The sequence below is a fragment of the Salvelinus namaycush genome, chromosome 1, assembly GCF_016432855.1.
Source record: "Salvelinus namaycush isolate Seneca chromosome 1, SaNama_1.0, whole genome shotgun sequence".
NCBI lineage: Eukaryota > Metazoa > Chordata > Actinopteri > Salmoniformes > Salmonidae > Salvelinus > Salvelinus namaycush.
The window spans coordinates 57,144,313-57,288,491 of NC_052307.1; the positions used below are offsets into that span (position 1 = coordinate 57,144,313).

Genomic DNA, 144,179 nt, shown 5'->3' on the forward strand with positions numbered 1-144,179 from the left:
TAGTGTGTCTATTCCCCCAATTTGAAGGTGTCATAATTATTGGGACAAATTCACTTATAGTGTATTAAAGTAGTCAAAAGTTAAGTATATGGTCCCATATTCCTAGCACGCAAGTGAAAAAGTTACAGATGCACAAAGATCATACCCCCAAAACATGCTAACCTCTCACTATTACCAATAACGGGGGAGGTTAGCATTCCGGGGGGGGGGGGGGGTGCCTCTAACTTCCTCACTCATCATTATTCACGATTCATTCAGGATTATCCGTAATCATGATAGCATCCATATTAATGTGGAAGTGTTCAGAAACATATTATATTCTTATTTACAATAAAAGGGACTCCAAAATGACACAATACATTATTTACCATTTATTTATATTGGGCACAACATAATCTGAAGCACAACCCACAAAAACTGCAAATGCTTCCAACAAGTTTGTAGAGTCACAAGCTTGACGTAATCATTGCGTGCTTGTAATATAGGGACCAAATTCTAACCTTTTGACTACTTTAAAACGCTATAAGTGAATATGTCCAAATGGGGGGACTAGATACATAAAGTGCTTTCATTTCTAAACGGTAAAACAGATTTATATGAAAATACCCTAAAATAAAAGGTGACATTCTGTACTGTCGCCTCATATAAAACATTTGATCTCAAATCCAAAATGCTGGACTATAGAGAGACATTTTAGTTTTAGCTAACTGTCCAAATAAATATGGAGAGGAGCGTATGTGCCATAACTACAGCCAATGCCTGTTGCTTTTTCCTCACAGGAACCCAGCAAGCATGAGGAGACGTACTGCACAGTCACTCTAGCGAATAATGCAATCGTAAATTAGTGAACATGAAAATATGTGAAAATTAATAGGCTGAGTCGGGAAACAACGTCAGGAGCCAGAGCTGAATTCACGCAGTGGAATCTTCATTTGGAACCACTGCCTGTTCTGCTAGGCTAGATGTCTTAGAGGGAAGCACCCACCATGCTAATAGATTTCCATTCTATGGGGATGGCATCTTGTGTTTTGGATCAGTTTGCCATTTAGTTATTTATACAAAAGTCCTTCTGTTGCAGGAAAGGAAGTTTGTAGAGTTGTGGTTTTACATGCAGAATCACAATGATGATAATTTATTTGACAATCTGGAGATGAAATCCAGAGTCGATTTAGATTTGTTTTTCATTTGCTTAGCAAAAACATTAATCATTGACGTGTAAAACAGTAGCACAACAAGGCTCTTTGTACTGTATAGACACACCGGTGGACATGAGTGGGACGTGCCACACACATGACTTTGCAACTTTGTTTTCGAACTTCATTACATGAATCGTACCTTCAGTATTGTGCCTCAAATCACGTTACAGCACATCAGCCTTAATGTCATGGTTATACTGTATGTATGCTTCTTATGATAGAGAACACAGCTGACTACATTGTTATTGCACTGTCATTATGAACTGTTCCTACTGTAGTTGTATTGACACATATAGCATTGACCCTATTAAGGATCTCCTTGTGTTTTTGTTTACCAGGGGGGTTGTACGAATCGCAGCCAGTGTGATAACTAAGCTAGTGGACAGCATTGCCCCAAGTATTACTAGTGTTTTAGTGCATGGCAAGCAGGTAAGTGGACATTTGAAAATGGGGGCAAATTTTACATTTGAATCATGTATGTATTTATTTTTTTCACGTCAGATGCCTATTTCGAAACACAATCTTAATGTTCACTGATTATCAATGAATTGGATGAAATGATGTCCATTTTGAAAGTATTAGGAACGTTCCAGTTGACAGTGAGCTCCTCATGCTTTTGTCCTATAGGAAATGCTTAGTGTTATTGCAGTTGCACGCTTCATATTTCCCAGCTAACACTGTGCTTTAGCCCTGTAGGAAGGCTGTTAATATGTTTCATATAGTAATTTGCTAAAAGTGTATTCCTGGGTTTAACAGGCTCTGTGTGCTGTGACCTGACCTATAACCTATGACCTAATACAACCCTTTCCCTTGGATTTATATGAAGTGATCTGCCTAAAAGTATAATGTTTTATCATTATACATTTTTTTCTCAAATATTAGTTGCTTCTTAGCAGTCCCCATTTCTGGCCTCATTTTCCCACCCAAGAGTTTTGGGCGGTTCATTACTATGAAGTACCTCTGTAGAGGTACTTACTATGAATCTGTATGTAGATTGCATCGTAGAGGAAAAACTATTCTGGACTTGATGAGAAAGACGGTTTTGAGCAAGAGTTGTCTGCACCTGTCACCTGTCTGCTTACATGATCTATGTAAAATCTTCCTTGATTTTGTATATGAGGAGTCTAGAGTTTAGAGAATATTTATTGTTGTTTGAATGTGTTAAGTAAGGTAGGACATGTTTAGATTACACTTAGTAATATTAGAAGCGAGGTACAGATTAAAAGCTGTTATTTACCATCTAACTGGAGAGCATTAGTCTGCAACCATACGTTTTGAGGGGCTATTTTTCAAAGGGATATTAAAGCATATCTTGTTGTTTGGGAAGAATAATGATTACCCAGGTGTAATTTTCTTCTGGCCTTTATGCTTTGAAAATAAGAAATATCACAAGATAATCTTGGTCATTATCTTTTGTCCCATGTTCTATGGGCAGTTTTACAGTTTTGAGATGGAGAGATAGTTTAAGCGAAGGGGATACGGAAACATCAGCATTTCTACATAGTATTGCACTCTATCTGGTCAGTCAAAAAGTGTATAGGTAGAGTGATGTCACCCATAAAATAAAATATAAAGTTTTTATTTCAATCTTTTGACTATTTGCTCCTTGTTATCCATGTAAACACATCTACCTTTCTGGTTCATCACTCTGTCCTCTTAGTACAAGAATCCCCACAAAACAATAACAGAACAGCAGACATTTTTCTGATGCTGGCTGGGCTGTGCTCTGTTGCCAGGTAACACTGGGACTGTTTGGGCATGAGGAGGAGGTGATCTCCAACCCCCTCTCACCTGGGGTCATCAAGGGCATCCTCTACAGCAAGTGCTACGGGGAGAGGGAGGCCGTGCTGCAGCAGGAGCTGGTCATCCACATCGGCTGGATCATCTCCAACACCCCCGAGCTGTTCAGCGGCATGCTCAAGATCCGCGTCGGGTACGAATAGAACCCGGGAGGAATAGAGCTAGGCAGGCTGTAGCCGTGGCCATTCTGATCCTACAGCTGGGTGGTTGTTATTCTGTTTGTCTCTCAAGTTGTCTGTTTGAGGATAGCCATCTGTGGTTATGAGATGCATTGTTTTTGCTTAGTATTCTGCTGGTATTGGTGTAGGTGGATCATCCAGGCCATGAAGCATGAGTTGGAGATCAGAGCAGGTGACATGTCACCCCAGGATATTTACCAGATGTCCCCCAGCGATGTTAAACAGCTGTTGCTGGATGTCCTTCAGCCACAACAGCACGGCAGGTAAACACACGCACGCACACAAACACACACACACGCGCCTCCACACACACATTTTTTATTCTATTTGATTAATTTCCCTATTCGTTACCCATCCCAGGTCCTGGATCAACATGCGTCAAATCGATGGTTCCCTCAACAGGACTCCCCATGGTTTCTATGACCGAGTGTGGCAGATTTTGGAGAGAACTTGTAACGGCATCGTAGTGGCAGGGATCCATCTCCCACAGGTAGTGTTGGTTATTGCAACAGTGACATTATAATCCTTTATTTACATCCTCAAACTCCACATTTAATCACATCTCTGAAGGACCACACTATAGGCCCCCTTTGACAGAAGTGAAATGCCCAAAAAGACTGCATATTTGAAGTAAATTAGGCTGCTTGGCCCAACAGTTGATTCAAAATTATGGTTTGAATGCAAGAGATCCTCAATGCATCGCATATACCCACTATTAAATAAATGTCTGTTTATTTGAGTATGTGAGTTAGTCTTTTTGGTAATAATTGGTCATCGGGGTGTTCTTGCCTAAAGCATTACTGTTAAAATCTCCACATTCCTTCCATTGCAGCAACCTACACTATCTGACATGACCATGTATGAGATGAACTTTTCTTTGCTGGTGGAAGACACACTGAAGGACATTGTGCTGCCTGAGTACAGGCAGATAGTAGTAGAGGTAAGGGAAAATCAGATTTCACTGTAATTTACAGCTGCATGTTATCCGTACACTACTATTGGTCAAACAGGACCCTCCTTTGACTATCTTACCCACGCATTTCACCTAGCAACATTTCCACCACATTGGGTTTACAATACAAAAATTCTAATTGTACACACATATTCTCATGGCTCTATTTTCTTACCTGTCCTAATCTCGATGGTTGCAGCTGCTGATGGTGGTGTCCATAGTGTTGGAGAGAAACCCGGAGCTGGAGTTTTCGGAGAAGGTTGACCTGGACATTCTGGTGAAGGAGGCCTTCCATGACTTCCAGAAGGACAGGAGTCGGGAGGGGATGAAAAAACCGGTGGGTGCCTGCCCTACACTCTCCACTAGGCTCACAGAATCTAAGGTTGGGTCAGACCACTGTCACGCAAGCTCCTTGGAGTTCATGTAGCATGCAAGCTTAGCTGTTGTACGCCCACGATGATGTACAGTACAAGTTATCTCAGCTAAGTAGAAGCAGACCGCATATTCGAGGGGAGGGTACCTTGGGTGCTTTGGCAATCATTTTTCTGGTCAGTCTCGACTAAATTCATTAACGGTGAATGGTAAGGATGGGAATAATTGTGTGACTTGTTATTCATATCAGATTATTTCCAATCTGAATAGTTGTTCATTCTGCATTTCGTTGCTGAAAAGCAGTGCTTTGTTATAGAGCTTTCGACAGTTTGCACTGTATATAACAGTACTGCTAGTTTACAATGAAAAAACATTGTTGTCCGCAGGATGACATGGAGGAGTTCTATAAGACACCTCCGATGGGCAGGAGAGGCACCTCCAGTTACCTTACCAAGGCTGTGATGATTCAGCTGCTTCAGGGAGACGTGAAGCCCTCCAAGGATGACCCCTGCTCGGTCAGCTAAACTAAACCCGTTCAGCGGAGTAGAGGAATCCACCTCTACTGTACTTTGTCGAACTACTAACAACATGCTAAATTAGTCAGCAGCACTGACTGTTGTTCCACCAGCAATAAACTTGTTCTGTTAGCTTCAAGCTATTAGGACAGAATGTATCAGATCTTATCAACACCGTTACTACTGTTAACAACATTGAACTCTTACCCCCTGAAATCCTTGCATGTAGACTTGTTTGTATAGCATTAGCGTTGTGGGGCAGCCCACAAAACTAGAGTTGAATCCCAGTGCACACTTTTTTGGTCTTAAGTCTTCGGAAGTCCAGCTCTTTTTGAAAGCCTGATCGCTGTATTTTTCTGAACGTGGTTAATACACAGTCATTTGAGTTCCTTCACTCTTAATAAAATGATATATTCATTAAGTTATTTATGTCGATGTGTTTACACGTGGTTTGAGTGTGCCTATCCAGTTTAGTGAATCTGAATTGAACTTTTTCAATGTGTGTGATGTTTGCCATTGTGTTCCGTCACTCTGTCAAGGGGATTTTGGAAGCTCAACACTAGTTTCAAAAAATAAACTTGTGGAACCTGTGACATCCTGTTGATTTATTTGCTTAGGTTCATCATGTTTGAATTTCGTGGAGCATTACCCCTGCTATATAATATTTGCCTTGTATCATTGAAGATAAGCTAAATATGTAAAAGGCTTTATAATCACAACATGGTGTAACATGTTTATTTTTATTACGCCTGCAGTTGCAACAGAAATGTCATGATTATTCAAGCGTGTCTAGTTGTTCCTGGGGGTACGTGTATTGTATTGAATCCCACCACTAGTAACTCCCACTCATGTCAGCTTAGCTGCAGTCATACCAATCTCACTGCTGGAGCTGGAAAATCACATAATTTGACATACAAAGGAGGGTTAGACACTGAGAAAAGCAGAGGAATTATTTCTGCGTAGGACTCGATACATTATTTACTTCAGAATCTGTTCTAAAGCTGCTCCAACACTTGGACAGGAGAATGGGATTGATAGATCGAGAAAAGCTTAAAAGGTCATGGTTGTAGGGAAGGTTGTTTCAGTGTTGAGTGTTCTGAACTAAGGAAGTTCATAAATATGGGTGATATTCAAACCATGCGAAGTATGCTCATCATACATACTGTACATGTATGCTTTAGTTATTATTAGTTAGAGCAGAGTACATAGTCTGCAATCTAGATCAGGCCGGTGTATGAAATGACAGTGACATTTGTGGAGAGCAATTTATTAATATGATACACTGTTATTTATTGTACACCTCTGTCTGATGCTTCATTAATTGAAGAAAGCATTTCATAGGAAAAGCAAATATGCTGGTTGTATATGTTACACTAACTTGATACTTTGACCGGACTCATCAATTCACTGTTCAATTAAAATCTGCAGAGCAGAACAATCTTTCATATTTACCGAGTAAGGCTGCATCCCCTCCTCATCCCTGTAAAAGGTGTAATGTTTTCTCTTAAAGAACTCCCATAAAAGTTAACTGTGCATTAAAGTCAGAGTATGTCTTTTGCTGGCAGCCGTAAAAGCATTTATTTGCCAATCTGTCTCAAGCGTTTGGGCCTGACAGTCAGAGCTTTTTTCCTGCTCCTACACCAACACACTGTACCATGAAGGGCATCAAAGACTGCGCCACTTGAAGAGGTCTAAGCCAATGTTTCACTTTTTTCGCAACATTATTATAGTCACTCTATGGTCTTAGGAACCAAAGGGCTGAATAAATAATGAAAGTTAATGTAAAGTGTGTGAAAATATATTATACCTCCTACAGTTTTTCTTTGTTTCATGTTAGATGATAGTGGCTGTAAGTAGGTGAGATCCTTTTTCACAAAGTATGTTTCTATATCACGTTATTCTGTCTTTCTCACTGACTGTCATGTTGCAGATACTGACAACAGGCATGTTTTTTTCACACCTACTCTATCGCCCACTTCCTGCAAAGTGAGTTGGTAATTTCGCTTTCAATTTTGCATTTACTATTTCAATAGAATCCATGCATTGCATTGATGCTTTTAAGCACTGACCAAGTTTGCATGGTCTGAAAGGAGACATTGAAGATGGTTTCAAGCTGCTTTGTGATCATTTTACAGAGATTCCATTCTGTTTCTGCTTTCACCAACATTGTTGGTCTTTGGTCAATCATGAAGCCATTTAAAAAAAAAAAACGTTATCACAATATGGGTCACCTCTGCTTCAAAGCCATAGTGACCCCCTCCCTTTGATTTACATGCACACCTCAAATAGAAAAAAAATATATATATATTCACAAGAAAAAGCATAAATGATTGACTGAAATATTACACAGAGGTCTGAATAGCAGTGTCTGCTCTCTCCCGCTTCTCTGGACTTCTCTGCCAAATTCTCTGAAAGGCGAACGCGTACAGAAAGGGGTCCACACAACTGTTAACAAAGGCAAGGCACTTAACAAAGTCCCGTGTCAACTCCCTAAAGGTCTTTAGTTTAGCAGATGTAACAGGGTGTGAATACTTCAGTAAGATAGCTGAGATGTCCACAATGTTAACAACATGACCAGGAACCCAGAGAATGATGGCCACAGTCACTCCAGTGACCAATCTGGTCATCCTTTGGGTCCTTTGGGTGCTGAAGAGGGCTGTCTGGTTCACTCGCTTGTGAAGGAAGAAATAAAAGGTGACCAGAATGGAACCCAGAACAAAACCCACCAATGTCTCAAAAAAAAGAATAGCCACTCTTTCCCAGTCCGATTCAGTCTTTGACATCGTAGACCAGAACCTGTAACCACTATATTCCTTGTCGCAACAGCAGGCCCGGTTAGGATTCATGCAAGTCCCCATAGTGCAAGTAGCAATACCTTCTCACCTCTCCTTCCCAGCCTGGCCCACTGATGGGGTTAGAGAACCGACACGTAGCGCTGCACACTCATCCTAGTCACAGTTATGATATTGATATATAGGCTGCAATAGACCATGAAGGAGAAGAACTTGCAGAGCCCACGGCCAAGATTCCAACCACACAGGAGGGAATAGATCCGCACAGGGACGGAGGCCAGACACAGGACGTCAGAACAAGCCAGATTCAGCATCAGTTTCAGGGTGACATGATCTATTTTTACCTGGCGCAGAATGACCACCACGACAGCGATATTTGCAGGGAGGCCCACTAGGCAGCACAGTCCCATCAGTGTACTGGATACAACGTTGCCAGGATTCCTTGAGGTGATGTTGGAGATGGAGATGTTGAGCTGATCCATGGTCATGACTTGAGAGAGATTGGTGTGATGATCAGAGTGATGTGAAGTCAGGAAGCTCACTGTTCTTCGCGCTTGCCCTGTGCATTGTCTATTTTTAACCACATACTGCGCCTTCATAAAGTATTCATAACCTTTGACTTATTCCACATTTTGATGTGTTACAACCTGAATTCAAAATCTCAAAATCTCACCCACCTACACACAATACCCCATAATGACAATGTAAAAACATGTTTTTAGACATTTTTGAAAATACTATACTCCACACTGTAGTATCCCTTGATTGATTGGTGGATTTTATTTGACCATTTAAAAATACAATACAACCATACCATTTTGTAGCTCTAGTCTCTACTTTTATATAATGTAAAAAACACAATTTTGAATTTTGCTACATAAGACCAAATGCAGGTAGTGAGTCACAAATGTGGATACAATGCATTTAGAAATGTGTTGAGAATAACACAATAACAAATTTTATTTATTTATTTATTTCCATTAAGGTCCTAGTTAAAACATGTTAAACTTTTACAGCTAACCCACATGAACATCTATTATAGTATACTATAGTCTAAATACTGTAATATTACTATATTTATATACTATAGTATTCACTGTAGTGCTTTTGCTGACTTTACTTCAGTATTTACTGTAATGTTTTTGCGGACATTACTAGTATACTATAGTATTCACTATAGTGTTTTAGCGGACTTTACTGTAGTGTTTTTTGTGGACATGACTGTAGTATAATATAGTATTCACTATAGTGTTTTTTGAAGACATGACTGTAGGTTAACACTTCATTTGGATAGTCCATCTGTAGATGCTCTAGACCCCTCAAACTCAACTCGGAACATCGAAGCCAGTTCCACTGCATTTTCTTTATTGTTCCGCTCTAATCAGGGACTGTGAATACTACAGTATACTACAGTCATGTCTGAAAAATCACTACAGTAAATACTACAGTCATGTCTGCAAAAACACTACAGTGAATACTATAGTAAATACTGTACATACAGTGGCAAGAAAAAGTGTGTGAACCCTTTGAAATTACCTGGATTTCTGCATAAATTGGTCATAAAATTTGATATGATCTTCATCTAAGTCACAACGATAGACAAGCACAGTCTGCTTAAACTAATAACACACAAACAATTATACGTTTTCATGTCTTTATTGAACACGCCGTGTAAACATTCACAGTGCAGGGTGGGAAAAGTATGTGAACCCTTGGATTTAATAACTGGTTGACCCTCCTTTGGCAGCAATAACCTCAACCAAACATTTTTGTAGTTGCGGATCAGACATGCACAACGGTCAAGAGGAATTTCGGACCATTCCTCTTTACAATACTGTTTCAGTTCAGCAATATTCTTGGGATGTCTGGTGTGAATCGCTCTCTTGAGGTCATGCCACAGAATCTCAATCGGGTTGAGGCCAGGACTGGGCCACTCTGTTGTTGATTTACTTCTGTGTTTTTAGGTCGTTGTCCTGTTGCATCATCCAACTTCTGTTGCGCTTCAATTGGCGGACAGAGCCTTACATTCTCCTGCAAAATATCTTGATAAACTTGGGAGTTAATTTTTCCGTCGATGATAGCAAGCTGTCAAGGCCCTGAGGCAGCACTGCAGCCCCAAACCATGATGCTCACTCCCCCATACTTTACAGTTGGTGATGGAACATCCAGGTGCTCTTTTGCGAACTTCAGACGTGCAGCAATGTTTTTTTTTGGACAGCAGTGGCTTCTTCTGTGGTTTCCTCCCATGAACACCATTCTTGTTTTGTGTTTTACGTATCGTACACTCGTGAACAGAGATGTTAGCATGTTCCAGAGATTTCTATAAGTCTTTAGCTGACACTCTAGGATTCTTCTTAACCTCATTGAGCATTCTGCGCTGTGCTCTTGCAGTCGTCTTTGCAGGATGGCCACTCCTAGGGAGAGTAGCACAGTGCTGAACTTTCTCCATTGATAGACAATTTGTCTTACCGCGGACTGATGATCATCAAGGCTTTTAGCGATACTTTCCAGCTTTATGCAAGTCAATAATTCTTAAACTTATGGTCTTATGAGATCACTTTTGTTTGAGGCATGGTTCACATCAGGCAATGCTTCTTGTGAATAGCAAACTCAAATTTTGTGAGTGTTTTTAGGGCAGGGCAGCTCTAACCAACATCTCCAATCTCATCTCATTGATTGGACTCCAGGTTAGCTGACTCCTGACTCCAATTAGCTTTTGGAGAAGTCATTAACCTAGGGGTTCACATACTTTTTACAACCTACACTGTGAATGTTTAAATTATGTATTCAATATAGACAAGAAAAATACAATAATCTGTGCCTGTCAGCAGCAGGTTCGGCAGCAGCTAGAAGGCCGGCAACACCGAACACCTGAGCTGAACAGGAGGGGGAGCCAAAGCGAAGGCTGTTGTGACAGTACCACCAGTACCATCGGCCTGCGCCTTCTGCTGGAGGACGACACGCTGGAGACGGGTGTGCGCTGTGTTCCATACCTCCTTGGCACGCCGAAACCAATCGTCCACCGCAAGAGCCTCAATCTGACTCCGGTGCCAGGGTGCCAGGGCCGGCAGATAGCCTGGAACACACTGAAAGGGTGTGAGGTTAGTGGAGGAGTGACAGAGGGAGTTTATGCGTATTCTGCCCAAGGCAGAAACACAGCCTACTCCCCCGGCCGGCCCTGACAGTAACTACAAAGGTACCTACCCAGTTCCCGATTTACCCTTTCCACCTGCCCATTTGATTGGGGATGGTACCCGGAGGTGAGGCTGACCGTGACCCCCAGTCGTTCCATGAAGGCCTTCCAGACACGGGAGGTGAACTGAGGACCACGGTCAGACACGATGTCCTCTGGGATCCCGTAGTCCCGGAAGATGTGAGAGAAGAGAGCTTCTGCAGTCTGCATGGCCGTAGGAAGACCAGGCAGAAGAATCAAACGACAGGCTTTGGAAAACCGGTCCACAATGACCAGGATTGTTGTGTGCCCCTCCGAGGGGGGCAGGTCTGTGACAAAGTCCAAGGAGAGATGGGACCAGGGTCATTGTGGAACCGGCAGCAGGTGGAGTTTGCTCTGTGCGCAGGTGGAGCAGGAAGAGACGTAAACCCGGACGTCCTGGTTCAAGGTGGACCACCAGTACTTGACGGAGAGACAGTCAATAGTACGGGCTATACCCGGGTGCCCCAACACAGGTGCTGTGTGTGCCCAGGCGAGGAGACAGTCCCGCACATCAGAGGGCACGTAGGTATGCCGCCCGGGACAGTGGGCAGGTGAGGGCTCCTGTTGCAGGACTCGACGGATGTCCTCGTCCACATTCCACACAACAGGAGCCTCAATGCGGACAGGGGAATAATGGGTGTCACTTTCTCCCTCCAATCCTCTGTGTCATGCACCTGGGACAACGCATTGGCCTTGACGTTCTCAGATCCCGGCCGGTAGGAGAGGGTAAAGTCAAACCTGGAAAAGAATAGGGCCCACCTGGCCTGACGCTGGTTCAGCCTCTTGGTTCAGCCTCTCGAATATTCTCTAGGTTCCGGTGGTCTGTCCAAGCAAGGAATGGGTGTTGAGAACCCTCCAGCCAGTGGTGCCATGTTTTCAACGCCTTCTTGACGACCAGAAACTCACGATCCCCCACGTCGTAATTTCACTCCGCGGGAGACTGCTTCTGTGAGTAGAAGGCACATGGATGGAGTTTAGGTGGCGATCCAGTGCGTTGGGAGAGAACAGCCCCTACTCCCACCTTCGAGGCGTCCACCTACAAGATGAAGGGCAGAGATGGGTCAGGATGAACCAGAACAGGTGCGTTCATAAAACGTTCCTTGAGTGCACAGAAGGCTGAATTTAACAGTTGCCTTATTCAGTGTCCGGTAATCGATATAGGGGCGGAGACCTCCGTCCTTCTTCTTCACGAAAAAGAAGCTGGAGGAGGCCGGAGAGGTGGACGGACGGAGGAATCCTTGGGCCAGCGCCTCCTGGACGTAGACCTCCATGGCTTTGGTCTCTGCATGCGAGAGAGGGTAGATATGCCCCCGTGGGAGGGTATAACCAGGCAGTAGATCGATAGTGCAGTCCCATGGGCAATGAGGGGGCAGGCACGTGGCACGAGTCTTCGAAAAAGCCACCTGTAGGTCCCGGTATTCCTCCGGGATAGGGACGTGGGTAGCCTGGTCCGGACTTTCCATGGAGGTGGCACAGATAGACACAGAGAGACACCTCCCCTGATACTCCTGCGACCAAACCAACAACCTCCTCTCTGTCCATGATATCCTGGGGTTATGAAACTGTAACCAGGGGAAACCTAAAACTACGGGGTGTGCAGTAGAGTCTAAGATGAGGCAAGTGATGCGTTCATGATGGTGAGCAACTGTGAGGGAAATGGGAATTGGCACACCAGTCCTGTTCCTAGGGGACGGTTGTCTAGGGCATGGACTGGGATAGGGGGTTGTTAAGGGACTAGAGGAATGCCTAATGATAAATTGCCCGGAGAGGGCCTCCCGTGTGGCGCAGTGGTCTAAGGCACTGCATTGCAGTGCAAGCTGTGCCACTAGAGATTCTGGGTTTGAGTCCAGGCTCTGTCCCAGCTGGCTGCAACCGGGAGACCCATGGGGCGGCGCACAATTGGCTTAGAGTCATCCGGGTTAGGGGAGGATTTGGCTGGCAGGGATGTCCCTGTTCCATCGTGCACTAGAGACTCCCGAGTCCGTACGGGAGTTACAGCGATGAGACAAGACTGTAACTACCAATTGGACACCACGAAATTGGGGAGAAAAAGGGGTAAAACATTTCTAGTAACTTATTCATCGCTCCTTTTGCCTCGTCCCACTGAACCGTACAGCTTTTTCAATTCAATTCCATCAATCCACAGGGTCTTAAAAACAGTTATAACAGTCCGTTTCTTAATAGGTGCGTGATTATCAATAACTGGAAGAAACAATTGAATAAATGCATCAAGTGCAGCGTCTGCACGGTCCTCACTACACACATCAGACCAACATTTTTTGGGGGGGCAGCCTAGCGTGGGATAACACGTTTAAATGTCTTAATCACATCGGCCACAGAGAAGGAGAGCTCACAGTTCTTGATAATGGGCTACGCGTCGGTGGCGCGTAGCCCATTACAGGCAAAGAAGGTGTTTAGTTTGTCTGGAAGCAAGACGTCGGTGTCCGTGACGTGGCTGGTTTTCCTTTTGTAGTCCGTGATTGTCTGTAGACCCTGCCACATACGTCTTGTGTCTGAGCCGTTGAATTGCAACTCCACTTTGTCTCTGTACTGACATTTCGCTTGTTTGATTGCCTCGTGGAGAGAATAGCTACACTGTTTGTATTCGGCCATATACCCAGTCACCTTTCCATGGTTAAATGCAGTGGTTCATGCTTTCAGTTTTGTGCAAATGCCGCCATCTATCCACAGTTTCTGGTTAGGTTTCTTTTTTCCCCCCACATTATCAAGCAATGCACACATATTATCCAGATAATTAATGTTAGTACTTGGTGGACAATAGCAGAACCCCAAAAGAAGAGGCTTTTGTGAATAAGTGAAGGAGAAAACCTTTTGAAGCTCACTATGGTCTTTTTCTCCTGCCCTATTCCCATAGTCATTTCCTGGACTTGGATAACCATGTTGTGGATATTGAGTCTTCACAACCCTTTGCTACCACCTGGTGGACATCCCCTTGTATAGACATGCATAAGCAGAAATACCTATATCAGTCCACCAGGGGGCAGCAGAATTCACTAATAATAATGACTAATCTTGGTAAAGAGTTTGTTGTCCTAAAATGACGAATTACTGTCTCCTGGATGTCAAAATTCTCAATTAAATCTAAGAACAATGAGCAAAAACAAGTTCTGTATCAGTTTCACAATCAAACCTCCCATTGTTAAGACAGCATCTTATATATTACATGTTTTCTTCTCTGCACAAAAAAGGAGGGGGGAAAGAATGACAGACTGTAAACTGTTAAGATAAACAAATTTACTGTTTTTGCGCACTAGCCAGACAGAGTTAGCTTTTCCACCAGATAATCTTGCTAGGAACAATACAAGGTGACAATGTGAGGGAGCTGGCAGCAGCCACTGCTTGGCTTGGCCTGAGAGAGCAAGCCCAGAGCTGCTGAGCTGGGGAGAAAGGGAATTCTGGGTGATGTATTGTTGTGCAGACAGATGACCTGTGGATATGGGACTACACAACTCTCTCTCTCTCACTCACTCCTTGAATCTAAGTATTCACATGGCAGTGTAATCAGCCTTTTCCCTGGAATAGACGGAACATGATATGTCAACATAGAGAAAGCATGCAAAGTTAGAAAAAAATACACTGCTATTATATCTGATACATAAGGTGTCTGATGTTCTCTCCTAGACTGCCAGAGCTAGTTCCCTTAAAAACAACTCAAGCTTTCCAGTTTGTTTCAATTTTTTTCTAATGAGAAAAACAAAACATCACGACCTTATCCATAATGTTCATGAAGCATGTTTGTTTGACTTATTTCTCGCTCAAAACAACCAGATCAAAAAGTTTAAAACTGGATAAATGAGACTCATGCCTCTGCTGCAAACGACTGGTTGTCAAGTAGAGGTCATATTGTATCTTGCATTTCTTTACAAGCTGAATATGGTGTTTGGCCTTATCATACTCCTTATCATACATACTTATCATTCTCCCATATACAACATCTGTGCAGAACAGTGCTGTGGCTTGTAGTAAAACACATTGATCTTTCTCTTTATCTAAGATTGATGATAGCCATGAAATCACTGCAAATACTATGGTACTGCTCCACTGAGATTACAGTTCATGTTGTTAGTAACAACATTTTGCATCCCGGGGCTGTTCTGAGAAGAGACTATCTTTTCATTACATCTGTGCAGTGTGTCAGTGCAGAAAGAATGAATTAGGAAGACCCGTGACATGGAATAGGTCCTACAGGCACCCCATCCCTCATGTGCTGGCAGCAGAATAAGGAGAGTGACATGATGACATACACCCATCAGCACATGCCTCATGTCAGAGATCTATCTCCTGCCTAACACAGAGAACTTTAGAGATAAACCAGAATGGATGATCTGAGAGCATTGTTGATGCCTGGAAACATGTGTTACAGAATCATACAAAGCATCTGCAGAACAGGAGGCTGCTGGGGGGGAGGATGGCTCATAATAATGTCTGGAATGGAGTGAATGGAATGGTATGAAACACGTGGCAACCGTGTGCTTGATGTGTTTGATAGCAATCCATTGATTCCATTCCAGCCTTTACTGTGAGCCTGTCTTCCCCAGTTAAGGTTCCATTGGCCACCTGTGATCTGCAGTATATGCAACCTTTTTTCAGTAGTCTCACTTTCAGCATATATTGAGTGCTTAAATGCAAATAAGGATAATTCATATGTTTAAAAGATAAAAGCATCCAAATCCTACAAACCATATTGTTTCAGCATTTAGTTGTCACGCTGCTGGGGCAAAGCTGCTGCAGAAAATACAAAATCAAGAGAGCAAATTATAAACATATTTATCTAACACACCCACCCTTAAGGAAAACACGCAGGAAATAGGATAAAATGCAAATTTCCATCAATTAGCAGTGGTTGATTTTTAAGTGCAGTATTGTGCTTGGCACTCCTTGCCATGTCTCGGCTGGCAGAGCCTGTGTGTGTTGTGGCAACATAGGGGAAGAAATAGCATGGTTGCTATTTGTGTGTATAGTTTTGATTTTCATAACCATGAGCTAAAACCAAAGGGGAGAATGTGTATCTGCAGTGGCAGCCTGTGCAAGTCACAACTCCGCTAAAGGCTGGTGGATGCCAAGGCATGGCATAGGTCACGCTCTCTGTATCACACGCTCACTCATCACTTAGTCCTAATGTTCAGTTCACCCTCAACACTTTCCTCTTGACGTTGCTCTTTCCTCTTGAAAAACAACAATGCACAATGTGTGACTGATTCATCCCCAAAGTATGATTTGTCTTCTTTTTTTTAATGACGCTTCAAACATTGACTATATTGGCTGCTGTTGTATAACGTTCAGGATGAACTTAAAATTATGGATAGTTCGAGTCTCAATAGTACTATACTGTGCTTAGTTGACTACTGTTGTAGGATATACACATACTGCAATATGCCACTTATATTGCCATCATGTACAGTACCAGTCAAAAGTTTGGACACACCTACTCATTCCAGGGTTTGTCTTTATTTTTACTATTTTCTACATTGTAGAATAATAGTGAAGACATCAGATCTATGAAAAAACACATATGGAATCATGTAGTAACCAAAAAGGGTTAAACAAATCAAAATATATTTTTGATTATTCAAAGTATCCACTCTTTGCCTTAATGACAGCTTTGCACACTCTTGGCATTCTCTCAACCAGTTTCATGAGGTAGTCATCTGGAATGCATTTCAATTAACAGGTGTGCCTTGTTAAAAGTTAAGTTGTGGAATTTCTTCCCTTCTTAATGTGTTTGAGCCAATCAGTTGTGTTGTAACAAGGTAGGGTTGGTATACAGAAGATAGCCCTATTTGGTAAAAGACCAAGTCCATATTATGGCAAGAACAGCTCAAATAAGCAAAGAGAAACGACAGTCTGTCATTAAGTCAGACATGAAGGTCAGTCAATCATCAACTTTGAAGAATCTCAAATATAAAATATGAACTGTTTTGTTTAACACTTTTTGGGTTACTACATGATTCCATATGTGGTATTTCACAGTGTTGACGTCTTCACTATTATTTTACAATGTAGAAAATAGTCAAATAAAGAAAAACCCTTGAATGAGTAGGTGTGTCCAAACTTTTGACTGGTACTGTATATGTACTTTTTGTTTTGATGACCCTATGACCCAATAAAAGAGAAGATAGTATTCTCTCCAACAGATGGAGCTTTCAAAATGTTAAGCATATTCCTCCATTTCCACCTCTGCATAAATCATCAGCACTGCTGGCAAATGTTGCGTTGTTCTATCTCCTGTTTCATCTCAGAACAAACAAGAGCCTCTCTAGAGCCTTCAGCCAGGGGAGCACTGACACTCATATTAGAGAAGGAAAGGCTGTTTAATTTGTCTCGTGTCCAGCTCTGATACGGTGTGTCTGATACGGTGACTATTCCCCAATCTATTCATTCCGATGTGCATATTGATGTGGGTTTTATCTCCCTGTGATTTGTTGGCTGAGGACGGCAGGATGCCCTGCGATATCCTCTGTAGTCCCACTGCGGGATGATGTCATCGCCCTACGGATGGTTCCAGGGATAAAGGAGTGTGGACAGGCTTTGGGTTTGGGAGTCGATTTGCCATGGGAAGCCGTTCACAAGCGCATTATACCCCCATTATACTGCTAATGTTACGCAGTGCTGCCTCTTGCGCTCATTTCCCTCAGATACTCTGCTGGTGCTGGTATGTTCATGCCTGTGGCTCCAACATTAAGCAATGCTAACCACAGGCTGAGCAGGCATACACAAGAGACTACAAAGGGCTTTGAGTTTCAGGGTTTGAGATAGTGTTCACTTTACTCTTAGACAATCAGCAAACAAATACAAGAGAATAAAGCTTTTGGAAGCGATAAATCATCAGGAAGAGACAATAAAATATTTATATTTGCAGATGCATCAACAACAGTTAATGGCCCCATGGAATGGAAAGGGGAAACAAATCATTTCCAGTTCCAATGTCTTAAAACTATCTCTGCTAGAATCTACGCTCAATAGGAAATAAAATATTCAGATTATTTATTGTAATATATTCCTGGAGATTCTGAGGAAGAAGTACCCTGGAATATCAGCATCTGACTAAATGAGTTTAGAGGAACAAGGTCATTGAGTGTGAAATCATTCTGCTGTTGCACTATGGGTGCCGTAATTGGTGGAGTTACAGATGAAAGTCAGTGTCTTTTTGAAGTTTGTTGATTGAGTTTATTATATATATTATATTTGCCAGCAGCATACCACCCTTGTATCCCAAGCTAAGCAGGGTAGGTCCTGGTCTGTCCCTGGATGGGAGACCAGATGCTGCTGGAAGTTGTGTTAGAGGGTCAGTAAGAAGCACTCTTTAACTCTGGTCTTAAAAAGACATCCCAATGCCCCAGGGCAGTGATTGCCCTGTGTAGGGTGCCGTCTTTCAGATGGCACGTTAAAAGGGTGTCCTGACTCTCTGTGGTCATTAAAAACCCCATAGCACTTATCATAAGAGTAGGGGTGTTAACCCCGGTGTCTGGCTAAATTCCCAATCATCCCCAGCTTCCAATTGGCTCATTCATCCCCCCTCCTCTCCTCTGTAACTATTCCCCAGGTTGTTGCCGTAAATGATAATGTGTTGTCAGTCAACTTACACAGTAAAATAAGGTTTAAATAAATATTTAAAATACCCACAGGCTCACCAATAAATTATGTAATTCGATACACCTTGTTGCATGATAATTTTGTTTGTATACATGATCTCTCTCAATTACTGATTAGAACTTCAAGCATATTGGAGGAAACTGGCACAGGATTATAAAATGAAAATTTCTGTTGGGTAAATAGCTAGCACCTTATGTAAATAAACTGAGCATTGAGTTAACTTGCTCAAACATGATGACCCCGATGCTCTGCTGACAGCTTTGATGTAAACACATTTCAGAGGAGTTCTTTAACCCTTCCTCACTGCAAAGATATTTCATTGTGACTGCAGGTCCTCTATTGCCTCTTTGAATTAGGATTACACTGATCCAAGCCTGAAAGGAAACTAGGAGCTAGTGGCAATAGCAGGAGCAGTGGGACTGGGGAGCAGAGTCAGTGTGAGAAAGGAGAGTGTGTGAGATTAACGAGTGGGTTAACAGATACTTTCATTCTCATTCCCCAGGCCAGGATGCTAGGGTTAGGTGCAAATAAACATGAACATCATGCATCCTGAAGGTTTCCACCACCTTTTTTGGACCTGTCCTAAATAGTACTACCTTTCTAAGGTAACATAATCCTTTACTTGTCTAAAAAGGGCCCTTGAGGTGGAAAATGTCAGTAATGTTTTCTGCACATGTGCAGACTGAGGTAGAGGAGGAGGATGTAGGTATTCGTCCCCAGCATCCTGTGGTGTTTGGAGCTGGAAAGCTGCGGGAGCTCACGGAAGAGTCCCAGCCCTGACTTGTCAGAGAGAACCCCCCTTTCACAGCAGGGATGGAATGGGAAAATGGAGAGACAGGGGCAAACTCAGGCCAGACAGAACACTGGAGAAGAACCCTGGTCCCCTCCTTTCAGGGTGAGAGGAAGGGGAGGGAACGTGATACGCGGAGGATCGATTTTATGGAATGTTGTAAGCCTACTGTTGTACTTTTAAATACAGTATTTTATTCATTTATTTTATTTAACCTTTATTTAACTAGGCAAGTCAGTTAAGAACACATTTTTTTTTTTACAATGACGGCCTACAACAACCAAACCCTCCCCTAACCCGGACGACGCTGGGCCAATTATGCGTCGCCCAACACTAGGTTACCATGACAAAACCAAAGCAGCTGGCCAGACCATTTCTCCAATCCACACCTTGCCTGAAGGTGTAGTACTGCTGCTCCCCTCTCCACAAAACAAACTTTCACCTTTGCCAGTGACAAGGCTACCTCGGTCAGGTGCTGACATGCCCAGTAGCTCTGAGACTCTTAGCTCCTGTCTTAGCTTGGAGTATAGAGCAATAATGCACCGTATGTGCCCCTGTTCACCATTTCGGCCAGATTGCATTCGGTTCATCATTTGAACATTGGAATTCAGTAACTCATGAGAGATATAGAAAGATAAAGATTGAAACTGTGACAGGGATCACGACAGAGAGAACAGAGAGAGAGGGAGTAAGAGAAAATAAAAGGGGGGTATCAGCTGACACAAAATATGGGTTAGGCGCCAGCGTGACCTTCTCGTGCTGCAGATGTTATGCTCTTGGAATTCAGTAACTCATGAGAGATATAGAAAGATAAAGATTGAAACTGTGACAGGGATCACGACAGAGAGAACAGAGAGAGAGGGAGTAAGAGAAAATAAAAGGGGGGTATCAGCTGACACAAAATATGGGTTAGGCGCCAGCGTGACCTTCTCGTGCTGCAGATGTTATGCTCTTTGAAGCACATTCTTACCATCCAAGGGGGAGTCGACCAGTCTATAACACAGACGGGCTCTCCCTGTAGTGGGCTAAGTCATTTATAGTGTAAGGTGTACAGGAGGGTCAGGCAGGGCAGAGTAGAGGGGGATCCCCTATCAGAACTAGCCTGGGTCTGCCCAGAACTTTATTCTGAGAAAGAATAGACTGCAGTCCCACTGAACACCAGTGATATGGATACAGTCATTAAGAAAGAATGAAGAATAGCCCCTGGTTGTTCATATCTAAAACCTTTAGGGGGTTGCTGCTCTGCTATATGGCATGCTAGCATGAGGAAGCAGCCAAGCTGACTGTGAACTCACTGCTCTACATTGAGATTAACACCAAATGCTTTATGCGCTGCAGCTCCTCCGGTAAATTGAACATGGCTGCTTTGAATGAACTGAGTATTGTGAGACATTTGCAATGAGCGTTTCACAATCCATCCTACAGTACTACTGACTGCCACAAGATGGAGATGGTCAGCATTGATTCAAGAGAGCTATCTGAAAGAAATAGCAGCATAGTCCCAAACAGGTTCAGGAATATGGTGCCTCACCTTTTTAATCTGAGTTAGTGTATGCATTAGTTTATATGACAATAACTTACCATAAACTTACAATTGTAATTATTGTAAGGACAATAATAATAGTAAATCACAGGAGAGTAGTCACATTTATTGTGTTTTAAATGATTTTACCCATGATATTTCATGTTCAAAAACCACACCTTACACATCAGCACAGAGAAGCAATATCAAGGAGCCCCTGCATCCAAGACAAATCTGTTGACCAGACTATGGTATGTATCATAACCGTGTTTAGACAGATACACATGGATTGTGATGTACATATCATATAGCATTTCCCATTTCCTTTTCCTGGTCAGTGCAGCTCAACAGCTGATCTGTCTACCACTCTACCAAACCACCATGTTTGTGTGTCCCATTGGTCTGTCTGTCCATCCATATATGTCATTTCTGGAAAGAGTAAAAGCTTGGTCTGAAACCCTAGCCTCTATGCTGTTATCCCCTTCATGAGTATCACCTTCCATGCGGTCTGTAAAGATAACGGCTAAAATAAATTTGGGCGGGGGTGAGGAAGAGAAAAAAAGACACATATGTTATATGAATACCTACTGCACAGTCGTACGTTCGTGGTCCCAATGTATGAGGAGCTAGAGAATGTAGGTCTCTAGCATCCCTCTCTCAACTGTGACAGCCTCTCCATGAATGCTGTCTGACCAAACAGGTATGTGTGGCACGGACAAGGTCATATCCTCAGACGCATAATCTCCAGGAGGAAGAACCAATCCCCAAATCTGTCCATGTTTCATTTGCTCAGAGAACAGCCGGAGGCTTAGAGGATCACTCCTTTTTAATACGTCTTTAGATACTGAGGCACCTCTTGATTTAATCTTTCTTTTTTTTTCTTCCAGAAAAGCCAAATCCCTCTCTGTTGTCGTTCCACACACGTGTGTGTGTGTGTGTGTGTGTGTGTGTGTGTGTGTGTGTGTGTGTGTGTGTGTGTGTGTGTGTGTGTGTGTGTGTGTGTGTGTGTGTGTGTGTGTGTGTGTAGGGTTGTCTATAAGATACCTGTATATTTCATTGGGGAAAGGCTGCTGATTGGCAGCACTGTGGTTGAGAATTATGGGTAATGATTTTGTGTGAATCATTTAAATGTTTGCTGAAGGTTGTCTAACATTTACCATTTCAGATAATCCTGTTCACTTCCCACATCTGTCTACATGGGTTTGTATACACTGAATGTAAAAAACATTAGGAACATCTTCCTAATATTGAGTTGCACACCCTCCCTCCCCACTTTTGCCCTCAGAACAGCCTCAATTGGTCGTCCTTTGGGTGGGGGACCATTCTCGATACATACAGGAAACTGTTGAGCGGGAAAAACCCAACAGCGTTGCAATTCTTAACACACTCAAACCATGGCACCTACTACCATACCCTGTTCAAAGGCATTTCAATCTTTTGTCTTGCCCATTCACCCTTTGAATAGCACAAATACACAATCCAATTGAACCTGTTTCCGCCCATTCATCTACACTGATTCAATAACGGATCATAGCTTTCACCTAGATTCACCTGGTCAGTCTATGTCATGGAAAGAGCAGGTGTTCCTAATGTTTTGTAAACTCAGTTTATATCTGTATGGGTCAGATCTGGGTTCAAATAAATGTGTTGAGTATTTGTATTTGAAATACTTATTTTCTGTGACCAAATCAACTACTTTTATTTTGTTGTATTTTTTTCCAAACACATTGTAATATCAATGAGAACGAACATACCCAAATTTTAATGCATGGAGTATTTAAATATTTTTATTTAAAATACAATCGTTTGTGTATTTCAGTATTTTCAAATACACACCAATACTTTCCAAGTGTATTTCCAATTACATTCCACTATTAAACTACGTGTATCTTCAAAGAAAATATATCAAAATAATGACTTTGAAATATCTTGAAATGAAAATAATTGAAATACCCTAAATAGTATTTGAACCCAGGTCTGGTATGGGTATACTATACCATGATGCTGGATATACAGTACTATACACTCTCAGAAAAAAAGGTATGGTTAGGATACAGTATTGCTCCCTCGGGTACAAAAATATCAAAACACACAATGTACAGCATCTTCAAATATGACTTTAGATGGTACTGTTCAAATCAAAATCAAATCAAATGTTATTTGTCACATGCATGTGTTTAGCAGATGTTATTGCGAAATGCTTGTGTTTCTAGCTCCAACAGTGCAGTAATATCTGACAAGTAATATCGAACAATTTCACAACAATGCACACAATACACACAAATCTAAAGTAAAGGAATGGAATTAAGAATATATACATATTTGGATGAGCAATGTCAGAGCGGCATAAACTAAGATACAGTAGAATAGGATAGAACACAGTATATACATATGAGATGAGTAATGCAAAATATGTAAACATTATTCATGTTCTATTATTTATTACCCCCCTTTTCTCCCCAATTTCATGGTATCCAATTGCTGGTAGTTACTGTCTTGTCTCATCGCTACAACTCCCACACGGACTCGGGAGAGGCGAAGGTCGAGAGCCATGCGTCCTCCAAAACACAACCCAGCCAAGCCGCACTGCTTCTTAACACAGCACGCATCCAACCCGGAAGCCAGCCGCACCAATGTGTCAGAGGAAACACCGTACACCTAGCGACCTGGTCAGCGTGCACTGCACCCAGCCCGCCACAGGAGTCACTAGTGCACGAGGAGACAAGGATATCCCTGCCGGCCAAACCCTCCCTAACCCAGACGACGCTAGGCCAATTGTGCACCGCCCCACGGGCCTCCCGGTCACAGCCAGCTGCAACAGAGCCTGGGCTCAAACCCAGCGTCTCTGGTGGCACAGCTAGCACTGTGATGCAGTGCCTTAGACCACTGCGCCACCCGTGAGGCCCAGTGTTCTATTATTAAAGTTGTCTGTGACTGAACTGGTCGGTACCTTTTAAGGTACATGTGTGGAATATCTAGTATAATAGTAAATTTTTGGACTCAATATTTTGAAAATAAAGGTTCAATCGTTGGAGGCATAGCTTAATGAAGGCGTGTCTTTCAGTTAGTTATTTTTTTCATGAGGGCATTCACTAGTTATCACAGCCACAAAGTCAGAATTATGGCTAACCCGGCTTATTTCTACAATTTCTCTTCCTAAAATCGGATTTTAAACCTAACCCTAACTTTAACAACACTGCTAACCTTATGCCTAACCCTAACCTTAAATTAAGACCAAAAAGCATTTTGGTTTTCATAAATTTTTACGATATAACCAATTTTGACTTTGTGGCTGTGGTAACTAATGACAAACATCCATGAGTGCAAGTGTTGTACCAGTTTAAGCGGTCTATGGTTATGTTAATTAAAGTTTGAAGTTGTGAAGTCTTTTTAAAGGCTTACATACTGTAAGAGCATGTGACAATAAAGAGCTGTAATTTAAATTGGAACCACCTTAACACTACACTGAGTGACCTTGTCAAGGCGAACAGACCTCTTAGTGTAATGGTTAAGGTGTTGGCTTGACAGTTGCTTGTCCCAGGTTCAAGTCCTCATTGGGGCCAGTCCCTTGAACTTGCAACATTGGTGTCAAAAGTGGAATAGCGGTGAAGTGTGTACACGTGAGGGACTTGGTATAGAGAAGAGATACATATTTGCCACTTAAAAGGAACAAATGGCTTTGTCAATGTGGTGGTACCCTAAAAAGGCAAATCTGTACATTTAGTCTCTTTTAAGATACGCACTGCAAGTGTACAATTATGTACCTCTAACTAATGGTACAATGGATGTACCTTACATGGTACCACAACAGCGACAAGCGTTTGTACCCCTTTAAGTACAATTCGGTACCATTTTTCTGAGAGTGTATTAGATGTGAGTGACCCAGGTATTTGACCACCATCTCATGTATACATGATCTCTCTCAAATACTGATTAGAACTCCAAGCATATTAGAGAAAAATGGCACAGGATTATAAAATGAGTCAGGATTTGAGCGTCTAACATGATACTTAAATTACTCCTAAAACCCCTCAGTTATTTCTGTAGGGTAAATACCTGGTCTATACAGTTTATACAGCAAATGGACTGAGCATTCAGTAGACTTGCTGAAACATGACCTTGATGCTTTGCAGCCGGCTTTGATGTTAACATACATATTTCAGGGAAGTTCTTGTTACCCTTCCTCACTGTGAAGTGAGTATACAGCAGTATATTACTGTCGGTAGTGCTAATAGTATACAATACTAATAATATACAGTAGTGTGTGAGTGATCCAGGTATTTGGCTACTATCTTATTTATGCATTATCTCTTTCAAACATAGATTAAAACTTTAAGCATAGCAGTATTGCTGTCCTGCTGAAAATGCCTCTGCAACCCAGTCTACTTGGATTGAAAGATTTTCTGATGTTGGCTGAAAGTGGATAATGTGATCTAATTCAGTAAGCTATTATCGTGTATAGTCTGGTAATACATCAAAAGCGCATTCTTACATTTGTTACGAGACAGTAATTTACTGCAGTGCGACAACAGCGTACAGTAGCATTGATTTGGACTCACCACCATTAGAGGCATTCATTCATTCTGTGTGTGGGTGAGTATAAACATAGACCACGTATTCCAAACCAAAGTATTAAAGATGTTTGATCTCAGTAAATGTGGCTATTTCTTAACATGAGTGCAATGCCATATAACTCCGGTGACATATTCAGGACAAATAGAGCAAAAAAAGAAAATCAAAGATCCTGTGTCCTTAGTGTCATTGTACCTGTATGACATCATCGCATCTGCTTACCTTCGTGTGTACCTATCCCATTGTTAGTCAAACATTATGATGATGGCCCTGTTTGTGTTTATGGTGTTTTGGCTCTAAATAGAATAATGTACCCGAACTTTAACCCAGAGAGAAGACTTCACTCACAAAGTTGAAATCCTGCCAAACATAGGAAGTCTTGGATGGGGATTGTGAGATTTTCCGGAACAGGGTTTATACAAAACACTATAGAACTTTAGAGAGGGTACAGAAGACATGTGAGGAGATTTCTCTTATCAAAGGGAATCTGACAGGCATAGAAATTCACAGACGTAATGGATGGTTTCTGGAGTTCAAGTTTCTCATTCATGAGGATGCATACTGTGAGTGGGGGTATGTTTGATGTTTGTGCAGGGGTGGAAGGGAAGGTGTGTTGAGCCTAAGGAACTGAACAGCCATTTGCTCGGCACTTTTGGACGGATGTGTATTGTGCTTCAAGGCCATGCACACTTTAGAAAAGCTCTACCGTGCATCAAACAAACTGTATTGCGCAGTAAAAAATTACTTAGTTGGTAACCGAGGGGCAATGCTAAGCAAAGCTGTGAAAAGGTAGTACTGTATTTCGGCTGGTGGTTCAGTCAGGGCATAGGTGTGCATTTTCTCACCATTATTGGTTTGATCTAAGCTTCAATGTAATGTTGACCTAACAATTTGGTTGGTTTTACAGAAAATACCAATAAGATCACGATTGAGTCTAATGTGAGTCATAGAGGTAGTTTTGGCAATGGGTTGAGAGGTAAGAGGGTAGTTGTCATAAGTGGTGTAAAAAGTACTCAATTGTCATACTTGAGTAAAAGTAAAGATACCTTAACAGAAAATGACTCAAGTAAAGGTGAAAGTTACCCAGTAAAATACTACTTGAGTAAAAGTCTAAAAGTATCTGGTTTTAAATGTATTAAAGTACAGTGGTAGAAAAAGTACTAAATTGTCATACTTGAGTAAAAGTACAAAGTAAAAGTAAATGCTATACATCAAATTCCTTATATTAAGCAAACCAGAAGGCACTATTTTCGTATTTTTTTAAATTACGGACAGAAAGGGGCACACTCCAAAATTCAGACATAATTCACAAACACAGTAGTTGTGTTTCGTGAGTCCGCCAGATCAGAGGCAGTAGGGATGACAAGGCTTTATATTGATAGGTGCCATAATTCTGTCCTGCTTGAGTATTCTAAATGTAATGAGTACTTTTGTGTGTCAGGGAAAATGTAAGGAGTAAAAAGTATTTTTTTTTCTTTAGGAATGTAGTGGAGTAAAAGTAAAAGTTGTCAAACATATAAATAGTAAAGTAAAGTACAGTACATACCCCCAAGAACTACTTAAGAGGTACTTAAAAGTATTTTTACTTAAGTACTTTACACCACGGGTTGTCATATGGTCAAAACAAAAGTGGAAAAATATTCTACAATTAAAGTAGAGTGGCCACCTTCAATTTTAAATTTTTATGCAAAGTAATTAACCATTTCATGCATTAATGCCATGATTCTCAAATAGACCGACAAATATTTTTTGGTTTTTAAATCAGTAATTATATTCTAGAATTTCAATTGAAAAACACAATTTCCTGTTGAGTAAGATTCACATTAATTGTGTACTGTGATGTTACCTGCCTCATGCTTAACAATATTTGTATATTTTGTTCAAGGCAAAAATGTATTGCTGTCAAATTTTACAGTTGAAATGTAATTTCTGACCACTTTAAAAATGCAATGAATTATACTTCTGAGCAAACATTCTGTAGGTGGCAGTAAATTGTCATCCAGGCTTTACACCTGTTCAAACAATACACTCTAGTTTGCAGTATGCACCCTTTCAGTTTGTTTGCCAACTTATAGATGTAGTAGAAGAAAATTGACTACTTGACTACTACTAAAATGGAGATGGCCTCAATGGCGCTGCCCATGTGGTCACAGACACTATAATGGGACTTATATAAAGATGATACCTAAATCATTCTCTACGTTTACCACATACGACTGGGAAATATCCATTTGAACGGCCCTTCAACTGATAATTACTAGTGGGAAACTCATCTATTATATTCTGTGTCAATCATAAACAAAAAGTACAGCTATCAGACTTGTAAACAAATTATAGTATTCAAAAACCATATTAATAGACAGCTTTTTTTACATCATGTTTTGTAGTTGCATTTTACTGCTGGAAATGCTGTTATCAAGGTAATTTCCTTAGTAGGTAACGTCAGAGGTCACCATGTGGGAGAAGTTTCCAACTAGTAAATACTAGTTGGAGGGCCGTTTAAATAAAAATGTTCCACTCTTATGTCGTAAACATAGAGTATGATAGAGACATCATCTATATACATGTCCAATTATGGTATCTGTGAGAGCACAGGCAGCGCCCTTGAGGTAATCTCAATTTTGAAGTAGTCCATTTTCTTCTTCTACTACTGCATTGAGTTAGCAAACAAACTGAAAGGGTGCATACTGCCATCTAGAGTGTGTTCTTTGAACAGGTATAAAGCCAAGGTTGGCGATTTACTGCCTCCTACAGTTATGGAATGTTTGACCACGATTATAATTAATTGTCTGATCCCTCCTGATGACCCGGATGGAATAATGTGATCCTTCCTTCACCCATAGGAAGGCCCACCAAGTTGACTACTTTCAAATGGTGGAAGCCCTCAATGGCAATGACCATGCCAATACAGGTTTTAGCCGTCTAGGGTCCTCTATCTAACTCTATGGTGGTAAATTCACACTTTGCAAATTACTACATTTGGTTAAAAATTGTAATAAAACAAATAATACACTGAATGCATTTACTCATGCCTTTAGTAATATGTCACAATTATAACCAATTTAAATTAAGTTATATTTGTGTGTGCCATTATGGACAAGAAAAGGGTGTCACATGCTGCTGATGTTAGTGTCGGTGGAGCTTCCCCTTACAGGACTCCCAGAGATCCCAGAGATCCTTCACTCCACCTCCATCTAGTCTCAGATCCATGTCCTATGGGGCCAGTCCCTCTGGGCTCTTCTTCATCCCATGTAAATCAGCTTTACCGCTCAGGCTCCCCTGCCCGCAGTGTGCCAAACCCACATAGATCTAAACACCTGCTAAAACATCAGTCTTCCCCCTACATTTCAAAGAATTACTGCACACACACATTTCACCTGCACATTTTGTGTTCCATATTTCATTGTAGGATACAGTAGTTTTTGTTGTAATAAATGTGTATGACTGTATTTTCTAACCAAATGGCCCTTCATGCGTAAAATGTTTGCTCAGCCAAGACAAAGACATTGTGAAGACTCTTGGAAATGTGATTTCATGCAGTGTAGCTCGTGTGGCTTATGGTGTCCCCACCAGCTGAGACAGGCCATTCAAAGCTGTGTATAGAAGCCCATTACAGAGTTTCTTCATTTCCTTCTCTGTTGGTAACATCCCATTATGTATCTCATTTACTTTGGAATTGAGAACATGTGAACTACCTCAGGTAAACTGGGATCTCCCATGGACTGTGGCTGATGGGATTGAAGACACAAGCTCCAACTGCAGTTTGGATAGTTACAAGTGCTTTTTTAATTTATACTCCTAAAAGTATGTACAGGGAATTCCTTGTAATTTTATTTATATTTTTATAAGGAGTAATTTCATTACTTAGCTGTCAATATTCAAAAAGCTCTCTATTGACATATTACATTAATATCATTACATTGGCGTACTGTACAAATCCCTCAAAGCATAACCCCATTGCTTCATGTCTGACAGAATTCCTAGATATTACAAACACAACTTAATGCGTGTCCTGAGCATGTAAATAATTACCATGAGTGAAATGATGTCACGTCTACAATTTGGTGTGCATAATATGAATTGTCTCCAGAGAGAGGGGAGTGCTCAGTTCAGCTGACACATCCAAACAGAGCAGCTACTCATTCTCACCAAACAGGGCGGAAAATCGGAGACAAGAGCCTTTCCCTGGACTTCCAGTGCTCGACCAGTGCGACACTGACAATGGCAAAATGCCTCCTCTCTGTCTTGGAAGTCTTTCAAAGTGCCCTCACAGATCAGCAAAACAATCCCTATTGTAACACATCATTGGGATACAAATGTCATTTCTTTGACATGTGTAATTACTCATGCTAGAGGGAGGGCGTGATGAGGTAATTACCATTTTTTTATCGTGCCGACATGTAGGTCCTCAGGCAGGCCGGGGACAGTACTCCTAATGAAGAGAGTTCTGTGGGTTCACCACCCCCAGCAGCCCTCAGCCCCACAGGCTCAGAGTAGAGTAGGCAACTGAAACAGGGAAAGCGAGAGAGAGAGGGAATAGAGTGTGTGTGTGTGTGTGTGTGTGTGTGTGTGTGTGTGTGTGTGCGTGTGCGTGTGCGTGTGCGCGTGCGTGCGTGCGTGCGTGCGTGCGTCCGTGCGTGCGTGCGTGCGTGCGTGCGTGCGTGCGTGCGTGCGTGCGTGCGTGCGTGCGTGTGTGTGTGTGTAGAGAGAGAGACAGACAGACAGACAGGCACAGACAGAGGAGCAATGTGAGGGAATGAGTGTACGTATTACACTGTCTCTTCAAGTCCGTCTTAATAAGACAGAAAGGCTTTTCCTAGAATATAACGTTCCTGACGGTTCACCATTTATCATGTTGTGACTCAGGGCGGATAATGTATTAATGTTTATAGCATTTTGCATGGATTTGTCACATTAGTGATTTTGAGACTACAAATGTCAGAATAATTAGTTTTTCTTAACCAGTTTTTCAATAATGGATAATAACATAATATCAGAAACCAGTATTGTGTTTACTGACTGAGGTTAAATCTATTTTCTATAGGATTTGTGGAACTAAATTTGACAGAGAAAATGTTCTGCTGGGTCAGCATTTAATGGACCAGTTGTGTTGTGTTCATACAGTATATTCATTTGATTCATTACACCAACACATGAAAAACACAAGTTGTTGTTTTCTTTGGTTGTGAATTGGCTGCTGTACATTTCAATGAAACAAGGGCTTGGCACTCTAATATCAGGGTCAAATGTCTTTGGCACGTAGAAACTAATGAAAATGTCTTCCCAAAACACATAAATCCAATACTTTTCAACTGTTTTCTCCAAAAATAATTTAGAGCGCGCCTTCCAGAAAATGAATTCTTGATTAGTACTAATGTGGTTTTGTTCAACGACGTTACTGAGGTGGAGATTGAATTACTGCAGTTGAATGTCAACATAACGAGATAGACGACTCAGACTTTATGATGCTTTTGGTCATGCAGTGGTCCTGTTTTAACAGAGGACAAATTGTCTACGGAATTTAATTGATGACTCGTCTATTTACTTAAATATGGTTTTGCTGCTATTTTAGCCTAGAGTAATCTGATTTATATGTGAAAATGTCTGTGGAGAAATGAGACGTGACTTGGTTCGACTTTTGAGGGGAGACATTTTTTCGCTTTCTTTGTATAAATGGACAGCATACTCAGATGTTTGAGAAACCCATAACATTACTAATGAAGGTGGTATCAGTCTTGAAAATATGGTTTCACCTGGTTATTGATAACCTCTTTCTACTAGGCCAGATCACTACCCTCTGTAATAGTGCAATAGTATGAATGATACATTGTATGATACCGGTAAGTTTTATAACAAGTAAAATACACCATCCCTCTGGCACACAACTTAAACAAACTCTCTAATGAATGACACAAATAATTATACAACACAGGAGAAAGCCAAAGATATCTCAATGGGTATCTCTTTCAACTTCGATCTGTTTGACTCATTATCCCTTCAACCCTGAAGGAATCACACCCAAAAGACGTTAAGGGTGCAGAATAAACACAGCCATTGTGTATAAAGTATTATGAGTGTGAGTGTGCACGTGCGCATGCATGTGGGTGTATTAGGTGGCAGAGAAGGGTAGATGCAGTCAGAGGTGTCATTATTGGCCCATGTGACCTAAGTGTCAGCAGTACTCGTATGGCATTGGCTTTACAAGACAGGTGAATGTGTCCCACTGTTGCAGGCCCTGAAAAAGCCTTTAGGAAGTCTGTAGCATGGATGACATGCACAAGGCTTTCCTTTTCACTAACACAGTTTAACTTAACAAGCTCACTGCCCTGAAATGCCTTGATTATACTCAGTATTTGTTACTTCTGGAATTATCAGTGCATCAAACCCCCTGCAATTACAGCTAATCCACCTATTCATTCTGTAATTAAAGGATAACTACAAAATAGATGACTAAATCAGACCTATACTTTGGAAATTGAGTTTCTGCTCTTCTTTCTAGGAACAATACGGACAATAGCATGTTACCACTGATATAGTATTTTATCTAACGAGCAGTACAGACCTGCTTCTGGGTTTTCCAGTAAAGAACATAGAATGCATCTACAGTATGTATTGCTCTAAGGGGGACATCATGCAGTCTTCTGGCATGCTCTTGGGGGTGGTAAACGAAGAGCCGCTGTTTCCAATCAGAAATAAATGACTTTTTATTGTTTAGAAAGTCCCAGTGCATGTGTGCAGGTGCCCAGTCTGGGTTGTTATATTATGAAACTGGATCTCAGCAGAAGGCCGGACCTAAACCCCGCCAGGCCCTAACCAATCAACACACAGCGCAGCACTCTGCCTCCTGCGGGCTTTGGGGTCAAAGCACTTCATTCTGCAAACCTGTTGAACTTGGAAGGGATTCCTAGTCATTCCACAGTGGAATGAGCTGGCCGGCATGCGGACAGAACCCGTCTTATTTTCACAAACCTACATTTCAAGCTCAGAGACGGGAGTTACAAATCCACTTGAATTCAATAATACACATTTTTTATAATTATTTTTATTTGACAAAGTATGAAGACACTATTACTAGATAAGGGGACATAATATTACTCTCGGCTCATGTAAAACCTGTAATTGTGAGTTAAATAATTTTGCATTTAAATAAACTGCCTCCTTCCAAGGTCATAAGTTCAAACGTGCATCAAAAAGCACTAGGTGGAATGGCTCCAGTTGAGCTTTGTCATTTAACTCAGCTATCTCACCTCCCGTCTAAACTCTCACCCTACAAGGGAGGTAGACTTTCACCTTCCTTGCACTAGCTCTTTCAGGGCATCCAAATACACGTATAATTGCCCCCGAGTGCTGATAAGATTTGAAATGCATTCATGATCATACTCTGAAGGACTGCATGTTGCTGTAATATCCTGTCTCCATTGTATAGATTGAGTGTGTGACAGGGCATTGTGTCACTCCTCAGGTCACTTCATCAATGAGCCCCTGCTCCTTCTTTTCTTGTCTTCAGGATAGTCACTGTGCTTCTTTTAAAGGGATACTGCAAGATTCTGGCAATTAAGTCTACGTTAGCATACCTGTAGAGTTGGCTCACAAAACGACCTCTAACTTCCTTCATACTGCACGCAGAGACATAAGATGGTTCATCTGACTCTGGGTAAGTAGAATAAAGGTTTAATACGGCATGAAAGTGACACGTTGTTTTCCAGGGAGTAGTCTTGTAGCTCTGGAACGTTTGTAGGCTTTTTGAATGGTATTCAACGGACAAAAACATGGTCTTCAGCTCAAAAACTTCATTAAAGGCATCTGGCAGAAGTAAATTAATCCACAAACGCAAATATATTTGTATAATTATCTTAAATGAATGCATTTTCATGAATTTGATGATCGTCAAGCCCATTCAAAAGATTAGGGGACAGGACCCGGAAGTATGACATAGTACGACGTCACTTCCACATCGTATTGCCAGAATCTCCCAGTATCCCTTTGAACAAATGTTTGATGCAGGGACATACACACAGGGCCCTGGACATAAGCGACATAGGTGGTCATCTAGGGCCCCCGGCCCCTGACCCCTCCATTAACCTGTTGAGGGTTATAATAGTAGAATACACACATTTGGCTGTGCAGTTTTGCTCTGACAGTCACTCAACTAGCCTATGTCAGCTAAAAAATATTAAAGTGGTAAATTAGTCAACCCAGCTATTGAATTACAGACCAGGCACATGCCCAGGCATTCATACCTCCAGTGGGCCCCCATTGATTTTGTTAGTCACTCTCACTGAGATATATTAACATGGCATAAGTCATGGCAAAGTTTGTAGAATTTCAGCAAATTTGCTTTAAAACTGCATATTTTCTCCCCAAAAGGCTGGGGCCGGCCCTACACACACACACACACACACACACACACACACACACACACACACACACACACACACACACACACACACACACACACACACACACACACACACACACACACACACACACACACACACACTTATCTTAGTACGATCCAAAATGAGAAAAGCAAGAAAATCAACAATACAATAATCCAGTGTGGTGCCCTCTTTGAGATGGGGTCAGGAGCTTGTCTCCCTCCATTGTATGGCCCTGGAGCCCAAAGACAAGGTCGGCTTTCCAGGCACTGACCCCAGACAATAGGCCCAGGAGTGGCGAGTGCTGACAAACAGCATGAGGGCCCCCAAGTTTATATTGGTGATCAAGGGAAGCGAGGGAAGAGAGGGAGGGGGCAGGAATGGAGATGAGGTCAATGAACTTCACACCTCATAGCTGGACTTTGATACTGACCATCAAAAGCTCTTCAGAAGCCACTGGAAAATGTAATTGCCTGCCCATGTCCTCATGTACCCTCTCCCTTCAGTAAAGTTGTCAGAATGTCTTGACTTAAATCTGCTATCTTATAATACACTATATGTTTCAATGTTATGTCTTCAGCAAGACGCAATTTCACATAGAAGATGACATCCCTGTTCCCAAATATCACTTGTGTTTTCAACCCCCTTCTATTTTGTGGTGCGTTTTACAAACAAGCAATACATATTTATAAATACATCAAAAGCAACCATTATACCCTCAGTCAGGGAAAGCCACAAATTGGGAATTAACGTCTCCAAAATCAGGGATGAGATGACCTCTTGGAAAGACAGGCTAAAAATACAACATGCCAACATGTCTTCCACTTTGCTGCCTGCTTGCTCTGGAAGGTTGTGTTTTTCCTCTCGTGATTTATTTTTACAGAAGATGTTTACCCAGGAACTTTGAGTGAGCTGTAATTTGGGCCGTCCAGAGTGGCTTTGGGGAGAGAGAGGAGGCTGTGGCCTCTGACCGCTAGGCTCCTGCTGTCCTGCTGATAGCATGTGCTGTGCAGTGGGTGCCTCAGTGTCCAGGACTCCATCTCCAGAAGGTCCTGAGCTCAGTCACATCCCCCGGGCCCTGGGCACTGCCCTAGGCAGCAAGTGTTGTGGGCTGGGCCTGTGGGCCCAGCAGGCCATGCCATGTGGCACAGATGGCTCCCTCATGGGTGAGAGCTGCATGTTGGCACGTCGTTGCGGAGCATGGCCTAGTCTGGATCTCACAGCCCTCATTATTCAATTTGCTCTGAAGTGACTCACTCAGGGAAACTTCCTCTAACCCTTCTCTCTCTCTCGCTCGCTCTCTGTCCCTTCTCTCTCTCTGTCCCTTCTCTCGCTCTGTCCCTTGTCTGTCTGTTTATCTGTCTGTCTGTTTCTCTTTCTCTTTCTCTCTCTCTCTCTCTATCTCTCTCTCTCTCTCTCTCTCTCTGTCCCCTCTCTCTTTCTCACTCTCTCGCTTTCTCTCTCTCTCTCTGTCTCTCACTCTGTCCCTTCTCTCTCTCTATGTCCCTTCTTTCTCTCTCTCTGTCTCTGTCTCTCTCTCGCTATGTGTGTGTGTGTGTGTGCGTGCAAGTGTGTGTTTTGAGTTATTTATGTTTTTGTCTCTCCAGATTTTCTTCAAGGTTAAAACATGATCATGATCCAGACATGCATTAACCAACACTAATGTTCCATTTGGGTAAAAGATACACTTGAACAATCTGGGAATGACATCACCATTAATGCAACTTCCATTTAATTTGATCTAAGTACCACATGTTTAAACTGTCAATTAGACTGGGATGAATGTAGTGTAAGCTGATGGTGGTCAAAAGTTTACTGATGCACTGACAAGGTTTCCCAGCATGCACTGCTTGATACCTGTTGTCTGTCTACTTTGGATAAATATTTCATCTGCTAGCATAGTTCGGAAGGATTAATAAATGTTGCCTTAATGTGCTCGATCCTTCTGCTAGATGTAACTGCAAATGTACAGCAACATACAGTATTAATGTGAAGTTGTATAATATATTATTATTTCTGTTAGACTATTCTGAAACCAGCCAAAACGTGCCTGAATATCTCGAAGTACAGAATCCTGTTTCAAAAAGTTCTAACAGAGTGGAGGCTCCTCAGAGGAGGAAGGGGAGGACTATCCTCCTCAGTGATATTTTTTTTTTAATGTAAAACATTTCAAAAGTTATCCTTTTTAGATAAAACTATACAAAATATTCACGTCGTCATATAATTTATTAAAACACACTGTCTTGCAATGAAGGTCTACAGTGCCTCAACAGCACTCTGTAGGGTAGCACCAGTGTGTAGCTGGAGGACAGCTAGCTTCCGTTCCTCCTCTGGGTACATTGACTTACATAGACTTACACAGTAATTATGACAACTTCCGGAGGACATCCTCCAATCTGTCAGAGCTCTTGCAGCAGGAACTGACATGTTGTCCACCCAGTCAAAGGATCAGAGAATGAATCTAGTACTGAAAACATAAGCTACAGCTAGCTAGCACTGCAGTGCATAAAATGTGGTGAGTAGTTGACTCAAAGAGAGAGAAAGACAATAGTTGAACAGTTTTGAACAAATTCAGAAGCAAGAGAGAGATTTCATTATTTATTTTTCAGTTTCGGTTTCACTTACTTAGCTAGCAAATGCAGCTAGCTAGTTTAGCCTACTCAAACACCCTGCTCAAACAGAGGGTTGCTATGTTAGCTAGCTGGCTATGACTATCCAACACAACACTGGAACTCTTCCAAGTCAAGGCTTTTGGTTTTACTAATTTATTGCCACCGGGGCCCGCCGGTGTAACTGCTAAACTGCTAACTGACACTGTAAAGTTACTGCATGATTGAAGCGGGTTTACTAATGAGTTAGTTATGTTAGATATGTTGACTATGAAGTTACTTTAGCTAATATGGTGACAACGATGTAGGCTGTGTGTAGCAGTTATGATATGGTTTGGCTTGGAAAGATTTTTTCGCCTGGTCACATACAGCTGATGTGTTGTGCATTGAAGTCCACAAACGAAGGGATAAGGTGAGAGGAGGAGAGCGCATACAGTAGATGCAAGAAGGTATACAACGTGGCTGCTATGAATGTGAACTGTGTTTATGTGTGACAAGGGGTGTATACATTCCGCCAATTCTGTTGAAAAACGTTTCTTAAACGGAAGCAAATGGAACGAAACGGGGATAAACATACCTGAATTTGTCCAATAGAAACTCTCGTTTGCAACTGTTGGACTAATGATTACACCCTAGATCAGCAAGATGCAGGCAAGAGTGTGCAAGGCGGTATTGAATGTGTCGCTGTCTTTCCATGTGTCACTGTCTGTCACTCAACATTTTCTCTCGACCTGTGTGCACTTACTGTGTGTTGTATTCTTTCATTTATAGGCTAGGTTGTAGCAACCTCATTATGGGTATAGGGAAAATTCAAGTATCATGTAGTAGCCTATCAATGTTAAATTGACCTGGGTGAATGGAATATGAATGACCGTCATCCAAAATGCTGTAATAGAAATAAGACTATGCTCATGAAAAAAAATTGTCCTCCCTCATCTTAAACGGCATTGACCGCCGCTGAGTTTTAAATAATGCATGGGGAAGATAAACTCTATTCATGCTCTTCAGTATTCATCACATGAGATTAAAAACTATCATGCAATTCATATTTTATCCTGATATAGATGAATGATGGCAGCGTTATGCTCCACAGGGAGTGAAGAGGAGGAGAGCTTGAGTAAATACACATTTTCTTTGTTGCAGCCTTTTTGAAGATCTGAGTCTCATTTGCACAAATGAGTGACAGCTGGTCCCCAAAACAATGCTTCTCTTATCCTCCTACAATCCATAAATCCAAACTAATTTAGGTAATCCCTGACAAATATTCTCTTTGGATCTGATAATATTCATCAAACCTTCCCTGCTGATTTCCCACGCCCATGTGGCTTTATGTGCAACGGTACATACAACATAGAGAGACAGACACAAAGGTATTTAGAAAGTGAAGTATTTTTTTATTGTGCCTGTCATAATACTGGCTAATATATCTGTGACTAGCTCCGACTCAGAGATAGACGTTAAGACTTTCACAGGACAGGTCAAAAAGCCTTCCGCTTTGTGTGGATTACTGCACTGTAATGTTTTATGATCTGGATTTCCACAGCGTCCACTTAGGTTGATGGTCTCAGAAGGGGCTGTAAAATGTAGTGACCTAGTGCAGGGAGGAGCAGCATTATTCTCAGTAAAACACTGATATACTCTTGGGCATACGTCTCAAACGGCTGGCTAGATGGGTTGAGAGGAGAGGAGTATACGCCGATCATCTGCCATGCCCTCCTCCCCTTCACCCCCAAACCAACGTCTCCATTTACATGCCACAAAAGTCTCGCCACACTCATTTTCTTCATAGATAGAGTTTAAAAAAATAACACAACAGAACAAAGTAAACCAATTTAGATGGCTAAAGCATAATTGATGGTATTACAAATATAGCAGTGGATTGTGATCTGGCACTCAAGGGTGCTTGCGTGCAGTCCTGTTGACAGTGAGGGATAGGAAGCTCTCCCTTTGCTTTTCTTCATCATTCGAACATGCAATCTCTTCCCATCTCTGAGTCCATCTATGGAGTCCAAGGACCATACATCTGGTGTGATGCAACAATGCATTATAAGTAAATTCCCGCTAAAGCTGTACTCTTGTAGGATAAATTATCAGCCAGTTGTTTTTTCATGCATTTGAACAGAACATGATTGTTTTAACTGAGAACCATTTAGAGGTTTGAGTTTTAAAATGAACAGCAAGGACTAAATTAGGTAAATCTTCTAATGTCTGGAGAACAAGGAGCCGTGCAGTGACAGGTTGAGTTATGCTCGGAGAGAGCTACTTATGCCAAATGCTTCTGTTGTGTAATTGAGGAAACTACCTAACTCGTTAAAAGGGCAGATCAAAGCAAACACTTTTCTTTAAAGTATAAGGTTTACTAAAGACAGTAAGAATGGAATAATGCTGACCATGACTTTTTGTTTTTCCAGACCTTAGCATCCTTCATCCTCATGCCCTGCTGCCTCCATGTCTTTGTCTCATCTAACCTATTAAGCTAGTATCTCAGGCCGCCAGGGTGCCATGTGACAGCAACAAACACACTCTGTCATTCTGCTGTGCCCCCGGGCACCCAATGAGGTAATGCTTCTCCATTCACAAATAAAAAAAGGTGCTCAACAAAAAAACTGGGTCATAAACTTCAATTGTGGGATGGGTAATTGGAGCTGCGCGCATAACCATGTGCCTGCCAACTTCCTTTTCAAGAAAAACTCTTATTGAATGGCTAACTGTAGTTAACACTGGTGGCCCTGGTAATGACAGTGGCTGGCTTAATGTCTTCTCCTATCTGTTGCGACCTCAACGGAACGAGTCCTCTCATGTTTTCACATTGCATTGCACATGAATGAAAGTTAAACATTTATTCATGGACTATGGTGTGTTTATTTAAGGGGTTCTTATACAGGTCACTCTACAACAGTAGTGGTACTGTAAGATCTTCATCACATTGTTCAGTCATTATTGTTCGTGTGTGGGTTGATGTCATTATCAAACCCTATTCATACAGGTTGCTCTAATGGTGGAGACTAAGGTGTCCCTTCAAGACTGCTCTTGTCATCTCACCTCACCACGCTCTCCTCTGTATTCCTTCCACTGCTATAGCCTTTAGCTCAGGAACCAAATATAGACGCAATCTCCTCACCCGTGCCCATTCTCTGTCAAGACAGTGTGATAGAGAGAGCACAGTGCAACAGCCAACTCATTTCCACTCAGACATTGAAATGATTTCCTCCTGCAAAATAGTGGCTTATTCAGATTTGGTCTGAATAGGCCACACAATCTGAGGGCCAACTAGAGCTGATATGAGTGACATTTTCCGACCTTCTCACCTGGAAGAAGAAAGCCATATTGTCTGGATAGTGGATAGTGCTCACACTGAGCTATGAGGTAAGGATTCTGTCTCTCTTGAAGAAAGAGGAGTGTAAATTAAGCAGAGTTCTTCCAAGCATCTTTCAGTGTGTGTGTGTGTGTGTGTGTGTGTGTGTGTGTGTGTGTGTGTGTGTGTGTGTGTGTGTGTGTGTGTGTGTGTGTGTGTGTGTGTGTGTGCCTGTGTGTGTGTGTGTGTGTTAGTTAAAGGCCAGAGGAAAGGGAACAGAGAGGCAGGGGTGTATTCAGAGCAGTGAAAGGCCCACCAGCAGGAGATCACAGTGGGCAACCTTACGGCCCGCTGGGACTCAGACCCGGGCCTGTCAATAGGGTGCTCAGCCTCATGACAATCCTCTCTCAGGCTGGCTCCTCATTCAGCTAAACCTCATTCAAACCGACACAGCCAACACTCTTCATTTTCCCCTCTACCCTTTCTCTCTCTCCTCCATTCTTCTGATGCATCTCTTTGTCCACTTGAATCCTTAATGGTGAAACTGCCATGTCCGTTTGCGATATTACAACAACAAAGAAGTTACTGCAAACAACCAACACTGTTTTTTTCCCCTCTGACATCATTGCACGAGTGATGGAACAGTAGAATATGCGCTGACATTTTTTAAAACCGGGTTCCGCAGCGCTCTCTGACGCTCCTCACATCCGCTTTGTCAACAAAACAAAAACAATAACAGCCGTGGGGCAGACAGTGGCATTGTTTCCCCCTACTGTGAATTCCATCTTTAAACGTTCTCACCCTTGTTTCCGTGTGTCTCTTTTGCCATTCAACATGATTATACTAATCGAGTTGTGCACCTACTGGCTTACCCAAAGATAATTAAGGTCATTTTGTCGTAGAGAAGCAAAAAGAGAGAATGTTTCTCACACAAGAAAACTGGTACGCACATTTAATCTGCCCACATTTTCACCATTGCAATGTGTGAGGTGTTAGGCACATTGATACATACAGTGCCTTCTGAAAGTATTCAGACCCCTTCACTTTTTCCAAATGTTGTTACGTTACATCCTTATTCTAAAATGGATACAATTTTTTTTTTTAACTCAGCAATCTACACACAATTTCCCATAATGAGAAAGCGAAAACAGGTGGAGTTTTGGGAGTGGCTTTGGGACAAGTCTCTGAATATCCTTGAGTGGCCCAGCCAGAGCCCGGACTTGAACTCGAAAATAGCTGTGCAGCACCACTCCCCATCCATCCTGACAGAGCTTGAGAGGATCTGCAGAGAAGAATGTGAGAAACTCCCCAAATTCAGGTGTGCCAAGCATGTAGCGTCATACCCAAGAAGACTCAAGGCTGTAATTGCTGCCAATGGTGCTTCAACAGAATACTGAGTAAAGGGCCTGAATAATTATGTAATGTGATTTTTATTTTTATTTTAATAAATTAGCAAACATTTCTAAAACCCTGTTTTTGCTTTGTCATTATGGGGTATTGTGTGTAGATTGATGATGGAAAAAAACAATTGAATCAATTTTAGAATAAGGCTGTAACCTAACAAAATGAAGAAAAAGTCAAGGGGTCTGAATACTTTCTGAAGGTTATGTCCATATGACGGGTTTAAAGTTAGAAAATCCTTGCAAGGTTAAACATTTATGTCTCATTTTAAAATATGTCTGCCATTGCCATTTTGGTAGCTCATCCCCTTAAGAGGGCATGCAAACACCTTTTTGGAAATATACACCACCGTTCAAAAGTTTGGGGTCACTTAGAAATGTCCTTGTTCTTGAAAGAAAATGTTTTTTTTTGTCCATTAAAATAACATCAAATTGATCAGAAATACAGTGTAGACATTGTTAATGTTGTAAATGCCTATTGTAACTGGAAACGTCCGATTTTTTAAATGGAATATTACATACGCATACAGAGGCCCATTATCAACAACCATCACTCCTGTGTTCCAATGGCACGTTGTGTTAGCTAATCCAAGTAAGGCTAATTGATCATTCGAAAACCCTTTTGCAATTATGTTCGCACAGCTGAAAACTGTTGTCCTGATTAAAGAAGCAATAAATCTGGCCTTCTTAAGACTAGTTGAGTATCTGGTGCATCAGCATTTGTGGGTTCGATTACAGGCTTAAAATGGCCAGAAACAAATAACTTTCTTCTGAAACTTGTCAGTCTATTCTTGTTCTGAGAAATGAAGGCTATTCCATGCAAGAAATTGCCAAGAAACTGAAGATCTCGTACAACGCTGTGTACTACTCCCTTCACAGAACAGCGCAAACTGGCTCTAACCAGAATAGAAAGAGGAGTGGGAGGCCCCGGTGCACAACTGAGCAAGAGGACAAGTACATTAGAGTGTCTAGATTGAGAAACAGACACTTCACAAGTCCTCAACTGGCAGCTCCATTAAATAGTACCCGCAAAACACCAGTCTCAACGTCAACAGTGAAGAGGCAACTCCGGGATGCTGGCCTTCTACGCAGAGTTCCTCTGTCCAGTGTCTTAATCTTTTCTTTTTATTGGCCAGTCTGAGATATGGCTTTTTCTTTGCAACTCTGCCTAGAAGGCCGGGTACTATTTAAAGGAGATACTTGAACTCTATGAAGCATTTATTTGGGCTGTAATCTGATCTGCAGTTAACTCTAATGAACTTTTCCTCTGCAGCAGAGGTAACTCTGGGTCTTCCTTTCCTGTGGCGGTCCTCATGAGAGCCAGTTTCATCATAGCGCTTGATGGTTTTTGCGACTGCACTTGAAGAAACATTCCAAGCTCTTTACATTTCCCGGATTGACTGACCATGTCTGAAGCAATGATGGACCGTTGTTTCTCTTTGCTTATTTGAGCTGTTCTTGCCAAAATAATGACTTGGTCTTTTACCAAATAGGGCCATCGTCTGTATACCACCCCTACCGTGTCACAACACAACTGATTGGCTCAAACGCATTACGCATTATGAAGGTAAGAAATTCCACAAATTAACTTTGAACAAGGCACAGCTGTTAATTGAAATGCTTTCCAGGTGACTACCTCATGAAGCTTGTTGAGAGAATGCCAAGAGTGTGCAAATCTGTCATCAAGGCAAAGGGTGGCTACTTTGAAGAGTCTCAAATATAACATTTTTGGTTACTACATGATTCCATATGTGTTATTTCATAGTTGTGATGTCTTTGCTATTAGTCTAACATGTAGAAAATAGTTCAAACAAAGAAAAATCCTGAAACGAGTAGGTGTGTCCAAACTTTTGACTGGTACTGTATATGAACTTTACTGTGGGACTATAATATAATATAAATACAATGAATTGTTTTTGATTGAAATGTAATTTGTTACAATATATTAATCTTGCTAATGCCTGCATGCATGTTTGTGTCCTGCGTCTTCATATTGATTGGCCTATTTTGTTTTGGTTGCTCTCATATTGACAAAGTATTTCTTTGAACTTTACACTTGGGTAACTTGGTGATCCAAGCTCATTGTTATTAAAGCATCCCTTGTTTATGCTTCAATAAACTTCCTGAGCTAAGTCTGATGCGCTAAGTGTGTGTGTGTACGTGTGAGTGTGCTTTCCTGCGCACTTGTGTGTGTGTGTGTGGCATTTGAATGAAGGGGGATCTCAGCTGAACTGGGCTCAAGGGTATTGGAAGTAGTATTATGTTTCAGAGCCATGCAAATGCCACCTTGGTCTGTATATTCTGAATGTGACAGGATTAGCAATAAGACTCATGACGTGCCTCCCATGCGGGATGCCTTGTTCGCCTCTATCTGAATGTCTGTTAAGATGGGGAATCAACTGAGGACATCTATCCCCAAACCACCCCACCCTATCCTATGATTTCACTGAGACGTGAAAAGAGAAAATACACGGAACTTCTAACGCACCTCGTTCCATTTTACAAGGTATGAAAAGTGGACTATTTTAGGAGTAACCTAAAACAGTTAGATTTACACAGCCTTTGACAAATCGAAATTACATTTAAAGATGTTAACCATTCCTCGCAATGCATAAAACAGAATTCCTACGTACCACAGTGCCATCGGCAGGATTGCTTGTCATATAAATTACATTTATAGATAGACATTATTTCGCAATCTCCTCTTAATAAAACAAGACAAATAATCCTATGAATTCTTAGGGACTGATGTTGGAGAAGTGGCGGCGCCATAAACGAAAGGCCTTGTTCAAACTCATCGTGCCATTCCAGTCACACACACTTAAACATGCATTACCAGTTTTTAGCCAAACTGGCTTCCATAGGTTCTATAATGTATCTCTCACCAGTCACTGAAGTGGTTAATTCAGTCTTTTAGAATCCGACCTCAAATCCACAAAACACAGCCTTTCAAAGGCCAAAACCTATACTTTATCTTCATTTTTAGAAAAAATAAACACCCACATTGGCTGCAATTTGTCACTCTAGACTCTGGAAAGATGGAACCCAAATCCCATTCCCGAAAGCACATGGTGAAAAAAAACGAAGTCCTCAAAGCTCAGTATAGGATTGTGGCCCTATTCAGAAAGCTCATTTGTCAGAAATAGAGCATCACAAACTCCAGGGAAGATTGTGAGAGGAGAGGTCTCTCTCTGTTGTCAATGTTGTTATTGATTAGACTATTTAACTGTCACCTCACTATCTTTCAATGAGGAAAAGATCCAGGTTGTAAAATAACACGGTTTCACAGTAACGTCGATATATCTGCATGGGTGGAGCCTGGATCGAAAAGGTCAGGCTGATTAGATTGAGTAATGTTTTCAGGATAAGACAGGACACTTCTGCAGGCAGCCCTGCCAGTTGGTCATTCGGTGGTGCAGTGGGTGGGAAGTGAGCCATACAAACAGTCAAATTCAGGGCACGACTCCACCACCAGACCGTGGCTAAGGGGAATTAAACGATGTATTAACATTTTGCGCAGTCATGTTTCTGTCCACCACAGCAATTGGAAAAATGTTAAGCTGAGCTATGAGGACTTTAAGCCATAGTCCAGTGAGAGGGAGAGTGGTCAGTTCTCTTACAGTGTACGGAGAGATTCATTCTTCCAACAGATATTGGGAGTCTGTAGAAGACCCACACTGGCTTCACTTGTACTTTAATTGACATGTATTCTTCATCAACATATTTTACTACACCCCCCAAAAAAAGAATAACAGTATAGATACAGTAAAGATATCCTCAACACTCCTAAATCAGATCCCCTCCCCCCCTCTCTCCCCCAGCTTGTGATCAAAGATGGCCTTATCCATCCAGAGGGGAATAGATTACAGATCTTAAAGGTTTATAGGTACCTAGAAGGTCAACTGTACAGCTGGACATAAATCCAGAGGAAGACCAGTCGATACATACACTGAAGTGGGACAATGTTGGGTCAATCAGACTCCATCATATGCTGTGATATGATCTACTGTACAGCTTTACTCTTATGCAGTAGCCTGTAATCAGAGAGGGACAGTTCAATGATCTCTATGCTTGACTGTAGTGAGTAATTGAAGAATATGGCATGACTTTTGCTTTATTACAGTCAGTGGCGGTTCTAGCTTGTATGGCTCCCTGGGCGAACCCCTCCTTCAGCCACCTCAACCAGTGCCTCTCTCACGGCTGCTACCTGATACCTCAGTGGCTCGACACTCTTAACTTTACTCTCCCACCTTGTCTCAGTCCACATCATCAAAGGGATGTCCACATGTTTTTTCAGGATGGCCCATTGCTGTGTGGAGGCTGAGAACAAGGTGTACAGTTTGTGTAAGATGCCAAAGTAACCTGTGGCATCGACAGAACATTTAGCAGACATTTAACATTTGTGGCATCAGCCACAACCAGGTTCAATGTTTGAGCCCCACATGGCACAAATAGAGCTCTTGGATTCATTTCCAGGAGTCTGGCTTGGACACCTTTGTTTTTGCCTCTCATGTTCCAAGATGGCGTAGCAGTCGATGTCTGTTTTGTTTGTCTTGTCCCGTCCCGTGTATATATCGTTTTTTTCTTCGTATATATTTTGTATATATTTTTTATCTCAATTTCCATCTACGGACTGAACATACTCTCCTGCAACCCGCCTCACCCAATGTGGTATGGATCTGCTATTTTTTATACTTTAGAACCGGAACGCCCTTCAGAAGCTAGCCAGCTAACTAGCTACTAGCTAGTAATCAGTTAGCCACTGCTAGCGGTCATGACCGTTAACTCTGACATCTGCCAGCCTCAGCCTGGTCAATTCCTGCCAGTCTGCACAGCGCAATATCAACCCAGAGCATATCGGACTGCATACCGGATTCCAACCGCAAGCTCTGAACCTTTACTCCGGATCATCGCAGCTAGCTAGCTGCTATCTGAGTGGCTACTCCTGGCTAACGTCTCTGTCCCGAAGCAAGCACCAGTTAGCCTGGAGCTAGGCCCATCTCCCGGCTTGCCGAAGAGATCCATCAGACGATTCCTGGGCTCAATTACCTCTTTTGCTAATTGGCCTGGACACTTTGCTGCCGACACGGATCCATCACGACTGGTCTGCCGACATAACCGTCCGAGGGGGTTTCTGTCCCAAAGCAAGCACCAGTTAGCCTGGAGCTAGCCTGGAGCTAAGCCCATCTCCCAGTTAGCCGAAGAGATCCATCAGACAATTCCTGGGCTCAATTACCTCTTTTGCCAATTGGCCTGAACACTTTGCTGCCGACACGGAGCCCCGCCGATTCATCACGACTGGTCTACCGACGTAACCGTCCGAGGGGGTTTCTGTCCCGAAGCAAGCACCAGTTAGCCTGGAGCTAGCCTGGAGCTAGGCCCATCTCCCGGCTAGCCGAAGAGATCCATCAGACAATTCCTGGGCTTCAATACCTCTTTTGCCAATTGGCTTGGACCCTTTGCTGCTGACACGGAGCCCCACCGATCCATCACAACTGGTCTGCCGACGTAACTGTCCGAGGGGGTTTCAACGGGCTCTCTCATTGCGACATCCTCCTGAGGCCCATCAGCTAGCCTGCTCTCCCCAGCCTGCTAGCTGTCTGAATCGCCGTGCCTCCAGCTCGCCTAGCTACTCACTGGACCCTATGATCACTCGGCTATACATGCCTCTCCCTAATGTCTATGCCTTGTCTATTGCTGTTTTGGTGAGTGATTTTTGTCTTATTTCACTGTAGGGCCTCCAGCCCTGCTCAATATGCCTTAGCTAGCCCTTTTGTTCCACCCCCCACACATGCGGTGACCTCACCTGGCTTAAATGGTGCCTATAGAGACAAAACCTCTCTCACCTTGTCTGTTAATTATGCCTTGAATCTATTCTTTCGCGCCCAGAAATCTGCTCCTTCTACTAGACGACCAGTTCTTTTAGCTTTTAGCCGTACTCTTATCCTACTCCTCCTTTGTTCCTCTGGTGATGTAGAGGTTAACCCAGGCCCTGCAGCCCCCAGCATTACTCCCATTCCCCAGGCGCTCTCATTTGTTGACATCTGTAACCGTAAAAGCACTGGTTTCATGCATGTTCCCTAGGTGACCTAAACTGGGACATGCTTAACACCCTGGCCATCCTACAATCTAAGCTTGATGCCCTCAATCTCACACAAATTATCAAGGAACCTACCAACCCTAAATCCATAACCATGGGCACCCTCATAGATAATATCCTGATCAACTTGCCCTCTAAATACACCTCTGCTGTCTTCAACCAGGATCTCAGTGATCACTGCCTCATTTCCTGCGTGCGTAATGGGTCCGCGGTCAAACGACCACCCCTCATCACTGTCAAACGCTCCGTAAAACATTTCAGCGAGCATGCCTTTCTAATCGACCTGGCCCGGGTATCCTGGAAGGATATTGACTCGTCCTGTCAGTAGAGGATGCCTGGTTACTCTTTAAAAGTGCTCTCCTCTCCATCCTAAATAAGCATGCCCCATTCAAAAAATGTAGAACTAAGAACAGATATAACCAACACAAAAACATCCTGTGGCGTTCTGCATTAGCATCGAATAGCCCCCGCGATATGCAACTTTTCAGGGAAGTCAGGAACCAATATATTCAGTCAGTTAGGAAAGCTAAGGCTAGCTTTTTCAAACAGAAATTAGCTTCCTGTATGGAGCACTAATTCCAAAAAGTTTTGGGACACTGTAACGTCCATGAAGCATAAGAGCACCTCCTCCGAGCTGCCCACGGCACTGAGGATAGGAAACACTGTCACCACCGATAAATCAACGATAATCAATAATTTCAATACGAATTTTTCCACGGCTGGCCATGCTTTCCACCTGGCTACCCCTACCCCGGCCAATATCTTAGCACCACCTGCCCAATACCCCCCCCCCCCCCCCCCCCGCTTCTCCTTCACCCAAATCCAGAATGCTGATGTCCTGAAAGAGCTGTAAAATCTGGATCCCCTACAAATCAGCTAGGCTAGACAATCTGGACCCTCTCTTTCTAAAACGATCCGCTGAAATTGTTGCAACCCCTATTACTAGCCTATTCAACCTCTCTTTCGTATTGTCTGAGATCCCCAAAGATTGGAAAGCTGCCGCGGTCATCCCCCTCTTCAAAGGGGGAGACACTCTAGACCCAAACTGTAACAGACCTGTATCCATCCTGCCCTGCCTTTCTAAAATCTTCGAAATCCACTGACCATTTTGAATCCCACCGTACCTTCTCCACTATGCAATCTGGTTTCTGAGCTGGTCATGGGTGCACCTCAGCCACGCTCAAGGTCCTAAATTATATCATAACCGCCATCGATAAAAGACAGTACTGTGCAACCGTATTCATCGACCAGTCCAAGGCTTTCGACTCTGTCAATCACCGCATTCTTATCGGCAGACTCAAAAGCCTTGGTTTCTCAAATGATTGCCTCGGCTGGTTCACCAACTACTTCTCAGATAGAGTTCAGTGTGTCAAATCGGAAGGCCTGTTGTCCGGACCTCTGGCAGTCTCTATGGGGGTGCCACAGGGTTCAATTCTCGGGACGACTCTTTTGTCTGTATATATCAATGATGTTGCTCTTGCTGCTGGTGATTCTCTGATCCACCCCTACGCAGACGACACAATTCTGTATACATCTGGCCCTTCTTTGGACACTGTGTTAACAAACCTCCAAACGAGTTTCAATGCCATACAACACTCTTTCCGTGGCCTCCAACTGCTTTTAAATGCTAGTAAAACTAAATGCATGCTCTTCAACCGATTGCTGCCCGCACACTCCCGCCCGACTAGCATCACTACTCTGGACGGTTCTGACCTAGAATATGTGGACAACTACAAATACCTAGGTGTCTGGTTAGACTGTAAACTCTCCTTCCAGACTCACATTAAGCATCTCCAATCCAAAATTACATCTAGAATCGGCGTCCTATTTCGCAACAAAGCCTCCTTCATTCATGCTGCCAAACATACCCTCGTAAAACTGACTATCTTACCGATCCTTGACTTCGGCTATGTCATTTACAAAATAGCCCCAACACTCTACTCAGCAAACTGGATGCAGTATATCACAGTGCCATCTGTTTTGTCACCAAAGCCCCATATACTACCCACCACATGCTCTCGTTGGCTGGCCCTCACTACATATCCGTTGCCAAACCCACTGGCTCCAGGCCATCTATAAGTCTTTGCTAGGTAAAGCCCCACCTTATCTCAGCTCACTGGTCACCATAGCAACACCCACCCATAGCATGCGCTCCAGCAGGTATATTTTACTGATCATCCCCAAAGCCAACTTACTTTGGCCGCCTTTCCTTCCAGTTCTCTGCTGCCAATGACTGGAACTAATTACAAAAATTACTGAAGCTGGAGTCTTATATCTCCCTCTCTAACTTTAGCATCAGCTGTCAGAGCAGCTTACCGATCACTGTACCTGTACACAGCCAATCTGTAAATAGCACACCCAACTACCTCATCCTCAAATTATTACTTACCCTCTTGCTCTTTTGCACCCCAGTATCTCTACTTGCACATCATCATCTGCACGTCTATCACTCCAGTGTTAATGCTAAAATGTCATTATTTCACCTCTATGGCCTATTTATTGCCTACCTCCCTACTCTTCTACATTTGCACACACTGTACATAGATTTTTCTATTTTTCTTTTCTATTGTGTTATTGACTGTACGTTTGTTTATGTGTAACTCTGTGTTGTTGTATTTGTCGCACGTTTGTGTAACAGTTTAACTTTAGTCTGTCCCCTCGACCCTGTTACATTTGCTTCATCTTGGCCAGATCGCAGTTGTAAATGAGAACTTGTTCTCAACTGGCCTACCTGGTTAAATAATGGTGAAATAAATAAATAAAATAAAAATGTTGGCCCCGTTATCATAAGACTGTCCTCTGCAGTTCTCAAAAGGAATTTTTAGCTCCTATAATCTTTTGAGAATCAGGGATGCCAAATATTGGCCCGTGGACTCCTCTGCCTCCAAAACCCCCATAAAATGTTCATTATGTGGGGCTCCTCATTCAGTGACACAATTCTAATCACAACTGACAACTGTTCAGTGTGGCTGACATCTGAGGTGCAATCTAGAATGATAGAGAATATTTTTGCTAGCTTGATGTCACTCACCACTATTGAAATGACCTTGATGCTCAACAAATCAATGTTAATTCTGTATTTGGTGGCCAAGGTAGCTGGTGGTGTGACTCGAGGTCCCTTTTTAGACACGGTTAAGGTGCTCTTTCATGTCCGGATTGTGCCTTCAGTTCAACCTCTTTGAGGAAATGTCCATTTGATGGAGAGTACAGTGTTTCTGTGTGTCCCATTAGTGCCAGATTTCTAACTGCCAGAGACTGCACAATAGCAGTCAGACGTGTCAACACCTCTCTCCATCTTATCCTCTCAGCCTCCATAAGTGCCATTTCATGTTTATCAATTGTTTCCATTTTTTTTTATCCTTATTGCCTGTTCTTTCCTTGATTTCATGCAGTTTTGGTGTTCTAGACTGCTCTCGTGTGAAGTCAGAAAATAACTTGCATGTTTCCAGTCTCAGTCGTGAGTTTGCAGCAAAAGCAGAAGAGGCTGTTGTTTCTTTCAGAATACACCAACCAACTTCTAGGGATTTTTTCACCACTCACCAAGGTTTTCCTGAAATACTGGTGGGGGCAAGTTCTTCCATCACTCTCATTCCTTGGGAAAACAAAGTTAGGAGGTACCTCACTTGGTCCTCTGCAAACTAGTTGTGTCCGAATTCTGTCAGTCAGAACTGAAGGCCAGTCAGCAGGGTCTGTAGACAATGGTTCATCCTCAGCAGCAGGATATGGTGGGGATGCTGCTACAGGCATTTCTAATGGAGAGCACATGGGCATAAGTTGACACAAGTTATTCACAGCATTTATAGTGGTGGAACATCCCACATACAAACCCAGTAATAATACAATCATCATTGTTACCTACAATATGGAAACCTAAAACTTTGCAAAAGGGAAACTATTTATTCTGTTTATGTTGTGCAGGGATGCACACATAAACACAAGTGCGTGTACCCACAAACACACACAATTCCCCTTACTGAGCTCAGGACCTAGTCAATACAATCACAGAAAACCTTTATGATGTCACCTCAATGAAAGTTAACCAAATCAATAATGTGCTAGTTACAGTAGGTTGTAATCGTTTTGCTACAGGCTATACACATTATCATGATGAAACTGTGTGAAATTATATCCAATGTTATGAAAGCTAGTTGGACAGAAAACTGAATATTGTCGCCCTATGTGTAATAGCATAGCAAGCAACATAGCAACATAGGCTAACAAACATAAGTGTTATACTAGCCTATTTCATTACATGCATAATTAATTCAGCAAAAAAATAAAGGTCCTCTCACTGTCAACTGCGTTTATTTTCAGCAAACTTAACATGTATAAATATTTGTATGAACATAACAAAATTCAAACACTGAGACATAAACTGAACAAGTTCCACAGACATGTGACTAACAGAAATGGAAAAATGTGTCCCTGAACAAGGGCGGGGGGTCAAAATCAAAAGTAACAGTCAGTATATGGTGTGGCCACCAGCTGCATTAAGTACTGCAGTGCATCTCCTCCTCATGGACTGCACAAGATGTGCCAGTTCTTGCTGTGAGATGTTACCCCACTCTTCCACCAAGGCACCTGCAAGTTCCCAGACATTTCTGGGTGGAATGGCCCTAGCCCTCACCCTCCGATCAAACAGGTCCCAAACGTGCTCAATGGGATTGAGATCCGGGCTCTTCGTTGGCCATGGCAGAACACTGACATTCCTGTCTTGCAGGAAATCACGCACAGAACAACCAGTATGGCTGGTGGCATTGTCATGCTGGAAGGTCATGTTAGGGTGAGCCTGTAGGAAGGGTACCACATGAGGGAGGAGGATGTCTTCCCTGTAACGCACAGCGTTGAGTTTGCCTGCAATGACAACAAGCTCAGTCAGATGATGCTGTGACACACCATGGCGGACCCTCCACCTCCAAATCGATCCCGCTCCAGAGTACAGGCCTTGGTGTAAAGCTCATTTCTTCAACGATATACTTGAATCCGACCATCACCCCTGGTGAGACAAAACCGTGACTCATCAGTGAAGAGCCCTTTTTGCCAGTCTTGTCTGGTCCAGCGACGGTGGGTTTGTGCCCATAGGCAACATTGTTGCCGGCGATGTCTGGTGAGGACCTGCCTTACAACAGGCCTACAAGCCCTCAGTCCAGCCTCTCTCAGCCTATTGTGGACAGTCTGAGCACTGATGGAGGGATTGTGCTTTCCTGGTGTAACTCGGGCAGTTGTTGTTGCCATCCTGTACCTGTCCTGCAGGTGTGATGTTCGAATGTACCGATCCTGTGCAGGTGTTGTTACATGTGGTCAGTCACTGCAAGGACGATCAGCTGTCCGTCCTTTCTCTGTACGCTGTCTTAGGCGTCTCACAGTACGGAATTGCAATTTATTGCCCTGGCCACATCTGCAGTCCTCATGCCTCCTTGCAGCATGCCTAAGGCACATTCACGCAGATGATCAGGGACCCTGGGCAACTTTCTTTTGGTGTTTTTCAGAGTCAGTAGAAAGGCCTCTTTAGTGTCCTAAGTTTTCATAACTGTGACCTTAACTGCCTACCGTTTGTAAGCTGTTAGTGTCTTAACGACCGTTCCACAGGTGTATGTTCATTAATTGTTTATGGTTCATTGAACAAGCATGGAAACAGGGTTTAAACCATTTACCATGAAGATCTGTGAAGTTATTTGGATTTTTATGAATTATCTTTGAAAGACAAGGTTCTGAAAAGGGGACGTTTCTTTTTTTGCTGAGTTTTTTATACTCATAAAGAGATGACATAGCTGCATACCTTTATCTTTTGCGCGTTTCTCCTCTTCTTCTTCCCTCTTTTTCCTAAACTGGGCACCTGATGTCTTAGACCTTTTCTTATCCATTTGTGTTGATTTGGCACTAATACATTACCCATCCCCCAACACTGTCAACCAAGAGTCAAGACTAAACCAATTCACCTTGGTGGTGTGCAGACTAATTTATATTATTCTTAACAATTTTGCACAAACCAGAAAAAAATTCAACAAAATGTCTGTGAAGCTATATATTCACAGTATTATGAATGAATTGTGGTTTATTCCGTAGCATTTTGTAGTGTGACTTATTTACTAATTGCATTAGTAACGTACAAAGTTAGAGGTGCGCTATTTGATAGATTCCCCCGCTCCCCCTACCTCGGGCTTCCAGTCGGGGTCCTGAGGTCAACCTACCCCCGCCCCCCTCTCCATCTCGTACTTCTGAGTGGGAGACCTTCCCAGGCAGTAGCCTGCCTAGCTCACAAACTAGAATCAGGGCGCCCACTCCGACAAGGTTAATTGACCCACAGTCCCACACGGTGACATGACATCATTGACGTGACGTGCAAATGAGCGATAGAAAACCGATCGCGCAAATGTCACCATACATTTTTTTGGGGTGCAGGCGCCCCGTGATGCCGCCCTGGTCGGCTGCCCATGTCACCCATCGCTAAATCCGCTGCTGATTACGGTCATTACTCATTCTAAGCTTTTTAGTCGGTTGTTTAGTAATATGGGTTATTTGAGTGTCATGCATCATTATGGTTCCTATAAAGTTTCTCTATAAATGCATGCACAGGCATTTAGAAAAACACAGGGACTTGTCCTTCAGCAACTGTTGTGATTCATGTTGGATCAATAAAGCTGGAGACAGTACATGACTCACTCATAATAAAAATCTTGAACAATTCTTAAGTCATACTGGTGCATTTTACATTGAGATGGATAAACAAGAACACATGAAAGTCCATTTCTCATTCCTTTGATCATTGGTTTCTATGTGTGCTTGCTGTGTAGTGTATGTTTCTATATGTGTTTCCTATGACAACGTGAAACATTTGTGAATCAGTATGGGTGTGTGTGTGTGTGTGTGTGTGTGTGTGTGTGTGTGTGTGTGTGTGTGTGTGTGTTTGTGAATCTGTTTGCATCAAAGTGTGAGATGAGCGGCAGTTCACTTGAGAGGGGTCTGTCTTTGAGCCAGGTAGAGGCCAGGTGGCTTGGCTGGTGTAGCCCTCCCCTCTAGGCCTTGGGCCCACCTACAGCGCCAGGTACAGTCTGGGGCCTGATAAGGCTCTACTCTCTCTCTCTCTGGGTTCTACTTCTAGTGCCTCTTACCAAAGAGTCCCAGATGGTTTGGACCAGGGCCAAATGGTACGCTTTCTGATCACATCATGTAAAGTATGTTTAAAGGCCCTGGGGCCCAAATGTATGGGGGAAAAAGGGGTTGGCACTCTTCTCACTAAATCATTCAACTGAATATTATTTGTGACAGTAACTTGTTTTATTGTTTTCATTTGGGAAGAGTGTAGAAGTCTGTTGCTGTTAAACATTCTGATTTGTTTCGTCCTTCCAACTAAAAGTCCCAATACGACATATTATTTTACATTTATATTTTATCCGAATTTGACTGGTCATGTCGGAAAAACATTTGTAAAAGTGACGTAAAGAGAAACACTACACAAGCAGGCGTTAAAAAATATTTGCCCCCTTTTATGATTTTCTCTACTTTTGCATATTTTTGATACTGAATGTTATCAGATCTTCAATCAAACCAAATATTAGATAAAGGAACCTGAATTTACAAATAACAAAAAATATATATACTTATTTAATTGATTTAATTAACAAAGTTATGCATCACTTAATTCCCCTGTGTGAAAAAGTAATTTCCCCCTTACACTCAATAACTGGTTGTGCCACCTTTAGCTGCAATGACTGCAACCGAACACTTTGTGTAGTTGTTGATCAGTCCCTGACGTTGCTATGGATGAATTCTGGCCCACTCGTCGATGCAGAACTGCTTTAACTCAGCGACATTTGTGGTTTTCAAGCATGAACTGCTCATTTCAAGTCCTGCCACAACATCTGAATTGGGATTAGGTCTTGACTTTGACTAGGCCATTCCAAAACTTCAAATTTGTTTCTTTTTAGCCATTTTCATGTAGACTTCATTGTGTTCTGGATCATTGTCTTGCTGCATGACCAAGCTCTGCTTTAGCATCAGCTCACAGATGGATGGCCTGACATTCTCCTGTAGAATTCTCTGACACAGAGCAGGATCCTGAGGCGGCAAAGCATCCCCAAACCATCACACTATCATCACCATGCTTGACCGTTGGTATGAGGTTCTTACTGTGGAATGCAGTGTTTGGTTTTCACCAGACATAATGGGACATAATGGGTTCCCATGACCCAGTCTACCCGAAGTGGTACGACTTTCTTCCCATCTTGACCAAACATGTATTCCAGTAAACACCGCCACCACCAGGCCGTTCCTCCTGATGTCAAAAATAGAAGTGTATAATGAATTATTTTTGTATGAACTTTTGCCGTTTAGATGGAATTTCATCAATCTACGTTGTTAGATTTGTGGAAATATATCATGCAATCTGTCCTTTAACCCTCTTTCAGTAAGTAGCCCTATCAGACACACACAAATCAGTTAGCACGTCGATTTGTTTGAGGGCATAAAGAGATGGAGAGAAAAAAATACAAGCGCTGATTCAAAGGAAATGGGCAATGTCTTTCTCCTGACATCTGGCTTAAAAGTGATGAAATATTTTAAAACCTGTAATCGCCTCAAGATCAAAGTAAAACGGGGGAAATCCCACCACACACTCTGTATGTAAAAATGTTCTCTCTACTGCTTCGCAAAACTCCTTTAATTTGCTTTGCAGTAATAAACCCTTGGAAATGTTACTAGGTGTAACACTGCTGCTTGTTTGGTTGTGATTTTTGACACAATTTCTTGGGACAATAGTTTAGGTCAAATAGTTTATACAGGAAACAACATCTGCCATGTATCACCTTAAAACTAAACATCATCCTAGCTACACTCAGCTCTCCAGATAATCACATTGATCAGTGGTCTATGAGAATCTGTGCTAATGTTAAGCATAACATTGACCATTTTACATCAAAGGTGAGTCATGTCTCCCCTGAAACATATGATCTTGAGTTTTGGATGAGATAACAGTCAGACTGTGGTCTTCAGCAGCGATTAGGACTGGGATAACTGGGATGGAAGGATAACTGGGATAAAGGGTTAAGCTTGGAGTTCAGTATTGAAAGGCAATTACCCAGTCCTGTAGACTGTTTGGGCTCTCAATGACAGAGAAAAATAAACAGTGTGAGAGACCCCCCACTGTACCCCTCCACCCAATGTGTGTGTAACCGATGTGAAATGGCTAACTAGTTAGCGGTGGTGCGCGCTAATAGCGTTTCAATCGGTGACGTCACTCGCTCTGAGACCTTGAAGTAGTTGTTCCCCTTGCGCTGCAAGGGCCGTGGCTTTTGTGGAGCGATGGGTAATGATGCTTCGTGGGAGGCAGTTGTTGATGTGTGCAGGGGTCCCTGGTTCAAGCCCAGGTAGGGGCGAGGAGAGGGACGGAAGCTATACTGTTACATTGATGCTGTAGATCCGGATCACTGGTTGCTGCGGAAAAGGAGGAGGTCAAAAGGGGGGTGAGTGTAACCGATGTGAAATGGCTAGCTAGTTAGAGGTGGTGCGCGCTAATAGCGTTTCAATCGGTGACGTCACTCGCTCTGAGACCTTGAAGTAGTTGTTCCCCCTGCAAGGGCCGTGGCTTTTGTGGAGTGATGGGTAACGATGCTTCGTGGGTGTCAGTTGTTGATGTGTGCAGAGGGTCCCTGATTCGAGCCCAGGTAGGGGCGAGGAGAGGGACGGAAGCTATACTGTTACATGTGTTCATGTTACATCTTCTGATTGATGACCCCATAACCCAAGTGTGGATGCTGGAAGTGTTAAGTACAGAGGATCCAATTATGATATATGCTGAGGTTAGCCAATACAGTATATCATTTGATTTTGCCTAATGTGTCGTCTTCAGTGAATCTCCCAAAAATGATGACCATGACTAAATCCTGACAAAAAATGACATAGGAACAGTGATTAATCTAAGTCAAATATCACTCCTCAAAACAACATAAAAAGTCATCTGAAGTATTCCATGCATGCTCAATGGCAAAAAGCATATGGCATCGGTGGTATGTCGTGCAGACAAAACAGGGTTATTTCTGCTCAGTTACGGAAAATCACATGGGCAAAGGACGAGCACTGACTGAGTGACAGGCAAACATATGGCTGCCACAGTGGCAACCACTAAAAGCACCAAAAATAAAATCTAGGAGAAATATACAGAAATCCTCCCCCTAAAATGCTTGCAGATATGACCAGCAATGAAATTACAAGGAAATGAGGACCGTAAATGAGGAGCAGATACAGGGAGCAGTATACGGATGCCGGCAAAATAATCTGCCAACTCAAGCCACGGCTGGAAAAGGGACTGCCACACAATAAGCAAACAAACAAATTAAAAACAAACAAAACTAATGGAAGAAAAGAGAATGGGAAAAACCTCTAAAAAGTCTCTAAGGTTACCCTTTGGTTATGACCTCATTGAGTGTTTGTGTTATTGGGTAAATAATTTGATTCAAAACAGAATTCACTAATTCTCTTTGCCAGTTCCCAGTGCAAACGCTGAGGAAACTGCTGTGGCTTGCTTATGATAGCATAAGTGTTGCATATTGAAATGACAGCAAGTGAGAGTTCTCGGTTCACAATATGCACATTTGTTAATCATGTCTTTTGTTATCAGATGTCCTGCTGCGGTTTCTGGGATTTTATATCCGTCCCCACGAGAACCGCACTGGTTACATGTATTCGTAATGTGATATCTTGTATTGCTCGCCTGAAACAAACAACTTAGCTGTCTGACAGGCTCAAATGAACAGAGAGGCTTGGGTGAACTTCTTGACTTTTGGGGCATTTTGGACAGTTGGTTAAGCGTACCGTATATAAACTCATCTGTGAACACAGTGGTGTGGTGTGGCCTTTTTCAGTTTGGGGCCATCTGTGGCCACTCTACCCTGCATTGTCAGGACTGAAAAGAGAGAAGAGAAACATCAGAAAACAAGAACCATCTGGTAAACAACCACATTGTAGTCAAAGCAAAATGTGCTTTCCTGCCCTCTGTCCTACTTGCAATTTAACAGTTCCATAGGTTGAGCACATTAGGAGGGCTGTGGGTGACTGGCCTGACACCGTCGATGGCAACCGCAGTATCTCGGAAAGATAATAAATATTAACTGCACAGACAACCACACTCATAGAAAAATGTGTTCATGCAGAACCCTTTACACAAAGGGTTCTACATGGAACCGAAAAGAGTTCTACCTGGAACCAAAAAAGGGTTTTCCTATGGGGACAGCCAAATAACCCTTTTGGAACCCTTTTTTCTAAAATGATGTCATAAACTGGCATATTTTGTTTTGGCTAAGTGTACAGTTTTGTTAAAAAAATTATTTAACCTTTATTTAACTGGGCAAGTCAGTTAAGAACAAATTCTTATTTTCAATGACGGCCTAGGAACAGTGGGTTAACTGCCTTGCTCAGGGGCAGAACGACCTATTTTTACTTTGTCAGCTCGGGGATTCCATCTTGCAACCTTTCAGTTACAAGTCCAACGCTCTAACCACTAGGCTACATGCCGCCCCAATAAGAATAAGAATCATAAGAATCATAAAATATAATAACTCCAATCATAGGTACACAACCGTATGGTAAATACTGTCTATAATACCAAATAACAGGCAGGGAGCTTATGGCACTGAAAAGCTATAGACAGAGAACTGCAGAAGTAGACTATACCTTGGCCCAGTCGCAGCTGTCCTCTGTCAGCTCCCAGACATGGCAGGAGCTCAGGGGGCTTGCTGTGACACAGGTCACAGATGTGAAAGTGTGAGAAGTTGGTGGAGTGAGAGGTAATGGGTAGCTCCAGCTGAGGTGTCAGTGTGCTACAGGTTGCCTAGACTGCGTCATGTCATGAGTGCAAAACATCCTACCCATACAGCCCACAGATACATAAATATTAGAACACATGAATAGGCAAATACTCTGATTCTGAATAATTTCACATGGTCTAGTCAGTGAAGCTGGTTGGCCGAGGCTAGTGGCAAGGCCCCCAACCTTTTTAGATACCCCTACCCGAGGTATAACAAAACACAACCATGTTATTCCATATATCCCATATTTGAAATGGATGGATGTGTAACAATATTTTACTGCAAAAGTGGTTAAATTGATAGATTGTGACCCACCCCTTAACTCAGTACAGAATGATTTTGGGCTCCCGAGTGGCGCAGTGGTCTAAGGCACTGCAGCTCAGTGCTAGAGGCGTCACTACAGACCCTGGTTCGATTCAAGGCTGTATCACAACCGCTCGTAATTGGGAATCCCATAGGGCGGCGCACAATTCATCCGGGTTAGGGTGTAGCCTGGGGTAGGTCGTCATTGTAAATAAGAATTTGTTCTTAACTGACTTGCCTAGTTAAATGTTTTTAAATTAAAATAATGCCTGGTTAGAGGGGTTTGGCCACATAAGCTCATGTAACTCAATATTGCTCAAATTTGGAATACAAGTAGTCAATTGTATGCCTTGCATACAGAAACAAACAACATTAGGATTTCTGAAATAATTGTGGAAATATAGACCTGTAAACACACAGATGCAATAGGTGGAAATACAAACTATGAATATTTATTTACGAATGTAAATTCGATTTTTCGGTAGCTGTTCAATAGACAACTTTCCAAGTCAAATGTCCTCCCATTCAGTGATGTATGGTCCTGCCTGACAAAAATACATACAGTTACACTTTTGTTGATGTTGTGGCTATTGTAATTGGCTCTAAGGAAAACAAGTGGGCTCAGACATTGAAATTACATTTTTTTCCTTAAAGGATTTGGTATCTTTAGCCCCTAATCTTGCAATTAGGTCAGGGGGCCATCAAAGATTATCTTTATATTTTGCCTAAAATCCAATATGGCGTCCAAAATCCAATATGGCTGCCATAATAACATTTGATGGAGGTAAAATCACATGTAAATATAAAATGTGTAAATGAGAGGCATTTTTCAGAAATGTGTGCATTTTATTCTGAATCCAATATTCCCAATATGATTACACTCAAACACCTTCGCCTGCATGTAAGTAGCCCTTGTTCATTTTGTATTGTGTTATTCTGTCTTTAATTTTTTTTCATAAGGTTCTTGGTATATCTAGGACTATGAGTGGCACTGCCATGCCTCTGTTGTGTTTGAATAGCCGAAGCCAACTCGTTTTTCAATGTGTGTTCATGCTTAATCTCAGCATATCAACAATGGGCAATTCCACACAATATAACAACCAAGTTACAGAAAATAAACCATTATACAATAGTAGTGTATATGTACAGCCCTATTTTCCCCATTAAAGCTAAGTGTGCAAGGTTGATTCAAAGTCTTTGAGGTGACCAGGACTTGAGTGTGTCCTCAAAGGGTGTGGAGACAAAGTAGCCAGTGGTGGTTGTAGTTCTGGGGTCTGACCAGTGGCCAGTGGTGGTTGTAGTTCTGGGGTCTGACCAGTAGCCAGTGGTGGTTGTAGTTCTGGGGTCTGACCAGCTTGCACAGCTAACTGGTCATTCTGGGCAAGATGCAGCGACAAGGGTAATATCCATGTATGACTGGCAGGGTATTGGGGCTGTGGGGTGATCCGTTTCCATTTCTACAGTTAGCTAAATGCATTCAGGAGATGCAGCTTGCATACCAAAGAGACCCATTGACTAACTGGAATGTTACCCTAGCCAGAATGATGCTGGGAATATTCCAGTAGTGGAATGGTTGGTTGTCTGGTTGTGAAGGAAAGTCTGTGAAAGGGCTGTCACAAACAGACTTGCCTTTAGATCTTTCCAACGCCTAATTGGCCTGTGGGTGGAGTTTTGTATGTTGAATGTGGCAAAAAAAATAGCACAGCTCCACACACATATACATTTGAAGATGATCCCTGAGCTTTGATGGAAAAGTAAAAAGGTTGCAGAGGATCAAGCATGGTACACAGAGGCCACTATCTCACAGTCAATCCCCAGCCACCATAAATAATCACATAGAGCAAGTTTTACCTCTTGTTTGCCATGGCATATGTTATTGGGTTGTTGGAATTACTACACAGAACACCATATTGGATTTGGAATCAAACCTGGGGGGGGGGGGGGGGGGGTTTGGCTAACCAATGTTCCCTCAAATTTCTTTGGGCACTGAGAAGATTTCAGGTCTGCTGAGCGCAAACTTTAACGTTGTTAAAATTCTGTGCAACTTCCAGCACGCATATTGGCTCCCGAGTGGCGCAGTAGTCTAAGGTGCTTGAGGTGTCACTACAGACACCCTGGTTTGATTCCAGGCTGTATCACAACCAGCTGTGATTGGGAGTTCCAAAGGGTGGTGCACAATTGGCCCAGCTTCGTCCGGGTTTGGCCGGTGTATGCCATCATTGAAAATAAGAATTTGTTCTTAACTGACTTGCCTAGTTAAATAAAGATTTAATTAAAAAATCTAATATATATATACTGTGAACACCGAGGCTGTACCTGCTTTAAGTTACAGTTATGGCTATTTGATCATTATGTAAGCCTACCAGAGTGGCCTACCATCAAAAACAATGGAGGAAATGCATCCCTTAACATGGAAATAGCTGTTCTATCATTCAGCCTACAGTAGCAGACAATGTGTGGTGTTCAATGTAGGCCTACATTCCATGAGACTTTTGAAAAAAACATGCAGGGCTTGACATTAACCTGTTATCAACTTGTCCTTCAGACAAGGATGTGACTGAAAATATTGTTGTGTTGTTTGATGCAAGAAACCACTTTACAAAATAAAACACATTATTATTCCCATAGCATTATTACAGAGAATCAGACAAATTATGCTACCCTCTGCCTATTGGCTACTTACCGTAGTTTATTGAAGCCGGTCTCCAAATACACCACTGCCCCATTAACACAAAAACATGCTCTTTACCTGACTTAATGTACACGTTTTGTGCTCTTGTAGGAAGCAATCACTCCCCTATCGCTGACTTCAAATTATCTATAACTGGGTCAATAACTCACTAATTAGCAAACAAAACGTGCAAGTGGCTACATGCAGCTCTTGCTTTGATCTCAAAACAAGCGCATTTACTCATGACCGCTCATTCCGTAAACAGTCCAGTTCAAAGTTATCTTCACAGATAAAAAAAAAGTCAACTTCACAGATCCATATATGGCAATAGGCTATTTGCATATAGGCCTACTGCAGCTCTAAACCTCACTTGTCTGTGTAGATTACGGGCTGTGTCGTGCGTGTCAGATGCGTTCTGCCTTCAACAAAATCTCCTGCAGTTAGTTTTGCATACTAAGTCTTGCATAGTTCGTTTTTGTTTCGGTATGTTGCATTGAAAGTGGCTAATATTGCGTTGATTCGATCACAAGTTCTACAGTAAAGGGAACGTTGATAGTGATAGCTAACAGGGGAAACTCTAGAAAATTGAATGAAGTTCCATCTCGTGCATGGGTTGAAACTGTTTTCTTCTGCGCGGCAGTCCGGGGTGAGCTGGGCGGCAGTCTCCGGGCTACTGCGCGCAGTTTAGAAGCGTACGTTACCCCTAACATAATTTCAAGAGTACGGGTTTAACAGGGCCGGTTTCAGGCATACACGACGTAAAAGGTCGTTTAGGGGCCCCAGCCGCTAGTATTGGCCACTAGCCTATACTCTTCTTGACAAAGGTGGGATAGTGTCCAAGCCACTGACACATTCGCTAAATGAAAAAAACATACTAGGCTGCTCGACTGAAAAACTAACCCCAAATGTGCAAAAAATGATCCTTTTATGTTTACACGTAATTCACCAATTTGCGTGAATGACCTGTTGTAGAATAGAAAGGTTTGCCTATAATAAGCCTATAATAACAAATAGTTTATTCATCTTTACTCTGGCCCTACATTTCATACAAAGGTCAGTCAGGTGGGCAATTTCTTATACAACTCCAGAAGTGGAATGAAAATCTGACCTTGAATTATAGGCTACACAATTTACATCCAATCAAATACTTTCTGTATCTTCCTTGATGTGGTATTATTAATTGAAGAGCTTTATATTCTTTCCCACTGGTTCAACGTCTAGTTTTGATTTACATTTGGTTAGTTGTCAACTAAGGTCAATTCAACAACAAAAAATGTCCTTGCAAATCCAATCAGTTTCCACATGATTCAACATTATCACATAGATTTTTGGGGGGTTGAAATGACGTGGAAACAACGTTGATTTAACCTGTTTTTGCCCGGTGGGTTGTGCGGGGAGCACGAATTTGTTCAACTCAACACTGAGCCAAAGAGAGTTAAACGCTTTCCTGCACAACAGTAGGCTACTCATCTCAGAGAAGATGATGCTCTTTGCTGATTGGCCCATCTCCGTTTCCACCCGCTGGTGCTACTTACGGTCTGCAGGAGCTGACTGTCACTGTTCACTGTAGAGAGCACAGTCAGCACTCCGGCGATTTGCTACCTGTTTCAGAAAGACGCACGAGTGCGCTTTACCTCTCCAGGCACAGCCAAATGGACCCGGCGGACTAGACGTGATCACATGTAAAAGGCACCTAAAGAAATCAGCAATGTCTTACAGTTGCATTACCCGCTGCCACAGGTTATTACTTCTGTGTTTTTTGAGGAGGTAACAGAGGAGGATATTGCATGCCAACATGGATTGCCTTTTTCTTTTGATATGGACTTTGCCTATCCCACTTGTCAGCTGCACATCAGTGAAGATTTTATCCACTCTGTGGTTCTGGAACACATTGAAGGCAGGTGACAATTAACTGTATCATCAGATATACTTTTAAATTGCAGTACACTGTTGCGCTTGTTGTGCCATTAACTTGTTGCTACCTGTCGTTTTGCAGACGCTGCATATCTACTGCTCACATTCCATTTACTCTGTTTCGTCCACTTTTGCCAGTGACACCAGTGGACTGAATCATGGTTTGTATTTTGCACGGGCCAGTTGTTTACTTCTCTCCATAACTGATAAGACAATGGTTACTAACAGCATTGTAGTCTGCAGCAGTCTGTAACTTTTACAATCCGTTCGAATGAAACAATAACAAAGCTACTGTTCAGAAAGAATAAAACGCATTACTTGTATGTGTTGTGTCAGGTTTATCGATGAGTCACCAGGTAAAGCGCTCATGGTGCCTTGCGCGCATACTGCCTCTCTCGTCTTCTTGGCTGGTAAATTTAAGCCACGCGCGTTTGCCGGTGAAGGAATTCCCTGCAGAAGCGGCAGTTTCCTCCTTGAGCAGCCGGCGACGGGGCGGGTAGAGTTTAGATGATTTACATTCTTTGATTTACCAATGAGAGTGGATGTGACTGTAAAAAACGATTTGGGCGTTCCTATTAGGCCTACGTGGCGTCTGATACTGTTCCTAAATGATGGGTGTCTTTGTGTTCTTTTTGAATAACTGTTTATTAGATTAATATAGGCTATGGTAGTGGAATAACGTTTACAACTTTTGGATCTGAAACGTGGTTTGATTATGAAAGGCCTGAATACACAAGCCAGTATGATATCAAATGCTCCCCTCATAAGTCACTTAAATATTATAACACTGTTTGATCAATTATACCGTGATCAGTGTCAATAGACTAGAGGGAGTTGAAATGTGTGCAAATGCTTTGTGCCAATAAGATGAACTTATTGGATGTGGGTTTGGTGGTGACCTTCTCTGTGGTTCTCCCCCAGATTACATGTTTGTGACGCCAATTGAGGTGGATGCTCGGGGTGGGTATGTGTCCCACGATATGCTGCGGCGAGGTCGGAATAAGAGGTCCCTGCCGTCCATGGGGGGCCCTGTACACTACAGGCTATCTGCCTTCGGGAGGGACATGCACCTGGACTTACAGCCTGCCATGGTAGTGGCAGAGGGCTTCACAGTACAGGTACTGGGGACAGAGGGCATCACCACATTGGCACAGGAGCCAGCCCATCAGGACTGCTTGTATCAGGGATTTATACGCAACCTCACAGCTTCCTCTGCAGCCATATCTACATGTTCTGGCTTGGTGAGTGTCCCCTCGTGTCGTTACACTTTATCCTGCGTCAGGAAACATACACTTGTTTTTCTCCTGATTTAGATTTGTCATGTATTACACCTTGTGTCAAACCACCTTTATCATATGCAATGTAAGCAATGAAAGAGAAAAAGAGTGTGTGTGTTTCTGTGTGTGAGGATGAGAGAGGGGGGTGTGTGTGTGGGAGTGAGAAAGAGAGAGAGGGGGGGGGGGGGGGGGGGGGAAGAAGAAGGGAGGAGAGTGGAAAAGAGACAGTTCTGTTTTTTTAAGATGCTGGCCTTAGTGCCTCTCTCACTATTTCCTCCCTTAGGCAGACAAGCAGATCACATGTCCCACCCCGGACACCAGGCCTCCATAAAACATGCCTTTATTTTTGCCAATAGCCTCTACCTCCTTTGCTCCTTGCTCTTTTGTTCCTTGTTTGCCCTGCTTCCCCATCTCCCTTGTTCAGTGCAATTAAACCCAGGGTGAAGTTTCAGCCGCTTGGCTGGCAGTGCTAATCTTTGTATTGTTCTATTCATTAGTAGTAGCTTCTCCACAATAAAACAGCAGTGACCCATTATTTTAAAACTGTGCAAGGACACAATGTAATTTGGGAGCAGATGCATTTGAATAGACTGGAAGGACTCTTTGATCTGTTTTTCTCCTCCCCAGTTATTATTTTTTTTCTTCCCAAGGATGACCTGAGGGCCATCAGAAATTCACTTAGTCTATCGTTTCTTAAAATGTGCTTCTACCTTTAGATTTCAGATGGGAGGGAGAGCCACATTAAAAGACCTACTTTTACACTAGTACATTAAAACTGAAAAAAGGGGAAGAGAGAAAAATGCACAAGAAAGAAGGTCTGTCTGTTGCACTGAAAGAGTGCATAGCCTGGAGGAGTTTAACCCCACATGTCATCTCCCCTTCACAAGGAGCTTTGGATTAAGTACAAATGAGGACCCATTCATCCCCCTTGATCCTCAGCAGCTTCTTTTGCCTGGAAACAGAGGATAACTGGCAGTCTGTTTGGGTGAGAGCTTGATTTTTTCTGCAAGAAGAATGTTAATTCCGAGTTTAGAGTGGCGCTCCGAGGGAGGATGGTTGCTCTCTCTATAGGCCTATGGAGGCCCTCTTTGTGGTAGTGTAGGTCTCCACTGCTGGCACACAGACAGACGGTCGGTCAGAGAAGCCCCAGCCTCCACAGTCTGCCCACGCTGGCCCTCTTTACTACTGTTTGAGTGCATCATGCCCCAGCAGATGGAGGGGGATTCTGTTTTTAAATCAAGAACAGGCAGACTCTGTATTAAGACCGGGGATAGGGGATTTGCTTAATAAATCCTGAATAATTTAACATGGTGTTTTTAATTACACTCCTCATGAGAAGGACATGTACTTCCTTTGTGTGTCGAAAGTATTTTCTCTTTTTCTTTTTTCTGCTGACCTCAAATGACTTGAAGGCATCAGTTTAAAAAAAAACTAGTACAGCTATTGCTGGTTGCACACAGGAGTTCTCTGCCTGCATTCTCTGGTCCAGAGGTCACGGTGGTTGACCTCAGTCACTCCCTCTTTCAGGGTCATGCTGGTCTCAGTTCCTCTGTAGTGCAAGTTCAAAGATGCTCTCCCATTCCTCTGTGAATGCAGGGAGAGATAAATTAGAGCTCTGCTGTCCTCCCCAGGTCACCGCTCCGTACACTGGGTGACAGAGCCAGCCCTTCCTCACAAGGACCAGACCCCAAGAGCTGAACTGAACTCAACAAGAACTGTTCCAGCCTATTACCAGTAGGCTTGGATGCACTCTCTGAGACCTTCATTAATATGTCATTTATTATCTTATTGGACGGCGGGATCATTGGTGTGTGGGCCAGCTATATTGTCTGGCTGTTGAGCCATTAGATTGCCCCTTCAGCGGATTCCGGTTCTCTGGCTAAGCGTGTCCGACCATGACAAACACGGCCATGACCTTTCCCAAGCCCCCTCTTCCACGTTAGGATGCATGTCTATTTAGTCTATACAGTTACAGCCACACCTTTAAAGGTTTTAAGTGCTAGCTGAGAAAACGATGAAACACGTTTCTGATAAGACTTCAAGTTCATCTATGGGGCATATTTTATGTGGTTGAAATAGTCTGCTTGCATAAAAGTGTCAAAGATAACACGTTACGCACCCATTCACATTTTCTCAAGGGATGCTGAAAGAAAGAAATCATATTTCTCCACTCCTGTTCCCGAGACAAAATTAACATTTGTTGTATAATTTTACTGCAAGAAATGCATAATTCTGCAAGAGTTAATATTATATTACTGTATATGTGAGAGGTTATAGGCCTACAGTCAGTGTCCAGATTTCAGTTATTATTCCATTTAACCCATATGAACTTCAATTAGGAATATTCTGTTTATTTACAGATACAGGGATACTCGTGAACGGGATATCAAAGGTTCATGTAAACAGCTTATCCCGAGTAAGACCAAAAGCGGGATATGAGCTACCATCCGGAATACTGTGCGCATGTAAACGTGGTCTCTGTGAGACGTCTCTCCTTTCAGTGTTTCCTGTGGTATTAAAGCAGGTCACTCTCTCTTAGGTAACCACATATATTCTGAGAACAAGTTTTTGTTGTTCTTCTTTATTTTAGAAACGAGGATGGGAGGGCTAGGTGTATTCTTTTCCCACAACGCCTGCAGAGTTGTAGACCGGTTCTAATTAGGGTAGTACTTGAGTCTGTTTTGATGTGTACTAGTGGTCTTTTTAATGACCCCCATGTACTAGGGGATGAGTGTGAAAACAAACCTCCCCTTTTCCTTTTCTTTTTCTCATTCCCCAGTGTATTGCTCTCAGACACCTCAAAGGAGGTTGTTTATTTTGCTCAGAGCCTTGTTGCAGGGACAGTTGTGATATCCTTTAACAATGATCCGAGGAAAGGAAACACGTCAGCATACATGCACATTTGACTGTCTCAACAAGGTGTAAGTCGTAGGACGTTCCACTGTGTGAAAAAAAAAAGACACTCATCCTCTTCCCGTGGTGTGGTATCGGTCATATAACCGGTTTAGTGGGATTATTTTTTAAATCAGAATTATAGTCCTACATATATTACTAAACATGAGTTATAGGTGATGTAGTGGCCATAAATGATTGTTCTGGAGTGAACTTTTCTCTGGAGAGTGTCATATTTAAATGTTGTGCGCAGGCCTGAAATAAACAAGATGGCTGATGCTCTTTCTCAGCGCCTCATATGACCTACTGTAAACCACAACTCTCTCTGCTCAGTGTCCCATGGGCTCCATCTTCATAAGAGGACTGGACAAATTGGAACGTCTGTTGGAACTCTGTAGTTACTATGGCTCCCTAGTCCCACTCATAACTCATAGGCTGTTATGCCACATACGACGTGAGCCGGTCATGTTGTGAGCGCTGCGGAGGGAGATTCCCTGGTGGTCTCCGTGGTGACAGTGATGTAGTGCCCACCGCTAGATGCCAGTAGGAGAGGGAGCCAGGCCCTCGCCATTCTGCTCTTGTCACAGGCATTGTGCTCGGGTTTCTCACACAAGACGAATGAGGAGCGCTGAAGTGGTCGTCACTTCACAAAGCAGAATCCATACATATTCCTCGACCCGTCTGTGTCAGCACAATAGATGCAGTACCCCTTTTGTTAGACAATATGTTCTTTTCCGACAACGGTTCTGGCTTGTCGTCAAATGAGGATAGCGTTGTGACCAGTATGGCTGCTTTAGTGAAAAATGTTTCTCTGTATATAAGACGTGCACAAACATGGTTGCAGAACAAATCAAATCAACATTTATTGGTGGCAGATTTTGCAGATGTTATCACAGGTGCAGCTAAATGCTGGTGTTTCTAGCTCCAGCAGTGCAGCAGTACGTAGCAATACAAAACAATATACACATAATCCAAAAAGTAAAAATAAAGAAATTCAGAAATGTCGTAACGAATCCATTTTACAACCCAAATAGCAATGTAACAGTAATCCAACTGCAACCTATACGCATCTAGGAAGGAATATTCTATGAATGATATGTACAGCAGTAGATATATTAGTATGAGCTATGTCGAGAATACAGTATTTAAATACACAGTGCACAACCCCATAGCAAAATGGATAGAATTGCAGGAAATTAGCTTCGGAAATGATACATATGTATGTGGATGGTGAGTATAGACAGTATGGACAGTATGTGAATAGAAAAGTTGTGTATAGCAGTAGATTCTTTATTTATTGAAGTTTTATTTGATCAGTGAGTCATACTGGGACCAAGGTCTATTTTACAGATGAGCCTTTAGTTACAGAAATGACAGAAAATACACACATCAAAATATGAATACAAAATGCAAGCAGAAAGAAAAACACAGTCATAAAAAACAAACACATTCATCAATAAGAAGGTCCTCAATCAGCTATATAGGATGAGCCATGTCTAGAATACAGTATATAAAGTGCATAAAACAGCATGCAAATATTATTAAAGTGACTGGTGTTCAATGACTGTACATAGGGCAAAAGTCTCTAAGGTGCAGGGTAGAGTACTGGATGGTAGCTGGTTAGTGACCGTGTCCGAGGTTCAGGGCAGAGTACTGGAAGCCATGGAAACAGTAAAGATGTTAGCTTAAATTGAACACAGAACCATATACAGTATATCCCATATTTACTTCAATTTCTCTTTTCCCCTCATATCCTCTCATTCTCTCTATTTCTGACCTCTGGTGAGTTTGGGAGGGACTGAGTGCCTGAAATAGTGGACTTCCCAATTTGGCCACCTGCTGAGTCATCATCCACTGTCAGAGGAAGTTGCTTGGTCCCAACTGGGCTGACAGGAAAATGAGGTGAACCTTGCCCATTTCGATTCAGCTGATAAGGGGGCTGTATAACATCATTAGCCATGGTGTTTCCAGGCCCACCTGTGCTTTATTTGGAGAACAAGGGCTGCTCAGTGGGTGTCTATGCTCTTTAAAGGCAATTAGTGACGCCACACACTCTGTGGAATGCTCTAGGCTAACGCTGAGGGAAACTCAAATCATTATTGGCCAGGTCGAATGATAGACACGGAGACATAGACCGCTCAGACAGAAGTGGGCTGTGTTTTGGACTGATAATGGCCTGTATCCTTTTACCATAGCTGACAGACACTGAGTGATGTGGATGCTCTGGTCTGCACTCGCCGACACTATGGTCACATGTAACGCTGAGCTGGAGTGCAGATGTGTTTTAGAGCTTTATAATCACTGGCTTTGGGTTTCTCACACATCTCTCCCAGTCTTTAACAGCATGTAAGCACTTACTAATTTTAAATATAATGTCATGGTTGGGAGCCTTAAAAGCAGCTACAGTTTACACAAAGACAAGCTAATTACGTTTTCCCCCGCAACAGATCCTAAGGAACAAGCTATAAATTGTGTCCCGCGCTTACACTGAAGACATGCATGGTCGAAATGTGTAAGGTTACAGTATGTAGTCACAGGCCTCAGAAAACCACATGAAAGCAAACGCAAAGTCATGTTGTAATAGCTTCCATAGGAAAGTCCTCTGAGACCATTGCTGTATTAGCTAATTCCCAACATGTAGACTGTTGGGTTCGGAAAACTGTCTACTCAGAGTAACCATATGCATGTTATGCTGTAAACTGAGAATGGTGGGGGGGTGGAGAGTCGTCTGATGTCTGCAGGTCTGAGGAGAAATAGACTGGTGTTTAACAGAGGACATCTCCCTCTAATCTGTGTAACTCTTACAAGTGTACATTTAAGGAAATCACTAGAGGTCTGCCACATCAATATTACTTGAAGTCTGAGGACCTGGTGTCTCTTTACTCCCTGTGAAATTCCATACATCTCAAGTACCTTTCAGATGATATATGTTGTCATGAATAACATCCATTTAACAGCATGTTACTATACATAGCAAAACATGTATTAAATGTAATGCCAGAAATAATACAGTACATTGAGGTATGTACCTGATATCACCTGATATTACTATCAGTATCTGATATTACTGATATTTTATGGCTACTAGTACGCTTATGTTTTCATTTGCATGTTGTCCCTCCAGTGTTCTACTTTTACATTTCATCTGGCAGTTCTTCTAGTCTTCTCAGGACTCTCACAGACATACAGTTCAGGCAGAACAAGAAGAGAGACGCACCACATCCCGACAGATGGAATCAATTTCCTCCCATTATCAAGCATAGGCACCTCCATCTGCTAACTGCTGGAAGATGTTGATAGATATTTTACAGTAAAGTTTGGTATGTTTCTGAGACAAATGGAATACATGTGTGATAATTGAGTGTGAGGTGGCGTGGGGGGTTGGCAGACAATGGGAAGCGCTAGCTAGCTAACAGTGGATTTCCTCCAGGGTGTTGGTTAACGTTTGTTGTGGGTTAAAGGAGAGCAGGCACATCACAACAGGAAGTGGTTAGCGAGATTCCAGGCTAATATGCTAATAGATTTACACAGATAGAGGTTGGAACCTGGAAGAGGTTCTTTGTCTCCTCCATCTTTGTCTCTTTTACAGTTTCAGTCTGTGTGAGTAATTTGGTCGCTGTCAGACTTGTTAATGCTACAGGCTTAGTTCAGGGTAGCTTTACAAAACATATGCTAATGTTAAAAATGGGCTCATCTGGGATGAAGTACTACTGTCACCACTGCAAAAATGAGCAGAAAATATGTATCTTTATTGATGTAATGCATAGCAGAGATTTATACAAATAGCATCCATATATCCATGCATAGGCCTATATTGCTTGACAGTTTGCTGAGAGTTAGTTGGTGAGATCCCTAAACTCGTCAGTTCAAAGGGCTGGAGCAGTCACCAGACCGACCAGGCTGCCAGATCTTTACAGTGCAGTGGAAAAGTGTAATGAAATGACAGTGCGGGTTACACTCAAGTCTTGTGGCTATTAAGTAAGTGGAATGGTTTCTAAGTCCAGTATAGCGTGTATCCTCCCCAAGTTTGTCAGTGTCTCCCTGCTCTCTGTCCTCACGCTGTCTACCCCTAGACTATGGCCTGTGTCGGGGGCTAGCTAGGGCTGGTTCATAAGGAGGTGTCCTGGCTGTTCTGGCTGCCCAGCTGTGGTGAAGACATGTCATACTGTTATTCTCTCTCTGTCTGGACACAGTGTTTGAAGGCCTGTGGGGCTCTGCCGAGGTCACATTAGAGAAAGAGGAGGAAAATGTGACACAGGAAGGCAAGGCACACAAGGTACCCTGTGGCTCGGCCAAAATAGACGTCACTGCATTTATTTTAAACCCCCTTTTGATTGAAACCCATCAATCGGAAAGAGAAATCACTCTTCCTCAACAAAGCACCGGAGCAACACAGAGAACGAGGCTGACAGACATCGACGGATGCCCGACGCCATTACTGCCCATTACTATCATGGGAGAAAAAGAACCAAATTTGACAAGAGCCTCTGGGTTACTCACATGGCCTTTTGATCCTCATCGGGGGAGGAATGAGTGATACGAGGTGGTTTGGTGGTTCTGTCAGGTCCTGGGAGAAGAGAGATGGATGGGGTTATGGTGGACTTGGCATCCCCAGAGTGCCCCTGTTGTACCCCTGTCCTGTCCCAGGAGGTGGGAGTCTGGGAGCGGATGGCTGTGCATGGTGGCAGTCTGCCATGGCTTGCCACTGTTTTCACAACAAGAGCTTCTGCATGGCTCCCCCTTTGTGCGCCTATGTTTACTTTGCCACCTGCTAGTCTGGGGAAATGTGGATCAGGAGGGTGAAGGGGGAGGTGGGTGTCACACGTAGAAAATGGACAGGGGTCATGGGGTGTGAGGGGTGTGGATGACAATGCACAGCTATTTGGGCTGGATTTGGAGAGTAGGAGGTGAGATTAGATGGCATTCCATGGCCAGACAGAATGTGTGAGGTTCAGCACTCTAGTGATCGATCTCAGACATGGTCAGAGAGTGGAATGAACTGCTTAACTTGGTCATCAAATGGGAGAAAGGACAGAGGTTTGGGGAAACCAAACAAAAATGAAATGATTGCATTCACCTTTCTTAACTCAGTTCTTTCTCTGTCTCATGCAATCACATCATCACATAAACAAATGACCAGGTAATACATAATAATATAGTAGTGCTGACCAAGAGAAAATACATCTTTTTTTCTCTAGTCTGCCAATGCTTATAGAGTCCATTTCACCATTATTCCTCTGTTTGTAACTCACTGTGGATGAGGCCAAGTGGAGACACGCTGCTCCCCAGCGCTGTCTAACGCTGTCTAACCCTGCTGACATGAACATCCACAGCAGTGAACGGATGGTCTGTCAGAGGCCAGGGTGTTTATCAGCCTGTCTGTCTGTCTGGTAGCTCTGCCAGGCGGAATAAACCAAACCACTGCTTCTTCATTCTACAGCAACACGACACATTTCACGGACTGAGATAAATGCACGCTCAGCTAGCACAGCACAGCGAACTCTTCCAGAACGTCTTGGATGCGGTCGTTGCTGCCAGATTAATGTTGACTCTGTTCTTGTCTTATATTGCAAACCTTAAGCTGGAGGGCTGTTGCAAATGCATTACAAATGCTCAACTATAACTAACCAAAACTACACTGAACATAAATATAAACGCATCATGTAAAGTGTTGGTCCCATGTTTCATGAGCTGAAATAAAATATCCCAGAAATTTTCCATATGGACAAAAAACTTATTTTTCTCAAATGTTCAGCCCAAATTTGTAAAGATCCCTGTTAGTGAGCATTTATCCTTTGCCAAGATAATCCATCCACCTGACAGGTGTGGAATATCAAGAAGCTGATTATTAGACAGTACGATCATTACACAGGTGCACCTGTGCTGGGGACAATGAAAGGACACTCTAAAATGTGCAGTTTTGTCACACAACACAATGCCACAGATGTCTCAAGTTTTGAGGGAGTGTGCATTTCGCATGCTGACTGCAGGAATGTCCACCAGAGCTGTTGCCAGATCATTTCATGTTAATTTCTCTACCATAATCCGCTTCCAACGGCATTTTAGAGAATTTGGCAGTACGTCCAACCGGCTTCACAACCGCAGACCACATGTCGTGTGGTCGTGTGGACTAGCGTTTTGATGATGCCAACATTGTGAACAGAGTGCCCCATGGTGGCTGTGGGGTAATGGTAATGGTAGGCATAAGCTATGGACAACGAACACAATTGTATTTTATTGATGCCAATTTGAATGCACAGAGATGCCGTGACGAGATCTTGAGGCCCATTGTCATCCCATTCATCTGCCACCCTCACCTCATATTTCAGCATGGTAATGCACAGCCCCATGTTTTAAGGATCTGTACACAACTCCTGGAAGCTGAAAATGTCCCAGTTCTTCCATGGCCTGCATACTCACCAGACATGTCACCCATTGAGCACGTTTGGGATGCTCTGGACACCGTGTTCCAGTTCATGCCAATATCCAGCAACTTTGCACAGCCATTGAATAGGATTGGGACAACACCCCACAGGCCACAATCAACAGCCTGATGAACTCTATGTGAAAGAGATCTGTCGCGCTGCATGAGGCAAATGGTGGTCACACCAGATACTGACAGGTTTTCTGAACCACTCCTCTATCTTTTTTTTAAGGTATCTGTCACCAACAGATGTACTGTATATCTGTATTCCCAGTCATGTGAAATACATAGCTTAGGGCCTAATACATTTATTTCAATTGACTGATTTCCTTATATGAACTGTAACTCAGTAAAATCTTTGAAATTTTAGCATGTTGCGTTTATATTTATTTTGAGTATAAATTAAACTGTCAGCCTGTGGTGATGTTTGAAATAATATTTTACACCTCCATATAATGTAATGGTATAAATAAGGATTCTACAGTTGTATTATATGTATTATAAATGTTTTATTAATTGGAAAGTGTTCTGTATCAATATGTCAAACGTTCAAAGATGAATCATACTGCTATGGATTGCCAAATGTAAGACTTGGTGCTGAAGCAGTTGCACATGGCCCATAGACAGAAAGCTGACTAGTGAGTAAGTGAAATGCATTTTCAGAGGTGTTACAGTAGCTTGTTGCCTTATGTTCTGTGATTGACCTTTGCCTAATTTATGAAACAATATTTTTACTTTTGACTTGAACATCCTCTCTCCACCTCCCTATTGTTCCATGTAATCATCAAACTGCACACACACACACACACACACACACACACACACACACACACACACACACACACACACACACACACACACACACACACACACACACACACACACACACACACACACACACACACACACACACACACACACACACACACACACACACACACACACACACACACACAGGGAGAGTGTTGAAGAAAAGCCTAGCTATCTGCCTCGGAGGATGACAAAGAGCCAATATTGGATCTTTTCAATCAGTGGTTGGCTTGCTGACAGGGTTCCATAGAGAGGCTATCTCATACATTGTAGCCCTCTAACATGTGAAGGGAAAGTGAATACCGCTGTGTTTCAGCTCTTTTCGCTAATCAAATTGATTCAGTCTCCTCCAGTGCTAGGTCCGATAACAGGACCATGCTGATGTTGAAGATTAATGGCCTCCCGCCTTAATGTGTTTTTACAGGCAGTCTCCAAGAGGTTGTCTCAACACTTTATTCCTTTCTTTGGAGTGTATTGGAATCCTTTACATGAAAAGCTGGTTAATTAAAGAGCAGTTTTTAGCAGAGGTCTGTTCAAAGGGACTTTTTTCACTTTGAGTTTTTGAGTTGTTGTTTCTGTTGACCTGCAAGCATTTTAAACACTACTAGTTAGCAACCTTTTACCAGTTACACTCTGACTGCACTATCATATATAAAGCTCTTGCATCATGCTACTTTATATATTTTTTCACTGTATCTGATTGCTGTATCCATGGCGACTGCCAGTACTTAGGTTGTGCACAGCAGTTTTTTTAAAGGCCGTGTTTGAGAGGTAAACTACACTGTAACTGAAGACTGTAATTATACAGTAATGTGGGGTATTATCAACAGTAGAATGGTACTGTTCCTAGAATACTAGGGCCGGGACGATACAAGTATCACAATACTGGTTATTATCGTGACAAAGAAACAAAACGCAAAGCATATTTAACTTCTTTAGGAAAACAGCGCTAATGTTGGAAACAAACATCATTATGTTGTCATTCAGAGTCACATGTATTTATTTTCCAAGCTATAGCTCACAATATTTTTCTTACAGCAGGTTTTTAAAGGACCAAAAAGTTTGGTCTGCTTCATGTTTTCACTTTTGGGTACCGTATCTTTGGAACGCCAAAAACATTTTGGGTGCATAGAATTGTTGTTTATGTCTCATTAACATATTTTGAGGCGTGCCTTGTTTAGAGGCTATATTTGTTTCACCCATGAGTGAGAATGCTGTACAAATTGAACTCCTATGTGGTTATAGTGCACCATTCGTTTTAAAGATTGGAATGGCAGCAAGACTTGAACCTTAAATGGTTGAGTGTTTTGCCATGTCCTTTTGGTCTGTTTTGCCCTGTAGTCGCCCTGTAGTCGCCCTGTAGTCGCCCTGTAGTCGCCCTGTAGTCGCCCTGTAGTCGCCCTGTAGCTGCCAGTTTGAAATACTTTGTTAAGGCCTCTAGAAGTGCAAGTGATCTAAAACACCAAATATGCATAAATATGTTGTAATGTGTAAACACTTTACCTAGCCACCTACCTGCTTTTACCAATTCCTTGTAATTACAGTAAAATACTGTAAATACAAACTTTTCCCCTCAATTAATTAAATGTATCCATTCATTCATTCTGACTACGGTAGCATTGACTTTTGTACAGTATAATACAGTCAATTCTACAGTATTGTACTGTGTGTAATTACACAGTACTTTCTTTGATACCGTATTTGTATTACAGTAGGTGTACTGTAATATGAAATACATAATTTTACTTGCCACTGAGCTTCCTGTAAGTTAATGTCAAATTCACAGCAACCCCTTTACAGTGTAAGAGTTGGTTCTAGATTGTCTCAGAACCCACTAACCTTCTGGGTTAGGAATCCTGTGTTGAGGAGCAGCTGCCCCAGACTACCTCTTGTACCCTGTGTTATCATGCTGACAGACAGTAAGTCACATTCCTGTGGGAGCCTGACCTATGGAGACACCACCTTGTCCCAGGGTTTCTTGTGTCTGTGTCTGGTTTGACATGACTCCTCTCTATTTTTATGTCCCTTCAGGCCTTATCTAGGAACTGCTGACAGACCTCTTACTTACGCCATTCCTTAACACATGACAATCTACATGACTTATTACTGATCCGACTCTCGTCCTCATCCACCATGATGAATGTTTAATGTTGATGAATAAATCTAAGGCCCAGGGGTATCTGTGCTCTTCAGTCAGGTCTGATCCGGATGTCTGATGATGAGTACTTCATCGCCCCCTTGCCCCAGCACCTAGCTGCAGAGCACAACTACAGCTCCCCGAGTGGACACCACCCACACGTGGTCTACAAACGCTCGGCTGAACACAAAGTCCATGGTGGCCAGAGGTCTGTCCACAGCTCCCAACCTGACAACCCATATCTACAGCACCATCACCAGCATCACCACGACTACCAGCACGGGAAGCTGCAGAGACAACACTTCTGTGGACGCCGCAAGCAATGTATGTAAGGGAACTTCCTTATTATTATGACTGCCTTTGATCCGCTCACATGAGAAAAACACATTACAGTCACGTGGGACTGTGTGTACAGGACAGTGGTAGTAAAGATGGTAGAGAGACATGCTTTGTAGTTTTATCACAGGAACAGAATGATAACAGTACAATGACAAATAAAAAAAATGAAGGTAAAAATGTTCAAATGTTCCACTACTGATTGTTTATGATGTAATGTGTATAATGTATTTTGAAAGAAATAGTGCTCAGATAGAATAGGGGTATAAAGTAGCTGGCCTTTATTGAAATTAATACTCAGAAGCAGCATGAGGAGTGAATGACTTTGAATATTTCCTGCTCTTTCAACGCTCTGCCGGCCCCTTGCTCTTATCAGGGAAAGGTCCAGGAAGAAGGAGGAGCTGTCATTTGAGCTCCTTTCCAAAGCATTTCTCCCCCTGTCTCCTTTTTCTCTCTCTTCATATCTCTATCCCTCCCTACCTGCCCTCTATCTGTCTACCATATCTCTGCAGACACTCCCAAGCCCCCTGCTGAGGATCGTCTCGCCATGCCTGATGAGTTTGAGCTCCCAGGCAGGGGGAAGCGATCACCCATCACGTCTAACAAGGTGGGGACCCTGAATGTGGAAACGCTGGTGGTGGCAGACAGGAAGATGCTGGAGAAACACGGCAGAGAGAACGTCACCACCTACGTCCTCACTGTTATGAACATGGTGAGCAGGGGAGGGACACCAGTCAGTCAGTCATCAGTCATGTAACATACTGTATCCCAAAGTAGATTTTATCCTCAAGCAAAACCCTGGCCTAAGGCTTGACAAGCAATGAATGTCATGATTTATGTATTTACTTCCCACAAAATGTTAAGCAACGATTCATTTGAACCGAAATGTTAATCTACAACTGGCAATCTGGGTTGTTTTTGTTTCAGGTTTCCAGCCTTTTCAAAGACGGCACCATCGGAACTGATATCAACATTGTGGTGGTCAGCCTGCTTCTTCTAGAGCAAGACCCAGTGAGTCACATCGATCTGAGTGCCTGACAATAAAATCACCAGCCTCCCCAACGTCATGAATTCTCCAGTCTCCCCTTCTGATCTCTTCCTCTCTGTCTCTTCCCCAGCTCGGCCTGTCCATCAACCACCACGCCGACCAGTCTCTCAACAGTTTCTGCCAGTGGCAGTCGGGCCTGATCGGTAAGCGCCACGACCATGCCGTGCTCCTCACCGGCCTGGACATCTGCTCTTGGAAGAACGAGCCCTGTGACACCCTGGGTAAGGGGGGTGGGTTGGTGGGGGGGTGGGGGGGTGGGTGGGGGAGTTGGTAGGGGTGGGGGCGGGGGTGAAGTAGGTCAGCCAGGGCTCCTGAGGGGACTGTTGGAATTAGAGCCCTTAGTCATGGTGCTGCTGGGGGATTAGACAGCACCAGAGATCATGGGGTCACTTCCAGGGTGGGCGGGATCCTGCATGCTCTGCCTGGACTCCCTCCGGCAGGGGATTTCACCTGCACTAAATACACCCTTGTCAAAACTCACTCACTCACACACACATACACACAAGTATGGCCATGCATACATGCACGCACGCACTCACACGCACACACATGCACCCACCCACACACATCTTACACCCATCCTGTTCTCTTCTTCTCTTCACTAGTGTGAACGATTGGCAGCATTGTCAGATCAGTTAAAATTGAAGCATCTGCCAACTATAATTAATTCATCTCAACGGCCCTAAACCACAAGTATGCACTTTGGGACGTACAGTGTGAGGAGCAAGCGAGGCTTTGATTTAAATATGCTCTTTGTAACACAACCCACAGCTTTCATGCTACAATCCATAGCGTTCATGCTCTCCGTGGACCATTTAAACTGTAAAGACTGCCTTTATTGCCATGTAACAGCAGTCTTTGCTCCCTCTAATAGCAGGATTTGCATTTTTTAGGTTGGCAATAGTAATGCCTGTATTGAAAATAAGTTTGTCTTGTAACACTGCCTACGGCCTTCCTTCTCCCAGAACAGTTATGTTGTCTGATGGTTTTTGTAGATAGACATAGTAGCTTTGTTTGAATACATAGTTGAGCCTGATATCTCCCTTACAATACTCTTTTAAATGTCCTCCTCTCCTTCTCCTTCTTGCTCTGCTTATCTCTGCAGGTTTTGCTCCTATAAGTGGAATGTGTAGTAAATACCGGAGCTGTACGATTAATGAAGACACAGGACTGGGCTTAGCTTTCACCATCGCTCATGAATCAGGCCACAAGTAAGTCCATCAATGCCCTCGCAATTAGCACTAGCCATTAGCTTTACCTTCACATGCAGCAGAATAGACCCCCATGCATTTTAGGAGAACAGGAGAACACCTAGTGCAGGTGATGAACGTGTTACTATATAGCAGTGTATTCGTGGGACATTAGTCCTAAGAAATGCATGCAGGCTGTAACGGGCTTCCTCCTTCTCTTCATCCGAAGAGGAGTAGCAAGGATTCGACCAAAATGCAGCGTTGGAGTTATACATATTATTTATTACAAGGAACAGACGAAGACGGAAAAACTCTTGAACAACAATACAAAACAACAAACGAAGTAGACAGACCTGGACTACGAACTTACACGTAACGAAGAACGAACGAACCAGTACTGACTACAAACAAAACGAACGAACGATACAGTCCCGTATGGTGCAACAAACACAGATACAGGAAACAACCACCCACAACAATCAATGTGAAAACACCTACCTTAATATGGCTCTCAATCAGAGGAAATGAAAACCACCTGCCTCTAATTGAGAACCATATCAGGTCACCCTTTAACAAACATAGAAACACATAACATAGACTACCCACCCAAACTCACGCCCTGACCGTCAAACACATACAAAATAACAGAAAACCGGTCAGGAACGTGACATAACCCCCCCTCAAGGTGCGTACTCCGAACGCACCACCAAAAGTCTAGGGGAGGGTCTGGGTGGGCGTCTAACCACGGTGGTGGCTCAGGCTCTGGGCGAGGTCCCCACCCCACCATAGTCAATCCCAGCTTACGTCTCCCCCTTAGAATGACCACCCTCATATTACACCCACTTAATTTAAATGGTAACCTTAAGATAAGGGGCAGCACCGGGACAAGGGGCAGCACCGGGATAAGGTAGCTCAGGACAGAGAGATAGCTCAGGACAGAGAGGTAGGTCAGGATAGAGAGGTAGCTCAGGATAGAGGGGCAACTCCGGACTGAAGGGCAGCTCTGGACAGAGAGGCAGCTCTGGACAGAGAGACAGCTCTGGACTGAGGGGCAGTTCTGGATAAATGGCAGCTCTGGGCTGAGGGGCAGCTCATGACTGGCTGACGGCTCTGGACGCTCATGGCTAGCTGACGGCTCTGGACGCTCATGGCTGGCTGACGGCTCTGGACGCTCATGGCTCGCTGACGGCTCTGGACGCTCATGGCTCGCTGACGGCTCTGGCAGATCCTGTCTGGTTGGCGGCTCTGGCAGATCCTGTCTGGTTGGCGGCTCTGGCAGATCCTGTCTGGTTGGCGGCTCTGGCAGATCCTGTCTGGTTGGCGGCTCTGGCAGATCCTGACTGACGAATGGCTCTAGCGGCTCCTGACTGACTAACGGCTCTGACGGCTCGGGACAGACGGGCGGCTCAGATGGCGCTGGGCAGACGGATGGCTCAGATGGCGCTGGGGAGACGGATGGCTCAGATGGCGCTGGGGAGACGGATGGCTCAGATGGCGCTGGGGAGACGGATGGCTCAGATGGCACTGGGCAGACGGATGGCTCTGGCCGGATGAGGCGCACTGTAGGCCTGGTGCGTGGTGCCGGAACTGGAGGCACCGGGCTAAGGACACGCACCTTCAGGCTAGTGCGGGGAGCAGGGACAGGGCACACTGGCCTCTCAAAACGCACTATGGACCTGGTGCGTGGTACCGGCACTGATGGCACCGGGCTGAGGGCACGCACATCAGGACGAGTACGGGGAGAAGGAACAGTGTGTACAGGGCTCTGGAGACGCACAGGTGGCTTAGTGCGTGGTGCCGGAACTGGAGGCACTGGGCTGGAGACACGCACCCTAGGGAGATTGCGTGGAGGAGGAACAGGGCTCTGGAAACGCACTGGAAGCCTGGTGCGTGGTGCCGAAACTGTTGGTACTGGGCTGGTGCGGGGGGGTAGCGCCGGAAATACCGGACCGTGCAGGCGTACTGGCTCCCTTGAGCACCGAGCCTGCCCAACCTTACCTGGTTGAATGCTCCCCGTCGCCCGCCCAGTGCGGGGAGGTGGAATAACCCGCACCGGGCTATGAAGGCGAACCGGGGACACCATGCGTAAGGCTGGTGCCATGTAAGCCGGCCCAAGGAGACGTACTGGAGGCCATATATGAAGAGCCGGCTTCATGGCACTTGGCTCAATGCCCAATCTAGCCCTACCAGTGCGGGGAGGTGGAATAACCCGCACCGGGCTATGAACACGTACAGGAGACACCGTGCGCTCTACTGCGTAACACGGTGTCTGCCCGTACTCCCGCTCTCCACGGTTAGCCTGGGAAGTGGGCGCAGGTCTCCTACCTGCCCTCGGCCCACTACCTCTTAGCCCCCCCCCCCCCAATACATTTTTGGGGTTTCTTCCCGGGCTTCCGTGCTAGCCGCGTACCTTCATATCTCCGCTCCTGGGCTGTGGCTGCCTCCTTCTCCTCCCCAGAGCGGCGATTCACTCCCACCTTAGCCCATGGTCCTTTTCCTTCTATGATTTCCTCCCAACTCCAGAAATCCTGCAATCCTTGTTTCGTGGACCACTGTTCGTGGTCCCGCTGCTTGGTCCGGGTTTGGTGGGTGGTTCTGTAACGGGCTTCCTCCTTCTCTTCATCCGAAGAGGAGTAGCAAGGATTCGACCAAAATGCAGCGTTGGAGTTATACATATTATTTATTACAAGGAACAGACGAAGACGGAAAAACTCTTGAACAACAATACAAAACAACAAACGAAGTAGACAGACCTGGACTACGAACTTACACGTAACGAAGAACGAACGAACCAGTACTGACTATAAACAAAACGAACGAACGATACAGTCCCGTATGGTGCAACAAACACAGATACAAGAAACAACCACCCACAACAATCAAAGTGAACACACCTACCTTAATATGGCTCTCAATCAGAGGAAATGAAAACCACCTGCCTCTAATTGAGAACCATATCAGGTCACCCTTTAACAAACATAGAAACACATAACATAGACTACCCACCCAAACTCACGCCCTGACCGTCAAACACATACAAAATAACAGAAAACCGGTCAGGAACGTGACACAGGCTTAGTTTTTTTATAGAAAGTCGTGCTTAGTTGCAATGTGACGGCTTTAATCTACAGTGCCACATCAAAGATGCAAAAGATACGGACTGAAACAATAGCATTACATGAGCAAAGCACTTAATTTGCTCTATGACAATGTGTGAAACCATTTAAAGTGCCACAGGCGATGGGCATGCTCTGTTTGTGTTTACACGTTTCCATCGAGATAAGAGGCAGTTTATATTTGACATTTGAGATTGAATTATTACGGTAAAGCCCTTTGTCTGCTTGGCACTCTCTCAACACAAACGGGAAAGAACATGTTCCTTCGATACGACGAGCCGGTAACATGTCAGAATCCCTGTAACATTCAATGGCTTAATCACTTTGGTCAAATGAATAGGAATCATTCCCAGAATTTGCACGTTGTTCAGATGAAAACCACTTCCAGGCCCAATACCATTAATCACTGACAAATTGAGGGGATGTCATTTCTAAATAGATGACGTGGTCTTCTACAGACTAGTGAACCTCAGCTATGTACTGTTCTGTAGGAGGGTAGACCTTAATGCTGTATCAGCACATGCCTGGTTATAACACATCTGTTTCTAAAACAAGCGTGAGGCAATGTGTGACCATTCACACTCCATGGAGCTTAACGAGTTTTATAAAAAATTAAATGTTGTAAGGTTACTAAGGTAAGAGTTCAAACCTCTCTCTCTCTCTCTCTCTCTCTCTCTCTCTCTCTACTTCTTAATGATCTGTCTCTCTGGTAGTTTTGGGATGATCCATGATGGAGAGGGGAATCCTTGTCGGAAAGCTGAAGGAAACATCATGTCTCCAACCCTGGCAGGAAATAACGGGGTCTTCTCCTGGTCCGCCTGCAGTCGCCAATACCTCAGCCGCTTCCTTGGGTAAGCCTTATATATTGACCTCTGATATGGCTGCCATGCATGTAATAATGTAGTGTGGTTCTCATGCACCTGTTTGTGTTTATTAGTCTTTAATGATAGGTCCCTGTCTGATTGTTCAGTGTTTCTTGGTTTTATTCCACAGAACAGCTCAAGCATCATGTCTGGTGGATGAGCCCGGGCAGATTGGGCAGTATAAATACCCAGAGCAGCTCCCAGGTCAGCTCTATGATGCTGACACACAGTGCAAGTGGCAGTTTGGCTCCAAGGCTAAACTGTGCAACCTGGACTTTGTCAAGGTACCTGACACTGATAGGCACATTCGTTACTGGGGTTGCATGAAACTGTCTGACAAGTGTGCTACTGGGAAACCTAGGCAGGGTTTAAAACCAGTATTATTTAATTTGCATGATCTTTCTGGGACAAACCATTCTACGTCTAAAACAGCCATATTTAATCTCCCATTACAGTATTCAAAACGGGTCCAACAGACTTGAACACAACCCTAAGGGATTGGGCCTCTATAAGCTTCCACTATAATACATTCAACAAGAAATGCATTGACATGCAAATCCAGCATGAATAAGGAACGGGTCAAGAAAAGGAGGTTGTGTGTGGGAAATCAACATCCATACCAGTCCATCTGTAGGATTAGTGCTCATGGTATAGCATGCTCCATTGTATATCCCCCATACAACCTTTTGTGTTCTCCTGAACCCCAGCCCTAAGTTTGAATCCGTCTCCTGAACCTCGACGTAGGTGACTCTACATCTTAATTAACAAGGATTTGGGATGTTTGCCTCCCCGTGTTTCTTCCCCCTGTTGGGATTCTGCAGTCGTTTCGTGCGGTGCAGAGGAGAGCTAATTAGCCGCGTGCTCTGCTCTTATGGCTGGCCGTGGCACACTAGCTCAGTCAGTCTGCTGCAGAGCTAGATTAGCACAGGGGGACCAGCTCTCTCACAACCCCGGTCTCGCTAGCTGTCTGCCAGATGCAATCGGGCGGCACGCCAGCGTGGCACAGGTCCACTGCCTGGCTCCCAATGCCTCATCTCTCCATACATACTGCATTGTGGGAAGAAATAAAAGATACATGAATAGCGTGTTTCAGGGAATACAATGATTGGTTTTGACAGGTTTTTTGGAAATGGGGGATTATTGCGTGTAACCATGGCAGTGGGGTGTTGGTGGTGTAGTGGTGGTGTTCTGATGAGGGGAGGCAGATGCTGGACTCACTGTTTGGTGTTTTCGGTCACTCGGCAGGACATCTGTAAGTCACTGTGGTGCCACAGGACAGGTCACCGGTGTGAGACCAAGTTCATGCCCGCTGCCGAGGGCACCAGCTGTGGGACTGACATGGTAAGTGTACCATCTGTTTCCATGGCAATGTTGCCCATCGTGAATGGGATGGGAGGAGACAGGGATTTCTCCTCTAACATTATCATTCAGCGTAACACACTTTCAAACACACACAGACGTAAAAACACACAGGGACGCGTATACAAATGCCCAAGGCCCAAGCACAAAAGACAGGTTCACTCACAAATCCACATATGCACACACCTGCAGGAGCGTTTTGTGCATTGTTAAATGTCCCATAAGGACACAAGTCTCCTATTCTTTTTCCACAGTGAAAGATGATATTGGGAGAGAAAGAAAGGTGGTGATGTGTGTGAGTGTGTGGTTTGGCTCAGATAGGCCTAGGTCTCCAGGTGTGGTGCTGGGCATTCACCCAAACCAGGAACCTCAGCACTGGGGCAAGCCAAAGATCCTACCACCGATACTAACTCAACTTTCTTTTTCCTCTCCACCCCGCCCTCATCTCTCTCTCTCTCTCTCTCGCTCTCTCTCTCTCTCTCTCTCTCTCTCTCTCTCTCTCTCTCTCTCTCTCTCTCTCTCTCTCTCGTCTCTCTCTCTCGTCTCTCTCTCTCGTCTCTCTCTCTCGTCTCTCTCTCTCTCTCTCTCTCTCTTAACAGTGGTGTCGGCGAGGCCAGTGTGTGAAGTATGGTGACCACGGTCCGAGAGCTGTTAACGGTCAGTGGTCAGGATGGTTGGAGTGGTCGGACTGTTCCAGGACCTGTGGGGGAGGGGTGATGTACAGGGAGCGATCCTGCACCAGCCCCAGGTACAGTTCTGTTAGTCATACTAGGGGGTCAGGTGGGGTCATAAGAGTTCACTACTGATTTAGAGTCTCACTCTGGGCTCTTTTTATGCATAGCCTACTAGGGGAGAGTGGGGTAATATGGGCAATAATCCGAATTCATGTAAAAATTACAGTTTTGAAAACAAAGCTTGTTCTAAAAAGTGGTATCTTGGCCAAACTTACCCCAGGGATGGGGTAAGTTGAGCCATGGGACAGGGTAAGTTAAGCCGTCTACAAATTAACATAAGTCAGGCCCTGCTGTTACCTCATATCCCAGCGATAATGCCTTGCATTACGCCTGTAATGAAAATACTTACATTTGCTCAACTTGCTCTTGGCTTAACCATTGGCTCAACTTACCCAATGGCCATTGGCTCAATTTACCCCAAGACAAACATTTTGACTATATTAGCCCACAAAGCTACAAGGATGCACTTTCATGCTAGGTTTAGGACCTCATATTCACACTTATAGAGACCCCAACTGGTGTATAGAACAATCTTAAAATGTTCTACTTGAAACGTCTAACACACCAAATTCATTTGACTTGGTGAGAATCAGTTTTTTGGACCTAACTTGTTTACCACTTTTTCCATGACTCCATGAAATGATGACCTCTTCCTAAATATTTGGTCAAATTATTAATGTTGTGTATGGTGGCTCAACTTACCCCTTTGGCTCAACTTACCCCACTCTCCCCTACCATAACAAGCCTAGATTTGCACTGGGTGAACTCAAGAACCCCTGGTAATACCCCAGAGAGGATTATTACTGTGATAGTTACTCCTCCCTCTTTTGAGGCGCTTTACCTTGTCTTGCAGAGGTAACGCTCCATACAAGACGGCTGATGGATAGATGAGCTTGAGGCATGATTAGCCACATTTTACCTCAACTGTTGCTTGTCTTCGCTAAGTCTTTACCAGCACCACCATAGAACACATGAAGAGTTCCACATACAGTGTGTCTGCTCTGTGCAAACAGAACAGCGTTGGATTTGGACAGGTAAACATGGCCTTCCTCCCAGTCAGCTCCCCCTGACTTACTAACTGAGCACCTGCGAGCGTGGCCTGCCTGGCTGCCTGCCTGCCAGTTGGCTGTCAGCCCATTAAACTCTATTATCTGTCAGTCTACAAACAGACAGCAGGCCAGATTAAAGGGTTCTCTCTCATGCCAGTTTAACCTGCTCAGCCCACAGAGCTACTCAATGCTCTGCCTCAAGCTACTCGTCCAATCTTCTGACTTCCCTAGGAAACACAAACCTCTTCTTCTTCAAGCAGTCACACCCGAGGCAGACACTGAACACACAAGTAAATATAGAGACATAGCACACAAATGCCCCAACACTAGATTCAATTCTCAGGTCCATATTAGTTTGTCAGATCTTCTGTGCACTTGGGGGAACCCGAGTGGTGCAGTGGTCTAAGGCCCTGGTTCGATTCCAGGCTGTATCACAACCAGCTTGTTGTTGTAAATAAGAATTTGATCTTAACTGACTTGCCTAGTTAAATTAAGGTGAAATAATTATCTCTTTGCTAGATTGTTCTCAGAATACGTCTGATTGATGTCAGGCTTTGTGTGCTTGTTGCCTGGTACAACCACTAGTAGTCAGATTGATGTGAAAGCTCAAGAAGATTCTGTATTCATTTGAGATTACGACTCCCTCTGAGGGCATGTTTGGCTTCGGAGGGCTTGGCTGCTTCAGAAAGGGACAAGGAGCTGAAAGAAGGAGGGACATTATTGATGGAAAGGTGGCTTAGATTTCTTAGCATCTGGCTTGTTCTCAGGTTTGTGTCTTGGAGGATGGGATGTGATCATGCCGATTGGATAACATCCAGGCACTCAACCACTTTGATTGCGTCAATGATATTGAAGACCTCAACTCAAACCTTTCCAGTGTGTTGAGAACACTGATTTCTTTGTTCCATAATATTGATGAATATGATGATCTGTTAGCCACACCAATTAGACTATGATCGAGAAATGTAATTTAATAAGACTATGATTTAGAAATGTAATGGCAGATATGATTTCCAGGACAGTTTAGTGTGTGTGTGTTTGTGTGAGTGAGTGTGTGTGTGTGTGTGTGCCAGCGCGGGCGCGTGTGTGTCTGATGGTGTAAGCCCAGGTGTTTCCTCCCAGCAGTTGCAGCAGGTTGACGGAGGACCTCTCTTCTCAGCACAGGCATGATAGAGTAACCTTCCCAGGCACAGGTGTTCCTATGCTGTCACTGTGGGTAAACTATGTGGCATGGGAAGTCCACCTTACCTTCCTCACTTACGTATGTCTCTTTTCGTTAATGGCGTAACGTCTCGATGGCTTTTACTGGTACCTCAAATCCATACATGCAGACAAAAGCAAAACAAATACAAAATCCCACAAGTGGAAACCCTCAATTGGATTGGACGTAGTGGATCAGCACAGAGTTGGAAACTACTTCTCCCTCTCCCACAACAGTCTGTCCAGTCAACGAGCCATATGTGTTGGAGGACTGACATTGGTGAGGTGCTGTCCTTTCTGCTGTACCTGATTGTTCACTTAATCCAGCTTGGACCAGCCTGGGGAGAGAGAGAGCCAGACGCAGACAGCCGATGATGCACATTATACAGTCAGTGATTAGCAGACAGACCATACATGGAGCTATAGAAGTATAATCCACTTTAAGAGTAATGTTGATTTAAAATGTTTTGGGGCATTTAAGAGGTCTTTTTAGTAAGACGCAACCACTAAATCCTGGTTGATGTTGCGAATTGGGACTCATGGCGAATCATGACCTAAAATTGCTAGTTTACCTACAGATCCTACATGATCTTAGTTTGATCACCCTGTTGCAGGATAACTTTTCTGCAGTGCAGGAAATGTAAAACTTGTAGAGTATTTGATGTTTAAAAAGGTTTCTGAAGTTTATAATTTCCACTTAAAAATGTTCCCTTACGAAAAATGCATCAACCCCTACACAAATGTCCATTAATTATAATCCACATAATAGTTTACATTTTTTCTTGCTGCAGGATTATTTTCCTGCTATAGCAAACTGGCTCAAATTAAGATCCTACATCTATACAGTATGGAGCAATGATATTTATGATATCGTTGACCCGTTTGGGCTCCCAAGTGGTGCAGCGGTCTAAGGCACTGCATCTTAGTGCAAAAGGTGGTACTACAGTCGCTGGTTCAAATCCAGGCTGTATCACATCCGGCTGTGATTGGGAGCCCCATAGGGCGGTGCACAATTGGACCAGCATCGTTAGGGTTTGGCCGGGGTAGGCCGTCATTGTAAATAAGAATTTGTTTTTAACTGACTTGTTTAGTTAAATAGAAATGTAAATTATACTTTACTTCTCTGCTGACTACTTTCTGTGTTTCTGACAGTTTGTGGTCCATTACAGTATTAGAATCATATATACAGTAACTCCATTCTGAGCACAGTGTCTTCCCTGTTGGATCTGTTTGTCCCCTTAAATCACATTTTAGCTCTGATCCGTGAGAACAGGAGAGTGTATTTTAAGCAATCTGTCAGATTATTTTGGCAGCCCCCTCTTGGTATAATCTGTGGTTCTGGGGATAGATTGCCCTCAATCTGCTCACTTGTTTTGGCTATCAGACTGTAACATCCCCATGTAGTTTACAGATTAGGAGAATATGTTCTCTCCTCACAAACCACAGAACATATTATATAATGTATTATGCATTTCTATTCAGTAAATATTATATCTTTGTTTGCAGACCTTTAAAACAGTTTCAAAAGTTTCAAATCATCTTGAAGAGACTGTCGATAGGTAGCTAACGTACATCTTTGCAGGTGTTGTAAAATATATATTTTTTATCAGTCTCATTTTAATTTTGTATTGAGGGAAGCCCCCTCTGAACACAGCAATCACCTGGCAGATTAAATAAATTAACAGTCTTGATAAATATGGAAACATAGGTTGGTGTTTGATAGTAAAACCCTTTATAAGGTTGCATGGGACCGGTGATGATCAGATTGCCTGTTTCACGACAGCATCTGACAGGCTCTTAAAGATGCTTTACAAAGGTTAAAACACAGCAGTTATTGGCAGTGTGTATCAGGTACCAAGGTAAGACCCAAGTGAAGACTGTGTGAAGTAACAATGTTTATTGTAAAAACAGGGGCAGGCAAACGACAGGTCAAGGCAGGCAGGGATCGATAATCCAGAGTAGAGGCCAAGGCAGGCTCAGGGTCAGGTCAGGCGGAGTGGTCAGCCGGGCAGGTACAGGTCAGGACAGGCAAGGGTCAAAAACCAGGAGGACGAGAAAAATAGAAACTGGAAAAAGCAGGAGCTGAGTCGCAAAACGCTGGTAGACTTGAAGAAACAAGACAAACTCGCAACAGACAGACAGAAAACACAGATATAAATACACAGGGGATAATGGGGAAGATGGGTGACACCTGGAGGGGGGTGGAGACAATCACAAAGACAGGTGAAACAGATCAGGGCGTGACAGTGTGTGCAGCCTGTGACGCTATCAGGTTGTAGACCCCTGGGTTAATCGCAGCCTGGCATAGGGGAGGTCCAGTAGGCCCTGAGGGTAGAGGTCAGTAGGGCTCACTGGGGGCTCCACACCACACAGAGGGGAGTGTGATCCAGCAGGGTGGCCCAGGTCTCAGCAGGCCTTTGATTCAGGTGGGAGTACTAGTGCGGAGTGACTGGGGAAGAAGCAGGGCAGCAAAGTAGGAGGTCCAGTGGTGGTTAGGTCAGGGGCCTGAGAGAGATGACCCTGTGTAGTGGTGGTTGCTGTGTGAGGGACAGGGAGTAGGATGAGAGAAAGGGGGGACAAGGAGGGGTAAGAGGGGGAAGGGAGAGAGCAGGTGATGACTAGCCAGACAGGATGACCTCTAGTCCACTGAAGTTTGGACTCATTGCTGTCGCCATGAGATTTAACGTCCCTCTGGGATGCTGGAGGTACAGCATCTGTTGAGAGAGAGAGAGAAGAAAATAAAAAGGGTATAACAAGAAGTTAAACTTGTCTGGTACCCCCCTTATGCATGTGAGTGAGTAGTCAGCTATCCAAAAAGTTTTGGGTGATTTTATTTGGCCACCCCAATTTTTCTGGAATTTTGATATATAAAAAATTGTTGAACATGAAAGAATATAAAAACACCAGCAAATCAGATCCAAGTGATTTACATTTTTCAAATCTGTTCCAAAGTATTCCCACAACTAATAGAGAGATATATTTGATCGTATAAAAATGTAAGCAAGGTTTGAAATGATTATGTTTTAGTCAAATATTATACTTGCGGTCAATTTGCAGTCTACAAATGATTTGTAATTATTATTATGTGAATGTAGTTAATGATCCTTTACCTCATCTCCCTGAATTAAACAAGTAGCACCCGAACCCCTGTTAGAACCCGACAACATCTGGTTGTCTGCAGCCCTCATAAGCAGTCTAACATATGGGCCTATATGTCTCCGTTCCTAAGCCCTAATAGGATCAGACTGGGAGCTCAGGCCCAGATCTCTGCACACAAAATGAGCGTTGCTCTGCAAACAGGAGGTTTACACAGACACCTTTAATAGAGCCTGTCATTCTGCCATTCAGGTTTGATATGTGACAATCCACAGTTATCAGCACGTGCATTTCTCTGTGTAAGCTCCGCTCAGATGAGTGTTGACAGTAAAATATATTATGGAATGTGTGCCGCTTTGTTGCTGAACATAATACACATATCATATTTTTGCTGTGTGTGGTTTGATAGGAATTAGTGGTTTGAGGTTTTATGCTTTACCAAAAATAGTGTTTTTTAAAATTGTCTTTTGCTTTGCTGTTCAGTGTCTGGGCTGATGTTGTTGTGTTAGCTTACATATTTGATCTTGGCAATGAAATCCAATAATATTTCCCAGTGCTTGTCTGGGTGACTATGCCAATTGTTGTGTTTATTTGTTTCTATCTTGGTTGGCATTTTAACACAGACTGTCTACCAATGCACACACATCTACCCAGGGCTTTTGAAATGAAGACTTATTACTCAGTTACTTGAATGAATCATGGAAGACTTTCCTTCTCATTTAACAACACACTGTTCCCCATGTGTGAACGCGCAAGCACACACACAAACACCAACATCCACACATTCACTTAGCTGTAAGTGAATGCTGGCTCTGCTCCAGCAGGAAGAGCCTAACGGAGATTCATTTGCTTTGAGGTTAGGCAGTGGAAGCCTGCCCAAGAAGTGCACCGCTCCACTTTAAAACAGCCTATCAGGCGCACAACAGGGAAACGGTGTGAGTAGGTTCCACAGGAGGTTGGTGGCACCGTAATTGGGGAGGGCGGGCTTATGGTAATGGCTGGAGGGGAATGAGTGGAATGGTATCAAATACATCAAACACCTGGTTTCCATGTGTTTGATGACATTCAATTCGCTTCGTTCCAGCCATTATTAATGCGCCGTCCTCCCCTCAACAGCCTCCACTGGTAGGTTGTTCCTAAGAACAGAAGGCCTTTTCTATTAATGTGGCTGACTGGAGATACTTGTGGCTGCTGTCTTCACAGGAGTGGTTGGGAACCTGGATGAAACCCCATTAACCTGAGTAGTAGTGTTGTTTTGAGGCTGTCATTGTATAGTTTGTCTTAAATGTGATTTATTTCATTCTGCTTTGAAACTGTCGAAACAGGGCCCTAGAAATGTTGGCTTGAGTCCCTTCTCAAGCCACAGGACTATTTACATTGACGCCCCCCCCCCCATTGGTTTTGTACACTGCTGCTACTCGCTGTTTATTATCTGTCCATAGTCACTTCACCATTACCTACATGCACAAATTACCTCAACTAGCCTGTTGAGGTAATTTGTGTTGAACATGAGGCGAAGAGAATGCCTGCCCTAACCTATGCCACATCTGTGTTGGGTCTACATGTGTTAATTGTCTGTTGTTTTAGGCCACAACACAACGGGAAGTTTTGCCAGGGCTCCAGTCGTCTCAACCAGCTGTGTAACACAAAGCCGTGCCAGCCCAGCGGAGTGGACTTCCGTGCCCAGCAGTGTGCTGAGTACAACAGCAAACCCTTCAGGGGATGGTACTACAAATGGAAACCCTACACCAAGGTGGAAGGTATGGCAACTATTTGTTCAATTCCCCCTGTAATTAGGAACAGGGTAAATGTTGAATGAGCAAATAGAGTCCATCTAGAATGCTCCTCATTCAGCCAGATGTTATAGTTTCGCTGTTTGTCTATACAGTGCAGGCTTGTTAAAAGTGCATTTAATTAGCATTGCAGATTGATCAGAGCGGTATGTCCTGTTTCAACTCTCAAATTAGGATGACTTTTTGAATCTTTTGTGACAAACCTTGTTTACTAATTTTAATGTTGAAGCCAAAAATGTGCCTCATGTGCACCATATCAATGTGTCAGTCTACTCATGCCTGGGAGTTCTGTGGATACCCTGTCAGTCTAATCTACGTGGGAAACATGTAGCCACCTGCTCTCTCTCAGGGAGAAGGAATATATTATAAAGGAAGCCCTTAAGGCAGGTTTTACCTGTGTCTACAGCATACATACTGTATGAGTGAGAGTGAAGGGAGGGAGAGAGAGAGAGAGAGATAAAGAGCGATAGAGAGAGTTTGGCTGTCACCCCGTTTACCTTAGTGAGACGCTGATTCATGAAGATGCAAGCAGCAGATCCTGAAAAGCCTCTTGGGGCCCGAGTTGAACGGTCGCCTCCGTGATTGTAGAGTGGTTCCACACCGCTCGCCCTCCTCTCTCTCTCTCCCCCTGTGGAGGGACACTCCCTAAGGCCCAGCCCCCAGGGCAGCCTGTAGTGTCTGATCGTGGCACCATTTCAGAGGACAAGCCAAGGTATCAGGAGGTAAGGGCAGTCTTACCCTGGTCTAACTGGGCTCCAAGCACCAAATCCAATAGACTTCATGAAATCAAGTGCCTTGGCCTACGGAAGTGAATTACTAACATTAAATGTCAAATAGAAATCCATAAGATGCTTCTGGAATGCGTTCCGGGGTTCTCTGTAATGGAAGAGATTGACATTAAGACAAAACGGAAGGAATCTGAATAGCCAGAGTCCCAAAACTGAAGCTGGTCAGATAATGATGCCCCTGTGTCACCAGGCTGTTGCCATGCTCCTGGTAACACCACTGTCATTAGACTATGACTGTGTGTTGTACAGTAGAACCCGGAACCCATGTCTGGAACTCTGTGTGAGATCTGTGGAGAAGCTGCCCTCCCTGCATTCCCTGTTTTATGGGCCCATTTGTAACAGCCTTTCAGGTCTGACGTATGTGAATTGTGCCAGAGATCTGCTACTCCTTCAGTCCCCAGAGGGTCCGTACATTGCACTGCAGTGGACATGCATCGTTAACACAATAGAACCCTGAATACACTATTCACCATTACTCCATCGATTGGCTCCTAGCTTGCCCTCATCAATTGGCGAGTACGGTTCCTTCATTACCATAGGCCTTTCCCAAGCCCCACATTGTAATATGGAGTGTACCAGTGACAGAGAGAGGCCATACGGAGGTTTGTGCTCTTTATGTAGTCCTGGAGACTCACACCTGGGAAGGAGGAATTGGTTAATGCACAGGTGCAGAATAACCTCCATGATCTTGTTTATAACACCTGTTAAATCGTCTCTATCTCCTCTGTAGCTGAGGATATCTGCAAGCTGTACTGCATCGCTGAGGACTTTGACTTCTTCTTTGCCATGGCCAGCAAAGTCAAGGATGGGACATCCTGCTCAGACCACAGAGGGGACGTGTGCATCGAAGGAGTCTGTGAGGTAAAGTGCAGATTTGAGGAACATGATGTACAGCAACTCATTAACTACATCTAAGTCTACTGAATGTGATATAGAATCCAGGATGTCATCTGTGTTATCTAAGTTCCTTCTGTTTCTTCCATCTTGTAGCCAGTGGGTTGTGACCAGGTCCTGGGCTCTAAGGCAACTCTGGATGCCTGTGGAGTTTGTAGAGGGGACAACTCTACCTGTAAGTTCTTCAGAGGACAGTACGTCCTCCAGCACAGAGCTAACGGTACGTCAAACAAGAAGACTGACGGGTCAATTTGATGCAGTGGGAGAGAGTGGGAGCTCTGTTGTAGGACATTTCTGGCACAGTGTTATTGGGGCAGAGTTATCTGAACATCACAGGATGAATTCTCGAGCAGATGCCACTGTGGGGGAGACAGTCCCTTCCTCCAGACCTCATACTATACTCTCACAACTGGCTAAAAGCAACCTTTCCAGATCACTGTCTGTGTGTATGTATGTGTGTGTGTGTGTGGCCCTTTAAGGGTCCAATAGACAAAGCTCTGTGACCGAACCAAAAAGTGACCGCTTGGCAGACCTAGATGTTGGGTCATGGAGCACAGGCTGGGGTTGCTTCTAATATAGTGGAAAGTTATTTATGTGGCAGCTTGCATGCGTCGTTACACCAGGGCAGCCGTAAACTGCAGAGAGTTATAATGGTTTATGCTGTCTCAGTGAATTAAGCTTACTGTCTCACCTCTTTACTGAAAACACAGCACCATATGATCATGTTATATAAAACACTGTGTAACACAATGTACAAAGGTAAGATTAAAACCAGGGAAAGTTGTTAGTTGAAAGGTGTTTTCTGCACTGGTAATCTACTTTTGGGTTTGGTCTTGATGATAATTCATCCCAATAAAATACTTGAATATACCCAGGACAGTGTAATGAGTGTTGCCATGTTGTAAAAAATATGAATCTCTAATAAATCAATTTCCTGACTCTCAGAAGGTAAATGAGCTATTTCTCTCCCTGTTCAGAATACTACGCCATGGTGACCATCCCACCTGGAGCACGGAGCATCCGTGTTCAGGAGATGGAGATCTCCACCAGCTACCTGGCTGTGCGCACCCTGAAGAGGAAGTACTATCTGACAGGGGACTGGACGGTGGACTGGCCTGGAAAGTTCCAGTTCGGTGGGACGGTGTTTGACTATCAGCGCTCTTTCAACCACCCAGAGAGCCTGTACACGGCTGGACCCACTAATGAGACCCTGGTCTTTGAAGTAAGCTGCCCCTTCGTCCCCGTCTACCCTGACGTCCGTTAGCGAATTAGCGGTGACAGGGCCTTGGCACAGGGCTCGGATGCTCACTCAGATGAAAACAAGGCCGGGCTGTAGTGCAGGGTGGGCGGGAAAAAATAGAAAACTCCCAACAACAACGAGTGGTGCAGGGGAGTAACGCTACTGCTCAGGATTAATTGTGTCCTGATTCTGATGTCGTCGGGGCTTTCATCTCTATAATCAAGAGGTCTGGGGTTCAAACAGCTCGCCATGCGCTTTGAACTTCCAGATTCGTGCACTTCATGCAAAAGAAGAAAAACTGTGAAACCAGGCCAGCGGCTTTAACTTCAATAGAGTGGCAGGGAGAGGTGTCAAGCATCTCAAAGTGGTGGCCGAGAGAGAGAGAGAGAGAGAGAGAGAGAGAGAGAGAGAGAGAGAGAGAGAGAGAGAGAGAGAGAGAGAGAGAGAGAGAGAGAGAGAGAGAGAGAGAGAGAGAGAGAGAGAGAGAGAGAGAGAGAGAGAGAGAGAGAGAGAGAGAGAGAGAGAGAGAGAGAGAGAGAGAGAGAGAGAGAGAGAGAGAGAGAGAGAGAGAGAGAGAGAGAGAGAGAGAGAGAGAGAGAGAGAGAGAGAGAGAGAGAGGCTAAACGGGCCGTCATGCTTCCATATTCACGATTGAGGTCAAAGTGGACACCTCACCTTATGTGTCACAGGCTCTAGTATGTGATCCTATGATTTAGTGTTTTCCTTTTTAAAACGTGTTGTTAATAAGGATGTAGACATAGCAGCTGGTTGGACACTGCACAGTTTACACACCCAGCACATTCTTTTGTATTACCTGTCAGAGCAGAGGCCTAAGCTCTGAGGTAAAAGCAAGCCATTACTTGTCGTCACTCACTGCTGCAACTGATGGTCGAAAAGAATAGAAATTAAGCTCCTGACAGTCGAATGAAAATAAGTGTTATTGATTGTCCTTGGAGAATAAGTCACGCTCAAGGTTGCTCATGCTTTAGTTTGTATATTTAAGAGTTAGGGTGTTGAGAGGCAGAGGATATATTCCCCAGATAGCTATGTAAACGGTGGCAAGCTTTTTTCACATGCCCTTTGAACTCTTAAAAACAGAGGGGGAAAACCAGGTGAGTTTGGAAAGTTTGGTTTGTTATCTATCCACCAAAGGCAAGGTGAAAGTAATGTAAAAGCTAGTTTGGACAAAGCCCTCGGCCTCAGGCTACCTGTGAACTGAGAGCTGAAGTTTAAATGGCGCCTATAAATATATGAGAAATGCCATAGTAAAATCCCTGGAATGCCTTTCAGTAATTTTTGTCATTTTGCAGAAAGAGTGGATGTGACCATGTCGTTTCTAAATGTTTTTCTTCATGTTTTTGTTATCTTTACATCACCACACACAGTTGAAATGACCTGATTTGATTGACTTTAAAGTGCTTAGTGCTCCATTCTCAGTGTGGTAACAGCATGCTGCTCGCTGCACTGACATGGTTTCTCCCATGTAGCCTGAGAGTCATGTGTCCACTAGTGCGGTTAGCAGTAGCAGGATTAGCAATAGCAGGTTGCTGTTCTGCAGATGAGAGGACATTAATCTCTCTAAGTATGTTCCGTAATTACAAAAAGAAGAGAGGGACCCAGTTTAAAAGATTAAAAGAATTCTGCAATTGAACTGTATAGATCTGAAGAGCTTGGGTCAGGGCACAGAGAGAGAGAGACTTAAATACGTTCCAAATGAAAAAGGTAGCAGAAAGGGGAAGGAAACTGTGTTCCACTGAGCCTGGCAGATCTTTTATGCTCTCGTGGAAAACTAGAACAATGTTGATGGCTCTGAGACCCTGACTCGGCTAGAAACAATTCATGAAAACAAATGTTGAAGAGTGGTGAGGGTAAACTCTGACAGTGTTCATGCATATAGTCTAATCAGACAGGAGAATGGCAAGAAAAAAGCAGGGAGAAACGAGACACAACATACGGTGAGCTCTAGGATGTTATTTGAAATAGAATAGGGATTATCCTCTGTATTGACATTCTTGTGGCAAAGTGTTTGGTGCGGTCACGTCAGTCGAGAGCAGAGGATTGTGGACCTGGGCAGCAGGCAGTAGGTGATGCTGGGGAGCTGTAGCCATGTCTGCCACTCTGTAATACATCATAATTTTCCCCTTAGCCTAATGAGCGCTACAGTGAAATTAATAATATACCCTGGTACAAAGTGTGACTTATTATTTTCATAGGCATGAATCTACTCTAGTCATGTGAGAATGGCAAAATGAGATGTTGTTAGATTGTTGGGTTCTCGTCTGTTTGAAACCACTGTGGCATATCAGAGAGAAGTCATGCACAGTGAATTAGGTTGAGGCTTGGATGGAGGTGGAGGTGGGGAGAGGGCATTTAGGGCTGTGGACTATCCCAGGCAGGCAGGGTTAGGGAGGGCTGTCTCGTGTTGTGTCTGATGTCAGGGCTCCAGATGGACAGGGGAGCCCCTGGGGCTGCGTTCTGGAACTTGTGTTTGCTGTGCAGTGCCAGCAGTAAATTTGGACCAGTCCTGGACAGGCTAGTGTGAAAGTGTCCAATGGCACAGGTCCAGGGCAATATATTTAGCCTGGAAGCTCTGGGGGTTAGCTTAAAGCTTTATTAAGTTCATAGCTAAGTCAACATTTTCCACCTCACTTTCTCTTTCCACTAAACCTTCTCTGCAACGACTCCTCTGATAACGCTTTAAATCCAATTCGGTTCTCACCATACCTACTGCCGAGGTTCTTGGTTTCTGTTACCTGTTGTGGACTCACTGGAGAGTGCCTCTGGAGCCCGTACAACTCAGTACAGAGCAGTCTCATGTTCGCATGTCCTGCTTCACTGAGCTTTGGAGAGCGCATGTTTCAACATCTATCTGGATGCACATCAAGTTCATATCGCTGACCGTGCCCACGGGACAGATGTACAGTCATTTTATCTGATCCCAGTACATTGAACAGGAGGACCTTTCCTTCAGACATCTGATCCCAGTACAGATGTCTTCTCCATGTGTAAACCCCCTGTCTTTACTCTAGTTGGACTACAATAGGGATAATCTACGGTGAGAGCTGAGGCTGTTAGCGTATTTAGCTTGTAAAACTCTGAACGCCCTGTAGTAATTAAAGCATGTGTGTGTGTGTGTATCTCTTACTGGTTTACATACACAACAACATTTGAGACAAATGTTAGAGTTTGATATGAGAGACTATTGCTTGTAATAGGTAAACAATTAGCTATTTGCTTGCATGCCTGAATCTATTAAGTCAGTGTCACTGCTGCGGGGCATTGTCAACAAATCCCTCAGTTTGGCGGTTTGAATATTGACCCCAAAATGTTTTGACCAAGTCTATGGGGAACAAAGCAGCCCTTCATTTTGAGAGAGAGCTTTCCACTCCATTAGAAGCAACCCCAGCCTGTGCTCCTTATTTCAACATCTATGTCTGCCAAGCGGTCACTTTTCAGTTCAGTCACAGAGCTTTGTCTATTGGACCCTTACAAGGGCTACACACACACACACACACACACACACACACACACACACACACACACACACACACACACACACACACACACACACACACACACACACACACACACACACACACACACACACACACACACACACACACACAAAGTTCCACAACGCCATTGTCACCAAGTCACCAGTTTCCTGCCACTTCACTTGTCTTAGTTTTTCATTATCATTCTCTATGGTCCATTGCTTGAAACCACTTCAGGGTATGCTTAGCCTTGTCTATTTTGGCGGGGAGGGGAATGACTGCTAACCACACTTGTGGAGGTGCTAATACGGATCCAATACCTCACTGTCATATTCTCCCTCTCTCCCTCAGATCCTGCTGCAGGGTAAGAACCCGGGTGTGGTGTGGGAGTACACCTTGCCCCGCAGTGAGAGGAAACCCAACTACACATGGGGAGTGGTTCGCTCTGACTGCTCTGCCCCGTGTGCTGGAGGTGAGCCCACGATGAGAGAATTCCATGAGTGTGTGTGTGTTTGTGTGTATGTTTGTGGTGCAGTGGGCTAGCAGGAAGTGCTTTCTGGCTCATCAAAAGCATCTTTGTAAGCGACAGTGAAAAGGTTGCACGGTCTCCCTTGGTCCTTTACAGACCTCCCTGAGTACTCTATCCTATTCACTCATCAATGTATGTCAGCGAATGTGTGTGTGTGTTTTTACATGTGAGCCTGGATCAGTGGCTCCCTTGCTCTATTCACTCTATCCCAGTAGGGAGGGTGAAAGCAGACAGAGCAGACAGAGAGCTCTAGACAAGCTTAGAGCAGAGATCGCTATCTGCACCCAGTCACTATTTCGTTCATACTTTACTTTAGTTGTCAAGCCCTCCCGTGTTGCTCAGACAGAAGAAGAGTGTGGGCTTTGTGTGTGACCTTTTCATTGGTTGTAAAAGACAAGGGAAACTGATAGGAATGATGTCTGTCTGCCTCGCTCTCCTTCTCTCTCTCTTTTTTTCTCAATTTCAGGTCGGATCTCGACAAAAGCCATTTGTTTGCAAGATCAGCGGACCCAAGTCAACTCGACACAGTGCAACCCTCAGACCAGACCAGTGCTCAGCTCTCACCTGTGCAACACGCAGCCCTGCCCAGCCTAGTAATTAACCCTCTCTTTCTCAGTCTCTCCCTGTCTCTCTGTCTCTGTCTCTCTCTCTCACTTTCTTTCTCTCTCTCTCTCTCTCTCTCTCTCTCTCTCTTTCTCTCTCTCTCTCTCTCTCTCTCTCTCTCTCTCTCTCTCTCTCTCTCTCTCTCTCTCTCTCTCTCTCTCTCTCATTCTGACAGACACATACCACAACCTCAGCCTACTGTCTGTGCTGTAGTTCCGAGCTGCTGTGGCTTGGTCTGGGATGCTGGTGTGGTCTCTTTGCTGCGGGCAGGGACTACTCAGCCTTCTCTCACTGTCGCGTCCTGCTGGAGAGCCCCGTACATTCCCTACCCAATGCTCCGGCTCCCAAACCAAACGGGATTAACATACCCTCCAGACAGGGGCAGGCCGGCCTGGTTTTCCCAGCACTGGCCCCCGCTCAAAGCCACAGCTTCTGGACCAGGCCACAGGAGAGAGCTGCCCCAGCCCCATTCATGCTCAGTTTCACCCTGCCTGACCGTCTGAGTACTGCTCGCACTGATAAGGTTCAGCACAGAGACAGCTCTGAAGAAGACCTCCGCAGCCTCTCGTTTCTCCTCAATGAGTGGTGTTCACCACCGGAGAGAAAGAATGAAGATGCTAGAAAAAATCAGACAGAGATCACAGATTCAATTACCGTAATTTCTGGACTATTAAGCGCACCTGAATATAAGCCGCACCCACAGAATTAAAAAAATATATGTATTTTGTACATAAATAAGCCGCAAATGCCTACCGGTACATTGAAACAAATGAACTTTACACAGCCTTTAAATGAAACACGGCTTGTAACAAAAATAAATAGGCTTTTAAACGAAACACGGCTTGTAACAAAAATAAATAGGCCTTTAAACGAAACACGGCTTGTAACAAAAATAAATAGGCTTTTAAACGAAACACGGCTTGTAACAACAATTAAAAAAATATCAGTAAACAGTAGCCTACCAAGAAAGTCATTGGTCACTATCTTCCTCCTCCTGTGCACTGAAACCACTGAAGTCATCTCCTTCGGTGTCGGAGTTGAATAGCCTCAGAATTGCTTCATCCGATGTTGGATCGTTTTCATTGTCGCTCTCGTCACTTTCATCCGGAGGCAAATTCCCCGCTGAGCTCATGCTGCCCTCTTCAACACGCAGCAGTCCAGCCTTTCGAAACCCGTTGATGATAGTGGATTTTTTGACAATGCTCCACGCTGTCAGGACCCACTGGCAGACTTGACCATAAGTTGCTCTTCGCATGCGCATCTTTTTGCACTGAGTCAGTTCCTCACGCTGCTGTTTCTAACGTCTTATCATCGACTCATTAAGGCCAAGCACCCGTGCAGCAGCTCTATTTCCTTTTCCAACAGCCAGATCGATCGCCTTCAACTTGAAAGCTGCATCATATGCATTTCTCCGTGTCTTTGCCATGATGAGGGTGACAAAATGACGACCGTAATCAGAATGATGGGAAGTTTATGTGACGGTGCTCAGTTTTTTGGCGGCATGAATCTTGTGAAAGCGGGAAAAATCCATAAATTAGCCGCGTCATTGTATAAGCCACGAGGTTCAAAGCGTGGGAAAAAGTAGCGGCTTATAGTCCGGAAATTACGGTATTAGCCCATTATTAACAACTGTCTGCTAAATTGGGATAGTCAACAATGTTCTACAACCACGACAGACCAGTAAAAGTAATTTCCAAACACTTACTGGGCATCAGGAATCCTTTCAGACATTTTGGTTGATCTCATCATTCGGGGAATTTATTTCAGACACCAACCATTTTCTTCAGACACTGGATGCAATTCTCAACTTAACAAATAAAAGTTGGGATATTGAATGAATATCACTTCGGCTCTGCTCCATTGACAATCCATTCAGCTCCTATGGGACTGACTCGATTTACGACGCTCCATCTTCAAAGGAACAGCCATGAACCCGTCAGTAGAGAGACTCTTTGAGCCTGACACGCTGACAAAGAGATGGCAAACGTCTCTCTCTCTCGCCACCCGCCTGTCATCCTCTCCTTGTTGTCGCCTGCGTGTGTTGTCTGATGTCCCACCCCTACACTCACGTTACAGTACAGCGTATATGAGTGATCGTGGGTGAGGGGGAAATCAGGACCATACAACTGTTTCCTTAAAGAAACAATAATAACCAGTGCAGCTTTCCCTGTCAAAATCTTGACAAATCGTTCAATAACAGTGGGTAATTGAAACGACTCTAAGCCTGCTGGGAGTCTGCGAGTGCCTTTGGTGTGTGTGTTGTTGTGTCAGCGCAGTACTGTTGCATCTTGGGGAGTGCGTTGGTACATCATTCTAATCTACATCATTATCTCTCGAGACACGTTTGTAGGCCTGGTGCTAGACCACTTAAACCACCCACTTTCTTCTGTGTTCAGGGGACTATCGTCGTCAAAATGTGACAGGGGCACATACCACAGAGATCACCTTCTCTTCTTCTGTGGTATGTGCTGCGGTCACATTTTTACGACGTCACATTTCCACAGGCGGCTCCGTCACTGTATAGAAGGCTAAGACCCGAGACTGTGCTGCCCCGCCTGTCTCTGAGAGGGCTAATAACCAGCCAGGGCGCTATCAGTTACGACTTAAACATGCTGCCACTGTTTTTCTGTGAGGCTCCCACCATTTGAGAGGGGGTTTCTTCCCTGTAATCTGGGTCAAACTATATCTGTTATCTAGGGGAAAGGTTTAAATGGACCAGACCACTAATGACCTCCCCCCGTGTGAGCTGGAGAGGAAGTGTGCCGTCCAGGTGAATGATATCATCAACATAAATCCAAGAGCAGAGTCCTGTTCATCAGTACCAGACTCCTGAATCAGTGGACCCTGTTTCCCGCTGATTAAGTGTCAGGATTTATGGGATACCTTTTACAAATACTTCCAAACTGTATGGGCATGCTATCAAAAACAGAAAAGGAGGAGCGTAAAAGAGGCCTCTTTCCATCGACTATCTGCAGTGCTGACAGGTCTGTCCATGTTTTATTATAGAGAGAGAGTCTGGATCCCCACAGGGCCAGATCAGTCTAGCCAGCCAGGAATCCAGCACTCAGTCCCAGCCCTATTGCGCCAACTCCAGCCTTAGCACCGGTCTAGAGCCCCAGCCGCAACCAGACAATGCAGGCTTGCCTGCAAGGGCCACTTGGCTTGCAAGCAGTCACTGTGCAGTGTGGGGCATGGCGAGATCAAACACCACGAGGCCCGCTAGGAGCCAACGTTATCTGCCAGCCCAGGATGTCACCGGAAAGATCAATGTTAATGCCTTAAAGAGTTTTGCAGTTCCCCTGGTGCATCCGTTTCTACTCTCTCTCTCTCCTCTCTTCTGTCTGTCTCCCAATGTTACTTTTACTTCCTTTTTATTCATTTGACATGATTATTTATTTAGTTTATAGTTTATTTAGTGCTCCGAAGAAGATTCCTGTAGGCAGGCTGCAGCTGCAGAGTTACTTATCTGGCTCTTCCTGGGTAGTTGTGGCACGTGCACCAAACTATGGGAGAAACAGGGAGACATCAGCAGGCAGGCCCAGAGCAGGGAGTAGGAGGAGGTGCTCGGAGAGGCTGCTGTTTTAGAGTGGTGCTTGAAGTTCTAACCTGAAGTGCTGTTGGTTGCTGTGCAACTGCTACTTTACACTTGAATAGATTGTTAGTATAGTAACAGGTTGTGCATCAGATGGAAAGTCAACGTTTGCCAGTGAAATGCAGCCCGTACCATGACAGTAAAATGTGACCACTGCATGAAGCCATCCAGTATTTCTCAATATTCCCTGCATTTTTCAAGTTAAATTGTATGGCTGGAAATATGGGAGTTATTGAAAGATTCCAGAAATACAAATTACAGCTAAGCCAACATTGGTTTGCAGTGAAGCACAGTAGTTCAACCTCATTCCAATGACATATTGTTATTTATATGGCAGTGAAAAAAGAGAGAAGAGAAATCTGAACCGGTGTTTTGCTAGACGGGTCGTGTTTCTCCCCTCAAAATTGCAGTTTAGCCTTCTCCCTCATTTATCAGAGATGGGTTTGAAGGGAAATGAAAGGTCTGACAGAAGGGCAGTAGGAGTGGCTGGTCGGCAGCGGAGCCTCAGAACTCGACTGAGTCAGCTGTCCGTCCTCCATGCCCCTGGTCATGTGGTAGTCGGAGCAGTCATTTGCGCTAATCTCCCTACGCCCAAAATGCCAAGACAGTCTATTTTAGAGGCTGGCGGCTTTCATCAGAGGCTGAGAATGATCCACAGATACCAGAAGACCACAACTAGTGGAGACGCTGAGTGTAGGATCCTGTCCCTCCCTACAGCCAGACCAGACCAGGCCAGGGGGAGGAGAGTTGGGCTAAGGGGAGCTCTGAGGGGAGCTATGGGGTTAACTGAAAGTGAGAGTCGGCTGTATAAGGTTAGCCTTATACTGTATGGTGGAAACCTTGCACTGTTTTAGTATGTTGTATACAAATCAAACCACATTTTATTAATCACATACTTGTAAAAAAAAAAAAAGTGGATTTACAGTGAAATGCTTACTTACGGCCCTTCCCAACAAATGTTTTATTTGTTTTATTTAACCTTTATTTAAGTACGCAAGTCAATTAAAACAAATTCTTATTTACAATGATGGCCTACCCCGGCCAAACCCTCCCCTAACCCGGACGACGCTGGGCCAATTGTGCGCCGCCAACGGCCGGTTGTGATACAGGATTGAACAAGGGTCTGTAGTGATGCCTCTGGCACTGAGATACAGTGCCTTAGACCATTGTGCCACTCAGGAGCAGAGAGAGAAAATAGAGAAATAATAGAAAAGTAAAACACATAATAATATAAGTAATAAAAGTTACACAATTAGTAACAACTTGGCTATATACAGTTGAAGTCAGAAGTTTACATACACCTTAGCCAAATACATTTAAACTTTAAAAATTCCCTGTTTTAGGTCAGTTAGGATCACCACTATATTTTAAGAATGTGAAATGTCAGAATAATAGTAGAGAGAATGATTTATTTCAGATTTGATTTATTTCATCACATTCCCAGTAGGCCAGAAGTCTACATACACTCAATTAGTTTTTGGTAGCATTGGCTTTAAATTGTTTAACTTGGGTCAAACGTTTCGGAATAGCCTTCCACAAGCTTCCCACAATAAGTTGGGTGAATTTTGGCCCATTCCTCCTGACAGAGCTGGTGTAACTGAGTCAGGTTTGTAGGCCTCCTTCCTCGCACACGCTTTTTCAGTTCTGCCCACAAATGTTCTATAGGATTGAGGTCTGTGCTTTGTGATGGCCACTCCAGTACCTTGACTGTTGTCCTTAAGCCATTTTGCCACAACTTTGGAAGTATGCTTGGGGTCATTGTCCATTTGGAAGACCCATTTGCTTCAATGTACCCACATACTTTTCCTCCTCATGATGCCATCTATTTTGTGAAGTGCACCAGTCCCTCCTGCAGCAAAGCACCCCCACAACATGATACTGCCACCCCCGTGCTTCAGGGTTGGGATGGGGATCTTCGGCTTGCAAGCCTCCACCTCTTTCCTCCAAACATAATGATGGTCATTATGGCCAAACAGCTCTATTTTGTTTCATCAGACCAGAGGACATTTCTCGAAAAAAGTATGATCTTTGTCCCCATGTGCAGTTGCAAACCGTAGTCTGGCTTTTTTATGGCGGTTTAGGAGCAGTGGCTTCTTCCTTGCTGAGTGGCCTTTCAAGTTTTGATGATATTGGACTCGTTTTACTGTGGATATAGTTACTTTTGTACCCGTTTCCTCCAGCATCTTCACAAGGTCCTTTGCTGTTGTTCTGGGATTGATTTGCACTTTTCTCACCAAAGTACGTTCATCTCTAGGAGACAGAACACATCTCCTTCCTGAGCGGTATGGCGGCTGCGTGGTCCCATGGTGTTTATACTTGCAAAATATTGTTTGTACAGATGAACGTGGTACCTTCAGGCGTTTGGAAATTGCTCCCAAGGATGAACCAGACTTGTGGAGGTCTACCATTTATTTTCTGAGTTCTTGGCTGATTTATTTTGAATTTCCCATGATGTCAAGCAAAGAGGCACTGTTTGAAGGTACGGTTTGAAATACATCCACAGGTACACCTCCAATTGATTCAAATGATGTCAATTAGCCTATCAGAAGCTGCTAAAGCCATTACCGGCCATTACCTGACCGACTTGCCAAAACTATAGTTTGTTAACAAGACATTTGTGGAGTGGTTGAAAAACTAGTTTGAATGACTCCAACCTGAGTGTATGTAAACTTCCGACTTCAACTGTACACCACCGGTCAAAAGTTTTAGAACACCTACCCATTCAAGGGTTTTTCTTTATTTTTTACTATTTTCTATTTGCTACATGATTCCATATGTGTTATTTCCTAGTTTTGATGTCTTCACTATTACTCTACAATGTAGAAAATAGTAAAAAATTAAGAAAAACCCTTGAATGAGTAGGTGTTCTAAAACTTTTGACCGGTAGTGTACACGGGGTACCAGTACCGAGTCGATGGTAACAAGGTAATTGAGGTAGATATGTACTAGGAATAAAGTGACACATAGTAAACAGTAGTAGCAGCGTGTGTGATGAGTAAAAAAAAGTTTGTGCAAAAATTGTCAATGCAGATAATCCGGGTAGCTATTTGGCTAGCTATTTAGTAGTCTTATGGCTTGGGGGTAGAAGCTGTTCAGGGTCCTGTTGGTTCCGGACTTGGTGTATTGGTACCGCTTGCCGTGCGGTAGCAGAGAGAACAGCCTATGACTTGGGTGGCTGGAGTCTTTGACCATTTTTAGGGCATTCCTCTGACATCGCCTGGTATAGAGATCCTGGATGGCTGGGAGATCGGCCCCAGTGATGTACTGTTTATGTTTAGATTCTCATGTGTGTGCTGCGTGCAGAGGTGGGTACTGATGCTTGTAGAGCACATGTGCTATACAGTATATTTGTGTGTGTATATGCCTGTGTGTGCGTGTGTCTCTGTCCTTCCTGTGGGCACAGGTGATGGGTGATGGGTGTATTTAGACCCAAAATAAATTATACAGATTTAGGAAATCTGTGGTTCCTTGCCGGATTAGGGATCTGTGTCATGTGGTTGACACGCTTATGACAGAGGTTAGGAGGGGAAAGTATACAGCCGAATCATCTGTTTGGATAGGTTCCCTGCTGACTGTGCTGAGTATAGCAGTTATTCTGCGTGTGTGTTTGTGACTGTGAGATTATGTGCAGGTTTATGAGTCATTCTAAGAGCTATACCGCCTTTCTGTTTCTCATAATTCAGTGACTCTTTTTCGAGGAGCGTTTTGTTATTTTGGTACTTGGGCTGACACATCTCTCTCCATTTCTCTCCTCAGCTGGACGACAGGGGACTGGGGACCCTGCAGTCGGTCCTGTGGGGGCGGGCAACAGACACGTCACATCCAGTGCTTGCGTAAGGTGACGTACCAGCGGGAGGAGGTGGTGGCTCACTCCCTGTGCCCGGTCATCGCCCCAGCCCAGGTGCAGCCCTGCCACACCCAGGCTTGCCCACCTGAGTGGAGCTCTGGAGCCTGGTCACAGGTAGGCCACACTGCGCGACATGCCCATATACTGCCTATTATATTTTGAAAAAGGGCGTTTTGAAAATCTTTTAAAAATTTGATTCTATACGACTTGTTGTGTCAGCTAGCACTGCAATTAATTAGCAAATGTCTGTGGTGGCCTAATGGGGAAAACACTTCTCTGCCCTCTGCTGGACACATGGTTAATTGCGTACTCACTGGCCTGAGAACAGGACACAGACTGCAGAGAACTATTTCAATCATATTATCATCATTAATCACACGCCATTATTGTGAGTTCCTCAATTGAGTTGGCTAGGCAAAACTGACATGGCCAGATTTATAGAGGCTATGATACCTAGTCATGATCAGTGACAGTGTTCTCCATCTTAGTCAGTAGTGACTGGGATCTCCACCTGCTGTTTCTATAAAAGCCTGTCTGTCAGTGATACCGCAGATACCTGGAGGGACGTCTCTCTTTACTGCATTATCTGATGTATATGCTTTTATTAAGCAGTGCACAGTATATGATACAAATAAAATGACTTTAATTCCAGGTCTTTTCACGTCTTATTCAATACTTCAAACATACCCGGTCTATACTGTTACAGTAGGTTATACTGTCTTTCAGAGTTCTCAGGCTATCTCAAGTTGAGTGTGTCTCTTTGCAGAGAGAGCCCAGAGTGATTTAGTGCACTGACTACATCCCTTATTGACTGCATCCTTCACAGGGTTCAGACGCAATTCTGAGCATGCCTCCCAGTATGAGTTCAGGCTGAGTTTACCAGACCCTCTGTTCCTCTGCTCTCCTCTCAGTGTTCCAAGTCGTGTGGGCGTGGGATGAGGAAGCGCGGCGTGTTCTGCAGAAGCACTGACCCCGGAGCAAAGGCTGTGGTGGTGCCGGACAGTATGTGTAAGCCACACCACAAACCCAAGGGCCAGGAGACCTGCGTGGTGCGCCGCTGCCCCAAGAATGACCGGCTGCAGTGGTTCACAACACCCTGGGGCGAGGTAGGGACTCACGGAGACAGACAGACGCACATGTTGTACAAACACACCCACACATACCTTGTATAACCTTGTACACACCGACGCACAAAGAACCCCATACATGCATTGAAGATTGTCTAGACAGAAATGCATTTGTGACAAACATATACATCCAGAGTGCTGATGCTGTGTCCCCTCGTCAAAACAAAGCAAATAGCCTGAATAGTAAAGGCAAACATTTCAGACATTCACTTTATAAGTTGAGCACTGTTGCTATGGCGATGCGGGCTGACCTTGACTTATTCTCTCCACTGGGGGACCAGCTGTATTTCTCTCTGAGGATTCTCACATTGTCTTATTCTCTCCGTTCTCTTTTTGCTAATGGTGCCTCCTCTGGCCGTTCTCTCCGCAGTGCTCCACATCCTGTGGCCCAGGTGTCAGAAGCAGAGAGCTGCGTTGTAGGGAGAGGGATTCACAGGGGGGCTACACAGAGTTCCCTATGAGAAGGTGCAGGAACCTTCCCAAACCCTCTGGGGAGCTCCAGCAGACCTGCAGCATGGGGCCGTGCCCAGAGCCTCGACCTGTCGTCCCAGGAAGGACAGCCAGTGCAGTGGTCCTGGGCTGGTACTCTTCTCCTTGGCAGCAGGTATGTATATAAACTCTCCATCCACCCTGCCTGTTCTCCCAGACATGATGGGGATTCATGTTGAATGGATGTGGATTTAGTGAAACATCCTCTCTCGCTCTCGACTCTCGACTCTCGCTCTCTATCTCTCTGTTGTCAGGCCCAAAGGGGGTGGTATTCATGTATATGTATGTAGTATCTACCAAGGCAACCTCTTGCAGTCTGACATCTGACTTCTCCTTGATCAGGGGGCCTGTGATGACTGTATGCACGTAGGCTCTCTCTCCTCTCCCTAGACATAGCTTGGAGGTAATGGACATGGTGTATGCATTCGTAATCTATTCTATGTACGATCTTCAACACCTCTCTCTCTCTCTCTCTCTCTCTCTCTCTCGCTCTCTCTCTCTCTCTCTCTCTCTCTCTCTCTCTCTCTCTCTCTCTCTCTCTCTCTCTCAGTGTTCTGTATCCTGTGGGGGAGGGGTACAGTCCCGTTCTATCCAGTGTCTGAGACAGGGACGTCCTGCAGCTGGATGCCTGAACCCCCAGAGACCCATAACATCCCGGGCCTGCAACACACACTTCTGTCCTGCTCCTCGTCCTGCTCCTCCTGTTCACGTACCTGCACACGTTCCTGCTCCTGGGACAACCCTCAAAGGTGAACTACTTCAACAACTCATAGAAACTATCGTAAAGTTCTGTCTGACACTTTTGTTGGCGCGCGTTTATCAACACTATCCCCCTGATCTTCTCTCCATCAGACGAACAGTCTTGTGTTGACTTCTTCAGCTGGTGTCACCTGGTTCCTCAGCACAGTGTGTGCAATCACAAGTTCTACGGACATCAGTGCTGCAAGTCCTGCAGTGGCAAAAAGCCATAAGTTCGGAGGACTCCTTTTCCCATGAGCCTCTAGCTGCAAATTGCTTAATATGCGCTACAACTCTAAAGGTTGCTGTGGTTGAAAATACATTTTGGGCCATAATGCACAAGAGAACTGAGGTGCAGTCTCTGTTCCTGGAGTACTTGACTAACAGTGATTAGCAAAATAAAAGAGAATAATCTCCATCTTTCTGGATACGGTGTGCTAAAGATGGCAATGTTGTCAAAGACATTCATGTGAAAGCAGCATCTCATAACTGGAAATACAGTGCAACAGATCATTGCAGGACATTCTCTGTGTAAATATATGTATTGTATGTCGTGATATTGTCAACATCTAACTCAAAGCCATCAAGATAGCTCTGAGAATGTCTGCATTTTAGCTCACTCGTGTTTTGGCATCTGGTTTCAGACGACATTTTAAGTTATTATGGCACACATGTTATTCAGCATTTGTCAGGTGTACCATGGGCTTTGTGTGCTGCGTGTGCTCCATGTTTCAAGCTCTTTACACGTAGCAGGCTACCTATCACAGAAACTCAGCACATTCAATAATTAGACTGTACATTATACATGTAAAACTTTAAAAGACATTTTGAAGTTGATCACAACTCCCAAATGCACTTATCAGGCCTGGTCCCTCTATCTCTCATGGTTCATGATTAGTGCTTTATTGTGTAACAAGATACAGTACTTACAGTACATGTGTACATTCCATACATCTTCATGTTGTGAATACATGCATATTTGTGTATGAGAAAATAACATTTGTTTACCCATATTGTCATTTTAATGTATGCTCCAAGTGTCCTGAGCAAGGCAGTTTTAACCCACTGTTCCTCGGGCGCCGATGACGTGGACGTTGATTAAGGCAGCCTCTCACACCACTCTGATTCACAGGGCTTGGGTTAAATGCGGTTGTATGCATTCAGTTGTACAAACTGTCTAGGTATCCCCCTTCCCTTTCTTGTGAAAATATTGGTGCAATTCTGACAGCCGTCGGGAAACCGTATGTTCTTTCCCCATCCATCATATTGATAAGGAAACACGCTCTGTCTATTGGACCAGCAGCACTGAACCTAGGTCCTCTCACACCGGATAGATATGATGCCAAATCATTAACTAGCGCTGGGTATAGCCACAGAGGATCCCCCAGACTTCCACCACTCATTAATGAAAATCAATGTCTGCAGGCTAGTAAAGGGAGCTGCGGATGGGGCCGGGTCAGAGAAGAGGCTTTATTTCCTCTGCCTGGCCAGGTGGGAGATGTGGAGAGAAGTGGTAGGCGAGAGTTGGCGGCATAGTTGGGAGGGAGGAAGGGGTAGCCAGGGTTGAGGTTGTCACTTGCTCTCGACATACTTTTTCAGAATGCTAATTAGTCACAGAGCCTGGCGTGGTGGGAGCAGACCGACTTTAGGGGGGAGCAGAGCAGACCAACAAAGGCCTCTAAAGAGGGCTGCTGCATTCTTCCCTCTGTTTACTCTTCCCCTGCTCTCACCATCCAGACCAGCTCTGTTTGGTTTGTTTGAGAAAATGCCAGCGTCCCTCCACTCCCCCGCTCCCTCTCTCGTGACCCCCACCTTCATTTTTAGCATCAGTCAGTGCTATGAAGTACTGTAGATCGCAGCTACATGATGGTAAATCCCATTTTTGCACTATTGGCCATGTGGAAGGCAATGGGATAGCCAATTGTACAGACAGCAAAGGCAACCTACTTCCAGCCAGCAGGGAGAGAAACAGGAAGAGCATGGCTAGAGTATAGGATGTCGTTTGCTGTAAATCATAAAGATCTTACGTCTCCCCCTGCTCCCCAGAGAGGGATGGCCCCATACAGAGAGAGATGTCTGGTCTGGTCAGAGGCTCTGTGACCACGGAGTTGTTTTTCCTCCTCCTCAGCCTGCTCTCCATCAGTGGCTTGGAATGGAGAGTGTAGAGGGACAGAGAGAGAAAGACTGATATGATTGTGAAGGACATTCCTGAGCGATGGCTCTCTCGGTCTCTGGTCTGGCCTGCTCACGGCTAACACTGTCATTATCATGGGAGGCTACCATTCCTTCCAATACCACAGCTTCCTCCCCTGGCTTCACCAGGCCTGAACAGCATCTCTGCAACCTACGCTCACAAAGGGTCAAGATGGACTGTTGACTGTTCCTTCTCCCCTTCTTGCTATACTCGCATGGTCATTTCATGTTTTTGTTTGTTTGTTATATTGGTTATGAACTAGTTTCCACCAGGGTTGGTACTCTCTCTGTATTATAAAACCACTCAATTAGTTTCCGGTCCCTGTGAATTGTCTGTGTGAATTATCTCCAGTTTATTGTGCTGAACTAATGCTCTCAAATAGACTTTCAAATGTCACATTGGACTGTAGGAGGACATGGGAGTGGGGAATATTTGATTTTACGTGTGTTTTTCATCAGCCTTGCATCATTCATATTTCTATATGTGTTGTTCGTGTTATTTTCTATGTCCTGTACAGTTGTTGTATACTCTATTGTCTTTTCACCTGTAAAGACAGGAAAAGTGTGTAATTTATTACTGTTTCATTGGATCTGAGATACTGAACACTATTGGTTGAGAGGGGAGCTGCTTGTAATATAGAGCATGATCAGTGTAATATTTAATACTTTTTCTCAAAGTTTTATAATAAAACTATGACAAAATTTATTCCCCCTACTTCTCCGATGCTCCTAATACTTTTGTGCCACACTCGGCGGGAGGGATGATTGGGTTTAATCAACACGTTTCTCTCAATCTAACCTGAATCATGACGGCAGGAATCCCCCATCATTTCCACTGCACGCTTACTATCCTACTGAGAGGCAGGCATGGCAGGGTGAATTATAAACACCTAGCGGATCAATGCAGCCATTTTGTACATTTTCAGGGGTAGTGATGGGGCTGGGAGGTGGAGGTTTTTCAGCTATTCTTTCCTTAGTTCATGGGAGGATGTATGCCTTGTCATGTTCCTGTGCATAACAGCCCCCTTTGTTTCCTCCATGATCACCAGCCCGCTCTCTGTCATCTCCATCCTCCCCAAACACTCACATACAGACATGTCACAACGTTACAGCGCACCCTTTGGTTATTTCTCCTCATTATCTGCTTCAGCTCATTTATTTAGAAATACACTGTAGAGATGATTAATTCCAAAGAACATGGTACTGTATCTCTGTATATACTCTGTCAGCATCCAAATGGGTCTGTCACTGTTTCTGTGTTTTGATTTGAAGCTGAAAGACGACAGTCTTTTTCTTTCCTTCATATTGAGCATTGAGTTAGTTGTCGTGGGTGTTTCTCAAGGCAGTGAAGCACAAGTTGCCATCTGACCAACTCCAGCTAAGTTGTAACTTGGTGGTAACCCCCGCACTCCACGATCCTTCAGCCGCACTCAGGCAGTCACCTCTGATCCTCCCTGTGAGGTGAACCTTTGGAGAGCTGCGCACTTCTGACAGTCATTCTAATCACATTTGAACAGAGGTCTGTCCGTAAGCGTCTCCTTTTCTGTGCGAGAGTGATCTCTCTATGTCTCCCAGCGCTCGGGCTAAGGGCAGACTTCAATCGAAGTGAGAACTGTCATATGTCAATGCCACCTCTCTCATCACCACTACAATGTCAGACAGAGTTCACTGAGCACATACTTGTGTGTGCGCACGCACGCACGCACGCACGCACGCACGCACGCACGCACGCACGCACACACACACACACACACACACACACACACACACACACACACACACACACACACACACACACACACACACACACACACACACACACACATTCTCAGACAGGGTGTGTGGAGTCTGTCTGATATTCCCAGTGGGGTTATATCAGGGGGATTAGGGCATCAGGTGGGTTTAGATCTGTGTGATTGTGCAGGAGCCCAGGCACACGCCTCATTTGTTGCTGTCAGGTGAAGTTGCCCATTTTTCTCTGTAATTTAAAGATGGCAGGTTCCTTCGCCCCATTTGTCACTGGCAAAAATCTCTCGGATTACCATCTCAAAGGAATTGACAGCTTCTCACTCGCCGTTATGTTGCCATCACATCGACTGAATCAGAAGCCAGCACAAACCCCCCTCAACCCCCTCTAGCCTTTCACCCCCAACCTCCCTAGTACCCTCCAAATCCAGCCCTGAGCCCTGACTCCTAAACCTTCCCAACTTTGTAGAGGTTGACTCGCAGCATTAACCCCCCTGTCTGAAACACTACTCGGTTTGTGGAGTGACACCTATGCTTTAGTGCTCTCATAGGGGATCCAGTGGTATTAGAGCATCTCGCTGCATTGAGCACAGCAAGACAGGGCTATGAGAGAGCAGCGGAAACCATAGAGCCACCCCATGTAGTGTTAGTCAGTCAGGACTGGCAGATTGGAGTGGATCCAAGAGGCGATCTGTCCACATGGAGTGTACACTTCTATAAAGCTGATACACTATGTTTCTCATGGTTGTCATAGCGAGACGACATGAGGCAATAAGGTTTTTGTGTCAATGTGACTTGGTTTGTAATGAAGGGCGTAGTCTTATATCAATTGGTTCTATGGCCATGGTGATAAAACACAACAGGAGCATATTACATGACACATTTGTGGCCTTGTCTGTGTATGACTTTAGATTACAGGCATACTCTATAATATCACAATGAACATCTGAGCACAAGGTTGAAACAATCATTTCTTCAAAGTGCAATTAACCAAGCCACTGCCTAAAGTACAGTAAATGTACAAACGCAAGGCTGAATGTGCATTGATATCCTGAACAGGGATTATGCAATAGAGTGTCCTAACATGATAAACAACTACTGTAACTTAAAGGAGAGACTGTAAGTGGCTCTGGATAGGAACGTCTGCTAAATGACTAAAATGTAAATGTTAACGTAATGTTATTATCGTAGTTTAATTATCTGGATTCATAGTGAATCCTTCTCAAGATCAGTTATATTTCATTCCTGAACAGACACTTCATATCAACATGAAGGCCAAATGTGTCTATGCCTTTATGTTTGTGTCCACCTGCTGCACATTTCTCAGAGTTCTCTCATTTTCTTTCCACTCTAAATAATCCTAGAATTGCTTATGGAGAATTTACAGCCACATTTCTCTGCAATCCCATAAAAGCTCATTGATTAAAACGGTTATTTATTGTATTTTGTCCTTTGGGCTATGCATATTATTGATCTGTGTGTTTGAGGCGGCCCTCTCTCATCTATCTTCCTTTGAGCGACTAGTTCTCATCATTTTCCCCTTGAAATGTTACAATTGATTACAATCCACATCCCCGTGGACACCAGCTGCAGCCACCGAGCCTAGCGGATCACGCTCTGACCTTGAGCAGAGGAAACAGCAGCAAAGTAACAGCAACGGATTCAGTCCGCCTCTCTTTCTCCATCCTCTCTCTCTCTGTCTCTGTCTCTCTCTCTCTGTCTCTGTCTCTCTCTCACTGCCTCTGTCCTTCACTCTCTCTCACTGCCTCTCTCCTTCACTCTCTCTCACTGCCTCTCTCCTTCACTCTCTCTCTCTCTCTCTCTCTCTCTCACACTCTCTCTCTCTCTCTCTCTCTCTCTCTCTCACACTCTCTCTCTCTCTCTCTCTCTCCTTCACTTTCGTTCTCTGGCATTGCCTTCCCTCTCTTGCTCCAAGGCCACACTGCAGAATTTCATGACTCTTAAATTGTCGTAATGTATATTCGGAAGACCTTCCTTTTGACACCTTTGAATTAATCAATGTAATGCTGTGAGCGGATCCATTTCCACTGTTGTATTTCAAAGTGCTGATGTGTACCCGACATGTAAGACAGCGGCCCACCCCCCTCCCTAGAGATGCATGGCTTTGGAGGACATCCATTTATTTTACATAGTAATACAAACACTGGGGTCACCTACAGTACCGCCAACCATGTGTCATTTTGTGGGCACATCCGGGTCAGAGCAACCATTTATGATTAAGCACTGGATACATTATTAACGTTGAGTCTGACGGTACAGTAAGCTACAGTTCTTGTGTAAGGATAAAGAGAAAACGTTTGGACAATGACACTGACTGTGCTGTGATGGAGGCACTCCATTCTAAAATGTGTCTATTACTTTTCCGTCCAGCAGAGGACAATGCTCACCAAAAAACCCATTCCGACAGAGTCCACTACCTCCTCTTCTCAGTAGACCATTTCCTTCATCAGGGTGACCTGTATTGTCTGAACAAATGATGAATAAGTAAACCAGAGATAAGCTATAAATGTTTGAGAAACAAATCACAGTTTCTGGTTTTATTTATAGGCATTAAATCAGTAAAAATCAGTTCAATTGTCAAAGCTTTAACCAAGGGCATGTTATGTCATGTTTTCTACCTATATCAGAATTTGTATTGCTAACATGCCACCTCGTGTTTGATATAATATCCATTTGATAATAATAACCTTTGCATACTACTGTACTTTATACCTTATTTATGTCTGGCCTCTTCTGACAAACATCTGTATGGAATGTTATTGTATGATTCCATTGATATGCATTCCTAAACCATTGGTTACAAATACGAACAGCAATAATAAGAGCATTCTTCTCCCAAGTGTTACCCCTGATGAATAAGGGAAAAACTGGCATTGTTTTGGTGTGCCAGTGATCTAATAGGTAAACGGAGCACTACCCTGCCAGCTAAGGGAAAACATTAGCACACAAGACAATAATCACACAAGGTCGAATTCTTTTTTTTGCAAACAAAGCAACAAGGTGTTGTTTTGCAGGGCCAAGGTGCTCTCCAGCGTCATCGCAAAACAAGGAGAGGATTTGTATGTAATTGGCCAAGGTTAGAAACCTCAATAAATCAAAGAGGGCAAGCATCGCTTCAAACAAGGACAGGCAAGCAAAATGACTTGGCCTACTAGTGAAACAATGTTTCAAAGATAACTATAAGCTGGCAACATCGCATGCACTACTGTATGTGGTGCATGAACCATGCACTGCTGTATGTGGTGCATGAACCATGCACTGCTGTATGTGGTGCATGAACCATGCACTGTTCAACTGTACGCATCTTTTAGGTTGATATATTGTACTATTGATTAAGCTTTCTCATTATATTTGCACATTTTAACAAGCCTTTAGCTTGAATCCTTTCTGAACCTCTGCACTCCTCCGTTAGGAAACAATGACTTCTGAGAAGTCCTTCTTCTAAGTATAGAACAATGTGAAACCTGCTTGATGCGGCTCAGGCAGCATGGAAACTAAACCCTAAACCATTGACAGAGCGGCTTTACAACACTCGGAACAGAACAGGAGCTATTTTTATGAGCAGCCGTCTCTGAAGATCCCTCGTGCAGACGTGTGATAGGCAGGTACAACTCAAGACAACTCCCGAAGACAACAGCATCAAACCATTACATGGATCTCTGCGGCTTCAGAGCTGTCAGATTTGTCACTGGAATGGAGAAAGTAGGAGACGGCGTCCGTGACGGCGTCCTGTGACAGGCACTCCACACAGTCAATTCTTTTCACATCGCCTCTGGTAAAGTGAGCATGAAAGCCACGAGGTATTGCAGCGACGCTATTTGCCGATGTTATTACACACAAAACAACTGTCACCAAAAACGAAGGAAACAACTCTGATGGGGACGCATGCCTTAGCTTAGCTTGGTCGGCAAAACGCAAAGCAAATAAAGGATACACACCTCTAATAACTGCTGAATAAATAAATCATATTTACAAATGGATCCGCTTATTAGACATAGCATCAGCGGGTGCGTCAAGCTCCCTGTGCTCTACCATCTCACTGGAGCTGGCGGAACAGCTGTCAACAACAGTAACAATTACAATAGATATCAGCACAAATTAAGCAAATCAATCAGCCCACCTGCTCCCCTCCTTCTCAGAACAACAAAGGATAAACAATCATTAACTTTCTCGTGAGCCAATATGCACGGTTTGTTTTGGGGAGGCTCGGGTTTTCCTATATGAGACCTTGGGGGGAGGTGGAGCGGGTTGGTGGTGAGTAGGCATGTCTGACTGCGCTGTGGAAAACCACTGTAGTTATCTACTGTAATCTTCCTTCTCAGCAGTCCACCAACCCTCAAGGAGCCATTGATACCTTGTCTGTCCCCTGCGATGGACTCAATTAGTGGAGAATTAAAGTCCCATTCCCTGGATGGGATTCACAGGGGATGGTGGAGCTTAATTACACAAGTTCACTGCATGCTGTTGTGGAATGATTGCAAAGCAAGCACCCAAAAATAGCTATTTAGAGGCAAGCTTGAAATCAGCAGGAGATATAGATTAGTTATTCAACTAACTCAATGGTAAAGAACCAAAAGAGTTACTTTATTGTGTCAATGATTTCTGCTGCCTCCAACGGGAAAGACAAACTGCAGCAAAAGTGAAGCATGTGTACATGAGGAGCCTACTGCGAGAACTCCACTGTCATTTGTGGCATTTTCATAAGGGGATGAGAATAGCAACTCAATTTATAGATAAGTATAATCACAGATGATATCATGCTCCACACCATATTTCTATGGCAAACCATTACCCACAGTATTAGGCAGGTACAAAATGACACCATTTTCTAATCAGAGATCTCAATACAGGCATTATAAGTGGGCGGAATGTTAATGTGTCTGTTCTCTCTCTCCCTGGAACAAAAACCAAAGCACCATTGAGCTTTTTATAAAGTCCAAAGAGCCACTTGTGCTCTGGGAGATAGAAGTGCTTGCTATTCTGGCAGCATCCTTGATCATTGAATACCCAAGAGCTTTGGTGGTCACTGCATCCTTCCCCATATGTTATTTATGCCTTCTCTAGAAGGTCAGCCTGGAACACAAAGAGGCGCAAGTCACTGAGAGAGGGCAGATACTAGGGAAAGGTGAATGTTGATGTAGACTGTTCAGACCACAAGGGACGATTCTCATTCATCGCCAATCCCTTGGTTGCCGCAGGTTCCCGATTTATAGCTGAGCCAAAGACATCCAAAGAGATGACTTCCAGATGGCGTGTTAACGTAGACAGATATGTGCACATATGAAGACATACATGCATACATATCCTCACCGTCATGCATACACTCCTCTGACAGCATCTGAAAAGAGAACGAGAAAAAACAACTCCCATGTGGTTATGCACACGTAAGCATGGCAGTACATCAAAGCCAGACTAGACTAGTACAGGTCGTAATAGTTGAATTGATGGGACCCGGAGTGGAATTGATGGCATTATCTCGCTATATGCCATTTCCATTAACTGTGTGCTCAATTGGGCTACCCCAACACCTAAATCTGACAACAACAGTAGGACTGATAGAGACTAGTGGTTCAGACAGCGATGCTTTATAGTGCCTTACAAAAGTTTTCATTCCCATTGGATTTCTTCACATTTTATTGTGTTACAAAAGTGGGATTCAAATGTATTTCATTTTTTTTTTTTTTTATGTCAACCATCTACAGTACACAAAATACTCTGTATTGTCAAAGTGGAAGAAAAATGTGTAGTTGTTGAATAAGTATTCAGCTCCCTGTGTCAATACATGTTAGAAACAACTTTGGCATCAATTACAGCTGTGATTCTTCTTGGGCAAGTCTCTAAGAGCTTTTCACACCTGGACTGTGCAATATTAGCTCATTACTCTTTTCATAATTCTTTAAGCTCTGTCAAGATGTTGGGGATCATGGCTAGACATTTTCAAGTCTTGCATAGATTTTCAAGCAGATTTAAGTCAAAACTGTAACTTGGCCACTCAGGAACATTAACTGTCTTCTTGGTAAGCAATTCCAGTGTAGATTTGTCCTTTTATTGTAGGTTATTGTCCTGCTGAAAGGTGAATTCCTCTCCCAGTTTCTGGTGTAAAGCAGAATGATGCAGGTTTTCCTCTCGGATTTTGCCTGTACTTAGCTCCATAACATTTATTTTTATCCTGAAAAACTCCCCAGTCTTTGCCGATGCCAAGCATACCCATACCATGATGCAGCCACCACCATGCTTGAAAATAATGAGGCAGTTACTCAGTGATGTGTTGTGAAGGATTTGCCCCAAACATAAGTCTTTGCATTTAGGCCAAAAAGTATTTTTCTTTGCTGTGTTTAATTCTCCCAGTATTACTTTAGTGCCTTTTTGCATGCAGTTGCATGTTTTGTAATATTTTTATATTATTCAATATTCAATCTGTCATTTAAGTCATTATGTTGTATGTATGGGGGGGCAGAGGAAGGGTTAGCCATTCAAAAATCACGTCAACCCCTATTATTTCACACAGAGTGAGTCCATGTAACTTATGTGATTTGTTAAGCCAAATTTTACTCCTGAAATTTTACTCCTGAACTAATTCAGGCTTGCCTAAACAAAGGAAATGAATACTTATGCAACAACTATATTTTAGTTATTGAATTTATATCAGTCTTTAACACATGTAAATACATTACAGAATATTTTGTGTAGATGGTTGACAAAAAAATGACAATAAAATCTATAATAATCCCACTTTGTAACATAATAAAATGTGAAGAAATCCAAGGGGGTATGAATACTTTTGCAAGGCACTGTATCTCTGTGCTATGGTAAGACAGCAGTGGAGTTCAACTTTCAGCTAAAGCTGACAAATGATCTCCCTTCATTCATGCATTCAAATCTTTATTTTCTCCAGAACAGTTCTTGCGGATAGTTTAAGAGTTGTGAAACCTTTTGAGTTCAAGCGTTGTGTTTTCTGTGCACGTTTAACAGCCTCTCCCCAGGCGGTGCTGCAGCCTGCGTAAAAGCAGTCCGCTGAGGACTCATCAGCTGGTTGGCATTTGATCAATGCAGAGGTCCCTTTGTGCTGGTAACCCATAGATAAAAGACATTGTTATCAGCTGCTGAGGATCAGCTGCAGATAGCCGTGTCTGAGAGGGAGAGCTGGCGGGAGGCTTCAGCAAGTGGAGAGGGAGGCGGGGGGTGGTGGCGCAGTGGAGTTCAACACCTTGATACAAGCCTTTACAGCTGTCAGAGGGCCCCAGAGACATAGTGGGAGGGAGAGATGAGGAGAGAAAGAAAGAAAGAAAGAAAATGGCATCTAAATGACAGGCAAACCACAGCAGGCTAAAGTCTATAGCAGCCGCGTTCATTTAACCAGGCTGAATGCTGGAAATAGGAAAACGATACATATCTCCATATGCGACTCACACCCTGTGTGGTTTGGCCAGTGGGAGGACATGATCAAAACACGAGTAAAGCTTGACCATGCTGGGTATAAACCACATAGCATGCTGGGAATAGGAAAATAATATAGGATGGTCAGGATGGTCATGACTTTCTTTCCTCACCTTACCAGTACACGCAGCCTGACCAACCAACCCCCCGGATACAGACGAGACCAGCCATGCACCTTGTCCGTTATTAATGTTTAATGATGGACAAAGACTCAACAATATTTCACCTCAGACTGATAATACTGAGGCCTCCATTAATCTGGCCTGGATGAGACATTCTTGCCCTCATTCTGGCATCCAGTCAAGACAATGTCATCATTTATCATCAGTTCTAAATGAGGGTGGAAAATCTGTTATATTCACCCTCCATTTTTACAAGTTACTTTTTCAGTAATGCTGTTGACAACTTTGTCAACATTTTCCTTTGTTTCATGTAGCCACCGATATTCAATTTAACATTACAGAGGTCATTTCAGGGCACTACTTTTAAACAATATAATGAATTAAAGGGCCCAATTCCATAGAAAATGGAATACACAGGACCCGGGACGAGAAAAGCATTGCTAATTCCGTCGGGTGTGTGACAAACAGAATAATGACACGATGAGCAGAGTGCTTCATTTGATGTGTATTACTCATTGTGTCAAAGAAAACAGAAGTACAACAAGAAGCTGACAGATAGGCTGTATTGTCCCACATGAAAACACATGAAACACAGACACATATGCATACTGCCTACAGCTTGAAAAGAGCTTGTGTTTTCTTTCTCACAACATTTGACAAGACAGGCATCAATTTGCAGGAGAAAAACAAGACAGAGTGACGCCTTTATTTGTTGTGGAGAGAGAAAACTAGGGAAGCTAATGTCGCCCTTGCTCTCAGCAGCATGGTTTGAATCTGCACGAAGGAGAGGGGAGTCGGTGGAGGTGGGTGTGTGTGGCGGCAGCGGTTGAGGAGAGGAGAGAGGGATGAAGAGGGATGAAGGAGCGTTTGACGTGGCGAATGGGCCAGGCCACCGGGTGTCGGTGATGTGGAGGAGCATCTAATTGGAGAGGCTCTCTTTGCATCATGCAGTCCTCCCCAGATACGCCGCCTCGTGTCGGTAAGCACTCTTAACGCCCGCATCCATATGCAGAGCTAGAAAGCAATCTCAGAAAGCTCTTCTCCTTAAATACAAACTATCAGTAGGAGAGATGGAAGATGGAAGAAAACACTTTTTTCTCTCCTCTACTCGCTCTATGTAAAGTGGGGGCCCTGAGTGGGAGCCAGTCAGCAGGAAGGCCAGGCTCAAGGCCCCTGTGGGGTTGCAGGACCTTTTACCTCCCCTGACCTTTCCAGACACACTGGAGACCTCCCTAGTCTCATGCCTACCACCCCCATACCGTCCCCCATTGGCTACACAGCACAATGTAAAAATAGACCATTAATAAAGGTGTGGAGAATGGAGTGCGTTGCCAGGAGGGCTGTGGGATTATCTGGCTAACCAGCTGTGGGAGCTCATAATCAATGTGGCTTGGTGCACTTTGTGAAATGTTAATGGCCAGGCTGCCTGTGCGGAGCAGGAGACTGGAGGTGGCTGACGCTGGGAGATTGACAAGGTTTATCGCCTACCGTGGAGTGCCCATCAGCTACTTGTCCACCATGTGACATGGCCTGTCATGCTGCTGTTTGTCACAGCAGCAGCACCGCCCACAGAGGAGGTAGGAGGACATCCTCCTGTCACCTTGTTGTTTCCAGGAAGAGAAAGCACAGGGCAGAGGAGAAGGCAGCCTCTGGGTTGTGTTAGAAGGGGATGAGTTGTGTATGTATGGATGTGTGGTTTAACTAGGAGAAAAGGAGAAGAGTGTTTCAAGGTGTGGTTTAACTAAGAGAGATAAGGCCGCTGCTATGCTACTTATTGGCTACTTATTTGAATTCTAAACCTATGGAGCAGAGAGTTCACTAGCACACAGACACCCACACACGCAAGCGGGCACACACATGCACACACACACACACAGTGGTGTGTTCAAGACCACCTAAAGTGAGACCAAGTCAAGATCAAGACCGGAGCAAATTGAGTCTGAGTCAAGACCGAGACTGTAACAATGCGAGTCCAATCCAAGACCATGATTGTAATTGTGTCACATCGCCAACATAATAAGAGTTGAAAATGTCTGTGTTCATAATTCAGTCGAACATATGGATTATTTATGCATGCTGAGAAATAAAAAGACACTTTACAAAAGATCACTAACTAAATCTGGCCTATAAATAACAGATAAAAAGACAAAATATGCTACAACTTCCTCCGGTTTCCCTTTAGCGAGCGCGCCACTCTCAAACTATTTTTTATAGTCTCCCCTACTAGCAGGGCAAGGAAATTCCGACAAGCACGACAAGGTTTGAGGATATTTTCCCACTAAAATGTAAAGGACAGTAATGTTATGAGTAAAGTAGGAAGCATACTTTATAAATACTGTATGTATAAAGTGTGTCATGAAAAGAGTGTGGATATTTGGCCTAGCAAAGCGGTTTTGTGTTGACTGAATGGGGCTGATAATTATGATTTAATTACTCCGCTGGTGGTCTCGGGAAGAAATTACAAGTCCTCATTGTCCAAGACCGGAGACAAGACCAAGACTGGTCTCAAGTGTTTTACTAACATGTGTGTGTATCCCATTCAAAATCCTATTTTCCCTAACTCCTAACTCCAACCCTAAACCTAACGCCTAAGCTTAAAACAGTATTTTTCCTTGTGGGGACTGGCGAAATGTCTCCACTTGTCAGAATCTTCCTTGTTTTACTATCCTTTTGAGGACTTCTGGTCCCCACAAGGATCGTAATACCAAACACACAAACCCACACACGCGCACACACGCGCACACACGCGCACACACACACACGTGCAAAAGCATACACATATACACATTTGATATCTTCTGGGACCACAACCATCTCCTCCCTCTCTATGTATCTATATTTATCCAGCTGGAAATCCATGTTCTATGATGTATCTCCAGGCTTCCCTCAGTGATCATAGCTTTCTTCCCCACAGAGACCTGTGAGGAATCTAACATGGATCACAAAGTCAAAATAAAAACTGTAAAAATATGACCCAGGATGACAGCCTTACGCCCAAACCTCCCTGCCCTCCTGACCAACGCATTCAATGCTTCCTTCAGTACTCCCCACTTGGTAAACAGTTCGACCACATCATTAAAAAACACTGGTACATCTTGAGCACTGATCCACAACTGGAAAAGGCATTTAAAGAACCCCCGCGGGTAGTCTTCAGACGCGCCCCCAACATCAGTCACATGGTGGTGAGGTCTGATCTTCCACCAGTGCCACGCAGTATCTTTCTAGACAATGTGCCGGATGGTAACTATAGATGTGGCGGGTGCACCCAGTGTAACAAAATGCACAATGTTCAATCACTCTATTACGGGCAAGGCCATTAAGATTAAGGGCATCATTACATGGTGCACAAAAAATGTGATACACCTGATCAAATGTATTCGTGGTCTATTCTATGTAGGAAAAACAAAACGAGCTCTGAAAACAAGGTGTGCGTACGACCACAAACTTTTGCACATGTGATTTCTAATTCCAGAAGTCTCCAATATTATGCTATGCTGTGACATTACAACAGTCAAACCAGTCCCGAATGAACAAACATACAGTATGTGTCACACACATCCACTGTTCTTATTTTTCATTCCCAGACACCCTGACCATGTCATAGACCTTTAGAATATGTCTGTTCTCCTCTTCCTCAGATAGACTGACCTTTCCCCCACACCTCATCCACTGGTGAAGACAACAGCAGCTGAGACCAGCTCTGAGACCAGCTCTGGATACTATGCATTACTGGAAGAAATAGGATGGTAGATCGGGCTCAGTAATAGCAAGTATAGTGTTATAGCACTATCTAAATGATAACTCAACTACATTAAAGTAATCAAACCTGTTAATAATGAATAATGATTACACTGGTAAATTCACAAGAGATGTATGTTAACCGCATTAGGGCTGAGTAAAGGAGTAGAGCATTGGCTATAATGATATTAATGGAAGAGCCTTTGAATTCTGGGATTTCAGCACAGTCAATTCTTAAATCAATATTCTTTTCATGACTTATCTTGTGTTCACATCCTCTAATAATAATAGTACATCATTATTGTGTGCACTATAAGTGTGCCTGTATTGAGGGCCCTGCAGTCTACCATCTTCATTGCAAATACCTTTGCCTGGTCAAAACCACATGATTCGTCAATGTAACGAAAGTGCATTAAGTAATGACCATTTTCATAATTGTGTTGCATTTTACCCCTCCTCCCTCCCACTGTGTCTCTCCCTCGACCTCCGCTCGTCTGTGGTGGACCATAAGCATCAATTTGTGGGGCTGTCACACAAATGGATATTAGTCAGCGCCTCTGACTCTTTCATATCATCCCTTAACAATTACAGATAACAAGATGAACATTGGAAATGAAAAGTCATCAGGGTCCCTTTCACTGAGTGTGAGTGTGCGTATCGCCACCCTCCATCTCCACATTAACCTTGGCTTTGTGCTCGCTCATGCTCTGGCTGCTTTATTGGGTATTATAATCAAGAGCGGTACGGGCAGCACCATTCACGGGTTGTGTAGTCATTTTCAGCCTTTTTAAAAATCTCCATCTGCTATGCTGAAAAGATTTTAATTTTCGATACAATCACCCTACTTGACTTTTAATGCAGCAACATACTGTACTGTAGGGCTGGATAATTGTGTGAGCCTGGTTGTAAATGCTACCTGTCTCTCTTAACGAGAGTGTCCATGTAGATAACCCCAGCACAGATGCATTATTTGCAGCTGAAAATAGTCATCCAGTGTAAAGTGAATGCAGGCTGATACTACGATTTTGATAGAGAGCATCAGTGCTATGGCTCTTAAAGTCTGATTTACTGCACACACAGCAGACTGAGAGTGGATGAAAGAGAGAGAGTGAGTGAGAACCCGGACAGAGAGATGCTAAAAGCTGTAACTCTGCCTCCTGTTTGAGGCGTTGTGGATGGAATCTGATAACAAGGGGATCCTGTGCCGTCCCTTGTTTTAGACTTACAGGAAAACACAGCACGTTTTGTTGTTTATCATCACTCCCTTCATTAGAAATCAGCCAGATTAGCATTCACAATCTCACAGATGAGAGGCTAACAAACAGAGCACACAATTACCATACTAATGCACATCAAAGTAGTTCCAAGTGGTCTTTCCATGTGAGCTTTAAGTCCCATTGCTATGGCAGTAGTGGGGATAATACACCTCCGACTTACCTGCACCACACATGGATAGGAAGAGTGGAACACAGACACAGCCAAGGAGCTGTAGAGGAGTCCATCAAACATGAGGACAAAGAGTGTGTACACACATAAAAGATCCTCTTACATTCGATGTTACCTTAAACTAGGAGCAGCTAATGGATAAGGGCTGCCAGGTTTTCCATTATAGTCTCAGACTCTCAGAATGAAGGTCTACTTATCATGCTCTCACAAGATGGCAGTGTATCGCCTTGGTTCCTCTAAGACAGTGGTTCCCAAACTTTTTATAGTCCCGTACCCCTTCAAAACATTCAAGCTCCAGCTGCGTACCCCCTCTGGCACCAGGGTCAGTGCACTCTCAAATGTTGTTTTTTGCCATCATTGTAAGCCTGCCACACACACACTATACGATACATTTATTAAACAGAATGAGTGTGAGTTTTTGTCACAACCTGGCTCGTGGAAGTGACAAAGAGGTCTTATCGGACCAGGGCACAAATAATATAATAATAATCAATAATTGGAGCTCTTTGTTTAACCATCTTACATATTAAACTTTATTTGTTCATCGTAAATTGTGATTAACTCATCACAGGTTAATGAGAAGGGTGTGCTTGAAAGGATGCACATAACTCTGCAATGTTGGGTTGTATTGGAGAGTCTCAGTCTTAAATAATTTCCCACACACAGTCTATGCCTGTATTTAGTTTTCATGCGAGTGAGGGCCGAGAATCCACTCACATAGGAACGTGGTTGCAAAGGGCATCAGTGTCTTATCAGCGCGATTTGCCAAGGCAGGATACTCTGAGCGCAGCCCAATCCAGAAATCTGGCAGTGGCTTCTGATTAAATTCAATTTTCACAGAACCGCTTGTTGCAACTTCGATGAGGATCTCTTGTTCAGATATCGGTAAGTGGACTGGAGGCAGGGCACGAAAGGGATAACGAATCCAGTTGTTTGTGTCATCCGTTTCGAGAAAGTACCTGCGTAATTGTGCACACAACTCACTCAGGTGCTTCGCTATATCACATTTGACACTGTCCGTAAGCTTGAGTTCATTTGCACACAAAAAAGTCATACAATGATGGAAAGACCTGTGTGCTGTCCTTGTTAATGCAGACAGAGAAGAGCTCCAACTTCTTAATCACAGCCTCAATCTTGTCCCGCACATTGAATATAGTTGTGGAGAGTCCCTGTAATCCTAGATTCAGATCATTTAGGCGAGAAATAACATACAATCACAAACATCACAAAAATAGGCCAGTCGTGTGAGAAACTCGTCATCATGCAAGCGGTCAGACAAGTGAAAATTATGGTCAGTAAAGAAAAACTTTAAGCTTGTCTCTCAATTTAAAAAAACATGTCAATACTTTGCCCCTTGATAACCAGCACACTTCTTTCTGTATGTTGTAAAAGCGTTACATGGTCGCTGTCCATATCATTGCATAGTGCAGAGAATACACAAGAGTTCAGGGGCCTTGCTTTAACAAAGTTAACAATTTTACTGAAGTGTCCAAAACGTCTTTCAGGCTGTCAGGCATTCCCTTGGCAGCAAGAGCCTCTTGGTGGATGCTGCATTGTACCCAAGTGGCATCGGGAGCAACTGCTTGCATGCGCGTTACCACTCCACTACGTCTCCCTGTCATGGCTTTTGCGACATCAGTACAGATACCAACACATCTTGACCACCAAAGTCCATTTCATGTAACAAAGCTGTCCTGTACCTTAAAAATATCCTCTCATGTTGTCCTGGTTTCCAGTGGTTTGCAGAAGAAGATGTCTTCCTTAATTGACCCCCTCATCCAGCTGTAACACATAGAATTCACTGGCTTGTAAACAAAGCAGTAATTGTTTCAGAACATCTCCTGCCATGTCCCTGATGCGTCGTGAAACAGTGTTGTTTGATGAAGACATTGTCTGTATAGTTTCTTTTGGCCTTTTCCCCCAGCATTGTCCCAGCCATATCCACGGCAGCAGAAAGAATTACTGTAAGTCCTCCACAATAGTATGGGGCTTGCCTGTCCTAGGCCCTCGGTAGCTCACCATATAAGACGCTTCTAGCCCCTTCTTATTAATGGTATCTGTTGCTTTTCTACATGTCTTACTACTCGAAAGTCGTCTTAATTCTCGCTCAAAAAACTCCTGTGGCTTATTTTCCAAAATGGCATGTTTTGTTTCTAAATGTCTGCGCAAGAGTGAAGGTTTCATCGAGTTGTGAGATAATACTTTTGCACATACAGTTCAAGTCGGAAGTTTACATACACCTTAGCCAAATACATTTCAACTCAGTTTTTCACAGTTCCTGACATTTGATCCGAGTAAAATTTCCCTGTCTTAGGTCAGTTAGGATCACCGCTTTATTTTAAGAATGTGAAATGTCAGAATAATAGTGGAGAGAATGATTTATTTCAGCTTTGATTTCTTTCATCACATTCCCAGTGGGTCAGAAGTTTACATACACTCAATTGGTATACGGTAGCATTGCCTTTAAATTGTTTAACTTGGGTCAAACGTTTCGGGTAGCCTTCCACAAGCTTCCCACAATAAGTTGGGTGAATTTTGGCCCATTCCCCCTGACATAGCTGGTGTGACTGAGTCAGGTTTGTAGGCCTCCTTGCTCACACACGCTTTTTCAGTTCTGGCCACAAATGTTCTATAGGATTGAGGTCAGGGCTTTGTGATGGCCATTCCAATACCTTGACTTGGTTGTCCTTAAGCCATTTTGCCACAACTTTGGAAGTATGCTTGAGGTCATTGTCCATTTGGAAGACCCATTTGCAACCAAGCTTTAACTTCCTGACTGATGTTTTGAGATGTTGCTTCAATATATCCACATACTTTTCCTCCTCATGATGCCATCCATTTTGTGAAGTGCACCAGTCCCTCCTGCAGCAAAGCACCCCACAATTTGATGCTGCCACCCCCGTGCTTCACGGTTGGGATGGTGTTCTTCAGCTTGCAAGCATCCCCCTTTTTCCTCCGAACATAACGATGATCATTAGGGCCAAACAGTTCTATTTTTGTTTTCTCAGACCAGAGGATATTTATCCAAAAAGTATGATCTTTGTGCCCATGTGCAGTTGCAAACCGTAGTCTGGCTTTTTTAATGACGGTTTTGGAGCAGTGGCTTCTTCCTTGCTGAGCGGCCTTTCAGGTTATGTCGATATAGGACTCGTTTTACTGTGGAGATAGATACTTTTGTACCTGTTTCCTCCAGCATATTCACACGGTCCTTTGCTGTTGTTCTGGGATTGATTTGCACTTTTCTCACCAAAGTACGTTCATCTTTAGGAGACAGAACGCGTCTCCTTCCTGAGCGGTATGACGGCTGCGTGGTCCCATGGTGTTTATACTTGCAAACTATTGTTTGTACAGATGAACGTGGTACCTTCAGGCGTTTGGAAATTGCTCCCAATGATGAACCAGACTTGTGGAGGTCTACAATTTATTTTCTGAGGTCCTGGCTGATTTCTTTTGATTTTCCCATGATGTCAAGCAAAGAGGCACTGAGTTTGAAGGTAGGCCTTGAAATAAATCCACAGGTACACCTCCAATTGACTCAAATGATGTCAATTAGCATATCAGAAGCTTCTAAATCCATAACATCCTTTTCTGGAATTTTCCAAGCTGTTTAAAGGCTCAGTCAACTTAGTGTATGTAAACTTCTGACCCTCTGGAATTGTGATACAGTGAATTATAAGTGAAATAATCTGTCTGTAAACAATTGTTGGAAAAATTACTTGTGTCATGCACAAAGTAGATGTCCTGACCGACTTGCCAAAACTATAGTTTGTTGACAAGAAATTTGTGGAGTGGTTGAAAAACGAGTTTTAATGACTCCAACCTCAGTGTATGTAAACTTCCAACTTCAACTGTATAACACACAGTGGCTGAGGAAAAGCACTGCTCCCAATATAAGTGAACCCTAAATCAATGTAGTTCTCACCATATTTTCACCTCTTCGATGGATCAATGTCCCTGTCTGTTGTTTGGTGCTTCCCCGGGTAAGGGGGCAGTAGCTTTTCGGCTGCATCAGATTCACAACTGTCAGTGTCCATGCTAGCTGGGATAACAACAAATGTAGAATTACTGATGCTAGCATTGGATGTGCTCGTGGAAGCAGAACAACTTGTGTCGTTGACATGTGCAGGTGTAGTACTGCTGGTAGTAGCAGTCCATGGTAAAAAAATTAAAAAAGTAAGGCCCGCGTCCATAGAGACACATGGTAGTAGCAGTACTACCAATAGAGCTGGTATGTGTCTCTATGGACGCGGGCCTTACTTTTATTTTTATTTGACCATTTATCAATTTTCGAGCAAATGGAATTAGCAGCAGCTACGTTTGGCTACATACGTTAGTGGATTTTCCACAAGAAAGTAATGGTTAATGTGATTGGATGTTAATTATTTGACTCGGCATTGTGTTGACATTGTGTTGTTACTTCGCTGAGCACTAGGTGTTACTCAGGTGAGAAAAAAACCTCACCCAAATGTATAGCCCCGTTGGAAAAATAAATGGACTGATTTTATATATATATAAAAAAGGTTAATCACATTTTTATTTGGCGTACCCCCGATGGTATTGCGCGTACCCCCAGTTTGGGAATACCTGCTTTATGAGTGAGTGGTGTGCTATTGTTATCACGTCTCTTTAATGGTCTTTGTGAATACTGTAGATAAAAGAGGTAGCTAGCGATTGATGAACTCTTCCAATCTTAAATGATATGTAAATAGTTGTGTTCGGTCATTTTGATTGGTCTTCATAACTAAATGGCAAATAATGGTTGTCCTTCAACAGATACCACCAGCCTTATGAAGTGGCTATTACTCTGGTTGTGCGTGCATGTGCGTGCACGTGTGCTTCTGTGCACACGTGTCCATTGTTTGTTATAGTTTTGCGGTGATAAACGCAGCTTGATCCTTTGTGCGGCACATGCAATCGTTTGCTTGTTGTGAAATGGGGACAACATGCAGCAAATCCCTAGCTGTACGCTCTAACGTAGCTAGCATTCTGAAAGAAAGAGGCAGAAAATATTCAAAGGCTCAACACATTTCTTTAAAAAAAGACTAATCCCCAGCCCATTTCTCATTTTCCCGGATAAGTGGGCATTAAAGCCCTTTAGTCAAATGAGTCTATTATTTAGGCCTCTTAAAGATATGCCTTGCCTTTGAATACGTTATTTGGCTTTCCTGTGTGCGCATGATTCATATTGTTGCTGTCTGATTCTGATATAATGAGGTGCGGATATACATCAAATATGGGAATAAGACATTCTCAGGGGAGAGATCAATTACAAGAGTCTTGGAGAGTAACCAGCTTCACAGAGTGGCTAAATGGGATCTAGCCGTGCTCTGTGAAAAGTATCACAAAACCCCTCATAATGAACTTTCTAGTTTCTAAGCCAGTGCTCAAACAACTAATAAACAGACTTTCAGAATTAAAGCAAGAGAATCTCCCTGACTGGTGCTAGGAGAGATAGTCAGACAAAGAGAAAAACACAGAGTAACTAAGATAAGAGAGTACCAGCATCAGAGATGAGGTAGATAGAGATGACAGAGGGCCTGTTTTTCATCATGGGATGTGAGATGATCTATTCCCACATATCTGGCTCCAGATGTTTGGCTTCCAGTCTGTTTTAATGAGCGTTTGAGCAGCGGCTCTCTCTCAGCTCCCTCTAAACAGCACATCACCTCAGTTCTGGTCAGGTGCGATCAATCTGTAACCAGGCCACTCGTAGAAAAAAATATCGACCTTTCCTTGTCAGATTTTCCAGATGGATGCTGGGTCTTTTTTTGCGTTAGCCCTTAAATATCTGAACAGATAGGCCTGGGAATTTAGGATGTATTGTATTGATTAACCATTAAAGGGCCAGATAGTACCTAGGCCCTCTACCCCATGCAGGGAAACACAGGGATTGAGCTCAAATCCACAAGTACTTTCTTTCTTTTCCTCAATGGTTTTGACCAACATACAGTCCTAACCCCCCCATCCCCATTTCTTTTGGTGTGAAACCTTTTTACTCAAAAGGCTTGTCCTACCTCTCCAGTCCTCAGTGCATTAACTACCACAGCGTCCCTCTCCTTTGTTTCTTGGTATTTACTTTAGGCCAGTAGAAGTCAGTTGTTAAGCAAGCTTATTACTTTCCTGTTGCAACTTTGGTAGCCCAGCCGGTTAGAGCAGAACACAGCTATAGTGCCATAGCTGTTAGACGGTGCCAAATATTTCATAAATTTGTGGGTGAGAAGGATATCCTATCCTATAGTTAACAGCATATCCTCAGACTGTACATTATGTAGTTACAGTTCATGTTTTTATCACTGCCTACAAATGCAGTCATGTAAGCTAATTAGCAAGCTACTACAATACTACCAGAGAAAATGTAGCCTAACTTCCTGATTATCTCTCATTCCCTCTTTCTCATGCCCATCCTCTGGTTTAGAGAGCGCTTGTTTGATTTTTATAGTGCTAAAAGCCAACAGTCCCCACAGTCCGTTGGACTCTAATGATTATAACAGTAGGCTAGTCCAGCAGATTTATTTCAAACTCATGTAAGTGATATTTGATTGGTCAAGATCTTTGTCTCTCCACTGACCCAGACAATCAATAAACAGAACCAATATGTTTTCAGGAATGTCCAATAAAGACACAGGATTAACAATAATTTGCGAACGTTGATTGATTCGTGATGCTGAAGAAAAAGTACAAAAAAATAGAATGGTGAAAAATGCTCCATGTTCCGGAAGCCCAAGGCAAAAAAATTATAATAAATTGGACTATTGGAATTATCTTGTCCGAACGACTTAGTATCTTGTTCGATTGACTTAGTATCTCGTTTGAACGACTTAATTGTTCTTTTGTCTAATTAGGCCTCATTTGTTATGCAGCGCTAGTTGTGCTTGTCAGACCATTGCTGCAGCCATTCATTCACTGATTCCATCCAATGATATTATTATTTTTTGACAGTTATATGATAGCCTGCAGCAGGGCTGCTTTTGAATGCCAGCTCATGTAAGTGGGTGAACAAGATCTCACGGTTTTACCAATTTGACTTCAGATTCTGAGGTTTATCCACGTTTCTCAAAACATCACATTTTGAAGTAGTTCCAAATATCGAAGTGTTTTGACATCCTGGGCTGCTCATCCTGCTCATCATCGTCCTTCCAAGGGTTGCGTCTTCAATCCCAGTTGTTTTAACACTATCACAAACCTTAAAGGTGCCACACATAGGATTTATTGCATTGTAACTTAAATAATGTCCATAATATATCTGCTGTAATAGTGGAAGGATATTGTTTCACAGTATTACTTACCTGCCAGTGTTGTGATTGGCTGTGATATTTGCCTGTTGATTTATCCCGCCGGGCCGGCATCTGTTGTCAATACAGGAAAGCTGTTTTGACTTTGTGGCTGTGGTATCTAGTGGAAATGGGGTCAAACGGACAATGTAGAAATCGCTCTCTCATTTCCTGGTTGCTCAAATTCTACACTGTTTGCTCAATTTCAGTTTATGTGAGAAAATAAACACTGAATAGTGGAGGGAATCATTTTACCATCTAAATCGCTGTGAAATATATTTTCAATAACAAAACGTATAGTTCTTACAGCTGTTTGTAGCTGGTGGACCAAAACCAAAAGTAAACGGTTTAAGTGCGAGTCACCATGTTACAGGGAAATGGGATGCGGGGGAGGGGGGAAATGTCTTAATGAATGCACACTAGTGCTGTTGCAATTCACCTAGCTCCCACATAGGGGAGAAATTCAGATACATTCTGTGTTGCACATTTATTCCTTACCTTAACCATTTGAAATTAATGAAGGAGCACCCTTCATCGAAATTTGATGTTTGGAGAAACATGGATAAATGTCAGAATCTGAAGTCAAATTGATAAAACCCACAAGATCTTGTTGGCCCATTAAATGCTCTGGGATTTTGTCTAAACGACTTAGTATCTCATTTAAACAACTTGGTATCTGGTTTGAATATATATACAGGCATTCTCTCAACCAGCTTCACCTGGAATGCTTTTCCAACAGTCTTGAAGGAGTTCCCACATATGCTGAGCACTTGTTGGCTGCTTTTCCTTCACTCTGCGGTCCAACTCATCCCAAACCAGATGGGATGGCGTATTACTGCAGAAGGCTGTGGTAGCCATGCTGGTTAAGTGTACCTTGAATTCTAAATAAATCACTGACAGTGTCACCAGCAAAGCACCCCTACACCATCTGACCTCCTCCTCCTTGCTTCAAGGTGGGAACCACACATGTGGAGATCATCCGTTCACCTACTCTGCGTCTCACAAAGACACAGCGTTTGGAACCAAAAATCTCAAATTTGGACTCATCAGACCAAGGACAGATACCCACTGGTCTAATGTCCATTGCTCGTGTTTCTTGGGCCAAGCAAGTCTCTTCTTCTTATTGGTGTCCTTTAGTAGTGGTTTCTTTGCAGAAATTTGACCATGAAGGCCTGATTCATACAGTCGCCTCTGAAGAGTTGATGTTGAGATGTGTTTGTTTCTTGAACTCTGTGATGCATTTATATGCGGTGTAATTTCTGAGGCTGGTAACTCTAATGAACTTATCCTCTGCAGCAGAGGTAACTCTGGGTCTTCCTTTCCTGTGGCGGTACTTGTAAGAGCCAGTTTCATCATAGCGCTTATTGGTTTTTACGACTGCACTTGAAGAAACTTTCAAAGTTCTTGAAATGTTCCGGATTGACTGACCTTCATGTCTTAAAGTAATGATGGACTGTCATTTCTCTTTGCTTATTTGAGCTGTTCTTGCCATAATATGGACTTGGTCTTTTATCAAATAGGGTTATCTGCTGTATACCAACTCTACCTTGTCACAACACAACTGATTGGCTCAAACGCATTAAGAAGGAAATACATTCCACAAATGAACTTTTAACAAGGCACACCTTTTAATTGAAATGCATTCCAGGTGACTACCTCATGAAGCTGGTAGGGTGAATACCAAGCGTATGCAAAGCTGTCATCAAGGCAAAGGGTGGCTACTTTGAAGAATCTAAAATATATTTTGATTTGTTTAACACTTTTTTTGGTTACTACATGATTCCATTTGTGTTATTTCACAGTTTGGATGTCTTCACTATTTTTCTACAATGTAGAAAATAGTAAAAAAAGAAAGAAAAACCCTTGAATGAGTAGGTGTGTCCAAACTTTTGACTGGTACTGTGTATATTTTACTAAGTCGTTCAAACGAGATATGACTTACTCTCTTGTTTGAACGACATAGTATCTCATTTTAATATATATACATATGTATACAATACCAGTCAAAAGTTTGGACACACCTACTCATTCAGAGACTTGTCCCGAAGCACTATCGCTACGGTGAAGCATAGTGGTGGCGGTATCATGCTGTGGGGATGTTTTTCAGCGGCAGGGACTGGGAGACTAGTCAGGATCAAGGGAAAGATGAACAGAGCAAAGTACAGAGATCCTTGATGAAAACCTGCTCCTCAGACTGGGGTGAAGGTTCACCTTCCAACAGGACAACGACCTTAAGCATACAGCCAAGACAATGCAGGAGTGGCTTCGGGACAGGTCTCGTAATGTCCTTGAGTGGCCTATTCAGACCCCGGACTTGAACCCGGTAGAACATCTCTGGAGAGACCTGAAAATAGTTTTGCAGTGCTGACTCCCGTCCAACTTGATAGAGCTTTGGAGGATCTGCAGAGAAGAATGGGAGAAACTCCCCAAATATAGCTGTGCCAAGCTTGTAGCGTCATACCCAACAATAAACTATGAAATAACACATATGGAATCATGTAGTAACCCAAAAATAGTTAAACAGATCAAAATATATTTTATATTTCAGATTCTTCAAAGTAGCCACCCTTTGCCTTGATGACAGCTTTGCACACTCTTGGCATTCGCTCAACCAGCTTCATGAGGTAGCCACCTGGAATGGTTAAGGTAAGGGTTAAGGTTAGGGTAAGGGTAGGGGTTAAGGTTAGGATTAGGCTTTAGGTTAAGAACGTCCATAGGAGCCCGGAGAGCACTGACCAATATGGTGCGTTGGGATGCTATCGGAAACGTGTCCATTTGTAACAAGCATGGGAACAAGCACCTCTGTCAGTGCAGACTGCAATTACCACCAGTTATATGTTGTTATTACAGTGTAACTATGAATTATTACAATTAATTACAATACCCTTCAAATTAAGTGTCACCAAACTGTCTCTAGTTAGCTATTAAACACATTTATTGAATGTGATGGGCTGTTTCTTATTGTTGCCAACTTCACACACTGGTCAATGTCCGTGATAGCCATGATAGTAGCAGACACTGCAGCTAATGCAAATAGGCCTACACACTCCATATACTGTAGGTGCTTTGCAGAGGGTTCTACCTAGAACCCTCTATGAAGGGTTCTTCAAAGAACCCTCTGCAAATATTTCTACCTAAAGCCCTATATGAAGGGTTCTCCCTAGAACCCTCTTGCAAATCGTTCTACCTATGAAGGGTTCTACAGAAAACCTTTTTATCTTTGAAGGGTTCTACATAGAATCCTCTATGAAGGGTTCTACCAAGAACCCGTTGCTCTTTTGTAATCTTTAAAATGAAAGTCTTTTTAACAATACATTACATATATTTACAATATTTCTTTGAGGGCCTAGTTTTACCCTAACACGGTGGTCTGAAACTCCTGGTTTACAGTAGAGGTCGACCGACTATGATTTTTCAACGCCGATACCGATACCGATTATTGGAGGACCAAAAAAAGCAGATACCGATTAATCGGCTGATATTTATATATATATTTGTAATAATGACAATTACAACAATACTGAATGAAAACTTTTATTTTAACTTAATATAATACATCAATAAAATCAATTTAGTCTCAAATAAATAATGAAACATGTTCAATTTGGTTTAAAAAATGCAAAAACAAAGTGTTGGAGAAGAAAGTAAAACTGCAATATTTGCCATGTAAAAAAGCTAACGTTTAAGTTCCTTGCTCAAAACATATGAAAGCTGGTGGTTCCTTTTAACATGAGTCTTCAATATTCCCAGGTAAGAAGTTTTAGGTTGTAGTTATTATAGGAATTATAGGACTATTTCTCTCTATACCATTTGTATTTCATATACCTTTGACTATTGGATGTTCTTATAGGCACTATAGTATTGCCCGCCTAATCTTGGGAGTTGATAGGCTTGAAGTCATAAACAGCGCAATGCTTGAAGCACAGCGAAGAGCTGCTGGCAAATGCAGGAAAGTGTTGTTTGAATGAATGATTTCGAGCCTGCTGCTGCCTACCACCGCTCAGTCAGACTGCTCTATCAAATATCAAATCATACACTTAATTATAATATAACACACAGAAATACGAGCCTTAGGTCATTAATATGGTAAAATCCGGAAACTATAATTTCGAAAACAAAACGTTTATTCTTTCAGTGAAATACGGAACCGTTCCGTATTTTATCTAACGGGTGGCATCCCTAAGTCTAAATATTGTTGTTACATTGCACAAACTTCAACGTTATGTCATAATTATGTACAATTCCAGCAAATTAATTACGGTCTTTGTTAGGAAGAAATGGTCTTCACACAGTTAGCTATGAGCCAGGCAGCCCAAACTGCTGCATATACCCTGGCTCTGCTTGCACAGAACGCAAGAGAAGTGACACAATTTCCCTAGTTAAAAGAAATTCATGTTAGCAGGCAATATTAACTAAATATGCAGGTTAAAAATATATACATGTGTATTGATTTTAAGAAAGGCATTGATGTTTATGGTTAGGTACACATTGGTGCAACGACAGAGCTTTTTTCGCGAATGCGCTTGTTAAATCACCCGTTTGGTGAAGTAGGCTGTGATTCGATGATAAATTAACAGGTACCGCATCGATTATATGCAATGCAGGACAAGCTAGATAAACTAATAATATCATCAACCATGTGTAGTTAACTAGTGATTATGTTAAGATTGATTGTTTCTTATAAGATACATTTAATGCTAGCTAGCAACTTACCTTGGCTCCTTGCTGCACTCGCATAACAGGTAGTCAGCCTGACACGCAGTCTCCTCGTGGAGTGCAATGTAATCGGCCAGAATCGGTGTCCAAAAATGCCGATTACCGATTGTTATGAAAACTTGAAATCGGCCCTAATTAATTGGCCATTACGATTAATCAGTCGACCTCTAGTTTACTGGCCACATCAGACCTGCAAATCACATTATGCTGGTTTGCAAAGTGATTTGTAATTCCTATTGGAATCCAGCCAAAGTGAGGATATCTAACAATTGTAACTTTTAATCACCAGAAACCTGCATTCAGAATGACTGCCAGGGTAGGGAAGATTGATAACTGGCACTACCTAAATCATCTGAACTGGAACAACCATCTCAGTAGCAGGTGCAGTAAATCCAACTACATACTTACAGATTGGATTAGTTTAGAAAAACGTATGTTATTTAACTTGTGTAGCATAAGATTAATCAACCAATCAATGTACATGCAAAAACACAGACATTGAAACAAACATACATGAAAATCAACCTGCAATAGAGCATGCAGGGAAATATGATAATGATGGGCTTGGTTTTGAGTGTTTTACTCTACTCAGAGTAGAAATGACACAATCACATTCAACTCTGGTGTTCTTTACACCACTGAATCACTGAGTTGTAATGTAACTCCTGAATCAACACTAAAAATTCTACACTGAAAAACACTAGGTAACACTGGCCAATTTGCTGTGTATCATACAATACACTGCTGATTCCGACTCTCTGCTCAATAAAATCCCAGAAAACACTATTTTTAAAGTCAGAAATCATGTCAAAGATAAACTATGTCAGTACTATCATGTAAAACGATTAAGGGAATATTCCCATAGTATAGGTACAGTTTAAAACATTACCACACGTATTACCAAACGTTTCAGATTACTCAAACACCTGATGTTAAAGTTTAAACACGGAGGTAAATACTAACGTTCAGCCACTATTTAAAAGAAAGAAAAACATATAAGAAAAATTAGATATAGATTCATAAGGGTTCTAGAACCCTTCTTGCCTCCCAAAGAATCCTTCCAGATAATTATCAAATAACCCTTTCTTCCAAAAATGGTACAGCTAACTTGTCATGTCAGTCATTGCATACCTTAGAGAGCTATTTATAACTTGTCAGAAATGTCCAGATCAACTAGATTGTTTAGCCTATAGATTTTGTTGTAATGTTTGAGTCACTCAAATATCGCATGAATACACATTAGACATCGAACAATCGTAAAAATTCATGAAAACAAAACTGTGCTTTTTGGTCTTAAATGAAGATTAGGGATAGACATAAGGTTAACAGTGTGATAAGGTTAGGGTTAGGTTTAAAATCGTATTTTATGACTTTTCTGCCCTTCTGCTGCCTCCAGTACATGAGTCATTCCAATAAATGCCAACCTGCCATAAAATCTGCGTTGTGGAGAATGCGGACGGAATCAGGAATCCAGAGATTAAAACGAAATTCAACAATATTCAAAAACGTATTGAACATAGGAAATAGGAAATCTACTAAATGTATTGATCTTATTTGAAAATTCAAGCATTTTCCCAAGTTAATCATAAGACATGAGCAAACTGTATTAGTGAGTCGTATTGTCCTGCAACTTTCTGAAATGGCACAGGAATGCCCCAGTCTGTGTGTGTGTGTGGTGCGCGCATATGTCTACCCTTTGTGTAGCCGTTAGCGATGATGCTAACGATAACCATCATCTCGTAAAACTGCAAAGGCTTTCCCAAAAACCTTCTCAATTAAATGGTAACTACAAAGTAGCCTCTGCCTACCTGGCAGAATGAGATCATGATTATTTGCATCAATCCAGTGGTCATTTGCTTTGCAAACTCTTCAATCACATGAGCACCACAGAAACATCGATGACCAAACAATGGTCTCTGGCTTTTGTACACTTGAATGAAAGGTTTCTTCGATTTTTACAGACCTCAAAAATGGTCTCCTGATGTGGTTTAAGCATTGTTGTGGACTTAAAACATCAAATCTTGTTGTTTATCTATGAAAAAAGTGTGATTTTGAGAACGAAAACTTGGAAAAAAGGAAACGTGGCGAATCAAAGCGGAGACAACTGAATTTGGGAAAAATCTAAATGGAATCTGGGAAAAATCTAAACGGAATCAGGAAAAAATAAAACTGATTGTATAGGGCACTAGTATTTCTGGTTGATAATTGCAACAGAACACACAAATCTTGTCAGTCATTGTCAGTCACAGCCTATGGGCACTCATTGGGTCATTTGTTGTCCTAAATCGTCCCACCAGGATTCTAGGAGCTATCATACTCTATTTCTCTGTCATTCCTATCAACCACTTCCCACCATCATGGCAGACATGCAAATGATACTGTCAATATTCCCTACAAATGAATTGTGCACATTTGCCACGTAGCCAGAGAAATGGGGCTATGACCTCTGCTGTCTGTCAAACTACACACTGGGTTTTTTCTGGCATTTTGGTAATGTAGCCGATCCGATTAGTCTCATCGTGCTAAAAACAGATAGGCTACTACTTTCTGAGGTATGAATTAAATGTCAGAGTTCATTTTTCACTTGCAATGGGTTCCTGAATAATTTCATAAACATAATTATAATTTTTTTTAAACCACCAATATCGTACACACCCAAAAAATGTATTTGTTTTGTTATGATTATTTGATTTGAATAATATAGAGACAAAGTTTGCCTCAGTGAAAACTTACTGACCAGTCATGTGAACTGATTAAATGACACAATAGCCTCAGACAAATCTAGATGGCTTGCTCCACTTTTTGGTGGAGACTGGTGGTGCTTTGTGGGTGTAAACAAGAGAAAACATTGCGGTCTACATGAATCAACCTCCAAACTATTACAGCACAATAACATCACATACTGTAAATTTCACTCCAGCACAAGCGAGGGCTCTGTCACATGGAATTGTGTGTTGCACTGTTTGTGCTTTGAACATGTTAAACAGCGACCGCCCTCGGGGAACGAAAATCGTGTATACAGGGCACTCCGCCGTCTGAACAGGCACCACTGTAACACAATAACAGGCGACATGACAGCCATACGGTCCCTCTGCACTGCTCTAATTGTGTGCAACATGTCTGTGGAGCGGAGGGCCACTAACCCCCACCTCATCCAATCTAAAAAGCAAGAAAACACAATTTCACTCTTTATGAGGTGTAAAGAAGCAAGAAACTATAAACTTTTTAATGCATATCCATTAAGCAGAATTATATTTTCTTCTAAGTGGCCACACGGTAGTTACAGAAACAGAGACATGAATAACATGATCTTATGGTCGTCCAATGCTGGCTAATTATATCAGTGTTTGTGTTAATTTGCCACAGTAGGCTACGCACGTGCGCACAAGAAGAAAAAAACATATGAATTAAGTATTAGATTTACAGCAGTGTGATCAAAGCGAATGACCTATTTTCTCTTGCCTAATTCAATCCCCCCAAAACCGCCCTCAGGGGAAAACAACTCCGGGAAAGAAATGTCCCTTCTGAGAGAAACTATGACAAGTAAAAGCCACAAACAGTTATCAATAGAGTTTGACAAAAAACGAGACTGGCACAGGTAAAGACATATCTACTTCACTATTGTGGCGTTCATCAAACATTAACACTGTAGACTGTTGCCAAAGTGTAGCCCCAAGCCTGTGTTAAGTGAATACTCATGATGAAAAGCCCTGAAATGCATTTGACAACAAGTAAATATTGTATTGAAAGATAAATAAGGTGAATACACTAAATTATTAATAACAATGTATCTTGTTTAAGATACTGTTTCACCCCAGTATTGTTGTACAACTGAGTAGTTGACTTAGCCCCAGAAGAACCCCACACAATGACACACAGTGAGATCTGAAACCAATGGGAGAGATTGAACCAATGGAAATATCTCGACATTGATAATACATTTTCACCTTTAATTTCTGTCAAATGTGAGTCACACACCACTCACCAGAGACACTTCTACTATACATGATTGGTCTGAAAGGTACAGTCCATTGCTATTCATGTGGTGCTACACAATACCGTTTGCTGCTCTGCATCAAGTGACTCCATTATCCCACCAGATCCATGCTTGTCATGCAAGTCTGGTGCACTTTCATTATACCTCGCATTTCAACATCCCTGTATCACAGGACATGGGTAGGGGGTAGTGGGTGGATGGTGGGTATGGGGAGGTGGCAGTGGGGGACTAGGTCTGCCGATCCAGTTTTTGTGATCTAGTTCCAACTTCCCGCCACACCCGGGGCACCTAAACCCCCCTCTTCAACTTGGCATCCATTCCCAAATATGCAATCATTTCCATCATTAGACCTGCTAACTTCTGTGAGTACACCAGGAGTACTGAGGCCCAAACCTGCTCACACCACCTACTCCTCATTGCCCACCAGTAACACAGTCAAATGACCATTGATTTGCCACAGTTCCTTGACGTCGCCCCACTAGAAACCCTGTGCAGAGGAAGAGGGCCCAGAGCCAATGAACCCACCCAGGCTAGAGCAGTCAGGAGTGAGAAGGGAATGTGAAGGCCATGCTGTGGAGGAGACAGGGTAGCAATTCTCTGTCACATCTGCTGCTCTCTTCATAGGCTGCCAAAAGCCCTCACATCCCAATCCAGATCACGGACACCCTGGCGCTGGGCTAAGCTCCCAACCGTCCCCATGTTTCCATACTGAGACCACATTAAAGGGGATGATATATTTTGCTTTTCTCACTCCCTGTGCATCTCATGCCCCTAGACCCTGCATGATCCTCATCAAAAAATGATTATAGATTTTCATCATATCCAACCGCTCCCATGG

The 144,179-nt window shown here is 43.3% G+C and overlaps 2 protein-coding genes across 3 annotated transcripts in view; both read left to right on the forward strand.

Annotated features, from left to right (window-relative positions):
- Positions 1-5,607, forward strand: part of LOC120046182 (phosphorylase b kinase regulatory subunit beta-like) — a 74,394-nt gene extending 68,787 nt beyond the window's left edge. For both annotated transcript variants that reach the window (XM_038991207.1, XM_038991215.1), the window contains 7 exons: positions 1,535-1,625; positions 2,933-3,129; positions 3,304-3,438; positions 3,536-3,665; positions 4,008-4,115; positions 4,327-4,464; positions 4,886-5,607. In XM_038991207.1, coding sequence (XP_038847135.1) covers positions 1,535-1,625; positions 2,933-3,129; positions 3,304-3,438; positions 3,536-3,665; positions 4,008-4,115; positions 4,327-4,464; positions 4,886-5,023 — 937 coding nt within the window. In that variant the 3' untranslated portion in view covers positions 5,024-5,607. The remainder of the gene's footprint in view (positions 1-1,534; positions 1,626-2,932; positions 3,130-3,303; positions 3,439-3,535; positions 3,666-4,007; positions 4,116-4,326; positions 4,465-4,885) is intronic.
- Positions 5,608-34,896: 29,289 nt separating this feature from the next.
- adamts18 (ADAM metallopeptidase with thrombospondin type 1 motif, 18) lies at positions 34,897-110,887 on the forward strand. The gene is made up of 24 exons (XM_038999117.1): positions 34,897-35,062; positions 45,461-45,557; positions 64,128-64,150; positions 64,911-65,230; positions 77,586-77,853; positions 78,378-78,577; positions 78,793-78,876; positions 78,984-79,134; positions 80,019-80,124; positions 83,933-84,070; positions 84,213-84,366; positions 85,328-85,423; positions 86,041-86,189; positions 93,108-93,280; positions 94,832-94,962; positions 95,092-95,215; positions 95,973-96,217; positions 100,081-100,201; positions 100,725-100,851; positions 108,210-108,414; positions 109,212-109,406; positions 109,798-110,031; positions 110,467-110,619; positions 110,777-110,887. Exons 1-24 carry the CDS (start codon positions 34,897-34,899, stop codon positions 110,885-110,887), a joined length of 3,771 nt encoding a protein of 1,256 aa, XP_038855045.1.
- The last annotated feature ends 33,292 nt before the right edge of the window (positions 110,888-144,179 follow it).

Bases quoted from the DNA above. Each gene is read 5' to 3' on its own strand.
- adamts18 (XM_038999117.1), top strand. From the start codon at position 34,897: ATGTGCTGTGCAGTGGGTGCCTCAGTGTCCAGGACTCCATCTCCAGAA. The intron at 110,032-110,466 runs GTATGTATATAA...TCTCTCTCTCAG, and splicing joins ACTCTTCTCCTTGGCAGCAG to TGTTCTGTATCCTGTGGGGG. The intron at 110,620-110,776 runs GTTCACGTACCT...TCAGACGAACAG, and splicing joins CTCCTCGTCCTGCTCCTCCT to TCTTGTGTTGACTTCTTCAG.